We start from the raw sequence: 117,662 nt of genomic DNA on the forward strand, positions 1-117,662 counted from the left end.
TCAACACCTCTCAGAGTTTCCCCAGCCGCGAGGAAAGTACAGTCAAGCTCGGTTATAACGACAACTAGGATATAATGTTGATAACTTGCCGTCTTGGCAGATTCCCACTGAGCAGCGTTTCTCAACCTTTCTGAATCCAAGGACCAGTAAAGTATCTGAGGCAATTCGACGGACCTCTAACTTACAGCATGTGTAGCATGACTATGCGTCCCGTATTTTACGGGGCATTCCTGTGCTTTTGTCCGTTCCGATTTCATACAATTGTCCCGTTTTTTTTGTTTTTTTTTTTCAACGAAGCTCATTCGTGTTTGTAATCTTCGCGAAAACAACTGTAAATGAAGGCAACTTTCATAACATATAAATTACACTATGATAATTATGACTAAAAATATAATCATTTTAGATATTACGTATTCTGTTTAACGTTTTTTCCATGAACTACATTTCAATTCACTGCGAGTCCCAGTAGTCCTTCACGTTTTCACTGATTCACAATTTTCAGCGATTTCAGCATCGATTGGTGATTTTGCTCACTTATGGCAACGGTTGTGCTGATATTAGCATTGTCCCGTATTTTGGCGAATTTCAGATCACAGTTTCCCGTTATGAAAGTGGTCCCCAGTAAAGGAGGGGCTCTGAATTCACCCTTCAAAATCACACGGCACTGCCAAAATGCATGCTTACCCGACTGATCAAGCACCTAGTTGCGACCCTGACAGTAACAACAGGTAAAAAAAACAGGGCACGTAGCTTGAGGGGGCCCTGAGCAAAGCGATTAGCCACCCTCCTCCCCCGTCTATTGTCAAAGATGATTAGTTTGATTGAGCAACGAAAAAAATCGTTCAAATTCAGGCAAATGACCCACTTGATCATGCGAATATCAGGCCCAGAATAGGGTTTTATTACGAATGAATAATTTCCATTCATATAAACCAACATTTCTCAACCTATGGTCCGCGACGATGGCATAGATAGTTCGCAAGAAGACTTGATAAAATTATTCACCCGTGTAATTGATATTAATAATATATATCCATGAGGGTTCAAATAAAATTATACCTTCATACTTAGGTTCACCTTACATCATCAAGTAAAATGCAGGAAACTGCTGTCCTAAATACGGATATCGCTAAATTTTGCCAAAAATTGCAATTTGTTAATTATTGCTAAAATTGCTGAAGGGTGTGGAAATAAAGGGCTGCTACAAGTCGCTGTAAATAAAAATGTATTTGACGAAAAAAAATATTCAAATGATCTGTTGACGATATTTCATTAAGAGAAATATAACTCGATTAACTGGTATCGTAAATACAGTAATAATCTGTTAAATACGGGACATCACCAGTTTTCATCAAAAACATTGTCAGAAGCAGGCGCAATCACTAATCGCAATTAAAATTCAAAAAAAATTGAGGATAAAACGTTAAACCTGACAAATATGTGAGATGAATACTTTTTGATAATTTTTGCCATAATTATCAAAAAAAATTATATGAAAATGCTGTATGCGCGTGTGTGTATTCACGATTTTAGTAAATATTACAAATTGAAAAAACGGGACGAACTTATAAAAACATCGGAACAACGAAAATTACAAGGTCTCGAAATACGGGACACAAGTGGTCCGTCAAATCGTCTGTTGTTTCAGACATTTTACTGGTCCTTGTTTTCAGAAAGGTTAAGAAACACTGATATAAACGAATGAAATTTATAATAAATTCCAAATTTTTCATTAAATTCTGAATTTTTGATTTTCATAATCTGGTAAAAATGTAGTGTTGGAGTGTTTAAAATATATTTTTATAGGGAAAACGATGACAATTTTGTGTATTCCAGCGGGATTTTTCACATTTTATTTAGTGTTAGAGACAAAAGCGGACGTATATGTGTGATACCACGTTCCCGAACGGGACAAAAACAGGCACGTACGGGAAACATAAATCAATGGTAACAAGTGCCGTTTATGATTCTCTCTCTGTATATATGGCCCGTGGACGATGTATTACGGCAATTAGGTAAGGCCGGGTGGGATTACATGATAAGAAAGAAACCAGAGCACACACAAAAAAACTTTAGTCTATTTACTAACAGAGACCTTCGTATCAGTGGTGAACATGTCTTTTCTGGTACACACATGATATAAACACTGCCAACAAGTGTATCATACAAGTAAGCTTCGAGTAAACACATTTATCCGTGTAGAAAAATTCTACTTCTAGAAAAAAAGAAGTATTTTTAACCGAAAATTTAAAAATCTAAGTAATGTAAAACCTAAATTATCTTTATACAAATACAAATACAACGCCACAACAGGCAAAATGTCCAACGAGGTGGCTGAGAAAAAGATGCCCATAAAAATATGGATGTCATATATTTCAAAAATACAGCAACCCAATTAAAAATGCAATTAACAAAAATTGTAAACAATATATACACATGATAAAATATTATGCAATGCCCATAAAGAATACTTATGGTTGTCTTGAGATAAGAGGTACTCCTTTTTTTTGAGTTTCGAGCACTGTACAACCCCTTGCAACATGAATGACGTAGCTGAAATTCTTGACTTCACACATTTATGACATTTATTCCCGACTTGACACATTCCGCAAGAATGACTTTAATATCTGTCACCGTTTTCTTGCTGTCCCATTTTTGAACACGTCATTCGATTGTGGGACGCTATGTAGCATCTCTGATGTGATCAAAAGCTCAAATCAACGTAATAGTAATCCTTTGAAGCTCAAAATAACGTGAAAAGGATGTTTAATAGATTAATTGGTGAGCTGAGATCAGTGATCTGATGTGTGAACGAGACGTCATTAAAATCTTATGTGAATCAGTGAGTACCGTGATCAACAGGTTGAATGAAGATGCTTCGATTGAGGGTTCTCACTGGTTGTTGACCAAATTCTGGCAATTTTTTTAAACAGCAAAAAAGAAATTATGGCCAAAACGGAGAAAAGGTTAATCCAATTGGTGAAGAGAGACTTGCATTTCGAGATACTATATTGATGAATATACACTCGTGTTGATTTGCAAATTTGATTTTGTCGCCAAATGAAACTTTCATCGTGATTAAGCGGCGAGAACCCTGCCAGCACGAAATGATGGCCACCATTGTCTTAAATTTTTACTGAACGTGTTGTGTCTCCAAGTCAAGTTTTAGCATCATCGGAAGATGTTCGCTTGTTTAGCGTGATTCTTCAACCATTTCACCTCTGTGACACAAAACCATCTTAACAATACCAGGGGCCTCCAAAATATCATTAGCTGAAATGATACCCCCCCCCTAATTAGCTGAAAATACATATTTATAAATTTCTATGCTTTCTCTGAAAAATCATATAGCACCAAATCTCATTGTATCCACCAGCCCTCATTTATCATACTTTTCCTAAAGACGAAAGACTTCCAAAATATGTGGGTGTCCAAATGTAAGAGGCTCGATCGAGTAAACCAGCGTTTCTCAACCTATGTTCCACTGACCATAGGTGGTCCGCAGGCAGACTTGATAAAATTATTCACCTGTTGCAATTGATATTAGTAATACCCATATGGTTCAAATAAAATTATACCTTCATACTTGTGTTCACCATATATCATCGAGGAGAATGCAACAAATTGCGATCTGAAATACGGATGCGATCTGAAATACTAAAACAGTGTGCAAGCATGTGACTAAAACAGTGTGCAAGCATGTGACTAAAACAGTGTGCGAGCATGTGAATGACAAGAAGAGGGACTTAGAAAGTGTGTGAGCATGGGAGTGATCAAAAGAGTGAATTGGAGATACAGGTGTACTAACAGGAGTGGGGGGGGGGGGGGTGAGTGTGTCAAGCGAGTTATCGCATAAAGTGACGAATTTGAGGAATGAGTGGTCAAGAAAATTAGGCTAGAATGGGAGAAGAGCGGCAGAATTCGTGTAGCGCCCGCAGGCGGAAAAACCATAAATGCGCCTCTGCGCATAACGCAGTGATGGTAACTCGTGGGAAAAATTGGCCAAAATTGGTCCACATGGGAAATCTCGTGGCGTTTGTGGGAAATTTTGAGAGTTCATCAAACAAAAGAATTTTTGTTGAAAAAAAATATATAAATGCAAAACAAAATGCTTTTCTGGTGTAAAATACTTGACTGCATATTTCCACCGATAGATGGTAGGGCAATTTTCGGAACGTGTGGGAAAAATTTAGTCAAAAGGGAAATTTTCGACGGAAATTTTGCTTGACGAGGTAACATGAGACAACCCTTGTTATATGGCCTTACCCACACAGCCTGTATTAAAAATTTGTGATGAGGCAGTTGGAGGTTAAACTGCGCACGCATGCCTTTCAACCATTCAACCAAAATCTTTAAGACTTTGCGCAGTCTTAATTGAAATTAGACCATTGAACGCCATCTTGATTTAAAACCATTCGCGTGACTCTACTTTCGTCATTCGAATGTGAAACTTGAGGAACGTGACAAAACCTCATAAGTCCTTGAAAGGCTTCAACAAACCTCCCCAAGACACTCTCGTGCAGCAAACGACAGAACCATCGCGGGATTTAGATTGGTTTTTACACAAGAGTGGTTTGAGATAGATGCTGCCCTTGGGAATATAAATGCTCTTGCTTTGCTCTCTTATAAGATAAACATTTTCCGAAAACTCTGATGCGTCATTTGTGAAGATTCTGCAGAGGAACACAAATAAAAACTCGCCATTTTTGCCGTACTTCAAATAGACATGTGAAGTGGTTCTTGAATTATGGCATCGGAATGTCCAGCTGTGTTGATCGACTCATAACCACACGGAGCACCAAATTAATGAATGAATAAATTGATCATACTCGCGATAATAACGCATGATTCGAGTAAACAGAATGACAAATTCGAGTATTTGAGATATTAGCCGAGATATTATTCGAGTTTATGAGATATTAGCCAACATCTGGTCTCGATATACGTCTTTATTGGTCATTGGGGACAAATTATAATGTAAATGAGATCGGTCATCTTTGTTTGCCATAGAAGAATCATTCGCCGGCAGGATGATTGATGGTAATTGATGTCCTTCAAGATTTATCAAGTTATTGCCAAAATAATTGCGCACTACTGGTGCTCGTTTCGTTCAAGTCCACACTACTTGGGATCAAAGAACTTGGCTCTGGAAAGTTAAGCAGTCTACTGCTCTGCTGCATTAAAATTGGAATTTAATGTATTGCTTACGTATTACATTGTAACTTTAGACATGAAATTCTATCGATTTATGGATGTTTAATATGAAAAATATGTGTTCCTTTATAGATAGGCATGTTATATATGTATAGGAACTCCTGGACTCCGATGGGGCCTTGATATTTGACAGGGCACCAGGCTTAGACATTTATTGGGCTACACATATTCCTTTTTTAGTGAAAGATATTGTTCAAAGAATCAAAAATATACGTATGAAACTGGGACTCCCAGGCTATGGTCATCCTTCCTTCGTGTAAGTGGCGGGAAGGCGATGGCTTGAACAGAACCTTGAGCTCCCGGGCAACGCTTTTTTTGTATTTCGGGATGGACAGGGTTTTTCGTTGGGCTTTTAAGTCAAGATTTTAGTGTTCAAGTTCGTCCCCTCCCCCCCGAAATTTCTGTAGATATAGAGCAAAAGAAAATTAATTCATCGGGTCTGTGAACTGCAGCCCTGTCACAATCCTTGTGATGAGACATTTATGTAAAAATATTTCTGCATTGAACCGCAAAATGCCCAGGTCCGGTCGTACTCGTGATTAAACCTTTTTATGTAAATACTAACTACAGACAAATATTCGAATCCTCATGTTTGTATTGATTCATCCGGTGGTTGTAATTATCATCACGTACACACATACAACCTGTTTTCTCGCATGGAAAAACGGGGCCCGCACCCAGGGCCCACGAAACTTTAGGACCCCGAAATTCTCTGCGTTTTGTATAATACGCACGAGCCTCGCTCCCCCTCGCCTCTGCCTCAAAGAACACTTTATCCCTTTGAGACTCTGGTGCCATAAATACGCAGGTTGCTCTTTCCTACTATACTTAGAATTTTTTCTTTTAACCTCAGAAAGTTAAGCTCTGACTTGAAGGACTGTGTAAGTTTGGAGTTAAAAATTTGGTGAATATGAACTTTTTGGCCTTTCATCAGAGGGCAGCACTTGAAGTTGAACTTTCAGGGTTTTGGAGATGGCTTCCGGGAAAAAATGCCACCAAGAAAAGTGGGATTTATTACATAAAATTTGGCAATGAAATTTAAAAAAAAATGTGTCAAGATTAATATACCTTGCATCATCTTTGTTGAAAAAATTTGAGTGAAGTGAATTATTTCTTCATAAAAAAATCGAAAATTTGAAAAAAAAAAATATTTTTGCTGACATTTATGTTTTTAATGCATTTTTTGAAGATCAAAAATGCAAAAACATTTTGAAAATTCCAAAAAATGAATGCTCGGGTCTGAAAGTAATATACTGTATAAGGGGTCCCAAAAATTCATATTTGCCCAGGGCCGAACTTATGAGAAACATGTTAGCCCTATGTACACACTATTCCCGATCCTAGCAAGTCACACGAGCACGAGCAGAGCAAATGGATCAATAATTTTAATCAATTGTACAATAAAACTGAGATTTAAAAACTCTCTAGACAGCAATTAGATGCCAAAACTTTTATTCCATTTTTTTTCCTGAGGAACTTGAAACCAAAAAATTCTTAGAACCTATTTAAAAACAGAAAATAGCGTTAATGCAGTTAGGAATCGTAATGAAAAGACGTATTCCATCAACTCTTAACCGTCTTAAGCGTGAGAGACTCGTCATCAATCTCAGACTCGCGCCCTCCTGAAACGGGAGAGTCATCTCAAAATCTTGGCATTCCAATGTCATCGGATGACCCCAAGCTGTCATCAAGAAAGCCTTTCGCCGGTCATTTCCAGAAGCAAAGAAAAAGACATTTTTTTCCCCAGAAGAAGACAAACTTCGATTACCTATTTGGGACCACATTCGTTTTCTCCCCCTAGTTGAGCATGTGAAATTGGAGACACAACTCAGTCAAGACACGAGGTAATGGTGTAGGCGTATTATAATGACACCTAAAAGAAAATGATAGCCATCACTAGTGCCTGTTTCTCTCATGGGGCAAACGGGGATGTGCCCAGGGCCCACAAATATTAAGGAGCCCCCAAAATTCTGAAATTTAAGAGTTTTTTCTGAAAAAAATATATATCTTGAAAAAATATCTTTTGACTATCACTAGCATTGAACATTTATTTTGTAATTTTCTTTGATAAAATATTCACTTTTTTGAAAAAAAAACACCCTGTTTTGTGAAAATATTCTATTTTCCACAGATTACCTCTCCTTAATTTTTTCTGACTAACTTCTTAATAAAACCATTTAAATTTTTATTTAATTAGTGTTTAATTTATTTTAGTTCAATTACTTTAAATTAAACTAAAGTTGCTTTACTTAATTACTTAAGTTTAAGGGGGTCTCCTACCTTTTTATATAGGAAAAAAATTTTATGTAGAAATATTATTTATCGATTGATTTTTGTTTCACATTTTTTTATACATATATTTCATTGTATATGCTATCTTATGACAGTACAAAATTTTACATATCTTTAATACTTAATTTTTTTTACAAATTTCCAGAAAGAACATAAAGATAGCTTGCACGCATGATAAAATAACATAACATCAATAAAATTGAATAAAAATTTATTTAAAATAAAGGAAACGGTTCAGTTCGTAAAATGACGAAAAAGATTTGAAATGCATTCATAAAAAAATAACATTTTTTTTTAATTTGTAAAATTTAAAATTTAATCTTGAATGAGATTGAGTTGATGAAATCTTAATCTTTTTTATCATTTTATGAGCTGAATAGTTTTCTTTATTTTGAATTACTTTTTATTCAATTTTTCATTGATTTCATGTAATTTTATCATGCGCGCAAGCTGTGTTTAATGCATTTTTTGAAATTTTGTAAAAAATCAAGTATCAGAGATATGTAAAATTCTGTGCTGGCATAAGATAGCATATAAATCAAACATGTAGTAAAAATTTGAAATAAATCAATGAATAAATAATATTTTAAATAAAATTTCAACAAAAGAAAGTTTTTTACTATGTTAAATGGTAAGAGACCCCCCCCCCCCTTAATTGAGCAAAATGTTGGAAAAAAAAGGGAAAACAAATCAAACAATTTCTTATCACAAAAATGAGAACTTTGCCTAGTTTTAATTTATACAAAAAAATTGACATGCTTTTAAGACAAATAAAATATTAATTGGGAATTATTTAACTTTAATTGGGAAACGCGTCGACCATCGACCAATTAAAATTTTATTGGTGTTAAAAGCGTGTCAATTTTTTTGTATAAATCAAAGAATATTTCCATCTAATTTCTATTGTTGCTGCACCGTAATTGCCACCACTCTAATTTTGCATTTTATTATTATTTTCTTATTATTCTGAATTGAAAAAAAAATGTGTTATTGCTAAGTAAGAGCCATGCCGGCTTCTTAGCAATTTTTTTCCATTTGTATTGTTGTGTATTTTTTTTTGCTTATAAATAAAATCGAATCAAATGAATGAATGAATTCCATGTTTACAGAAAACATGGAAATCTCCCCAGCACGATCCAACCCACACGAGTAAAGAGCTTACATCCCGGAAGGGACAGAACCCGGGTCGTGTCTGGTCTGACAGTAAACATGGAATGTTTTGATAATTTGTAAACTTGAATGTACCATGTTTCAAGAATTTGTTGAATTTCTGAATTTAAAATTGAATAACCCCGATGAATAGGGCTCGGATTTTTATGGCAAACCATATTTTGAGCATTTTCGAGTCATATTTTAAGCATTTTTGAGCAATCAGTCATATTTTAAGCATTTTTGAGCAATCAGTCATATTTTAAGCATTTTTGAGCAATCAGTCATATTTTAAGCATTTTTGAGCAATCAGTCATATTTTAGTAATTCTCACACAATTGATCATATTTTATGGTCATTTATCACCAAAAGTTTGATTTGTAGGCAGTGGCGGATTAAATTCGGTTGAGGCCCCGGGCGCAAAAGAAAATATTGGGCCCCTCAAATTAGAAAAAATGTAAATTTTGGGTTTTTCGGGACCCTTCAGAAGTCGGGGCCCCGGACACGCGCCCGGTGAGCTCACCGTTGAATCCGCCTCTGTTTGTAGGCCATATGTGCCAATTCTCAGACTTGAAAAATAAAATAATCGTAATAAAATATTTCCCGTAGAACAAAACATGCCATAGAAATAAAATGGAAAACTAGGATTTTTTTGGGATTTTTATAAGGTGACCATATAAGACCTATTTACTACTCATTCACATATATTTTTCAGCGACCCAATTTTTTTTTTTTATAGAAATGTCCCGTTTTCTTTCCATATTTTCAATGAAGGCTACTAGAATTTTTTATCCTCCTTCTGGCCCTGCCCAAATTTGAGTGCTCAGAGAGAAGATAAGTTGAGCAATTTATTCCTGGAGTTCAGTGAGAGAGAATATTTTCAATATCCATGATAGTATTATATTGTTTTAAATATGTAAAAATTTCTAGCACAGAAGCGATTTAATGCGAAGCAACATTGCTATTCAGCTAAAATGGGAATTAGCGAGAATGCAGAAACAAGACGTCAGCTTTACGGCAAGACTACTTCAGATATTACTCTATTTGTTTTAGATTTGTAAAGACATTCACTGGGGTTTCTTCAAGTATTTTTAGAGGAAACCAAATATTATAGCAGTTTCATTTTTTGATCTTTTTTGAACATTTCAAAATATATATATATATATAAATAAATAAATATATATATATAAATGAGAAGGCCTCCCACATTACAATACCCTGCACCCTCGAATGATTGATTGCATTTATTGCACTTTTGGTGAAGTGCTATTGAGCACACTCTCTAAAAACACCCTCTATCACCTTTGGTATTGCGATTCGACCGCACATTCTATGACCAAAAATGCTTTTTTAGGAGTCTTATATCACATCTTTTCAAGTTTGTCCCATGAATTTATAATCAACCTGTATTCGGCAATGATACAGGATGTCCTGTAAATCCTAATTCTGCCTTTATCTCATCAACTGTTCGTCGTAGAGGTATGGTTATAATTTAAAAAATGCTCAAAATATGTTCAGAAATAGAATCTGTATCAGTTTCGAGTGTGTAAATGTAGTGTCATAAAATTAAAAAAAAATCTAAAATTTTATATGATCCTCCTGTAATTTTTAATTAAAAAGTTGTTGCCCTGTCTCACCTGAGGCCAACAAAAAAATGTCATGTTTCTAAGAGTAATATTCGCTGAGATAATTGAATACAATAATCGTAGCAAAGTTGTGAAAGAACAATATAAAATATATAAACAAAAAGCATCGTCCGTTAGTTTCTGCTGTTCTTTCCCAACTTTTCTCCGAGAAGTTTGAATTCAAATATCTCAAAGAGCATTTCAATTAGAAACATGGAAAGTTTTTGTTGGCCTCAAGAGAGACAGGGCAACAACTTTCTAATTGGAAGTTAGAGAATAGGGGGATCGTTTAAAAATTTAGATTTTATTTTAATTTTACGACACTCGTTTTGAGATTTTTCGTAAATTAAAACCATACTTCTACGACGAACGGTTGATGAGATGAAGTCAGAATTAGGACTTACAGTAGAGATTTTCAACCTGTTTCTAGTCGCGTGTTTGCAAGTTTCACATATGTATGCATGAAAAATCAGAATGATTCTAATCCTTGAATGTAATTTGTACAAGGTACTGTATTCAATCGGGAAGGTGATCAAGTGCTCGTGAGCACGAAATCGGAAAAGAGCATCGACCACAGAGCTCTTCAGGGAGCAACAGGTTGAAGATGTCTGACTTACAGGACACCCTGTATACAATTTTTATATAATAATACCCAGTTACTGTGCGTCAAAGAATGCTATATTTATAAAGGAGGCGCAAAAATCCATGTTTCCCCAAGGCCCGGCCATCACATTATCAAATATCCCCCATTATATGTTCTGGAGACCACTTTTTTGCAAACGTCATTTTTCTTAAGGTTTCATTATGATGAAAACTTATCAATTGTTGAAGGAATCTTTAAGGGGAATTGACACCTTTAACATGGTGAAAAACTATGCTCTAATAGAAATACCATTGAAAATACAATTTAACAATTGATTTATTTCAAATTTTTTTACACATGTTCTTGATTGCGTATGTGCTATCCTAAGCCAATATAAAATTCCTCCGATACTTAATATTTTGAAAATTAAAAAAAAAGTGCATTAAAAACAAACTTGCGCACATGATAGAATACCGTAACATTAATATGATTGAATGAAAATTGATTCAAAATAAAGAAAACTTAATTTTTAATTTAATTTTAATATAATTTAAATTTAATTTTAATGTAATTTAAATTTAATGTTTAAATTTAGTTTTAAATAAGATGGGGTCAATGAAATCTTGATCATTCGATCTGGTCCAACGTTGGTAAACTCTTGAAGCGTTTACACGAGATTGGGATTGGGGGCGACTTGCTGCATTGGATAGACTCGTGGTTAAGAAATAGGTCGCAACGGGGAATTCTCTAAAGTGGAATCCCTCAATGAAGTGTCCTTGGCCCCATACTTTTTCACTTTTTATCGATAAACTCGATCAGGGTATCGATGGGATTGTTAGCAAATTCGCAGATGACGTGAGGCTAATGGGGTAGTCGGGAATCAAAGCGATAGGGAGTTGCTGCAGACCAACTTAAACAGAATTGCAGCATGGGCAAATGAGTGGATCATGAAGTTTAGCGTTGACAAGTGCATGGTCGCTCACTTTGGCTCGAATAACCCACGTTTCTCTTACGAATTGAATGGTGTCACTATCCCGGATGCAACTAGGGTCACCGATTTGGGAACTCTCATTGACGAGCTGCTTAGGTTTTCTGAACATTGTTAAGCGGTGGTCTAAAAAGCGAATAGAATGCTTGATTTCATTTTAAAAAAGGTCTCTTCACGTTCTCCTAAAGTCATTCTTCCGCTTTTCGAGGCTTAGTTCGTCCTGGACTGGAGTATGCTGTAAGGTTTTGGAGACCATACCTACAGAGGGACGTAGACTTGATTGAAGGGGTGCAGAGAAGAGCTACGCGTGTCTTTATTGGCACACGGGGCTTGAGTTATGAAGAGAGACTTCATTTCCTGAATATGTTTACATTCGAAGAACACGGGTGTCGGGGAGACATGATCGAAGTGTTCGAAATTTTTAACGGGATGCATAGGATTGACCATAAATTCTTGTTACACCGTCAATCGACTGCTTTTACAAGGGGACACCAGTATCGATTGGTAAGGGATAATTCTAGGTTATGGTGTCGCAGAAAGTTTTTCTCCAATAGGGTTGTTAATAAATGGAATAGCTTACTCCCGGGGGTAGTAAATTCTGACACAATTGACACGTTTAAAAAGAAGTACGATAAACGTGTTGGGGTAAATCGAGTAGCTATCCATGCTTAGAATAAGACAACCATAAGTATTCTTTTTATGGGCATTGTATAATATTTTATCATGTATATTTACTGTTTCTAGTTTTTGTAATTGCCTTTTCATTAGGGCTGCTGTAAGTTTGAAGTACATGACATCTATATTTGTTATGGGCAACTTTTTCTCAACCACCTCGTTGGGCATTTTGCCTGTTGTGGTGTTGTATCTGTATTTGTATTTATTCATCATATCGATTCCGAAATTATTTCTTTCATTCACTATGAAATTTCTTTCATTAGTCCAAAGCTGTTATTCATTCTTCAATTACCTCTTTCATTAATCCGGGGGTTTTCTCCAATCTGAAATAATTTTGTTTATGAATTCTGTATTTTCACTGAAATTGTTTCTCTCATTAGTCCGGAATCGTCATTCATTCTGAAATTCCTTCTTACATTTATTATGAATTTCCATTAATTAATTATGAATTTTCATTTATTAATTATGAATTTTCATTTATTAATTATGAATTTTCATTTATTAATTATGAATTTTCATTTATTAATTATGAATTTTCATTTATTAATTATGAATTTTCATTTATTAATTATGAATTTTCATTAATCAATTATAAATATTTTTATTTATTTATTGGACTGACACAACACATAAAACATACAATCAAACTGAGAAAAACACAAAACAATAAACACCACAAAAAGTAACATTACGATGATACAGACACTCTGTGACCCCACGAGACTGATAGTCCTTCCAGTGGGTCAATATACGTTAAATTAGAGAGTCAATTGAATTATGCAACAGCCTTGTTACGGTACTAACTGGTTAATATTTTATAATTTCATATATATATTTTTAGATATTTTAATCTGAACAAAGAAAATATACATATATATATTTAAATCCAAACATATATAAAATCAGTTAGTTGACGAACACAGAATTTACGCACAGTATGTATTTTTAAATTGATTACAGGAATGGTTATATTATTGATGTTTTTAGAATGAATTATTTTCATTGTGTTGTTTTATGATCCATTATTGTTGTAGTATGGATTCTAAACTATTGTTTATATTGAGAATATGAATATATTGTGATTGGATCTTATGTTGTTATTTGTACGATTAGTTGCATGGTATTGGTTCATTATTTTCGGGGCTGTATATCTATAACGCTTTTGGAATAGTGTTTTATTTGTTTTCGGCGCTTGATATAAGTTGTTCAATCTAGATGAGGTTCTATTTTGTTTCGTTCCTAACCATTTATTGTTTAAGAATGTGAATTTTATTAATCTATAAATATAGTTTTGTCTTATAGTTAGTTTGTGACATTCTGTTATATAATTGTTTTCATTAATGTTTGTTATTTGGGATCTTATTCTATTATATATATTATCTAGTTTTTGCATATCTGTTTGATAAGCTCCTCCCCAAGCAGTGATTCCACATGTTACTACTGAGTATATCCAAGCATAAAATGAATCTTTTAGAAAGTTATTGTCGATTGTTTTTTAATCTATATAAAATGGCGGCATATGTTCTTAATTTTTTTATTATTTTTTCACATTACGAGTTCCATTTTAGGTCATCTTGTATTATTATTCCCAGGTAGTTGTATTCATAAACTCAATCAATTTCATGCAATTACATTGGGAAATATTTTGACGTGGGCAGTGATCATGGATTTTGATTTTTATATTAGTTAAATTATTTATATTTCTTGTTTTTAAGCAAATATATTTGGTTTTTTGCATATTTAATTTAAGTTTATTTTTCTTCTTAAGCCAGGTGTTGATTTTGTGTAGGTCCTCTTCGACTTTTTCTAGTAAATTTACAATTTCGGTATCTTCAACATACAGTATTGTGTCGTCTGCAAACGAGATTAATTTACCATTTATATTTAGTTTAAATATATCATTTATGTAAATAAGAAATAATATCGGCCCAAGGACAGATCCCTGGGGGACACCTTTTTTAACTTCTAAGAATGTACTGATTTCTTTATCTATTTTAACAGGTTTTTTTCTATTGAAGTATATGTTTTGAATCAGTTTAATGTATTACCTCGTATATACCAGCTGATGACAATTTCTCTGTTAGTATCCTTAGATCCACATAGTCAAAAGTTCTTTTTAAATCGAGGAAAACTGTTATCTATTATGGTTAAATCCGGTATTAGTTACTAAGTTCTAAAATGGCTATTTCTGTATTTTTATTTTTTTGAAACCCATATTGGTTAGGTGCTAGGAAGTTCTGATAATTTAGGAAGCTTAAGAGCTGTTTTTTCATATACCTTTCAATTACTTTTGAAAAAATGGGATAAGGGATAAAAGATAATGGGATAAAAACGGGAAAAAGTTTAATAGGTTATCTGTCTCTCCTGTTTTATAAATGGGATGTACAATGACATATTTTAACAATTTTCATTAATTAATCCTGAATTTTCATGAATTAGTTCTGAAAAAAAATTTTCATGAATTAATTCAGAATTTTCATTTATTATTCATTTTTTCATAATCCTAGATTTTCACTTACTTTTGATAGTTTCTATAGCATGTATATTGTATATGCTTCTTTGAATACCAACTTCACCCCACAAACAAAAAAAAATCAGGGGCTCCCGAAAAATATTCGGGATCACAAGACTCATCGAGACACCCCCTCCCCCTCCCCTTCTCCCCAGTTTAATTCTTTTAGTTATATTTAAAGCAGGGGCACGTTCATTTTTCAATTACATGGGTGGTCCTCTTAGCGGGAAGTTGGGATGGAACTTAGCTGAAGTTAAGGGTCGTTTCTATGAACCAAATGGAGCTTTGTGTGAGGACTATTCTGGTCGAGCACCCCGGGATCATACCTGAACCCCCTCCACATAATAATAAAAAAAGTTTAGACAACTCCGCGCAGACGACAACAACATTAAACATGAAAAAAGAAATCACCCGTGGGCTCTCTTTTTACGCCCCATGTTGCTTTTATACTTGATGTATTCTGTTGTGGTCTCTTCTTGAACTCACCCTGGAATCATGTCTATTGTGTTTCCGTGATACAGACACATTTTCTAGAACTTTCTGGTCGATTTATTATCATTTTTCCCACCTATTTGCAGTTGTGGTGGGCCCCAAAACCTACAACGTTTCTCTGAATGATTACCGCGAGATTATAGTGAAAAATATCGTAGAACCGCCCAAAGGAGTATGTAATAGCTACAGCCGTGTATCGGCTGGCAGGTCTCTCTTAAAGAGTTCGAGGGCCCGGGACAATAAAAATTTTTGGGGCCCCTCAAAAAAAAAAATTCATAGAAGGGAATGATTCAAAATCTTCAATTATACTGGATGTTTGAGGGGCCCTGGGATTGGACCCCGTTAGTTTATCCGTTAAGATGCCACTGTGACCCGGACCTCATACCCAGTGCCGTCTTAACGCATAACCGGTTGCCTCAAGAGGAGGGGTCCCTCATAAATAATAATTGTTTGAAATTTTCGAGAATTTGCCAGGTAGGACCTCAGAAAAATCACTTGGCCTGGGAACCCATGATGCTCTTAAGACGGCCCTGCTCATATCTATGTGGTGGTAGAAACGAAAATTATATTATTTTTCTTGTGAAAGAAATGATTGTGATAAAATTGTTTGTTTTACGAAAGGGCCCCTTAATTACAATTTGATGAATCGACAAGCTATCCGTACTGAGATTAGACAACCATAATTTTGTATGGCAGTGTATTTTATTTTATCATAATAATTAATTTTATGTTAGTGGGTGCTAGTTTTTCCGCAATAATTGCTTTTATTTCTGGCCTGCTGTATTTTAGTTTTATTAGACATCCATTTTTATGAGCATCTTTTTCAACCACTTCGCTGGGAATTTAGCCTGCTGTGGCCCTTGTATGCAGGGCCGTAGCTAGCCATTCCTGTGCCCTGTGCAAGAATTTGAATTTAGGTCCCTTCTCTGGCCCATTTAGGCCCATTCTAGGTCCACTCTTCCAAGTGGGCCCTGTGCGAGTGCACCTGTTGCACCTGCCTAGTTATAGCCCTGCTTGTATGTGTATGTATATATTTGTAATTATTACGGGGACGTCGCCGACCCCACGGGCCTTAAAATATTAGGGCCCTTAGTATGTAAGAACATTGATTACGAATTTCATCTCAACTTTAACCGCTTATCAAAGCCGCAATCTATAGATATGTCATATTAAAAATTTGAAGCCCTTGCTTAATTAAAATACAGGGCCTTACCAGGGCCAGGATTTCGGTAGGGTCCTCTATGGATGGGGATTTTTCTAGTATATTTTGTAGCGCATGAATGTTCCGAGGGTCACATTTGGAAAAATTATTTGTTTGTTATCTGATGTGGCCTGTGACAAATAACCAAACTATTCAAGTGGCCCACGAAATACTATGAAGTGATTTAAGTGACCCGTGGCACATTTTCAAATCCTTCCAGCTGCCAACGACTCATATCTAAATCACTCAAGCGACCCCAAGCACATTCCCAAATCACTTGAGTGACGCGCGGCACATCTCCAGTTCACTCAAGCGGCTCGTGAGACATTTGCATATTGTTGGAGTGGTGGCGCTACATTTCTAGATCACTCGTGTGGCCTGCGGCGCACTTCCAGATCACTTGAGTGTCTTGCAGCACAGATACAGGTTATTTAAATGGTCCGTGGTATGTTTCCAGATCACTTCAGTGGCTCGCAGGATACTTAAGTGACCCACAGAATTTTTATAGATCATTTAAGTGACTCGAAACGCATTTTCAGATCACTCTAATTGCTTGCGGGACATTTCCAGATCCCTCAAGCGGCCCTCGGCACACTTTCCGATCACCTGAATGGCGTGAGGCACATTTCCAGATAACTCAAATGAATCGAGGCACATTTCACATCATCTGAGGGGCCCGCGATATATTTCCAGATCACCCGAGTGGCATGAGGCACATTTCCAGATACCTCAAGTGACCCTCGATACATTTCACCTGATAGCTCTGGGGGACTGGTATGAATCCTGTTATTATTTTTTTTACGCTTTAAATTTACTTTGGAGGGGTCCGTGAAAAATTCTGGAATTGGGCCCATCAAAGAGGACAGCTCAGCATAGGGGGAATAGGAGGCCCAGCTCCTGGATATGACGGTCATAGTTTTAAATATGTAGGAAGTCTTAGACGAGAGGCCATGGGACAGGTTCGGCTCATATGTATCGGTATCCAGGGGTCATGATTTTCACGGACTCCCTCTTCGCGAGACTTTCAAAGGCCCATCGAAGATCTTCGCCTGTTACAGGGCCGCAACTAGAAACGAAATTTTACTCTGTCGCCCGGACATGGCCTGAAGAAGGGCGCTTTGCTTGGGATCTTTGGGAGGCTCCAAGCCAGACTTTTCACGGGCCCGTCTATAGTGAATTTATAGCATGAAAAACAATAAAATGATGGTAATTGTCCCGGTCCGCGGGGCTGGGGCCTCGTCAACCCCACCCTTGTAGGGGTCGTGCGCTCGGGACCGGTATCAACTTTGGAGCCGCCCTTTCCATGATTTTGAGGGGAAAAAAGTAAACTCAGTGCCCCTCTTGATGCAACGCTCAGGGCACTAGAACCCCTGTCTTCCCCAGATGTGGCCCTGTGCCAATGGGATTGGATCCAGCTGGGGCCATGGAAGGGAACCATGTACATAGCAACCACATCCTTGAGTGAGTCCCCCATCACATGATAATTTTTCACGGGGTCCTTCTTTGGTTAAATTGTAAAATAATAATAATAATAAGATCCATCTAGGGCTGGAGTCCCGTCAGCCTCTAGTGGGGAAGGGGGGGGGTGTTGTCTTTAAATAATGATGACTCAAAAGTTTGCAATAGTTCCTTGTTAGTTCACATTATGTGAATGCCGAGTAGTGTCTTGACGGGTGGGGCCCCCACTGAACCATTACAAATCATTATGGATAGCATTATCAAAAAAATGTAATACTGTATATACATTTTGCTCAAGGTGTGGTCTCGAACCCTTTGGGACGGGCCTTGCGAAGAGGGCGTAAACTGTTTGAGCAATGATTCCCTACATGGCCCCCACAAGACCGGGGCTGACAGGACTCTAGTCCTGGGGCTCGGGACAATTCTCATCATTTTTTGCTTTTTTACGATATAAATTAACTATAGAAGGGCCCGTGAAAAGTCTAACCGGGGGCCCCCCCGCAAAAAATTTCAGCCTAGGGGTCCTACTCCAGGATATGGGGCATCCTAGAGAAAGCGGGTACCACCAAATACTAACGTAACCACGGAATTTTGGGCTTTAAAAAATGGGCCAACAGGTCCCCAAATTATGATCGAAAATATTTATCAGACCTACTTAATATATTAATTGTGATGAAGGGCCTCCAAGTCTTTAAGACGGTCCTCGAAATAAGTTGAGCGAGACCAAAGAAAAAAAATGTCCTTTCCAGAGAGGATGGTGTTGACCTTCTGATCCTTTCAGCTGACCACACAAATCTTTTTACTACATACACTACTATGACTTACAAAAAAAAAAACTCCAGGGGCAATCAATCTGAAGGGGGGGCCGATCCTCTCTCAGGGGCTCCTTCTCTCTCATCATGGGGTTCGATTTTTTTGTGTGTGCGTGTCAAAACTTCTTGTGTATACGTATCTTTAAGTTATAGCAGCAGTCACCCCGAATTTTCCATAAAAAAAAAAAAAGAGAGAACAGAAAAAAGGGGAAGTTGGGTGGGTGCTCGTCCTCGTCCTCGTGAAGAAGCTCTTCTTAAACACGTGCGGAGAAGATTTCTATTGGTCGAGAAGATCGTGTTTGTGATCAACAGAAGGGACAGCGTCTCTCTGGTGACCGTTATTATGTTTTGCTATATTTGGCAATGACTCGTTGTTTTTTTACTTCCCAACTTGTCGCCAAGAAACGTTTCCCGCCAAATAACTTTTTTTTTTTGTTTTAATTTTTACAATGCTAATTGAATTAATCACAGACAATGGTGCAAGGCCGCCCTTTCCAGACGGGGGGCAAGGTGCGGAATTTATAGCGGGGGCTCCCATAGCCCGATTTTTTTTTCTTCTGTGCGAGAGGGAAATCGAAAATGTTCAGAAAATGAAAATCCTGAAAATTCATAATAAATGAAAGAAATAGTTTCAGAATTCCAGAATTGTGAGGAAGATTCAGAATTTGTGAGGAAAATTCAGAATTTGTGAGGAAAATTCAGAATTTGTGAGGAAAATTCACAACAAATGAAAGAAATAGTTTTAGAATTGATGAAAATTTTCAGAATTCTTGAATTGATGAAAATTTTCAGAATTCTTGAATTGATGAAAATTTTCAGAATTCTTGAATTGATGAAAATTTTCAGAATTCTTGAATTGATGAAAATTTTCAGAATTCTTGAATTGATGAAAATTTTCAGAATTCTTGAATTGATGAAAATTTTCAGAATTCTTGAATTGATGAAAATTTTCAGAATTCTTGAATTGATGAAAATTTTCAGAATTCTTGAATTGATGAAAATTTTCAGAATTCTTGAATTGATGAAAATTTTCAGAATTCTTGAATTGATGAAAATTTTCAGAATTCTTGAATTGATGAAAATTTTCAGAATTCTTGAATTGATGAAATATCAGAATTTCAGAATTGATGAAATATCAGAATTTCAGAATTGATGAAATATCAGAATTTCAGAATTGATGAAATATCAGAATTTCAGAATTGATGAAATATCAGAATTTCAGAATTGATGAAATATCAGAATTTCAGAATTGATGAAAATTTTCAGAATTCTTGAATTGATGAAAATTTTCAGAATTCTTGAATTGATGAAAATTTTCAGAATTCTTGAATTGATGAAATATCAGAATTTCAGAATTGATGAAATATCAGAATTTCAGAATTGATGAAATATCAGAATTTCAGAATTGATGAAATATCAGAATTTCAGAATTGATGAAATATCAGAATTTCAGAATTGATGAAAATTTTCAGAATTTCAAAATTGATGAAATATCAGAATTTCAGAATTGATGAAATAAAGTTCGTCGTCTAATTCAGCGGAAAATCGTTTAATTTAGCGTTTCTCAACCTATGGTCCGCGGACCAGAGGTGGTCTGTAGGCAGACTGGATAATTTAATTCTCACTGAATGAAGAATTATTCAACCGCTGTAATTGGTAATTGGTATTAGTAATACTCATATGGGTTAAAATAAAAACTATACCTTCATATTTAGGTTCAGCATACATCATCGAGGAAATTGCGATCGTAAAAATTCGGTATATCATTAAATTTTACCAAACAAATAGAATTTATTAACTCAAATGGAATTTTCTAATCACTTCTGAAATTGCTGGGGGGGGGGGGGGTTAAACGGCTTTTACGAATCGCAGTAAACAAAAATGTATTTCACGAAAAAAAAAATCAAAAATGGTTAGATGATCATATTTCACTAAGAAAAATGCAGTAAACTGGAATCTTGAATAAGGTAAAATATGGGACATAACCAATAATTGGTTTTTAACATTTGACACCTATTGTCGGAAGTAGGCACAACCCTAATTTTTTATTAAAATTGCTGAAAAATTGTGGAAAACACGTTGAACCTGACAAATATGCGAGATGAATATGTATACAGTATTTTTTGGCATAATTCGGGTTTTTAACCAATCGGAGACAACGCTCGTTTCCAGAATCGGAAACACGCGTGCACTATTAATCGCACCCTAACACTGGGCCAAACCGTAAATTCGCCTCTGTCTAAAGTAGAGAGCGAGGCACTGAATTAGTGAGTGACCAAACCAGTGACCTATAAAGCAAGGAACGAAATCGAGTGACCGAAAGAGTGTCCTAGAGAGTTTGTAAGCATGTGATAATAGGCGCATGCAGGGTTTTCTCAAGGGAGAGGTTCATCATTTTTTTTCTCTGAAGGGGGGTTCACGTTTTTTTCCTGCAAAATAACGCTATAATCTCGGCTCAATGGGTGGGGATTGCGTACGCCAATGCATGTGAGTAACCTAAAGAGAAATGAACCAGGTCGGTGAGTGACCACAAGAGTGACTTAAACGGTAAGCAAGCATGTGAATGACTAAAATAGTGATCTAAAGAGCGTGTGAGCATGGGAGCGACCATTAGAATGGAATGACCTGAAGAGTGTGTAAGCATTGGGAACGTAGAAGGGAGGTTATCAAGGGTGGAGATTTTGATGCTTTTTTGCAGTAAAAAACGAACCCCCTCTTCCTTGAGAAAATCCTGCGTAGGCGTATGCATGGGAATGACCAAAAGAGTGACCTACAAAGCGAGAGACGAGGTCAGTGATCGGCCAAAAGAGTGATCAACAGAATATTCAAACATGTGAATGACCAAATGAGCGACTTCGAGATAGAAGCGTATTTACAGAAACAAAGAGCTAAGCGAGCCATAGCCCAGGGCGACAAATTAGAGGAATGAGTGGTCAAGAAAATTAAACTAGAATGAGAGAAAGGCAGAGAAATTTGTGTAGCCCATAGGCGGTAGAACCATGAATCCACCTCTGAGTACTATTACGGCTACTTTACTAATAATAGCTAATAGGTCACTCTTTCGGTCACTCACTGCTTTGGCCCTTTGGTTTCAAGGTTCTTATTTGGTCACTCACTAACTCAGTCCCGCGCTCTTTAGGTAGAGGTGGATTTATGATTTTGCTGCCCTGGTTCCATTCTAGTCTAATTTTATTAACCGCTCATTCCTCAAAATTGCCGACCTGCTGGTCGTTTCGGTAAAAATGCTCACTTCGTCAACTTTTTTGGGAAATTTATTTTAATATTGTAAAATAGTAAATTTCTATATCATGTACAGTATCAACAAAATTTATCGTTGGAAGAAATATTGGTAACCTAATTATTATACCAAAAAGTAATAAAAGCAGACGACATAACAAAAATTTGGTTTTTCCGATTTTTTAAAAGTTAGCAATTTGGAAATCCGTCATTTCGTCGGTTTTAAATTTCTAAGTAAATTCTCTATAAAAGCCACACAAATTAAATAACAACTCATCATTAATCTTAATTAATTAGTTTACTAAAAATCAATACTAATCAAATCAGAAATTATATATGAGACAACATATTCCAGGGCCGTTGCGTGTCTTCTTGGGGCCCCGGGTCAGACTTTTTTCTTGGGGTCCCCTTATGTTGAGAGAAAGGAGGGTTTGGGGCCCCCATTCGGCTCAGAGTCCCGGTGCATTACCTCGGTTGCCCCAACCTAGTTACGGGCCTGACATATCAGCTATCTCCAATTTTGTCAAATTTGAACGCGAATTTTCCATAAATGTGACACAAAAATAAAACAAAAAAATCAAATCAATTAACAAATTCCATAATAAATAAATAAATTATCAAACACGTATCAATAAAAATTATAAATCAGCAAATATTTCCAACTTTACAAATTTTATACAATATTCGGATTTATTTGATCATCTTCGTTTTTAATAGAAAGTTTTTACTCTTTGCTCAGAACTGTCGTCTGGATCTTATTTCGATAAGCTGGAAGGCCAATCATTGGCTATTTCATAAAAATAAAAATTTCATGAAATTATAATTAACTTTAGAAGAATAATTAAAACGCGATAATTAATAACTTCAGAGATAATTAAGATAATTAACGTGATTTCCTAAATTGCTTGAGTAAAGAAGAAATATTTTTCTCGCCAAAATGTTCGCCATATCTACCGAAACCGAAGCCAAAGAGAGCTACTTGATTTTAATGTAACCTAGAGAAGGAGAAGAAGATTGCTGCTGGAGTTGAGTTTCCCCAAACCCTGGGTTTATATTAGACGTGAAACTCGTAAAAGAGAGTGAGTGTCGCGGTCTTATCTCAATGTTTACGAATATTTCTCTTTTTTGTGGAATCTCGAAAATCCGTAAAAAGTAAAAAATTGACTCTTATTAAAAATCATTGATTGGATATTGAGAAAAAAAAAAAAGGAAAAAAATCCATACATAAGAAATTCTAGAAATTTTTGTTTTTGCAAGCCTAGAAAAGTAAGTAAATATTTATTATCATTATATAAAATTTTATTCCCACATCGATGATGATTTTAAAAGATTAAAAAAAATTATATACGTAATTAACTTATTATATATTGATTTGCATTCATTTTAATCAATCGACGCGTTTGTTTTTGATTGAAAATATTGTGGTGAAAAAGCACGTGCTTGTAATATTATATGTGCATCTCATTTACTATGCATAGGCTAACAATATTTACTACGATCTAGATGATAGTTATTAAAATACTGAGTAAGTCTTCCTCGATATTTTCAATAACTTTACGCCGATGAGACAATTAGTATGATTCGAATATGAGAATTATTTAAAGTTCTGTTACAGTCTTAGAAGGAATTATATCATTTTTTAAAAATTTGTCAATTTTGGAAGATTTTTGGGAGGTTAATGAAAAAACTTGGTTTTTTTTCTCTCTCTCTCTTGGAAAAAAATCGAATATCAATTTACTGATTTATATCGATTATCACATCGATTAATTGAGAGATTTGAAAAAAAAAAGGCTGGAATATTTTAGTTTTTTATATATATTCTATTAGTCTTCTAGAGAGAAGCGAGTTTAATGACAAAATCAGATATTGGACATTGATTGCTGCAGGTTAACAATAATTATTAATAATAATCATTATCATCCATTTCAATCCAATATTGCTTTTTGGAGGGTTTTTTCTCGCCGTAATTCTACATGTTGGCCAGTGCGGCTTGGAGCCCATCCAGGTCTGTTCACCACATATGGTCACTTTAAGGGCATTTATGTTACCACGAGAAGATGCGGATTGGACTTTTGGTTCTAGTCAAGTCCTCGAAATAAGGCAATGGCTTTCAAAAGTTTGTCTGCACGAGGTCAAAGAGGTCGGCGGGATGTGTTGCAGAACATGAATGGAAATGAATAAGTAGAAATTATACAATGTTGCGAAAGCTACGGAATATTAAAAGGAGTATTTGTACAATGCCCAACCAGTTTCCATGGGAGCCACAAACACATATTAGTGATCCACTTAGAAAAACAAGATATCCTCAATTTATTTCTCCAGACTTCGGTAGACGTGGAAACTTCAAGCCACACTGATCTATAAAATATTAAGAGCTGTAAAATAAAGTCAAAATTCATTTGCTACGTAATTGGTTTTGAATTCAACAACCTATCGAAGCCTTTAAAAATCTATGAAGTATTGTACAGGTCCACGAAACTGTTTTCGTACCAAACTACAAGTAGCTAAAACGTAACAGACGGCTTATTTTTATACCGAAATTTTGCAGCCCCATGCAGCTGCACGGAAATGGTCTATGTGGTTGTCAAACAGTGGTCCTCAAACTTTTGGCACCCGCCGCTCTCTTTCTCGTGTCAACGTTTATCCGTGGCTCCCCGGAATGCTCTAGCAAAAAACCGCTTCAAAGCATCGAAGAAGCCCACATCAATATCATCAACTCACCACGATGCCCTTGACGAGTTGGTGACGCCACTTGGAGCCGCGAAGACACTTTGAGAAACACTGGTCTATGGTTTTCTTGGTATTTGATCAAGGGCGGTCCAGTACCGTCTTGACGCATGGGCTCACCAGAGCACGACCCGGGGGCTTCACGTGCAGAGCGGCCTCGTGATAATGAGATAGGATTAAAATTTTCCAGAGTAGTACAGTATATATACATGTAATGGTCCGTTGTTGAGTGTAGAAACATGTAGGTACAGGTATTTCTAGCAAGGTAATGAACCTCACAAAAATCACTTCCCGAGAGCATCTGTTGCTCTTAAGACGGCCCTGAGTGGTTCTCGGGTAAGAGAGAGGGTGTTCTCTTGAAAAACACTAAAATAAGTCAAGGGGGATATTCCTCTAGTTTAACGGTTCCTAATTGCGGGTGCCTGGACCCCCAGTGGTCTAAGGCCTTTATACTAGAGGGTCCATGGCCCAATTGTAGAATTATAAGAAAAAGTTAAGAATTCTCAATTCTGGGGAGTCCATGACCAAAAGTGTTTGGGAACCGCTGTCCTAGTTGATAAGTAGGGACCATTTAAAAGCAAAAGTAAGAGCGAATATGCTGGACAAGTCTGGAGTTTTTTACTTGAAGAGTATGAACGACCACGAATTTAATGATGGCTAGTCGGGATCCTCGTTTCGAGAAAATGAAAAGGTAATAATTTCATTTCCCGTTGACATTGTTCTCGTAATTAACTGCCAAAGAGTTTATTTGAGACGTCTGTGGTTTGTTGCGATGGAAGCCTGAAATCACTCTCTCTGCGAAAAGAAGACTAAAAGCTGGCGTTTTGCCATTTGTCTTAGAAGTAAATTTAATCAGTCGTTTCGAAACTCAAGAAGAGATTGTGCTCTTGAACCGTCTCATTCTCTCAAGCAGATTTCTCTTGTACCCAACTTAAACTCTTTTGATGAGGAGGCCATTCTGTTCCACTTCTCTCTCTCTCTCTCTCTCTTTTCCACAATCTAAAAGATCTATCTCTCATTGAATTAATGGGATGTCGTTTGTGCTTCTGTTGCCGTCACAGCAAGACATTGTGGTGCAAATATGCAGCAGTGACATTCCTCGAAGCTCTACCATTGCAGTCCCATTCCGTTAAGCACCTGTGTAGAAGAATTTTATTAACCTTAACTATCAAATCTATTTTTTAAAAACATTTAATAATTTCATCGATGTTTTTATCCATTTTCATTTGTTTTGAAAACTGGACAACAACAAAACTTATTTATTTGGCTCACCGTAATAATTTCTGAAGAAAAATAAGGGTTTGTGATTTATAAAGTATTATTCCCATATACTCATTGTAAATATTTCTTGGCTTATGTTCCAGTCGTGTCTATTTGATGTGGGAAACGAATAAGGATTGGCAAAGTGGGTAAAGAAAAAAAAAGGTTATTGCACATTCGAAGTAGAAGAAAATCTATGGTTACCCGTGTCTGAGAAAGTGCGTCTAGAGTCTAGTTTGTTGCCAGCAGTTGTCATGAAGTTCGCTCGAGTGGGTGTGTGAAATGATGATGGGGGGGGGGGGGGGTAAAAAAAAGAACAAAAAAAAATAGCGAAAGTGTGAGGCGAGAAACACATTACACACTCGGGGAAAGAGCTTCTGCCTTTAGTGGTTTTTATATATACGAAAAATCAATAACGCGAGCACGACCAGCGTGACGAAACCATTATTCCGGCGGCATGCCATGCCAATCCACTTAAAGAGCCCTTTGCCTCTCCAAGAGTCCTGGGTGGAATACTAGAAGCCCGTCCACTGTTTTAATTTTCCCTTCAAATGTGCAGCACGCCCCAACTGCGTATCTTACAATCCCATCGAGGTGTATATTGTTCTCATGTTATATCCATATCGCATTCAATATTTTGTCAAACTCTGTAAGAACTGCGAGAGAATGAGCATTTTTTTACTCTCGCGATCATCGATTTTTTTGATAAGTTTCGATTTTTTGGCCAATCTGCCATTAGAAAAGTTAAAGAGTGGCATTTTAATACACACAGTACTCCTGAATTTTTTTTGACCGACAAAAATGTGCCCCATGATGAGACATTTTCAACTTAGTTCATGCTTTAGCATTAATTGGTATTAAAAAGTTATCGCGCGCGATGAAGCGATAAAAAAAGTAAGTACGGCTTTTTTTTTGTTTTTTTTTACTATAACAATTTTTTTTATAAGGTCTTAGACTTTAATTTACCTAAAACATAGACCGGTATATATATTTTTTAATATTGTCAAGCACAGGTAAGGAAAAAGATGGATGCGTAAAAGACACTTCAATTGATCTATCCTCCATGTAGAAAATTTAGCTAACAAATTAGAAGACACGTGGCTAAACGTGAGACAGGGCCGTAACTAATATTTTTGTCACCCGGGGCAAACATGATTTTGCCTCCCTTACAACTTTAAAATTCGATCATTTTGTAGCCGGGTCGTAAAACAGAATTAAAATACATATACTACGTTTTCATTTTTTTCATTTTAACTTCAATTTCTTGATACAAAGCCTAAATTAAAAATTCTGCCAATTTATTATTATTTTATATGAGAAATATGAGTCTAAGGTCGGTATTACACTATAAAAGTTTTATGAAAGTCCTTTTATAAAACTTTAAAAATGCATCCAATAAGCTTATCGGTTACATTCGCGCAGATGCAACCGATGACCTGTATTTGGTTGCATTCGTCAAGTTTCACAAAAGAACTTTTACAAAACTTAAAAAAAAAACAACTAATAATCCTATTGGTTACGTTCGCAACCGAAACGCTTATTGGTTGCAATTTTTAAGTTTTATAAAAGAACTTTTCTAAAACTTTTATAGTGTAATGCCGGCCTTAAACTTTATTGGCAGAGCTTTTTCGCTCCCCCCCCCCCTCCGCGCCGGGTCGTACATAGAATTACAGATTTTGTATAGGCAGCAAAAATGCTATCTCACCAAGATGCAAAATACCCGAGGCTGGTCCAATCGAAGATAATGGGGAAAAGGTAAGTGCGGATTTGATTTTTAATTTACTTTATGCATACAAGAAAATGGGTTATTATATTTATTGATAATGTCAAGTTCAGGTAAGAGAAAAGATATAAATACCCACAGCCATCTTAACATTATCATGAGCATCTGGGAAAAAGATGTTTTGGGACTTCGCTTACCGGACCTGTGAAATACTAACCTACCCAATTAAGAATCTTATATGTTATATTAAATATGTATTTTTTTATATTTTTATCTCATTTAAATGAAGCTCCACTATACATCTAGGTCCTCGGATCGTACCTGGGTGGGCCCCAGGCATTAAGACAGTCCTACAAATAACACGAAACCATTTTCGTATTGTCGTTCGTGTCCATCAATGATTATTTTTCAAACAACTTTCTTCTATGAAACAACAGGACCCCCGTAGAATATTCTATGAATCGTTTTTTTCTTTAACAACGTGTAGGAAAACAAAGGAATAGACGTGTTTATATTCGTATTTGTTTCCACATTTTCAAGAACAATATGCAATTACAACAGCAGGGGTAAGAGTCTCTTTCTTTATACAGTATCTCTCACACATGGTCGACGGTCATTTTAGGTACACGTACCGATAAAAAGCATTGCAAACTAAAAACGCGTACAGCACTTCCTGTCATCTATCACTGAATGGTGTGATATCCTACGCAAATATCTTGTCTTTAACACACAATGAAAACGTTCTTTGTTAAGAAAAAAAATTTTTTTTTTTTTCATTTCTTGCTAAAACGAGCGAAGCTGAAAGCGCGAGTGAGAGGAGAAAAATAAAAGCGAGATGAATGAGAAAAATTAGCGCCAGTAATTCTTGGTAGAGGCAAAACTTTTTCGTTAATGATCTTCAGCTGAAGCAGCAGCAACAACAACAACAGCATCTTACTTCATCTGCCTCAAGAGGCGTCACGCGTATTTCTTAACAAATTAGTCAGATAGGTTTGAGAAATTTTCACTGTGACGCTATATTGGAGGGAGGAGAGGAATTTTAAGGAGAAAACAAAATTTTTCGAAGATTCTTCTCAACAATAATGAGCCTAAAGAAAAGCTTAAGATATAAAGGTAACCCGATTTCAAGCAAGAGTTTTCAACTTCGACAAGTGTTGCCGCCCTCACGTAAATCGTTTGTAGTAAAAACATTGCCAAAACTTAGTATTTTGTGGGGTCGTTTGTTGCGCCATCTAGAAAACATCGAGGACATTAGAAGCTATTAAACAACTTACAAGCCCCCGAATACTTTCGTTAGGTGGTAAGTTATTGATGTTTTTCAAACGCGGAGATGGTGAAAGCCGTAATTTTATATATTTTAGTTTCAAACGAAAAATTCTAAATTAAAAACTTACGAGTTGATAAAGGTAGCACATATATGTAGCTGCCTTAAGCTGCATAAAGTTTTCAATGATAAATTTACCTTTTTTTTTTAAACAAATTTTTATAGTAAAATCTCTTTGCTCTTATCTAAAAATGAAAAGGTAAAAATCTTAACAGGAATAATGGGATAATTCATCACCAGCAATAAATTTATCAAATATTTGGGGTACTTATAGATGATACTTCATAGCATCTAATGCAATCGATGGTGCAACAAGACCACCAAAAACTAAGTCTCAGAAATTTTTCAACGTTAACTCTTTATCTACCGACGGTGCTTTGAGAGAGAAAAAAAAACAGTTCCAGGTTAGAGATAATTTATTATGTAGGCTACTGTACAATTTATTATGCACTGTACTAATACCGTACAATTTATTATACACTGTACTAATACTGTACTATTTGAAAAACAGTATTTTATATTTGTCTTTAATTATAACTGAAATGACCTACCAATTTTTTTTCCCCAAAAATATCCGAAAGCAATAAAAATCGCACGGTTCGTTTTAAAATTCAAGTAAAATATGAAAAATTATCAGCAAAAAGAAGAGAATTTTGCTGTGATGGTTAAATCTTACAAAAATGATTGTTAGGGGAAATATGAAAATTATAATTTTCATGCGGCTCCCAATCAAAAAATTGTCAATTATAAAAATTTGCGCCTTTCTCTATTATACGGAAAAATCTTAACCCCTTAACAAATGAATGAAAATTTACTGAAATGTCGGTAATTAATTCTTAATTTTTGCCACTTTTAGAAGTCATGAAATTTTTTTGAGGTGGCTTAAAAAGTCGGAATAATCTAGAATTTCAATCATCAATATATCTCAGAGTTTTTATTCAATTAATTACGGTGCAAGTGTTTTCGGTGTTTTAGAAAAAGGTGCAAATTATATTATCATTCTTTTTATTGGGAGCCGTATAATTATTTTAATTTATGTTCTTTGGGTGAAACACCCCGTATATCACATACATATTTAGTATAATGAAGTGTTTCCTTGAGTATTTTCAAGAATTAATGCAGAAATACATTGCGGTCAGTTGATGATATGGCGAGGGTTACACAAATGTCTGAATTCCTTAAGATATAAGGATTAAATACTCGAGGAATTTTGCAGAGAAAGAGATTAGACGCTCTTTCTCAAAATATCTCTCGAAACCAACGGATAAATACGAAAAATTGATGAACTCTCGAAATCTCCTTCGAATCCACTTGTTTATTGTAAAGACCAACTTGGAATATAGAGATTATCTTGCAACTAAGCTTTTTGGCAAACTTTTACCATTATAAAGTAAATACTGTAGTTTCTCCGCTTTTTGTCGTTGAGGATTTTTGTTTTTCTAGCTGAGTCTGCACCATGTCGAGATAGAATTGTCTTAAAGGTTGATTGCCAACTTGATTTGGCCCTTTGACCCTTAATGTAATCTACGATATATATATATGTACATATATTGTATTTTATAATACACCACATGGTCCTACTTATTAAGTCACACCACGGTGTCACAAAAACTCGGTTTAAGCAGTGAAAAAGATGCTTAAGTTGATTTTTTATAGTCTTCCGACATCTTGTATGAGGTATTTACTCCATTAGTGAATGATTCATCACGCTTATTATGTGCTGCCGGTTCTTGTGAATCTTCATTTTCGATTCTATGCCGCAGTCGATAAAAACGACAATTCCATCGTTATGAATGCGATTTGGTTTCGGAACATCTGTTTTGGTTAATGCAAATGCAAGTGATATATATACGGGAGACGCCATAATAGTGATCAATCCTAAATAACCAGTTGATATTTGCTAAAAAGGGAAATGTAATTTTGGATTTCTAAATACGCCCAAGAAAATCGATGTTTCGTTCTTTTTTGCTTATTAACTATACATCTGGTAGCACACATATACATATATAGAAACTAACTAATGGAAGAGATACTCGGACATCAAGAAGAAGTACCAAATGGTTGCAATTGCAACAATAGTGTTACGACTGGTTAAGGGATTAGTCTAGTTGCTGTTAGACACCTGCGTCTTTCAATTACGTCGTTTATAGGCGTCAACCTCGTATATACGTCTTGTGTGTGTGTACGTTTTATTCTTTCTCGTTTTTTTCTTAAATGTTCGGATCTCTTTGTTACTTTTTTTGCGATTGAACTTGATTGAGCATCAAGGTTGGGCATAAGCACAGCAGCAGCAGAGGCAGCTCTCATTTATTTCGTTCGTTTTTTCGATTATTCCTGGCCACTCGCTCTCTTCCTTGACTTCAACCTTCTTTTTCGGGCATTTTTTTTTTGGCCACACTTCAATTGCAACTCACTCCTTCGCCTTTTTTTCAACGTCTAGATGAGATAAATAACCTTCACATACAACATTTTTTTTCCAGTCCTGGAAAGTTATAGCTAATATAACTTTGTATCTGGAATCTAAGTGAGGCATTTCAGTACTTTACAGGTTCTTGGCGGGACATCGTTTGGTAACGAACAGTTTTACATTTTATTTTTTGGTTTAATTCATTTTAAATTTCTGTATTGAATACTCCCAATTCAGGTTTGTGTAGCGAATCAGTATTCACCTCCACGGGGTTTGGAGGTTTTATATTCTGCTGTGTATGTATTTTTGAATTCAAGATTCGTTATCATAAATAATTTGTTATTTTCTTCTTGAGAATTAACCTCGCGCTTTGTCGATTATTACCACACCCATGGAAAGATAAAATAGGATGCTACGTTATAAGACGTTCTTCACCAAAACGTCGGCTCAGTTACTTTTTCTAATGGCGTGTGTAAGAAATGCGGCATCACACTTTTGAGTTCCATCTGCAACTGTTGTATATTGTTTTAGTTCCGTTCTTTGTCTTAAGATGTTTGTATTTTGACTGATGATGAATCTTCTACGGACTTTTTTTGCGGTGTTTATTTTCGTGTATGTGTGTGTGTTGCTCACCTGTTGTATTTGTGGCGGTTGCTTCTTTTGGCAATCAGTTGTTCTTTCGCCCTTTGTATTTGTTTCATCCAGTTGTTGTTGTTCTTCTTGTCCCACCTCCATTGCTACGTTGGCGTTATATACATCTCCCTAATTTTTTATTTTATTTTCTGAAACGATACTTCTTTTTTGTTCTCGTTAAACATTGGCTTTCATCCTTGGTTATACCAAGAAAACCTCCTATTAAAATGAGAATTCGTCGTTGTACTTTTCATTCTTGATGGTCTCTGTACACATCATATGCCACGTCTTCTTTCCTTTTACAAACAAAATAATAAATCTTGGTGTCTTATATAACCATCAACAGTTGGTACCCACGAAACTGAATAATCCTGCTTTGTAGTTTATGACATCGTTCAACTCTTATTGCATTGTTTACTTACCACCTGAAAAAAGCCTGAATCACATTTTCTTTGAGTATATCGAATTAAGAATCATATTTGGAACAGCAAACCGATCAGCTTTATTATTATGCTTATTATTATTATTAGTATGCTCAAGAATTTTCTTAGTTCATCAGAGTGCTTTGCTTGTAACTAGAGTTAGGATTTTAATTATCGGCTCTCGTGTGGCCAGTATCTCTCTCCTTAATATTTGTTAATTCAGGCACCTGATGGTTAAAGCGAGAATCTTCAAGTCGTGATTTCGCATTCTAGTTTTTAGGCAACGAATTCGAATCGATGCGATCCTATTCACCATCGGTTCCATGAAACTTCGACGTTTTATCAATTCCATCACAATATCCATTATTGTCTTCAGCAGTGATAACTTTCTAAAAAAAATCCCTGTGCACTTATACAACACATTATATTTATCCCGCCATTTCCTATACGAAGTCATATTTGTTTTCTTCATCACCAGGAATATCTACATAAACCACTTGGTTGTCTCTGTAACCATAGTCACTTCGACGTCGCTTCATCTTTTCACCCCCACCCGCCCTCAAAGAAACCACTACTGGAAATTAAGAGGATCGTACATGATGTAGAGTTGTAGACAGTTGATGGAACACATCGATAAACTTTTAGCCCTTTTCTACGGCTGTAAAATCGATTGTATCTGGATTTTCCGAGTCGGAGAACCGATGGTCACATATATAAAACGGGGGAAAAACATAGGCAACAAACGTTGCTGCTCTGCTGTTGCCAGACAGACCATCATCATAGATGGAAAAAAACGAACTCCGACCAAGGAAGGCGTCAGGCAACCGGCCACGACCCCACGACTAGTCGTCTTCACTACTATGTATCCTACAATATTCGCTTTTCACCGACTCCTGATGGCTTTTAAACACACATGCGCTAAAAAATGTATATTTTAACTTATAGCGTTTAGGTGTCTAGTTGGGTTTCTAAACTCTGATTTAAATGATTATTTAAACCAGCTGTCAGAAACTAAAAGTTTTAACATCAAATTTTCATAAAATTTGGCGTGTCTATGGTCATGTGTTTCATTGGATATTCTTATGAGAGGTATATTGTTGTTTTTATGTAGTGTTGAAGGCCCAGGTTTTGCTAGCTAGTTTTAGCGATGACCCACCACCCATCCTGTCTTTCTAATTCACGACAAGCTGCTAAAGCAAAGAAAAGATCGACTTTATATGTCCTTATAGAGATTCAAGCAATGTTTTTTTTTCTCGTACCTTACTTCTTTTCTCCTTTAGCATCCATTCTTATGTATTAACCTGATTAAAGCCATGATTTGACCCTGTTTAGACTCACATTGTGCAGCTCGCCTTGTAAGTGCAAACGTTTAAATCTAGTTCTGTTTTCTTTTTTTTTTCTTTCTTGAACAGATGTTCTCGATCGTAGAGTGAAACGGATGTTTTAGATGGTGATGATGTTGATACCATTCGTACTTTCTTGAATTACATTAACGCCCTTTCTTGAAGGAAAAAAAGCATGAGTTTGGACACTGACGTCCAACTGAAACGTTAGGATCACTTTGTTAAGGTCGTAACACAAAACAGTTACTTTTAAGTAGTACTTGAAGAGTCCATGAATGTAAGTGAATAATAATGCGCTGATGGGGGATTTGTTATTTTTTATTATTAAATACATTGCCGCTTATTTATTACCAGCTTTTCTTTTCGTTGGTAACACAATAAAACCAAATACCTTATCTTAACTTTCCCCTCCCAAGAAGTGCATTTACCAATTACCAAGTTCTATGATAGCAGTGAGTGATTAAGTGTATAAACTCGAGTCGGTAATTCTATTGTTGTTTTAGCCACGGTCTTTGAGAAGTCTACCCCATTTTTTTTTAATGTAATATACACATGGCGTTATCCTCCTATAATTATTATAGATGTTATGGCGTTTTATGTTTCCGTCATTTTTTGTAACGCAAATTGAACGTGTGATTATTCCCGCAGGTGCAAAAGTGAAATTTGATTAGAAGTTATTGCTTTGCGTTAGCTTGATAATACAGATTCATCATACCTTAGATATATGTATCTTCTTGTTTCATTCCGTTATTACCACCACCATTTTTCAAGAGGATGTAGAGTCTCTCGGAGACAATTTCGTTGAAAATATGGAAGTGTCAGTTGGGATGAAATCTTGTTTAATGTCGTCAAAACGCAAAGTTGGACGTTGAACACGTTTTAGCAACGCTATTCATCTCGCAGATATGATTTAATTATCCTAGAATTTCATACATCAACCAAATTCTCCAAAAAAAGGCAATGACCCAACAATGTCTAAAATTAAAGTCACCAGTTCTGGATTCATAAAGTAAGGAGACATATGATTGACTATACTTCATCGAGAATAAAGGGCCATTCAAGTATTACGTAAGCAGATTTTCAGTCATTTTTGACCCCCTCCCCCCCGTCAGCAAAATTTCGTCAGCAGCTTAGAATATTTCATATCTTCAAAAAGGGGAGGTTGATGACGTAAGCAACCTTCAAACCCCACTCCCCCTTGTCATCAAAAGTCAGCAAATCCGAAACCCCCTCCCCCCTCGATGCTGACGTAATACTTGAATGACCCCTAAACGGTACATCTGACCGAGCATCGCCCATTGTCCCCCAAAATAGGTTCAAAGCAAAATCATGCCATGTGAAATTCATCTATTCCGGACTAAAAATGACCATCGTAGGTATATATATATATATATATTACTCATATCACAACCTTATTTTACTTTTTTATGTCATAATTTACATTGCAATTTTTACGTCTTTTTCTGATTTGATATACGCAAATTTTTTTTCAAAAATATGAACATCTAGTAACCTCATAAAAATGAAAGAAATACAGTAGAATCCAACGAATTTCTAGAAAATTCAAAATTATGTTGGATTTGGAAGTATTCGTAAGAAAAGCACATTCTTCTAAACACAAATTTATCAGAACGTGTTATTTTTTTATTGGAAGCTGTTGTTCACGCCGCAATTGTTAGACCGTTCTGGAACAGGAAAAATAAAAACCGATATTTTTTGGAAAAGTTTCTTCAAAAGAAATGGTGCCTATCGATTTTAGTCTATATAAAGCCCATGTCCAATCTGTGCGTTCTTGTCAAAAACATCCGATTTTGATTGCATTCATTAGCAGCATATACTTTAATAACTTTGACCCTTTTTTTTTCTGCACATCAAGGACATTCGGTAATAACCATATAACTACTGTGTTGTCGTCAATCCTCGAAATAACGAGCGTGTTCTAAGAGTGTCCAATGAATCTCTACTTATACTTGTTTCATACCCTCTTCCTCCTGTCGTCTCTCTTCGTCTTTTTCTTTTAAGAAATGACAGGTTCCAAGCCTTCCAGGCACTCGAGTCTAATAAAAGTCACAGCGTTCCAATGAAAGCGAGCATAACGTAATAACGACTGCCGCCACCACCATCGTATCTTCTTCTTGAGCCACAAAACTTTGCATGGCATGGTATAAGGGTGGAAAAGGTTGGGCATCCAACTACTTTACTTGACAGGGAGATTCTGGGGAGGATCAGAAGTATTGCCTTTTTTTTTCTCCCTAAAAAAGCAATAATCCTGCAAGAAGTTAGGATGGGGGATCGCGACTACTTTTTCTTTTTTTTTTAGTTGGTATACATTGCAATACGAACCCTCTGACGCGTGTTAAATTGAAGGAAAAAATTTTACCGCCTAACAATACTTTTAACACTTCTTTTTTTATTTATTCATTGGAATTCCAAAAAAAATCCATTTATGTCAAACATCCATTCAAATTGATAAATTCAAACTCTGAGAATACGAAATTGAAGGACTTCATTATAACTGAAGAAGGGGATATTTACACTCTCAAGTGTTGTAACATATCTTAGGGTTGATCTAAGGAGAATATGAAGAGTCCCCGACGCTAAAACATACATAATAGCTACAAGTCTGGCCTAGAGACAGTAAAAAAAGTGAAAGTCACATAGTCATATATGCTGACTGTAAGGTGAGTATTATAGTACTTTTTGCCGGAATTTTGTGAGAAAATTGATTGTTTACTGGGAAACACGTGTACAGATATTATGGTGGAAAAAAGACAACAACCGCAGTCGACAGTCCAGAGCATTTTTTTTTTTTTTGGCATGATACAGTCGTTTCGATGTCTTGAAATACTGTTGATGGTGGCTCCGTGTTCAAAGAGCTCAATTATCAGTGGTCCTTGTTCGTCGAAGAAGGTGCTCGCTGCTGTTTGCGTTCCTTTCGATCAATCTGAAGCTGTGACAGTGAACAGGACGGCTAGTGTGTAGTTAAAAAATGTGCTTCTTACACTCCTCTCTCCGAGCGTTTATGTAATGCTAATGCAGTTTGAACATATAGCTCATAGTCTCCCAAACTTTTTGTTCCATCGCCCCCTTCTTCAAATTTTTTTTTCTCTCATCGCCCCCAACTCAAATAAACTCATAGGATCCTATGTTAAATCAGTTGGCTCTATCGCCCCCTTGGACCATTCCATCGCCCACTTTGGAAAACACTGATATAGCTTTTACTAAATATGCTGAATACATACAGGCTATACATAGTTAACGTTCACCTATTCACAGCTGTCTATAACCGAAACTATTCATCTGAATGTTACGAAACATAGGAAACGTCTAAAGTGATGGGAAAAAATTGTGAGGAAAAAAAAAATAATTTCAACACATTCATCACTGGAGAGTATTTTCTGTGCAAATTGTAGTGCACATGCTAATGTTTCGCAACCATGGAATCAAACTGCTCAAGCTTCATGGGAGTGTATCTAAACATTCTCCAGCGCAAAACCACACACACACACACATTTCCATTACTATTTCTTCACTAAAGAGTACAACGTTTAATTTTCAAGAACGCGCTTTACTGGTGAAACACTTTTACGAACATGGTGATTCCACAAGGAAAACTATGAACAGATTTTCGGTCTTCAAAAAGGCTTCGAAAAAACTTTCCTTATTCCTTCATCAAGGCATTCCTATAGTTTTATAATTTTTTGATGAGTAGTGTAGACAACTCTGAATATGCGAACTTTGATTGTGTACACCCTGTTTATACACACACGTATACAGGGTGAATAGGTAACAGGTCGTATGGTATACTTTTGATGGTGAACCATTGATCCTAGAGGCATATTGCCAATTAGAAAAAGTATCCATAACGTGTAGTATTCAGATATGTCATTCATGTTGCAAATGATTGTATAGTTATTTAAATAAAAATGTTAACTTTTTATAAGGACGCTGAAGAATCCAATTACAAAGTTGTTGCATTGTCTCTCATGATACCAAAAAAAAAAAAGTAAAATAAAAAAATTCCACGTTTCTAAATTCATGGAGATATTTGAATTCGAAAAAAGGAAAATAAGGAAAAAAAGCGTTAAATTCGGGTAAGACGTTTTACCCGCATTCAACGCTGTTTTCCAAACTCCCCCGTTTTTTGAATTCAAATATCTCAGTGAATATTGCACTTATAAACGTGGAATTTGTTTTTTGTTAGCATCGGGAGAGATAGGACAACAACTTTGTTACTGCACAGGGTTTCCGTATAAAAAGTATTTAACATTTTTATTCTAATAACTGTACAAAAAAAAAATCCCGTGCAACATGAGTGACATATCTGAGTACTACACGTTATTTGGATACTTTTTCTAATTGAAAGTATGTCTCTAGTATCAATGGTTCACCAGTAAAATGTGCCATACGCCCTGTTACGTATGCATCCTATATATATTTTTTGCACCACTCGTCACCTTTTTTTCATTTGATCACACACCTAATATCATTTGATATTATTTCAATGATATTGAAATGTTCACAGATTTATGCCTTCACACCGAAATGATGTTAATCGAAATTTTCTCAGTTTATATATATTATGTGCTACTCCAAAGTGCCTTTTCCTGTATCGCAAAATTATTATAAGCCCTCGGACAACTCGAAGTTTTGAGTATTCGTTAGTATGTAGTAAGTATTTATTCTTAGCAACGGCTCGTTATTTCTTCGGAGACTATATAAGCAGCAGTACAACAGCTGTGCTGTCTGTTGCTTTCGCTTGTTTCCCTTTACCCCAAATCGCCCTAATCTTTTCTTAGTAACTTTTCCCTCCTTAAAACAGCTTTCCTGCAGAGATGCCCTTTCCAAAGACTGTCACTCAGTTTCCCATATTCCCGTAAATTAGAGTACTCACACACACACACGTGCAATGACAAAGAAAAGAAGCGTTAAAACGTGTGGGGGATGCTTTCCGATCATCAAAATCTGACCAACTCATTAGTTTTGTATATGACGGATGTTATTAAACTTGCTATAGGGCCAGCTGCTTTAAATGAGCTCTAATCAAAATCATGGCTCTTTAACCATCCGCTAGTAATTTAAATCGAACGCTTTCAACGGTGTTCGCATTTTATGAGAAAAATACCTAATCAGGTCACCTTAATCTGAGTAGCATGTGTTGGTTTCAATCTTCTCAGGAAATGAAAACATTTATGCTAAGGACCTTTTCGAGATAAGAATAATGAAGTAAAAATACCACATAAATAGATAAATAAACAAATTAACACGAGAAAGACGGATGGGGTCTCTGTGACCGTGCGCGCTCTTTCTGCTCCCATATCTAAAGAAAGAATGAACCAAAATCTTAAAAATTTCTTTACTTTTCCTGAATTGTCACGTTTTTATTGTCCACCACAAAGCTTTTTTCATTATCTTTCTTAGCGACGAAGATACGAACTTATATACCTAGGTAGACGGAAGGGGGGTCACACTGACCCTCCGATATATTTCAGAACGCATTCACCGTATAATACTACCAACATTGTCAAAATTGATTTTGTAAGGTTAAAATTCGTCTGATAGTGTCTTTGTGCATCTAATACGGTGTAATCCACGTTCATGAGACTTTTTCTACCTTTGTATATTTTATATAGCTTTTATTCTCATCTGAAGATGTCAGTCAGCAAGTGTCTCAGCGTTTTTCGTTCTGCAAAGCAGAAATATCTCCGTGCTTATGATTGCTGTAGAAATGGCAAAAAGAAGCAGATTCAAAGAAGAGAAAATTTCTCAGAAGTTAGCAAAGACTGCTTGAGACAAACCTAGAAGGAGTGGTGCTGTTGATGAGAATTCTAACATTTGTGAAGTATTGATGCTGAATGTGTGAATCAGAATGAAATTATACCTTCAACAATGCCTCAGCTGATGGAAAGTGAGATGATATTAGAAAAATAAACGCAAACTACATTGAAGCCACCAATGAAAACCTTGTCCTACACCAAACGTCAACTTGATGCCATAAATATCCGAGTTTTTAATAATATTCAGTCTATCGGTAGCCAAAAACTACTACAGATGAAAGAGTATGAAATATCATGAGCACTTTCCTTCCTCGTCAATAGGACGTCAAGGATTCGAAATTATTTTACAAGAAACAGATACTTATTTCTATATAATTAGAATTATGTGAACTTTTTTCAAATCTAAATCGACAAACTTGGCTGAAACCCATCAGAAAGAATATCGTCAGGTGCTCCCAACTGCGAAAAAAATAAATCAAAATCACACTTATTGATGCTATTCAAAACTTAGAGGTGATGTAGCACTGTACAGAAAAATACCCAAGTCTCGAGTTTCCTCCTCACTGACGCACATCAAGAGAGATCGTTTGCATAGAATGCTTTAAAAAATAAATAATAATAAAAATAGATATTAAAATGGTTTCACCTAGTCATTCTTTATACATATTATGACTATTCTGTCATAAAAATATGTCTCTAAAAAATAAAAATGTTCAAAAAGTTTTCGGAAAAAAACTATGGGGGTCACACAGACCCCTGTCCGTCTTTCTAGGTATAGGTCCCCGACCCGTCTTTCTAGTGTTACTATGAAACGTGATGTTATCGACGAATTATATCGGTCAAATGATTTCATTGCCGATCCCAGGTGACATCAATCGAACGTAATACATCTTGCAAACTCCCCGGAACGTTGGAGAAGAAGCAGATATTCTTCTGCTATAACACTGTATAATGTAACTTAGATTATGTGTGTGTGCAAAAGAGGCTTGAAAACTTTCCAAATTACCAAGGCCTTTGAAATATCCCAGACAACGTGCGTAGGAAACACCGGTAGGAACAGGAAGGAGTAGTTATCTTTAAAAACGCCGTTGTTGACGCTGTCAACACACTCTCCGAGTATAACCGTTTGTCAAGTTTAATCTGGATAATACTGTACTGAAATAGACCGAACAAAGGAAAAAGAAAAATTATGAAACAGCGGCTCGCACGATACCACTTTTCTGTGGTCTTTGGCAAGGTGTAAGCGACGAGCGGGTCCATTCCATTGCTTGATCAGCAAAACGAGAGCTAGTCGAATTTCGCTTTTTAATCTCAGAGATTTGAACATGGAAGTATTGCAGTATAGTGCGCGTGGCTGGCTATATCCACTTAACAGATTGAATGTCTTATCGGGGCGCGAAAACACGACTAAGAAAGGGAGAGGGCGTGTGCGTGATGAAAGTTTCATTTTATTGAAATCTTTTCTTTCTATTTTTTAAGGGTAACCGGGGTCGCGTAGAATTGATGGTATAATGATATACGCGGTTGTATTTCTTCCAAAAAGAACAAAAGTAGCAAACTCAGCAAAAAAGCTCTTCAACTAAATCCTGAGCAATTTAAGAGGCGTGCTTCCTTTCGCTGACGAAACGCTCGCGCGCGCGTGTGTGTCTTTGTTTTTATCTCGTTACCAAAAAGAAAATGGCCACTCTACTGTTCCTTGCTGACTGAGTGAGGTCAGGCTACTCATGAAAACATAACAATTTTAGTTAACTCAAAGAAATTGGTTTCTTAGGCAAGGAAAGAAGTTTGTGGTATGAAAACGGCATTAAACATTTGTTACGCTCTTATCGACGTTATGGCCTTCGTACATTTTCCGTTCTTATTGGACACAGTGAGTTAAAGAATGTGTGCCATATTACATATGTAATTAGTTTCTTCTTCTTTTGGAACTACACAAAACAGCTAATCCTTCCAAGGAAACAGATATTTTTCTGGATTTTTATGCCGAGTTGAACTCGGAAAGGAAAGTCATATGGTCTCCTCCGGAACTCAAACCCAGGCCCTCCTGCATACCAGGCAGGCATGCTACTATCTACACCACTGAAGACACGACCCCGCCTTCCTTATTTCATGCATTGTGGCGTGAGGCGCTGAAGTAGAGGCATTAGTAGCCTCTAACTTCAGCAAATGGCCCTCGGGTGGGACAGTAGATAGAGATAAACGGCTTTTTTTCCAGCCCAATATATCATATGTCAGCCCCATATATGATATATTGGGCTGGAAAAAAAGCCGTTCATCTCTATCGTCCCACCTGGGGGGTCATTTGTTGAAGTTAAGAGGCTACTAATGCCTCTACTTCAGTGCCTCACGCCACAGTGCGTGAAATAAGAAGGGCAGGGCAATGTCTTCAGTGGTGTAGATGGTGTATAACATTCCCCTTCTCTCTCTCTCCCGGTATGCAAGAAGGCCTAGGTTCGAGTCCTGGTGGAAAACAGGTGACTTTTCTTTCCGAGTTCACCTCGGCATAAAAATCCTGAAAATATCTGTGTTTTCTTGATATATTGGGCTGAAAAAAAGCCGTTTCTGTCTAAGTATTCTTTTGTTTGGGTGTGTCGGAAGTGCTAAAGTTATATAAAAGTTTATCCAATAAAACCCGTTCGAGGGGGAATTATTAAAAGGGATGAAAACGTATATCCGATGGTATGTCAGATTCAACTTAAATAATCTAGAAGAAAGACATAATTCTCTTGTGTTTGTTGAAACATTTACCATAGATATCCGACTTCTTAAGGAAATGATAGATACCTTCTGTGAGAGAGTGAGAATTTTGGTAGGTTCACACTTCAATGATACATTGAGCAGGCTGCATAAGGCCATCCATAATGCTTATCCATCCAGCTAAACAACTCAAAATGCTTTCATATAATGTAATTCTGTTGCACAAGAAAATGCTCGTCTTCCTTCGTATCTCCATAGAGCAGTGGTTTTCAGCCCAATACAATGCAAACACTTTCCTTGTCTCCGGAAATGACTAACAATATAAATGATTAGCTATGTAAAAATGATAACAAATAACCCTTTCAGACCCTGTTGCCACAAACGTGGTGGTTACTTTTTCTCACTATAGATATTTTTTTGCGTCGGAGAATTAAGCCCTGACTCAAAGGATCGTGTGTGTTTTGAGTTAGAAATATGGTGAATATGAACTTTGGGAGCTTTCATCAGAGCGCAGCACTCAAAGTTGAACTTAATGTGTTTTCAAGATGGCTTGCAGGAGAAAACGCTTTCTGTAAAAGTGCGATGTAGAACATGAAATTTTGCAACAAAATTCTGGAAAAACATTTGTGCCAGTGTTTCTTAACCTTTTTTCGCCCATGACCTCCTTCGGACCAAATTTTTTTCTCGTGGTCCCCTTGCCTTATCCAGCCCCCACCCATAAAGGTGTGAGACCCTGTTTACTTATTGAATTGATTTTTTGAGAAAATTGACCTTGAAGAAAATTTTGAGCAATGTCGACCCCTGATTCAGTGAAGGTTTTGTGGGTAGGTCTATGCAGTGCCATCTCACCTCCTTGGGTTCTCTCGGCCAAAAAGATGTTATGGAGGCCCCTTACTTTAGCTAGAAGCGACAACTTACGAATTAATTTGCTCTCACAAATTATGGTACCAGATCTTATTACCCTCTGTTGACATCATACTCAGGGCCATGTCTGAATGAGCCCATGTGTTAAGATGGCCCTGGTTCCATGCAGGGCTATTCTAGCAACATCAAGGGCGCCCTACCTGGCTGGAGTATGTATATATATACAAATTTACTTACTTTAAGAAAAAAAAAGTTAAAAGAAGACTTGACTGCTTAAGAAGAAGTTCTTAACTTTTTGGAAGTTTCTAAAGCAGTTAAGAAACGCTGCTTTAGAACATACACACGGACGCAAGACGCGGTGCGTGAATAATCGCGAGGACTTTCAACAGGAAGAATAATTTTCGTTATTTTGTTCAATTACTATGTTTTTTATTATGTATGGTATTATTGAAAATTTCCATATTACAAAAGCGGCTGCCTTGTTTTTTGCAATTTTTCCTGATTAATGCATATTTTATATTACCTTGGGTGTGTGGAGCCCGTTGTGGGTGCAAATGTCATACACCCCCTAAAGGTAGCTATAAGCATACATGCTCAATCCATGGCCCGCCGAACAAATATACTCCTTGGAGAATTTATACGATGCTATTGAGTGAGCTGAAACATAAAATACGATTATTAATTATACAGGGTGTTCTGTTAATGGACCGACAAACTCAGAGGATTGTTAGTACACATCAAGAGGAACAAAAATTGGAATGGAACATGGTGTCGCAAACCACGTTGAGAAGGTGAAAATCGTGAAAAACAGTACAATAAGTACAATAATAACAACAAAAAGACTTATTTGATTGATTATTACAAGAGTTGTTGGAAGTGGCGGCCGCTGACGTCATTGCACAGTCTACAACGATTTAAAAACGATTCCCGGACGCGCTCGAAGATACCAGGTATGTTTATGATGTCTGCCGCAGCGACGACAGTCCGCGCTATGAGATCCTCCGGTGTATCCACAGGCATCACGTCATAGCCCCCACATCCTGTAGCGGGGCCCCTATGCTGGGATCTTTTGCGGGCCCCCTCAATCAGACGTTTAACGGTCCCCTTTTGTAGTTAATTTATAGCATGAAAAAGCAAAAAAATGATGATAACCGTCCCGGGCACCAGAGCTAGAGCTCTGTCAGCCCCGTACACGAGTGATTTAAGGTGACCCCATAGGAAAAAGTCACATGGATTCAGATCCGGCGAACGTGGAGGCCAAGTAATCGGTCCCGCGCGTCCAATCCACCTCCTTGGGTATATAACATCGAGGTGATTACTCACCTCGCGGGAAAAATGTGCAGGGGTACAATCATGCATGAACCACATGCCTCGCTGCACTGCGACCGACACTTTGCAATTCCGGGAGGACGTGTTGCAGAAAAACAAGGTACGTTGCTCTATTCAGGCGTTCGGGCAGCAAGTACGGCCCCAAGAGATAATCACCGAGGATTCTTGCCCACACGTTGACACTAAACCTCTGTTGAGATTTCTACGGTACACTGTCATGGGGAAAAATTATCCATCGCCCACATATATGTGTATCATGTGTGTTGACAATGCCATCTCGCGTAAAGCTGGCCTCATCAGTAAATAAAACAGTGGCAGGAAATTGAGGATTAGAATGTGCGGTGACGTCAAGCATACAGCGCACGAACTGTTCATGACGGAGATAGTCGTGATGGAGTACATCTTTTCACTATGCAGAATATTCCAGACCACCGTGTGCTGAACATCGAGTTCAGCTGCAACCGCTCGTGTACTTGTCGACGGGTAATCGGCAAAACGTTGCAGCACAGTTTCTTCCATTTGAGGAGTGCGTACATTGCGCGGTCTCCCTGCATCTTATGCCGTGCTGGGTGGAAGGTCCCCGTCTCCCGTAATAGTCAATCGATCGTGGCGAAGGTAGTATAGTGCCATCTGCTCGACCGTAAATCAGATGCATATTAGCGTATTCCTCGTTCGTGTAGTCAGCCACCATTACGATACTCATGGAAAAGACAACTAACTGCTACACGTGCTTACTACCACAATAGCGCTAATTTACGTCGTCCGCAGCGCGTGATCCTACCCGCATTTCGCGGCGCTGCTTACGTCAGATACGGTGAGCAAACCCGCGAACGCATTCAGCGATTAACTGACATCCACCTTTCGTCTCCTCTGGACTCAGAGCCTGCATGCGTTTTTCGCGATTTTCACCCTCTCAACGTGGTTTGTGACACCGTGTTCTATTGAAATTTTTGTTCCTCTTGATGCCTACTAACAACCCTCTGAGTTTGTCGGTCACACAGAACACCCTGTATGATAAAAATGTGAGCTAAGGACCTGATATACAGCACATTGTCAGTGATGAAGATCACGCTGTTATCATCGTCTCTTTGAGATCGAAAGTATCCTGATTTTAACCTTTCATTATACGCTCAAACTCGGTTGTAACGACACCTCGGCTATAATGACATTAAATGACAACTGCGACTGATTCTCATGCAGAATAATGCTAATGACCCTTGCATATAACGTCAACGAAAATGCAACGATCTCTGTTATAACGACACATTTTTCGCCATTTTTGTTTCATAATTTTGTTTTATGGCTTTTACTCAAGGAATTCCTAGAATTAAAGTTCAGAACATAGAGGAAATATTTACCCGTTGATAGGTGACGAAGAAAAAAAATTAGTCTCCCGCCATTCTGCATAAGAATATTGGGTGCTCCTAGAACTTAGAAGCACTGCTAGCTATTGATGTTGCTTTGATTTCTAATTTATTCATAGAAAACTATGGTATATCTTTCCACTGATCGGGATCCGTTATCATTATCTGCATTCGTTATTTCTCTTCGAGCTTTTTTTTCGTTTGAAGAAATGTCCGAAATTGACTCCAAAGCCAGCCGTAAGTAGGATTTTTGCCGCTCGGGGCAAACGTGGTTTTGCCACCCCCAATGATTTCCACATCATGCAGCAGGGCCCCTAGAATGGGAACTCTATCGGGCCCCAAGACAGACATTTCATGGGCCCTTTCGTGAATTTATAGGGTGAAAAGACAAAAAATGGTGAGAATTGTCCCGGGCCCCCGGGCTGGAGCCCTGTCAGCCCCTTCCTTGTGGCGAGCCATGACCACCCCGACAACTTTAAAATTCGATAATTTTATAAGGGTGCTCTTTGTTCCCATCTAAAACTGCCGCCCCCCCTAAATTTCACCGCCCGGGGCAATCGCACCCCCCCCCCATTAGTTCCGGCCCTGCTCCAAATCCACCGACTTCAATGAATACGGCAGGGCCTGTTTTGCCTCGAGAGCTCCAACAAATCGCTTGTCTCCGTCTATCTGAAGTGTTTTTCGGAATGGTGTTGTGTTCTGGAAGTATGTTTTGCATGGAAGCTCCATGACTCAACCCGGAAGGGGGGGGGGAAGGGCTTTGAATTTTTTTCTTTCCGACAATCATAACAACTTTCACCACTCATTCATTTTGTCAAATGATGTGTGCACGTGCTGTCCAGCTGGAAGCAGTGGGAAGTGGATGACAAAAAAAGAAGAAGATTGTCATTTTGGAAGATGAATTTAATATCATCAATTCGGGGGGAGGGGTGTTTTTTTTGTTACTAAGGATCACATAAAATCGAATATTTTCTTCCAGTTGTACATTACACACAGGTATGTCTATCATTTTACAATTTTTTATATAAAAGCAAAGCTTCGTTTATTTTTTATTATTTATCATAATCAATAATGCCTAGCATATTGCATAGTATAGAGACTTCATTCATAGCATATTATTGCATCTGATTTTATTTTTTGTGCCTAAAAACATCTCAAAAATGTCAACCTCGGTTATAAACAACAAAATTCAGCGGAATCTTTGGTGTCGATATAACCGAGTTTGACTGCAGTTTCTACTGCGGATGTCAAAAAGCCTCTAACTGAAAGCCTCACCAAAGTCCAACGGAGATTGGCTCGACGGAAAAGACCCTTCAGGCATTTTAATATCTTTGAAATATGGTCCCCTCTTCATTTTCCTCAATATATTTGAATCATTGAACCTCAGAAACATCAAAATGATCCAGCTAAAATGCCAAGATAGAAGAGTATTTTTCTTCGAATTCAGATATAGATATATATTCTAAAGCGTTTTTCTTTAGTCTTGCGCAATAGTGGTTAAAAGATTGTTATTGACATGCGCGTAAAGGAATCCTTTTTTTTGGGTCGGAACAAAAGAGATCGACATCTTTCCTAAGTAATTCAATAACGGGCACACAAAACAAAACAAAGAGAGGAAAAAAATGGTGCGTGCAATGCATGTTTGTCTGTAGAAAGAGATGATTCCATTTTCTTGTTCAATGTGGAAGGGACCTGAATAGTAGAAGAGTGTAGCAGCTAGCTGGTAGGGAAGGGTCAGGTGAAATAGCGAGCAAAGCTATGACTTTACTTTAGGCTTGGGCCTACCTTCTCCCGGTCGAATTTCGCTTTTGGTGGTGAATGGCGCGGGTGGTGGGTAGGCCGCCCTCGTCTCTTCTCTACAGTGTAGAATGACAAGGGGAGGACAGACAGAAGTGTCGCAGGGCCCTTCCTTATATATATATATATAGTGCCTCCTCCTTCAAGAAAGTACGTTGTGAGGGGGCGAAAAATAGGGTTGTATATATAGGGGCTGCCTCTCTCTTTTTTCCCTTCCAGCTAAGAAAAAGAAGAAAAAAGAGAGGAAATCTTTATTCTTATATAAGAGTTGGGGAAAAGGTTTTCTATGCCCGCAATGCATAAAACTTCGCTAAAGGAACAGACGCATGCATACATGCTTTCAACCTTGAATATGGGGACTAGAAAATTGATGGTGGCACTTTCGAACCGAAAAATTTCCTTATTTTAAAGGAGAGGAAAAGAATTCATACAAATTCCTTCATTTTATTTAAAGAAAAAGATAACGTGAAAAAAAGTTATTTATCAAGTTGAGGTCACTATTCATTACTATGTAAATTCGTACGTGTGCTGTTTTAAATTTTATTTTTCTAAAATTTTAGTTCATAAATAGATTAAATGGTGATTCTGAACTCATAGTAGGAACTTGAAGGATGATAGAGCATAGGCGGAGATAGACTTGGAAGTCTGAGAGGGCACGGTCATTATTGCTGGGGGGGGGGGGGCACGAAGATGATGATGCCAATTAACATATATATATATATATATATATATTAGATCAGTCAGTCGACTCCCCCTTTGACGCTGGGGGGAGGGGGTATCTCCGCCCACGCGATAGAGGCAAACTGAAACATAATATGTTAAAGAATGCATAGGTGCAAGTGACTGCTTTTTTTAGGCTCCAGCTGCTTAATTAGAAGCAATTGAATTAAAGTGAAAGTATCAAGTAAAAACAACACAAGAACCGCAAAAACTTCCTTAACCCTTTAAGTGACACTGACGAGATATTTCGCCTCCTTAAAGGCCTCTTATTTTAACATTGACAAATCCAGGTATTTTGTATAGTTGATTTTTCAAAGAACACTTTTCTCTATACCCCTCCTGAAATCGGAACAAAGCCTGCTTAATCAAAACAGTCGTGGCATTTTATGGGGGGGGGGGGAAGGGGGGTTTAGTGATTTCTGCTATGCCGCTTAAAGGGTTAAAGTTCCTTATGATATGCTATTCAATGTGCGTTTTTTTCCACCGATAAAGGATACTGTTTTCATTGGCATGCTTAAAACAGGCTCATCTACCTTTTCTTTGTTGATACGAGTGCAAAAACACGGTTATAAATGATCACCCAACGTTCCTATAATGATTACTTTATAACAGTGGTTCTCAACTGGCGCTCCGTGTGCACTCCCAGGAACTCCGCGGCCACTCGGGGAAACTAAAATAAATCATAAAATTCGATTCAAAATTTAAAAAAAGGCTCATGGGGCTCCGCCATGTAAATGCTTTACTGAAAAGGGCTCCGCAGGTCAATAAGGGTTGAAAGCGACTGCTCTATCAGAAAAGACATCTTTTAAGCTTGCCAAGCTCGACAGTTTTTCTAACAGTGAAAAAAAAGCATCATAGAGATAACAAATAAGGAATACGAAACTTGAAGTAGTTAGTTGCAGTTCTTGTGGTGTTTTCCATTTACTAGAACTCTAATTCAAAAGCTCACCAATACCACCTAATTGGGCTGCTAGAGCCTGAATACTTCACTTATGCCCATGTATTCATTGACCAAAAAAATGGCTTGTTTTATGTGCTTTATCACTTTTCACGTTTATACCGCGAGTTTCAAAGTTTCCCCGTATAGCCATTTTAAACTCAAAAATATATCTAAAAATTTCATAAAAAAATATATTGATTACTTCCAAATATTCTGGTTTCGAGTTTCAAAAGTTTCCAACGTTATTCGTAATAAATACGTGTATACGTAAGAAAAAAATTACAGAAATACTTTCCGTGAAAAGAATTTTTTTAAAGATGTTGGAAAAGACGTCTATATATATATCTTTCATTGAACCGTTTCGACGATCATCTTTCTCGAGTTTTCCGTCTCGAAAACTTTTAATCGTGAGTAAAAAGAAAATTTCAAATTTCTAGCGATATTTGAGTGCTTTCCGAATAATTTTTGAACCTCGCATATTATTACTGGTACTCTTTTCCAGAATTTCTTATTTTTTATCTTCCCATTTTCGTATTCGAGAAGGTAAATAGCAGATCCAGTTTCCTCCCTGGTAGAGATATCATATATCAAGTTATTGAGGATGAGCGTTTCGTCTTCACCGTTATTTCTTAAAATACGTCTTTTCCTGTTATTTACAATCCTATAATCATCATGGTGGCAGGGATAAAATTACAGCATCATTTCGAATCGCACAAAAAAAATTTAAGTACTGTATTAACGAAGGAATGGAAATCAATGAAGACTAGACACACAAGTTGAGGACATCGACCAGATTATCATTATCTGTACTATATATTTTATACAATACAATGCAATCAATTTGAAACATAGAGCGGCTGATGGAAACGTTTTAATTACCTTTTTTTTGTTTTTCGTAAGTGTTGATGAAACAAGTTCGTGATATCGGCTTTTTTAGAGAATTGATAGCTCTATTGTATAACAGGCATTAACAATTATCACGGTCACAGACAAAAGAGCTTCTTTGTGTGTATGGTGATGATTTATCACACTTCAATTAGGTCAACGTATCTTTACTATGATGGAACCATAAACATCGCTCTTTATTTTGGATATATCAATGAATCCACTCACCTCCTAATGGTCACTTTAAAGAGAATAGATTATTTTGGCCCTTGCTGAGAAAAAACCATTATCTCAACGCATTCGTCAGAGTTAGAATTTTTTGGAATATTTTAAATTTTTGTAGTGGTTGGTACTGTAAACAAGAAAATAAAATTTCGGCAACACTGTTATTATTTATAATCGTATTGATATTAAATGTGCTGTATGTTCTGTTGTCCCTGCCCCCTTCCCTCTGACCATTTCATTGCGAAATTCAAATATCTTCAATGGAACATAAATCTAGTTGGGTTTTCTTTTATCGGAATAGATTATTTATTCTGGGTAAAGCAATCTCTTCGGATGTTTTTTAAGAATCGCCCTTTGACCACGACCACTCTGTGCGATCAGACAAGATGCTATGACGTCAGGAAAAAGTGGTTTTCTAGAATACTAATGTCAGACTGCATTTTGTGGTTCAAAAAAGTTCTACTGAAAAATATCGTATGATAAATTTTTCTAGACATCGTCGTTCTATATTTAATTTTCCTTCGTGCCTAGATTTTTATTTTTTACTTCAATGGTCAAGTATCTATACCGACAATAATCATTAATGCCATTTATAGCAATGTATAATATTGATTGACCATTGCTTATTAAAGCAGCATAAAATTTATATTAATCCTGATGTTCCGTCCATAGTTGATTGATTTTATCCCGGTATTTGAAATGGATGGTTAAATTCAATGCATGATAATGAATTATCTGCCTGATGGATCTCTTCCATTCACACCATTTCCGTAATCATCTTCATTGTATATGGTATTTAACCATGAATATATTAGTTATATATTTCATATATATGTGGGCATTTTAGAGGTAAGAGAGAAGGGGTGACAAAATTAACTGCTGTAGTGACAAGGATTTGGCGTGTCGGCGTGTCCCAATGATGAGAATCCTTGGGCTATTGTCTATCTTTCGGTCGTGCCTCCGAGGCCTTGTTGGTGTACGTAAGTGTTGTTCAAACACTTGGAATCGCGTGATCATCTTCTCGTATAATCATCATACGAGAGATAACGAGATTGGTTTCGAAGTCGGTGTGACTGACTCCCAATTGTTTTCACCTGACCACGACCATGTATTATTATCTTCCGACTGGTAGGCTGAAGGACGACATTATTAACCGTTTTGTTCGTTGATTTTTCATCCGATTATGTCTTTGGAAATAAGTCGGAACATCGTCTTGCCGGATACTATAAAACGGGCTTTGATCTTTTTTGTGTTCTAGTGAACAACACGTGGTGGAAAGAAAAATAACCATCGGTCAAAAAAATACGTAATTTTATTTTGAAGCTCCGATAAAAACGGGCATGGTTCGATATCGGTTGAAGTTGAAGTAAAAGAATAAAACTGGGCAAAGGGAGCATCCAATTCAAATGATTGATGAATCGAGTCGAGTTACTGACGATCAATCATTGATCAATCGATAAGTGTTAATTCTCTAGATTAGTGCTGAATGAGAGAATTACTACTTCATTATTTTTTCTGTGACACTGTTTAGTAATACTAACGATTATTAATTCTGTTTCATTTTTCACCTTTTTTTCTTTTTTTAACTCCATGAAGATTAATCAAAATCCGGTGTTGGATGTAGTTTTTACTGTACAGTACGAGGTGGCATAGCATTTTGCAGCTCTTCAACCGATAGTCTAGTCTAGTCATAATTTTTGCACATATACAAACGATACAACATTTTTGCACATTCGACGATTCTATAATTAAACAGGATAGTTACAAAATCTTCCGATAGAGGGCGTATAATTTTAGTATGGTGTGGTTGCACATCTACATTTAACCTGAAATAGGATTACCAGATGATCCGTATTTTATGGGACATTACCGTATATTTTCCAGTATTTTTGACAGTTCCAACTTTTTTTAATGAAAATTTTCCGTTTTTTATCCGATTATTTTGTTATATGGGTTATTTGAATTAACATAAATTATATTATGATAATAACGACTATAAATACTATATGTTTATCTCCGGGATTTGTCAAGTTGCACGTTTATTGGTCCTTTTTTTTGTGAAGTGCATTTAATCCATTGCGATATTTGCATTATTGCTCAATTTCTTGCCAATGGCAATTTTTCTGCGATTTCAGCAACGATTGGCAATTTTACTTACATTTGACAACTCCTTTTGAGAATAATTGGCGATATCCCGTATTTTCACGTATGTAGGGAAAACTTTTTAGAAAATTTTCCAAAAAGTTCTAGAAAATTTTTCACATCAACATTTTACCAATGCTGAAGTAATTAACTGTATATTTCCCCCCCCCTCCCCTCACCACATTCTCCAAACCAAAATCCATGTTATTTTCGGTAGTGATGTACCCTTCAGCATCAGCTGACCTAAGTTAAAAGACAGTATCACGCTGATGTGCGAAACATCACGAGTGATCACTTACGATAAGTGATTGTGCATGCAGTTGGACCATTCGAGTGGTATAAATAGTTTATGAAGGAGAAAATATTTAGCAATAATACAAGATTCGCCGAAACGAACGACACTGGAATAGGAAATAAATGTTATTTTTATCATTCCATTTCTATTTTCTGTTCTTGCTGTAAAAGAACCCCTCTCGGGTGATTTTTAATGAGATTTTTTTTTTTAATCACAGAATCAACGAGTGCATTCTTTAAAAAATAATGTGCAGAAATTTTCGTATCGATTCGGCTATTGGTTGCAGCTGCAGAATGTTCTGAAATGGCGAACTCATTTTATGATCACCTTGTACATTAAAAAAACACCCAGTTTTTTTATATAGGAAGTATTTATTTCATATTTTCATCAATTCTGATAGAAAATGGATTCCGATGGTTTTTAATTCGGTTATGAAAGTTGCAAGCATGTGGTGAATATGCTACAAACAGTTCTGGATATTTTTGCTCTTTATAGTAACTAACACATATGAAAATAATTAATTTTACGCTTTGATCAAGTGAATGCTAATATATTGTTTTGTGACTAATGATATGCGTATATAATGCATTGGGTTTTAGCACAGTGAACAGTTTCGCGAAAACAAGTAGGTAGAAACAACTTGTTATTTATACGCCGGAGTTTGTAATTTGAATCAAAGGGAACAAGAGAAACGCACCGCCTTGTCATCACATATTATTAGAGATACGGCAAATTCTCACGCGAACCTCGAAAAATGAGAAAACTCCTTTTCATCGCAGATGCTTCTTTTTAGTTAATTAAACGAACACGTGAATACATTTGTTCGCCTAATTCCATTTCCCATAAAAACCGGATAGTAATGATATAGTTATTTTTTCTGTGTGTTTCTAGTTAATACATACATAGACTTAAGATATAAATAGACCGCGCACGCTATTCATAAAACTTGTCGAACGTGAAGAAAAGATGAGCAGTATTGTCGGGGAAAGAACAGGTTCTGCGCTATTACATTTGGCGCGTTTTCGCAGAAGCTAGGATGTTGCTGTAACGAAATTTGACTCAATTCGATCAAGTTGATGAAAACTTTCCTTCATTTTTTCAATGAATTTCGCTCATTTTTATGTGAAATATTTAGGGAGTATCAGATTTGAAAAAATAAATTCTATAAAATAAACAAATATTGGAAAACGGAACAACGTATATGTTGTAAAGCCTAATTCATTTATATTTTTAAATATTCTCTTCATTCACTTTGTCGCTTTTAATTTCGAAAATTTATTTATACTAGGGGTTATTAAAACAAAAATATATCTTTCCAGAACATTACAATTACTCTATATACTCATAATTAATGTATAATTAATTATAATGCATCATATTATGTTATGTAATGTAACACATTCACACTCATACCATATTCAGTCATGAAATAATATTCAAACAATAAGAAAAAGTTTCATTTCTAACATTCCTGAAAAACCTTTTATAACCTCATCACACAAAACTGTAAACACTTACATAATATTTCAGGATTAAAATATATTTTACTCAAGAAAATTACAGAATCTCATCATCAATTTCTCTAAATTATAAGAATTAAAATTCCATGTAGAGTATATATGTAATAATTTAAAGTGTGTATATATATATATATATATATATATATATCCAAAAGTATGCATATGTTAATCTTAATTTAAGGTATTAAATCGTTTTTAGAATGATTCTTTTTCAAGATAACATCTGAGGTACACAATATATGACTTCAGGTCTTAGTACAGATATTGACTCAAAAAATCAATTGAATAATTAATTTTCTTGTTTGAAGCGGCAATTTCACATACAACAAACATAAATTAATGAATAAAAAAATTTCTTTTCTGTAATAGTTTTATCTCAGGTGTGAAGAGGGGTAAAAATACTATTATTTTTAGAGGTTGTTATGCATTTTTATGCAAAACTGCAATTGTCTAGAGAGGGGGGGGGGGAAGTTTTCCTCACATTCTATTTAAATAGAATATTTTTCATAAATTTCTCCTTCTGAAAAGCATATTTTCTTCCAAGTTGAGTAAAACTCGAATGAACTCACTAGCTCGCCAAATCTCGCCAAATCTTGCGGAGACGTATATTTCAGTTAAAACTTCATAAAACTCACAATTTCAATCATTTATTGCCAAAATTCTATTAAAACATTTAATAATGATTCATGACATTTGAATTTTACTAAAACTTGGAACTTTAATTGAATTAAATCCAAAATGGAGTCGTTAAAAACTGAGATTACGTCAGAAATCCATTGCATCGTCAATTTAATATTCCAATTTTTAATTTATAAGAAGAGGAATAAGCAAAAAAGTATTCCCTTGTGAAAGGATACTGGTCCCCCTTTCCTAAACCGCTCAGAACATCCGAAAGCTGCGCAAGTGTTGGCCATTCTAATCAAAAATAAGACAGCGCGTGTAGATCGTCATACGAGTAGCCATAAGGAAAGCATTGCCAGCGAGATTCCCTGACCAGCCTTTCGACCGGAGTCACGTGACTCCGGATCTTTGCTTCACATTGTAACCCCTCGCGCGCGCTCTATAGTATTATTACTCTGTGAATACATACATCTCAGAACAGTTTCTTTGAAGAATCGTCGTCAAGGTTTTTAGTTGAAATGTCAATGTGTATATGTGAGATAGAGAATAATCGAAGGGGGAACGTGTTTTTTCATCTGAACATCCGATAAGAACCAAGTTTTTTTAGGTTTGTTTTTACTGTTTTATTATTGCATGGACGATGAGATGGTTTGTGCCAAGTGGAACGATAAGAGGATTTGGGATTAACTTTTTTTCCAGTTTCACTTTTTTGTTGTTTCTTTCTTGTTCTTTATTTGCCTTTCTATACATCTCATCCAATAGGAAGACCCTTTTCTGTAGCTAATCTAAGAGATGCTAAAGGGGAGAAGTGCATGATGTTGAAGACAAAATAGTCTCACAAATCAAACAACAAGATCTACTTTGTTTTTTAAGGCCCACGATGTAGTTTATTCCGGACTCTGTCCTACTATATAGTCTAGCTAAACATCTTTTCCCCTACTCAAACTTATACAGGTTATTATCAGACGATGATGGTAATGTTAAGTGTTACGATTCACTGAATGAATCATTATGAGAAGGTGATATTAAATATTTACTGAGATAATGAGGACATCAACAATTACTTACAAAGTTAAAATGAATAATTTTTCTATTTATCACTTAAAAACAACCATTGACACTGACAAACATTACAAGATGCCATGGATGAAAGACTCATTCAGTAGAAGTCATTTTAATTTGATTTTTATTACTTTCAACATTTTAAATGGGGAAGCATCAATGGGTTTTCAATTTGAATGAAATACTGGAGCATATTTAGAAAAAGGAATCGTGGTTATTTGTGGATTCTTCAGCATTAAATTAAGAAAAAAAGGATCTAAATCGTAAATTGTGATTTAAAAAACTTCATGTGGACTCGAAATTTTGTTAATGAGATTATTCAAAAAATAACTTTTTAATTTTATGCTTTTTTTTTCTTGAACTTCATAGAGCATTCAAGTGTGCCCAAAACGTAGGATAAAAAGGGGTTCAAGTATAAGTAGTGATCAATTTCAATATCACGATATCAAGACAAGAACGTGCTGCTTCTTTTTAACCTTGTAAAATATTTGTTGTTATCTATGTCTTATATCTTATAAATGATCTGAAATCCCCTCGTTTAAAATCGTTACAAATTCTGTCATTGATTACGTGATCCTATCTAATATATGGTCGGCATTCTAATAAAAAAAAAATTGACGAAAATCGTTGCAAGTCGTATTTTGGTAGCAATTATTGATATCAATCATAGGTTGAGGTGAAAAGACCCTTCTAGCTTAGTTCGTGTGGATTAGGTTCTCGCCCTCAGTCAAACTGGTTTGTTTACCGATCTCAAAAACTAAAAAAAAAACCAAAAAAAAGCATCCTACACTTTTCTTCATGTTAACTTATACTACGACTGCCAATACAAAAAAGAAAAAGCCTTGGGCAAAAGAAAATCCGAAACTAGATCCAACTTGTTAATAAGTTTAGTTACACCTCCTGCTCCAGACTACCTGTATATTATTATGCTCATTAGGGTCTTAATTATTTCCGCTTCGTAACTGTTATTCTCTCTCGTTATTTTTCCTTATACACGTACTTTGTTTATAATTTTAACTGGAAAGTGATATTAAGTTTTCTTTTTCCTTTCGCTAATTTGTGAATCGAATTCGAGTCCATCAAGTACTGAATGATCAAATCAAATTACACACGGTTATGACCCGGTTATCCGGTCTCTTTGTGGGGGCATAGACAAAGCCTCCTAGACCAGTTCAATGCTTTTCTGTAAGGCAGATGTAGTGATTATTCTGCAGGCTAACAAACTTCAAAAGGCACAGACAGATCTATTTTCGTATTTAGAAATTTATCACGTGTATCTTTGGTGTAATTATTTTGCATTATAAACCTTTTGAAATATCTCATACAGCTGTATGTATGAGTAAAGGAGCAAACAACTTTCACTACTTCAAATTTTGTCCCTTAAAATTACACAGGCGTCTCATAATCACATGGGTTATACCATATTTAGAGCTCAGATATTTTTTTTCCTCTTGCATGATATAAATGCGTTGTGCGCTTGAGCCTCAAATGTTGCTAAATTTATGATGCAAATCATTTTTTTTATGTGTCAAACTCAAAATTTTGAATTTTCATATTCTTTTCAAAATTTCTAAAAAGTGTTGATTCAGTGTCGTAGATTATGCTCCGTTTTATCCTTTACGCTCCTGAGGCATGGGCGGATATACGGGGGGGGGCATTGCCACCCCCCCCAAAAAAGGTAGAGTCGACTGATCTAATGTATATATTTATATATAAATTGACATCATCATCATCATCAGCCGCTGTGGTGGTCGAGTGGTTATAGTGACGGACTCGCGATGCGAAGATCCGGGTTCGAACCCCACAGTGGTGGTCGGCTGAAGTTGGTTTTCTGTGGTTCCCAACTTCAAGACGCAAATGCGAACCGATCTCCCCGTTAAAAAGTCTCGCCACAGAGATCAACAGTCCTACAACGATAAATCATTCAATCATAACACTTCACTCATAGTTAGAAAAACTGGTGGCAGATGGCAGCACTACACATAACAAGCATTACAGAGAAACAAAAAAAACTTCACGTCAGGTTTCACTACACGTACACGCACATTCCCGCATGTACCGATTCGTTGGGGGTTCCACGGGGGGGGGTGTGGGCGGGGTGCATGTGTGGTGTAGTAATAGTAGGTAGGGCCTCCAAAAAATGGCTCGGGGATCCATGATGTTCTTAAGTCAGCCACCTCGTTGGGCAATTTGCCTGTTGTGGCGTTGTATTTGTATTTGTATCATGATCGTGCCCCCCCCAGCAATAATGACCGTGCCCCCCCCCCCAGACTTCCAAGTCTATCTCCACCTATGTCCTGAGGTCCTCATTTTTAGTGGTTTTAAATGGTTTTTAATGATTCTTTTTTCAAGAAAAGGCCCGAGGTATGCATATGTGTGCCCATACTTGCCAACTATTACGGAATTTCTGCAGTTTCTACGGATTTCTACCATAACATACGGAAGTACTGCGAATCGGGGAAAACTACGGAAATTTGGTTTTTTAGAAACTTCTCTTATTCGACGATTTCTTTAAATTCCATTACCCTATCGCGAGTACAAAATGACGCACGCAAAGACCACATCTTCAAAGAATAAATATAAAATTAATAACAAATCCCAACCAATTGACTTAAAAAGGTGCGGTTTGCACTAAGATAACTTATCATGGCTTAGAGTTCTTTTTGATAAATAAATGAAAGTTCAAATTTCTTACAGATTGGAACAAAAAAAACTGGACATATATATATATATATAATTGATTTTCTGTGTGTATTCTCTATACAAATCTACAATTTCATACCAATCTTTGCCAAATTTTGTATTTTGTAAGTGTACCAAACAGGCCCCAAATAAGACAAATGCCCGATAGGTTGAAAAAACTGTCCAGCAACGATGAATTTTGGATTGGATTGGATTTTGATTTTTTTGGCGCAAGGAGATAACTTTTGGAGTGTCTACTTTTGTTACCTTGTTTCCCCAAACAATAGTTTGTCACTTTTTTAATGCTCCCAGTGTATGAAGAAACCTCATCCAGTGTCAGGTATTTCACTAGTATTTCAGCTAGTTCACAACTTTTTTCAAAAGTTGAAGAAAATCAATTTTTGAATTTAAAAAAAAAAAAAAAAATTAGAAGGAGACTGACCCCTTCCCAAAAAAAAAACTTTTTTGAAAAAAAAATTACCAGAAACAATTTTTTTAAGGATTTTTGAAAAAAAAATGGGAAGGGGGTCCCGCTCCTCTTCCCTGGTAATGAAAATTGCCGCTACGGAGAGGCTTGGTTCCAAGGTTTTCATGTATGTGTGTACCCAACTCAAATGGTCCTAGTAAAGATATCGACCCAAATAACTAATTAATTTTTTTTTTAATTTCAAATGGCATTTGGACATACAATAAATACAAATCAATCAAAAAAAAAATGTTTTAATAGTCAGTTTTGGCTCAAGTGTGAAGAAGATATAGCCCGTGTTGGGTCAATAAGTGTGAGAAATGTCATAATACTGCAGTTGGTTGAACCAGCTGTAAGAATGCGTGAGCAGAATGTCAAATTTTTTTACGTAAAAAAAAAGGAATTCACAATTCATTGAGGAATATGAATTGTTATATCGCTCATATTTTTTCCCAAACCTAAAATTTCAGAGAAAATGCAGAATCACTCGATGTTGTCACCATGTTTATCAACGTCATTGGTTTTTTTTAATGTGTTAGAAGCTTAGTTTCATACAAAGTACCAAAAACACATTTCCATTACATGGGACATTTTTTGTACACTTTATCCTAAGAAAGAAGTGTTATGGCTATTGTTTTAACCAAAACCGATTATACTAAGTATTTTTTCCTCTAAGAGAAGATGATTTTGCGAGGTCACGAGAAGAGAGAGCGAATGAAAACTGTTCGATTATGAGGAAATGTTGCAAGAGCGTTAATATGGCGAGTACTTGTTTCACAATACATATTGGGTGTCTCCAAGAAATTTTCTCTCATTTTTTTATTTATTTGTTATAAACTAGCCAACGTTTCTTGAAACGGCATGGAGGGGGTCCAAAGCTAAATGACGCTGTCACAAAAAACTTTTTCGTAGTTTATTACAACCAGAGGTAACGACTTATTTATTGGATATGCTGTTGTAAACTCTACTGCAATGAATGGAAGATATATAAATTACTTTGCTGGGTATGTATGTATTCAACAGTTTACGCTGAAAGGAGCGTTTTTTTTTTTTTCTCCCTTTATAAAAACTTATCGTTCAACATAGCAATACATGTTGTCAATCTGTTGTGATAACAGGAAGGAAATGGTTTTTCTTGCACCACTGATATGTTAACGTTGTAAATGTTGCTTGCAATGTTCTGTGTTCTTTGATTAGCAGTATACAGATCCTGGATAGCGCCAAAAATAAATCTGAAATTGCGTTGTTTCTTTGCCAATTTATATCGATAAAATGAGTTATACTGAATTCTTAATTGGCTAATCATACTCTTCGTGGTTTTGAGATTAAATACTTGATGAATTAGCATGCTGAAATGAGGAATGGTTCCTATACATATGATTGTGAGATACTGATGCAGATTTTTCTTTATTACAAGGAATAAATCGAAAAGAATGCTGGTTTCATTCTTAAAAAGGTCTGTTCGCGTTCTCTGAAAGTCATTCTACCGCTTTCTCGAGGCTTAGCTCGTCCTTATGCCATAAGGGTTAGGAGAGAATACCCATAGAATAGAGAGACCTGGACCTGGTTGAGGTGTTGCAGAGAAGAGCTACACGTGCTCTTATTGTCACACAAGGCTTGAACTACTAAGAAAGACTTGATTTCTTGAGTATGTTTGCATTAGAGGAACGCAGGTGTCGGGGGAATATGATCAAAGTACTTAAAATTTTCAACGGGACGAATAGGATGGACCATGAGTTATTAATACACCATCAATAAACTGCTTCGACAAGGGGACACCAGTATCGTTTAGTAAGGGGATAATTCCTTGTTGTATTGTCGCGGGAGTTTGCTTGAAAATGTGCAAAGACAATGCCCAAACAGCCCGTAAAGCCAAACAACAGGTGAAATGTTAGAAAATTCCCAAAGAGCCCGGAAAGCCGCAACAGCAGGTGAAACGTTAGACAAAAATGTACAAAGAACATTACCAAACATCCTGAAAGCCATAACAACAGGTGAAACCGTTAAGTGGTGCGAGACAAGAAACCCGTAAGGCTTCGACTGTTCATCAATATTCACTAGTTTTTTTTAATTTCAAAAAATATTTCCGTGTCCATCATATTCAATTTTTTTATTTGTGTCTTTATAGGATTTTAATTTCGAGACCTGCTATATAATCACTGGGACGCGATGAAACCAAGGTAGTCGTCAAGATGCGAAGTCAGCAGACGCAATCATCATCACGTGCCAAAATGCCGAACCAGTTTCGTTCTTTGAAAGCGTCCTCACCAAAGACCGTCATTTTTTTCATAGCATTGACGACGTGTTGCTGCGTCGATTTAGTCAACTGTCAAGACGAATCCAGAATCATCAGTTACGACAGTAAGTGGCCTAATAATAATTATCATTTAAATACCGACCGTTTCATCAATTTGTTTCATTCGAGAAACATAGGTGCGCGCGGTTCGAAGAAACGTTCTTAGAAATGAATGGCGGGCTAAATGGCATTATAGTTCGGATAGTTGACGAGAAGGAAACTTAACAAGTGCATGTCAAAAGCCAGAATCAAAGTCACACATACTTTAGAAGTGGAAAAAGAAGAGAAATGTATGCATGTGTAATAATGGATTTGATAGCCATGTTTGTGTGGGTAGCAGCGCCCTCTACCATAGCCTATGAAAATATCTACGCATTTTCTCTTTCACGCAGGAAAAAAAAAATAGGAAAATGACCTCTCTGACTCTGACCTCAAGTGACCCTCCCCATACCCTTCTCGCTATCATTTCTGGCTATGTCTTACTTGCAATGGCGATGCTCGTTGCTCCTCTATTATCAGCAGCTCTCTCTTATTATATAAAGAAAAGAGAACTGAGGCGAACCCCCCTTTAAATTTTCAAAAAAAAGAGGATCGAATCTGTGCCTTATTTAAAGCTTTTTTTATTTTTTAGCCTCCAAGACTACTTGGGGTGTGCTGCTTTATTTGACTTTTTCTTTTTAAATTCATATCAAGTGCTGTTTGGATTGTGGAACGAACGGAACAAGCAAAAAGACGGGGTTTCCATGGGTGATTCCACTATTGTCTGAAGTTTTAACCCTGTCATGTTATTATTATGCACTTTTTCCCCCCGTGAAATGAATTTCCGCTAACAGGGTCCTAAAACGTAATGATGTACTGTGACGACGATGACATGAATCACAGCCGTATTCCTTCGAACAGTACACTACATCAAAGTGACACTAAATGATACTCGGTGAATTTATAGCGGTCACCGTCATTATTGGGTATAGGTTTATCCTCTTTTCTGTGTAGCTTTTCTTTGTCTGAATGGGCTGTCTGGGGTTTTTTTTATATGCTTTATTGTCATACAAGCGGCGTCTGTGCTCACAAATCATTAATAATTATTAATTGAGTTTTTTTTTTTCAACGTTCAAGCGAAAATGCCGTTTTTAGTGGCATGTACGTATTATTTTATCGTTTCTGTGAATGAAATGCTCAAGAGTTCGTTCCAACATTTAAACATTTTTCTCATCGCTTGATAATTTTTGTTGGGCTACAAACATTTTATCCATGTGAGGGATAATTATACCGGGATCTTCAGTTTATAGCTTATTCCGAAACTGCTTCTACTTCCATTTAGGTTTGCTGGATTCCAAAAATTGAAATAGAGGACACGTTTTTCTCTTCAGCTTAAAAGACAGATAGCAGTTCTTACTCAGATAATTATGTCCATGAGTTAGGAAATTTATCCAGAAGTTGCTTGCATCTGTATGCTACACCAATGGTGTCACTGCAATACTCGTTCAGTACAGTAGTACCTCGATGCTCGTCAGTAGTTCGTTATGGAGCTCAAGATGAGCGACTAGAGCAATTTATTTTATAATATGTATATACAGGGTGATTACTTTATTTCCCTTGCCGCATTTTGCTCACGACAAGGGGTATAGATGCCCCTAGTAGTCTGATTTAATGTCGACTGTTGTCGCGCGCGCTCGTGTTGCTTCCCGCTTTTTGTCGCTTCCAGTGGACGACCGGCCTGAGAGGACGAACATAGTGCACACTAAAATCATCAAAAATCTACTATTGCCAATTGTAAACCTTATAGCAGTTTTCTTCCGCTTACCTCAAAACTTAAATAAAAAAAATAAAACATATATATGACATATATACGTAAATAGCCAGTATTCGATCCGAGACTGGGAGACTGGCCAATTTTTATGTTTCCTTTTTATACAGGGTGATTCCATAATTCCACTTGCCGCATTTTACTGACGAATCGTTGATCCTAGAGGCATACTTCCAATTAGAAAACGTATCCAAATAACGTGTAGAACTCAGATACGTCATTCATGTTGCAAGGGGTTGTATATTTATTAAAATAAAAAATTAAATTTTAAATGGAAACCCTGTCCTCAATAAAAAAATTAGAAAATTATTGCCCTTTTTCTCCTGAGGCCAATAAAAAAAATTCCACGTTTCGAAGTGCAATATTTGCAAAGGTATTTGAATTCAAAAATCGGGGGAAAGAACAGCATAAACTAACGGACAACGTTTCTTTTCCTAATTTTTATGCTGTTCTTTCCAAACTTTCCTCCAATTTTTGAATTCAAATATCTCTCCGAATATTGCACTTAAAAACGTGGAATTTTTTTTGTTGGAATCAGGACAGCACTAATTGGGCAAATGGCAACAATAATTGGGAGAACAGGATGTCCGTATAAAAAGTTATTATTTTTTTATATTTTAACTAGCTTACCCGTTGTGCGTTGCTACGATCTCAGAAGAAATGAAATTCAAGGAAATGAAGGAAAGGAAAAAAAATTTTAAAAATAAGCTATCCCAGAAACCTTCGCGGGAGTGTACTCCACAACTTCCCAAAGTTTCATGGCGATCGAATGAATGGTGTAACGCATAAAGGACAAACAGACATACAGTCGTTTTTATATATTGATAACTATGCCACCCCTTGCAACATGAATGACGTATCTGAGTTCTGCACGTCATTTGGATACTTTTTCTAGTTGGAAGTACAGTATGCCTCTAGGATCAACGGTTCGCTAGTAAAAGAGGAATTAAGTAACCACCCTCTGTAGAATAACGAAACTGACAAAGCCCTTGATGAAAAATTGACTTCTTGAGAAATACACTAGCGAGAATCGAGTAAGCGCCTAGTGACAAAATATGTTTTGCTTTTTTAAAATGTGACGAGTTCATTCAAATGTCGAAGTATAATTTCACTAGGATTTTTTGTGCCTGATACGCTAAAGCAATGATGACAGAATCGAATCTTTGCGTTGATGGCCAATACTTGACACTCGTTAGTTCTTTCTCAAAAATTAAAATACGGGAAATACAGTCGATATTATTGCGAACCGATAATTCCCTCAGATATCATTGCAAAACGTTTATGAAACAGTTTTTTAGTGTAAAGCTTCATAATATTTGAAATGACTTTCTGAGTTTTGATGCATGGACGGGATAGGAGAAGTTGTATTTGGAGGCGGGAAATTCTACTCTGATGAAATATTTTGTCAAAAAGAAAAAAAAGGTCACGTGTCCACGGGCTTCTCAAATATGCTTCCCCAAGAATTGATCTATTTTGCGTGTTCGAAGTTCTTTTCACCGGCTTGCGTTTTCGTAAACGAAGACAAGTTCGTAAACCGAATGATTTTTGTTGTTCGTAAACCGAACAGTTCGCAAACCAGGCCTTTCGTAAACCGAGGATTGACTGTACAAGTTTCTTCGAAAATATGGGACCTCACTGAAAGGTTGATGTGCCAACCACTCGAAGTGAAGATTTTTTTATTTTTCATTATTATTTTTTTGGGACCCCAATGCTTTTTCCTTCTCCATGCTGCAAACACCTCCACCTCGCTTCCAATAAAAATGGTATATCTTTTCAAGATACGGAACCTGTCAAGTACTGGACCGACAAAACCGCGGAACGTCCTTTCGCACATTAGGTTCATGTCTAAGGGGTATGCTGTAATACAGTGCCCCAACTTATTCTTAAAAAATTGCTTTAGACATACAGATCTTTAATCTACTCAGACATCTTCAATAAATGCCGATTTTTCACATAAGAATAACGTAAAGATGGAACTTCGTAGAGTAGGGCGTTTTTGTGCTATTCCAAAATGTTCAGCCATGCGTATGTCGTCATTACGGACTTATTTAAAGCTTTCATTAAATTGTTCCAACCCTTTCTTTGTCAACACCGTCACTTGTCTGGAACTTTTGTCACATTTTTAAGGCATTCCACAACTCTGCTTTTTTCCTCTTGGAAATGTTCTTCATTTTGCACATACAGATGACAATAGCGGAAAAGATTGAAAAGCGGGAAGCTTTTGGTACGCAGAGACACCATTGTACCAACAACTTCTTTTCTTCAAGAACTTTTCTCGTATGTAGATAGGGCTACGTGTGTTTTTTTTTTTTTTTTCAATTCCTTCATGTTCCGGAAGGAACTTTCAAATTTAAAGCATCTTTTCTGCGAGTAGAAATAAAGAGGGTTCCTATTTCTATGCAATGCGCTGCTGAAATTCTTGAATGTCAAGAGTTCATGTTGCAGGAATTTTTAATCCGAAAGAGAACTGATTGTTAGCTATTAGAATTCTTTGCTTGTTGTTTGGAAATGGATAAAAAGAATCAGTTTTTTTTTTCTTTAAGTGCAAAAAGACTTCTTGTGACCACGTCTGTCTTTTTGTAGATGCTCTTCTTCAACGGCTTGGGTTGTACCAAAATAAGTTACCCTCCCAACTTATATTTTTCTTTTCTCACATCTCGAGCAATGGCTCGTTCCATCTTGTTATATTATATATGTGGACTTTTTTCCTCTCTTGCTCTTTTTTATTTTTTTTGCTTCTGGGTCCTCATAATTTTTTCTGGCCATTTCCTTGACTGACGCCTCGTTATTCGGGCCAGAGATGAATGAATGAATGCCTTGCGCAATTTGAAGTCTCGTATTTTTGTAGGGGACGTTTCTGCTATCAAAGAAAAGTTTTATGGTCACGAAATTATATTTATGAAACAAGATTCAGATAATTGCAATATACATGCAGTATATTGCAATTATCTGATTCTTGTATACTTTATATACTTTGATGTACTTTTCTTTTGGTATTATGAACGAGAGTTTGGAGTATTAACCAAGGTATTAATCGAGCATTATAGGCACGAGTTTCGGGTATTAACGGGGCCACTGTAGTTTCCTTGATCACATTGTCACCTAATGGTCATTGAGGGCTAGTTGCTCACTTTTGCAGTTGTGTGGGCCCCAAATGGTGGCTGATGCGAGTTCTTCTCCAATCTTCAACATGTTATTGCACCGTGCTACAAACATTAGCTCTGAATCAGGGCCGTCTTAACGGCTCCAGAGACTCCCGGGCCAAGTGATGATCTGGGACCCCCTACCTAACTGAAAGTGTCTACCCATCAATTCACATACTTACTCGTAAAAATGGTTGCACCAAATCTCATTACCACGAGGCCCTATGTGTACTTGAGGCCCCCGGGCCATTCCCGGTTCGGTCTATGAGTTAAGACTGTGCTGGCACTTTAGTTTTTAGACTGTGAAGAAAGTCAAAGGGTCCACAGGTTTCTATCCCATTGATCGATGAAAAGGAGAGGACTTTTTCTTCAGAATCTGAGTCAGCCACAGATAGATGATGCAGCCGCTAAGTCACGCCATTGAAAAAAAAAATTATCTGGAGTTATATAACTTTTATCTCGTGTATGAAAGTAAAATTTGCATGTGAACACGCGTCATCCCACCTGGTCAGCTGAAGTTTTCTGTAGCTTCCAATTTCGAATCTCAAGCGCGAGTCTTCTCCCTCTCCGACAAGAAAAAAGTGTTACAGAGACAGAAGTGCCGCACGAGCTGCATCTACTTGTATAAACGTAACTCATGGTCGAAGTCGTCAAAAAAGTGAGGAACATTAACAAATATTAACGAAACAATACCGAATAGGTAGTGTGATTAAAGTAGCTACAAATGCTTTAAGCTGGTTTTGATAAATAAGTCCTTCAAGAGATATATATATATAAGTATGTAATTTGTTTCAAACATAAATATTTTCACATTTCATGGTTAGGCTAACTAAACGTGCAGAGGTGTCAGAAGTGTTATGCACCTGTGGGTGCTTGGCTTGAGCTTTATATGACAAATTTTGATTTCTGAATTAATTGCGTGGTGCTTGAGCACCCACTGTACTCCTGGCTCCGACGCCACCGTAAACGTGGTTGAAAAATCGTCTGACCGTTTGGCAAGGAAAAAGCAAAAATAGACAGAATAAACTACAAAGAAAAGTTGTACAAAAAATATCCAAATATGGTATCCTTTGAAACAGAATACAAGAACTACGACAAAGTATTAAAAAAACTCATAAAAACCACAAAACTGAAATACATTAAGAACAATTTCAACACTTGTGAGAATAATAAAAGGCTGCAATGGAAATGTATAAATGAAACCATTTTGAACAAAAATGTAAAGAATAGCATATTACCAGAATTCCAATGTGCTTCAGATATGGCTGAAAGATTCAATGTCGATTTCATTAACAGAAATTTGGAGGATGTAGAAGAAAATGAACATTATCTTTGCGCAGCACAAACAAATAATAATAACTAAAGGAAAAAAAATCAAGTGGATATGATAAAATTACCCCTAAAATGATTAAAATTATTTCAACATATCATTTAGACGTAGTAAAAAATCTCATAAATTCATCAATATGGACTTTTTTATCCGAAACTCAAATATTATCTGGTACACCCAATTTACAAAAAAGGAGATGCAACCGATTTAATAAATTACAGACCAATCTCTATTCTACCTGTTTTTTCAAAGGTTATGGAAAAATGTATAAAAAAACAACTTCTAAATTTCTTAAATCACCAAAAAAATTTTGCCACCAACTAATACGGATTCCAAAAGAAAAAAAATACAGAAATGGCTATAATTGATTTATGTAATCGTTTAAACAATGGATATAACTTGAACCAACACCCAATAACTGTATGCCTAGATCTTAAACAAGCCTTTGATTACGTTGATCTTAATTATTTTAACTAAGAAACTTTACTCTGCTGGCATACGTGGCAATATATTCAAATGGTTTGAAACCTATTATTGCAATAGACAACAAGCAGTTAAAATAAATGAAAAAATTAGTACATTCTTGGAAGTAAAAAAAGGCGTACCTCAGGGATCAGTTCTTGGACCTCTACTTTTCCTCATATATATATAAACGAATTTTGTAAACTAGAACTAAATGGAAACTTAATATCTTTTGCAGATGATGCAGTACTGTATGTAGAAGAGATGGAAATGGAAAATTTATTTAAAAAAGTAGAAGACCTTTTCAAAATAAATAGTTGGCTAAGTAAAAACAAATTGCAGATAAATATTCAAAAAACTAAATATATATTTGCTTAAAGACAAAAAATATAAATAAATTTGATAATATACATATAAAAATTCATAACCATTCCCTCTAGTCATAGCATATCATACTGTAACTGCCAAGAAATAAACAGAGTTTTCGACTACAATTATCTGGGCATAATAATACAGGACGACCTAAAATGGAATTTGCATTGTGGAAAAATAACTAAAAGAATTCAAACTTTTGCAGCGGTATTATATAGACTTAAAAATGCAATAGATGAAAAATTGTTTAAAGATATATTTTATGCATGGATATACTCAATTGTAACATATGGAATCTATGCTTGGGGAGGTGCATATTATACTAACATAAATAAATTAGATAATATATATAATAAAATCAGACTCACAATAAAAACTAATCCTACTAACCGAAACAAAACTGAGTGCCATGCATAATCCATAAGACAAAACTATATATACAGAATAATAAAATTTGTTATAGCAAATGAAGAATGGTTAATAAAGAATCGAAACAGATCATCAAGTAGATTAAGTATGGAATATCAAGTGCCAAAAACAAATAAAACTCTATTCAAAAAAAGTTTTAGTTACACTTCTCCAAAGATTTTAAATAAATACCAAACTGCTAATCATACTAGTAAAAGATTGAATTATAATATTTTTGATTTTGTGAAGAGCATTGTATTTGAAACATTAATACACAATAGAAATATTTACACTGAAAAATATTTTTTTCTAACTTTTACAATACATGTGTTTAATTTTTGTGCATAGAGATATCTATAATAAATATCAATACTTTCAACAATTTGCATGAACACCAATCAAAATTTGAAGAGATAATACTATGAACAAGATATATATATAATTATTGTTTTAATTTAAAATTTTTTTCGACATATTTTTGTGACATTATAAAAATCCAATCATTGTGCGTGCACACGAGCATAAATTATTACTGTTTATTGTTTATGATAATAGAACAATTATGAAGGTTGCTTGAAATATAGTATCACAAATTATTCGACCTTCTGGAAGGACAAGTAGTCCCTTGAGGGTCACAGAGTGGGTGTATATGTATGTCCATTTTTGTTCATGTCCATTTTTGTTTATTTATTATGTATTTTTGTCTTATCATCTGTCTTTCTTTTGTATTTCGTAACGTGTTCTGTTTTGTCCAATTAAAAAAAAAAAAAAGGACCAATCAGCAGATAGCGAAAATCAGCAAATCGAGGTGAAAACAAACATGTTTGTTCAACTCGCTCACCTTGTTGAGTGGTCTCTTTCTCTCTTTTGTCTTGCTTTTCAAGTATGTGCGGTGTAGAACAAAACGATACAACTGCTTTCGTCGGTAATCTCTGTTATACACTCCCGTACCTCTTGGTACCCCACTATGTGCGCGACCTAAGTACCCTTGCTCTAAACCAGTGATTCCCAACGTAGGCAGCGTTAACGCCCCCTGGGGGCGGTAGAAGCTACGGGTATAACATAGAATCCTATGGGCTAGATTGCGTTGGGGGGCGATGCGAGAAAAAAATTTCTGAAGAAGGGGACGATGTGTGTGTGTGGGGGGGGGGACAAAAAAGGTTGAGAAACTATGCTCTAAACGGTTAGTCGCCGTCTACATAGCTCATTATAGTACATAAAATCATTGTGGTATGACAAAACAAACAAACAAGACCTACAGTTAAAAACTGATTTCCAATGGCTGATACAGTAGCTAATTCTGATGGCTTAATACCAGGGGTTGACATGGAATAGCCTTGGGCAAGTTGGACATTTGCTTGGGGCCCTTCATAAATTGGGGTGGAAGCTAAATCCTGATATCTTAATGCATAATACTCACCGACTAACTAAACATTTTCGATCCTAGTCATGGTAACCCCCTCAACTCCTCCTTTGCCCAGAGCCCACCCCTCAATTTAATAGACTCAATAGTATTGTGGTGAGTTGAAGCCAATACATTACAAACGATCAATTCGGTTTTATTTTAACCGCATAAAAAAAACGCACCCATCATCATCAACGCTTTGATAAAAGGGCGTTGTCCCAAAAATGAGAATATGTTCGACTCACTCTGTTTACCGTGAGCGAGTGTAAATTTTTTTCCCTGTAGCAAAAACTACTCGCATCTAAAGTAGATGATGACCATCATGATTTATGGTCTTTTCTGGCATAGAACCGCTCGTAGATGGAACTTGATGTGTAGGTACATCGGATAGAATATACGTCGCCCTGTGTTCATTACACGCTGTCATGTCAAATATTTGTCCATCCCTATCATGTCATTATTCAAACAAAGTTACAACTAAAGAAAAACATATACAGTACTTAAATAAAATTGACCTAACAAAATCTCATCGATACATTTCTTCAAGTTTATTTGAAATTTATAACGATTGTGTCTGAGCTGTCACCTTTCTTACCGTGAGCAGCGTCTCTACACTACCTAAATTATTCCCTCGGCAACATGATCATGACACACACACACACACACATATATATATATATATATTAATTATGTGTATAAAAGAAGACCGTAATCCCCCATAATCGGCACGTGATCGGATATGAGCGTATATCCCCAGGGCTTTTTCAGTGATACTCTTGCAGCGAGTGCGTGTCTCGCGTTGCCCATTATTAAATGTGAAGGTTGGTGAGGAGCTTTTGGCTGCAGAATCATGATTTATGCATTGCCAGCCAGAGAAAGAGAGCGTGTGTGTGCTGTATAAGGGGGAGTCTTGTTTTGCAGCGTATAATTTCATCTTCATTATCTGTGTTGATTGGTGTTTTCGGATGGGACTTGTATTTGCACTGCTTCTACACTCATTCCACGGAACAAAAAACTAAAAATCAAGTTCTGCCTCTTTTCATTTCGCCCCGCTTCAAGAACGGCTATAAATCTTTCATTTTAAAAGCTCGAGTACAATATGAAAACTGCAACTGTTTTCTCGCATTGGCGTTTCGAGGAATATTATAATAAGACAAAGAATTTTCAAAATTTTATCATTTAAAGACTTGAACTAGTTCTTGAGATGCTTGATGAAGAGAGAGTTCGTTTCTGCTGCTTAATTTACGAGAGTAATTAATTGACTCGGAAAAATTATTCTGTGTTTGTCTGATTCAGTTCAAATAAAATCAATTCCCGTATTTGAAATGAAGCCGTTGAGGTTTGAACTTTACGCAGTGACGAGCCAAACTTTTAATTATTGCCACGACTTAATACCGTCTCGGAAAAGGAAGACCGTCCTGTGAGATGATGTCTTCAATTAGTAGAGGTTGCCTGCTGCTGTTACTGACATACAGCACGAAAGGGTTCAGATTCGTCCGTATTGTCAATAATGAGTTCGATGCAACAAAATTAAAGCCATTTTTCGTTAGAACTTGAAACAGTTTGATAAAACAAACTCTAATTTCCTCTAGGATGCTTCAGAAGCTAGCTAAATACTAATCCGGTTTTATAACTCAGCTGATTTAATTAAACGATTTATTGTGCCCTATTAATCAGATGTGCAGTTTGTAGTGTCGATAGGCGAACGAAGTTTATCGGAATTTTTGTCTGTAAAGACATATTTCTGTCAATTTATACAAGAACTAATAACTTTCAAAACCGATTGCAACAACACGCGACCGTGTTGTCTCACGCATAATGCGTCCAGAAAATGAGGGGAATTGCATAGCACAGACTTCATGCAAAATACTAATTATTAATTGCTTTATCTCAAAATTCCAGACCGGAAGCTTCCGGAAAAATGATTATCTTCCAAAGAACAGATCATCAGAAAAGTTTACAAAATATCTTGGTCCTCGGTAAACAGCATTTTGTTAGCTACTTGGAACCAGATGACAATATTAACTGGTTAGTTAGTTCATCAACTGCAAAACGTGATGAAGAAAGGTCGTGCAAAATTTGCATCAGCAAAGATGTTTCGCAGAAACAGCCGTTCGTTTTATAACATTGTACGTCTTCCAAACTAAATTACCTGAGAGCTGAGACAGAGCCTTACCCTTAATAAGCCGAATAGTCAATTTACATACAGCCTTACAGTGAATACTTAAGAATTCTGAGTACGTCACTTTTTAAATGGGATGCCCTTCTCTCACTAACGATCGTGCTTCAAGTAGTTCGAACGGACATGACAACAGTTTAGCTTCAACGGATCACATCGGCTTCACGGTCCTTACATAATAATTCGATCACTTAACACATCCAAATAGCAAAGTAGTTAGATGGCAGAAAATGTAGTCTTTGCATGTAAAGTGCTTTTAATTTAATATATGGCATACACACGATCCAGTAAATGCAAAGGGAGTCTAGCAACACCAATATACAATTCAAAAAGACGTTGTGTGTGTGTAACGTCTTTTCTTCAAAAGACTTTCACATCGATGAATTTCGATGAGAAAGACAAAAAAAATATATTTGGATATAAGAAAAGAAATTGATATCTGCAGTCTACTTTGATATGCAATTCTTTAGTGAAAAATAAAACGTCTTTTCGAGTGGAATAATTACTAGTTGTATACAAATCTTTCTATAATTATGAAACGTGATAATTTAGCTTGATCGTTGACAGATGGCGATAAAATAAGAAGTTCTCTTGCTTATTGTACGATAATGGTTCGTTGGTGAATTGATTTCTGGAGCAGGAAGAAAAATAAACGAGAGTTTGAAGTTTTTTACCCCCCCCCCCCCTCACTCATTGAAGGCATCACGGTATTTCTACTGATTGATAAATTTTAAAATGTGGAGTTTATTGTTAATTTTTTTAATTACATTGACCTACGTAGCTTTAAAAGAAAAGATATTTTTATCAATTACATTTTCGGTTCTGAACTATACAGTAGATGTGTGTTCCTCAATCTAATATCTTTCTTATTCATAAAAATATATTGAGGTGACAAAATGATGAAATATTAGAGTCTGTACCGCTCATAAAATAAATAGAAACGAAACAAACAAAATAAATAAATAAATTTCTATAAAGACCACGTTTCTATTAAAAAAAACCAACTTTAACATGGAATGCATATTAAAAATAACTAATGAGTAATAGACTTTCTTCAGTCTAGCGAGTCAAGAAGGGTTAAAGGTTCCCATCGTCAGGGTCTGAACCCTACGGGGAACAGTTTACCCGAACACGTCCAATTACATTGACCTTGTCGTTCATTCTTTAGAGAAAAGAAAAAAGAGAAGGCAGACCACCTTGGGAGCCAAAACGAGTTGAGACATTCCACGTGCATCATTTGCTCATCTTGATTAAGACCGAGATGTTATTTTCTATCTTCTGGCCGCTTAATCTGGATCAGCAATCGTTATTGCGTTCGTCATCTAATTTGTATTCGGGCCATGGGGGCCGAATCCTTATCTATCGCTCAGCGACTCAAACTCAACGCGTTCGTGATAAACGAAATTTAATTAGACAAGAAGCGGTTCGAACAGGATGACGGTGGTGTGAGAAGTTACTTTCTGCTCTTTTCCTCATTTCTGTTTTAGTGCATGATTAATTCTCCCCCCTCCCCCAGTGCTATAGTATGAGGTAGCCTATCTATCTGAAACTCTGAAAGTACAATCCCTTATCGTGCCTGAATTTCCACTGCCATTACTTTCCTTACTTTCCATATTCAATTAAGTATATTCAGTCTTATATATATATAACAAATGCTGAACATATAATTTCATAAAGATGACATCTTGGGTATTAAAAAATAGAATAAACACCTTTTCTGATTAATAGACGTGCAACACCAGTGCAAAATTAAGTGTTAAGTTAAGTGCGATTCTTTTTCAAAAACCATTAACCGTTTTTATTTTTAATAATATAATGCGATCTTCACGTATTCCCAAGGGGTTAGCATGATCCGTCCAGCAGTATTAATTCTTATCACAGAAATCCTTTCTCCTCCTCGCCTCATTTAAACTCAAATAGGCATAAGTGCCTGAGAGATAGGAAAATTTGTGTTAGGCATAGAAGTGACAGACTTTTCGCATCAAGATTATGGAAGCTCTAGACGAAAGCAGCCATGAGAAAATCTGTGAATAAATTAGAAAGTTTGTATTTCCACAGGCTTTTACATAGCATGTCTTGCTCACACATCGCACAGCATTGTAGATGAATAGCTGATTAATAGCTGCCCATCTACAATGCTGTGTCAATCTACTGCTGTTGCAATACTCCATCACTTGACGTCGTATCTCCAAGCGAGATTGAAGCTGACAGGGCCAACCCTGGAGCTAATGCTTTTTGACTTTTTTTACACCATAAATAAATGCAAAAAAAATGTGCTGCAAACAACCATGGCAAGTTATTTTAGGTATACGAAAATCATCTACACACACATACACACGCACACACAGAATTTGAGAAATCCTTTTTTTCGAACCGATGCAAGCCAATCAAATACAAAGTTCGATACTTGAAAATTTTGAGAGAAATATGTCGTTAGTATGAAATGTTTTTTAAATACCGCAATTCCATGTGAAAAACGTTACAGCTTTTATATAATTACACGTATTCTTTAATTTCAGCTAGCACTATTTTACGTGTCAGAAAATTATACATTAAGTATTCGATTGAATCGAACACCGACTCAACTTTGAAGGACAGCAAACACTTTTTCTTTGGCATGATAATATTTACTTAGCTAATGATGCAATTATTATAATCTATTGGTGAAACAATGGATTCAGTGAGTGCAACCAATTTTTTAGCCAGTTTTCGGACCCTTAATATCGTAGCTTTTAGTTACTTTTCCTTTTTTATTGATCATAAATGCCTTTTTTTAATGCCTATTTTGCACGTTTTTGGCGCCTTTTGGCCTGTCTATTTTGACCATTTTTGGTGTCTAAGCTTCCGGACTCTGCGTTATACATAATACGTTTAACCACTTTACGATCGAGGATGTAATATTGCATTCAATCGCCGGTGGAATAAATTCAAACAAGTTTTCTCTGTTTTCTTTCCTCTCCTCATCATCGCGAAGCTTTGTTGTAACCCTATGAAAACAAATTTACCCCCGTTTATTTATATACTCCTATTGGTGATTTTTTTTTGCTTATGTGATGTATCCTTCTACTATGAGAGCGAAAGAGGACAGATAGGGTGAAGGTCAAAAAAGAGAAATCTACTTCGTACGTACTATCTTGTCATCTTATCTATTATACTTTTTTCCTTTCATTAGTTGTTTTTCTTCCTTTTCTCCTGCCCTCTTTTCTAACGTGCGGTTAGGTTAAGACAAGGTTACCAAGGTTTAAATATCTTTGTAAAATAATTAAAATATCGAAATAAAATACGTTTATGAACTATCATAATCCATTTCTGTCAATTCTAAATGCTTGTTGAAGGTTAGTAACTGAAAAACCCCTGGAAGAAATTCCTTGTTACCTTCCTCCCGAACCTTTCGTGCCCCCTCCCCCCAAAGGTCGATCCTGCGTACGCTCCTGCAAATGAGTAATAAGTATCCCCCCCCCCCCTAAACGTCAGTGAAAGTATTTTTTTGAATACAGAACTGGTTATAATGTTACCTATATATCAAAGTTTTGCACTTTGCGACATAGCCAACAAAAAGAGAAGTATCGATCTCTTTCAGTTGCGTTTCAGTCAACTCTGGTTTTTCCTATGAATCATGATCTGCGTGTTTTATGAGTTCTACGTTGTTGTTTTGAGCACGAAACCTGACTAGAGTCATGATAACGGCCAGGGAAATAAATCGAATTTCATACCGATAGTAGTCTATATTCTCTCTCTCTCTCTGTGTATATATTATATTTTCTTTTTCCCAAATAACCCTAACAGAAAAGTTTCAAACAATATCTATTTGAACTACTAAATAACTTTTTCTTTATACAGAAATAAATACCCGTATTCTTTTCGGTTATCGCATTCTTTTTCTCGTTTGTATGTATAAGTTGATCAATATTATGACCTCACTCAATTACCAGTATTTTAGAGAGATTTAGATGGCTTTTTTCTCAGCCAGAGATATCAAGGAAACAGTTATTTTCCGGATATTATGCTGAGGTGAGCTCGGAAAGAAAAGTCATCACGTCTCCGCCGGGACTCGAACCCAGGCCCTCTTGCATACCGGGCAAGCATGCTACATCTACATCCAGTGGTGTAGATGGTAGCATGCTTGCCCGGTATGCAAGAGGGCCTGGGTTCGAGTCCCGGCGGAGACGTGATGACTTTTCTTTCCGAGCTCACCTCAGCATAATATCCGGAAAATAACTGTTTCCTTGATACCAGTATTTTGTTTTCAATTATATGGAATTCACCTGTTGATTTACATCGATGCCGGCTTCATTACATTTCTTCTTAAAAGCAAGAATCGATTTTCTTTTCAAATACTGGGTTAGAGATTGTAGGTTTCTAGATAATAAAAAGCCGTTAAAAATTGCGGAAAATAATTCGAAGTATTCACTACCTACAGATTTAGAATTATTCAAGAGCGCAAACGGAGGGAACGGCATATGTTCGGTGGTACTGCTCTGATAATGGTGATGATTCTACTCACTAAAAATTGATATGGCATTTGCTTTGTGTGAATGCGAAATCATCACTTATATTCTTCATTTTCAGTTGACCTCTTATCAGCACTTTCAAGTGGTGTATACCAGTGGATGCTGTACTCATAATATGAGTTGTAGTTCAAACTGCTTGCAATGTGCGATTGCATATTTCAAGACCGCTAACATCCTGGAGCGAAACCGTGGGCTATGATTTTACAGGTGCCCCTTTTTCGTAAATTTATAGGGTGAAAAATTTAAAAATGATATTGTTGATCCCGAGCCTCCGGGCAAAAGCCCTGTCAGCCTCCGCACATAGAAACTAGAATATAACATTTGTGTTTTAGCTCCTTATACATACATTAACTCTTGCTTACTAAATTCATCTTTGCTATATATTTTTCAGTTCAACGATCTTGACTTAGACAAGAGTTTTTCCCGTGTGATGGAGTTTCCAAATATATCCTCGGTGGTGTTCTTCTCTTCGTGGGTCTGAGTTACTGGTGGAATCTGTCAGTGGGGTAGCACCTCGTTGTACACGATACTAGAAAGAGAGTGAGAGAGGAATAAGATGCTATTTCTGGCCTTGTTAAACGTCGTCCATTCAAAGTTGATTTAAAATGCAACCTCGTTGAAACCCGAACTGTTTGTTTTGACGCTAACTTTACTCGCAAACGAGGCTTCACGCTGTCCTAAGTGCATTCATTCTCTTGGTTGCTCTTGCTTGTTTTAACTGCTTTCCCATCAAACTCGCTTATTTACTTTTTTTTATGTTTTCAGTCTTGTTTTTTTCTTCTTCACACCTCCTTATGACCTGAACTTTAAAGAGGATGAAGTTTGTGGAGGTCTACCCCGCGCATCGCATTATTTTTGGCTGTGTGGATAAAACATAACGTTTTTCGATGATTGACTTACTTTGGTGATTTCAGTTGGACCTCTTTTGGAGTTTATTTTTTACATAATTTTTTTATGTGTTTTGAATGTATTGTGAAATCTTTTCGGTTTTTAGCTTGATATGTATTCAGCGAATTTTATCTTCTCACGCTGTATGACATCTGCTGAGGTGGATTCATGGTTTTGCCGCGTGTTTTCAAATTGTATTCGTATACAAACTTTATTGCCTTCCTGTTCCAGTCAAATTTTTTACCCCCCACCATTCATTTTCCACCCTGGACCATAGTCCGCTTACTCTCCTGTAAATATGTCTCTGGATCAGTATAACTGAAAAAAAAATGCTTTATAAGTCATAGGTACTGATGGAAGAAGTCACGTATCGTTTTTCCTGCATATATTTCGCGCATTGTACGTTCAAAAAACACCAGATTTATTCAATCCACATTGATATATTTATGCGGAATTTATGCCACTGCGTATTTATCTATGTAGCTTTTTTTTATTCTGAGAAGTTGGAATAGGAATAAATACTTTTAAAAATAGTCCGTAAAAAATAACTTTAAGCAAATAACAGATGCGATTTCTACGAATACACGATAATTACGCTTCCATTCCTTAAGATTTCATTATTAGTGAATAAAAGTTTCATATATGCGGATTATACAATCAAATTTTCTCCTCAAAGTAGTGAAATTCACATCTGCAATTATACGAAGGGAATTACGGTACTTGGGAAGAAACGTGACAGCTGTACACAGTATTCGAATTCATTGGTGGTCCGCGGGACCAATAGAGAAAAACTTCACACCTTACTCCCAGCCATAGATCCACGGTGGATTTTTTATGGCTTTTTTGAACCCTCTTGGTGGTATATCACTTTTCTAAATGCATATATATATTGGAAATTAATTATTACTTAAAACAGATTTCGTTTAGCTTACCAGCAGGTTCTAGTATAATAAACGGTCCATAATAAATCACTTATTCACGGACCAGTCACTTTTATTTTTCAACTGTGACGCTGCTGTACATATGTAAAGTTTAAAATAACTATTCACAACTCATCGCAATTCATTCAAACTTGGGAAGATAGTAAATAATAACAAATAAATAAATATATTGAAACATAAAAATTGAAGCGGTGGTAATAGAATAATAGATAAAAAGTTGAAAAAAAATTTTGGGAAAAAAATTAATTTTGGAAATATATTTATTATTCTTTTGTCTTTCTAAAGAATTCATTTTGTCCGTAGTTGTGCTGTCATAATTATCATTTTAAATGACGATCCGAGAGAGATCTCTCCTTTAAAAAAGTCTCACCACGGTGAACGACGGACCCACACACACAATGTGAAATTACACTCAGAAATTAAACTCGCCTTGTATTTTGACTTAGTTTATTGCAAGTATGCTGTTAACATGTTTAAGTTATGTATAAGTTTCGATGATGTTGCTTATTTATATATACTGTGGTACACATAAGTGAAACAAACAGTGAAACCTCTTTGACGGTCCACTGCTATAAAAAGGCTATCTCTCAATAGGACCAATTTTTTCTAGGCTAAAATTTTTCCCTTACATATTAGTTCACCGCTACTAGAGGCATAGGCGGAGATATGAGGGGGAGGCATGAGGGAGCATTTCCCCTCCAGCGTCAAAGACGGAGCTGACTGATCTAGGGCATATGCGTATTTGACTGCACCCTATGAACAGAAATCATCATCATACCCCCCCCCCTCCCCAGACTTTCAAGTCTATGTCCCCCATGACTAGAATACCACCTCTTGAAAAGTCAATTTTCTGTGAAATGGAGAACACCCTACAAGAATGAAATATGCAAGAGAAAAATTTATGGTGAGAACAGGTCCACGGATTCTCTATGCCCATAAAATGAAGGCCATGCAAACTCCTTTACAAAATATTATTATGCGTATAGCATTGCACAAACAATGAATTAATTGAGAATAAAGACTTACAGGGCTGTTAGGGGTCGTGGTCTGCTATTTCTTTCAAACGTTTCTCCCGCAGCTGTGGTGAGTATCCTCAGAGATGAGTCTGGTACTACCGAGTGCAGATGACAACAATCTATAGAAGGACATCTCGTCGACAGTGCCGTCTTAATGCATGGGCCCACCCGGGTACCTCAAGAGGAGAGGAGCATCACAAAAATGAGAACTAACTGATATTTCCGAGAATTTTCCAAGTAGGGCCTCAGGAAAACCAATTGGCTCGGGGGCCCATGACACTCTTAAGATGGCCCTGGGGGGCAAAAATCATGCGTTTTAAAATTTAAGGAGGCAAAGTAAAAAAAAGAATGGTCCTTACTTAGAAAAATATAATAAATTTTTTTTTTTATTGAACTATGAAGTTTCTCTCATTCTAGAGGTGTACCCCCCGGTAGTCCAACAAAAAAGGGGACATCAGGATTTCAGAGATGATTTGGTGGGGCATGGGCTGAAAAAAGGCTGGGAACCACTGATATAGAGTTTTTTCTCTAGCATATTTCATTCCTGTATTGCTTCATTTTATTATTTGTAAGGCAGAGATAGACTTGAGAGGTGAGAGAGGGGGTGCATGATCAGATAATGTCAGTACATATATACACATGCATATACACTGAAGAGCCAAAAAAACTGGTACACCTGCCTAATATTGTGTAGGGCCCCCGCGAGCACGCAGAAGTGCCGCAACACGACGTGGCATGGACTCGACTAATGACTGAAGTAGTGCTGGAGGTAATTGACACCATGAATCCTGCAGGGCTGTCCATAAATCCGTAGGAGTGAGAGGGGGGTGGAGATCTCTTCTGAACAGCACGTTGCTAGGCATCCCAGATATGTTCAATAATGTTCATGTCTGGGGATTTTGGTGGCCAGCGGAAGTGTCTAAAGTCAGAAGAGTGTTCCTGGAGCCACTTTGTAGCAATTCTGGACGTGTGATGTGTCGCATTGTCCTGCTGAAATTGTCCAAGTCCGTCGGAATGCACAATGGACATGAATGGGTGCAGGTGATCAGACAGGATGCTTACGTACCTGTCACCCGTCAGAGTCGTATCTAGACGTATCAGCGGTCCCATATCACGCCAACTGCACACGCCCCATACCATCACAGAGCCTCCATCAGCTTGAACAGTCTCCTGTTGGCATGTAGGGACCATGGATTCATGAGGTTGTCTCCATACCCGTACACATCCATCAGCTCGAAGCAATTGGAACCGAGACTCGTCAGACCAGGCAACGTGTTTCCAGTCCTCAACAGTCCAATGTCGGTGTTGTCGGGCCCAGGCGAGGCGTGAAGCTTTGTGTCGTGCAGTCATCAAGGGTGCACGAGTGGGCCTTCGGCTCCGAAAGCCCATATCGATGATGTTTCGTTGAATGGTTCGCACGCTGACACTTGTTGATGGCCCAGCATTGAAATCTGCAGCAATTTGCGGAAGGGTTGCACGTCTGTTACGTTTAATGATTCTCATCAGTCGTCGTTAGTCCCGTTCTTGCATAATCTTTTTCCGGCCGCAGCGATGTCGTGGATTTAATTTTTTGCCGGATTCCCGATATTCACGGTACTCTCGTGAAATGGTCGTACGTGAAAATCCAAATTTCATCGCTACCTCGGAGATGCTATGTCCCATCTCTCGTGCGCCGACTATAACACCACGTTCAAACTCACTTAAATCTCGATAACCTGCCATTGTAGCAGCAGTAACCGATCTAACAACTATGCCAGACACTTGTTGTGTTATATAGGCGTTGCCGACCGCAGCGCCGTACTCTGATTGGTTTCATATCTCTTTATTTGCATACGCATGCCTGTACCAGTTTTTTTGGCTCTTCAGTTTATATTAAGTCAGTAGAACCATACCCTTCATTGTTGCTGGGAAAAATCACCCCATGACCCCATCCCCCATATTTATTTCCATGGAGACAGTTATAGCATAAGTAAATAATTTATAATATCATTTTCATAATTCTGTAGTACTCCCTTTAAGTTCCAAAAGTTGATTTATTTCTGCAATTTCAGTGCTGCTACCAACCATGGATAATTTTACCCGTGAAAGTGTTGTATCATTTACTCAGCTTCTATTTGACATTCCACGATACCAGTTGATTGTTGGATCAAGGTTCGTTTAAAATAGTATTTATTATTTTGTGTTAGTACATGGTGTGTATGTTTTGAAAGAAATTAACAAACTATATATATATACAAGGGCGTACCCAGGATCTGAACTAGAGGGGGGCAACTCTCCGATACTAAATTGATACATCTGTGCTGTGTGCCAATTACTACACTTTAATTTCTCTTCTGGGGGGGGGGGGGAAGGGCCAGCTACCCTCCTCTGCCCTTCACTGGCTATGCCCATGTATATATAGATGAAATGGTTCAAGATGGCAACAATTTAAAAATTTTCATTTTGAGTTATGCACATCATGAGAACGGTGGAAAATAAGAGTGGATATAGAGCCACCATTTAATTTATTAAACGGTGAGCCCTGCAACCCTAACTCTGCTTATTCACTCCCCACTGTAATTTAATATGAGCCATTTCCCATCGAGTTCCAAGTTAATCTTTAACATGCTGATATCTCAAAACAGAGAATTTGGAGTTGTTGCCATCTTGAACCAGATTGCTGATTTTGAAAAAACATGGTGGCTGCAAGAGAAGACTGAAAAAAAAAACCACATAATCTTTTCAATTTTATTGCATTATCAAACCACATCTCACATTAAAAATTTTGGCAAATCCCCAAACAATAGAAAAATAGTATGACGTTTCTTCTTTTATAGAAAGGCTAAGATAAAAATAGAAAAAGGAAAAATACATGTACTATTTTATTTAATTATGAAGAAAAATGAAATTAGTGACAACTCGATCATTCATTTATGTTCATTTATGTAACTAAAGATGTCTTTGAACCTTTCATTCATATCAGTTAATATTGAGTTTGATTTGTCCACGTTTTAGACTATAAGACTATATTTTGGGCAGGATTTTATGGAAAAATTAAAGTCATGAAGTTACACAGTCAACTTTTCTTAAATCAAACTCCAATACTTAAATTTAGTTTTAAATATCTAAAAGTAATTTTAATCGCTCATTTAAAATATTTTCTACCAAATATTGAATAGCTCATAATAGTAATATCAATTTTTCAAAGCACTTTGATATATCAGTTTTACCCAATTATATTTTTTGAATCACTATTGATAATTTTTTTTATAGATCTGAAAAACAAAACATTCATCTAAAACTGGTTAAATTTTTTCATTATTCTAATATTATACAAAGCATAATTTGTGTAATGTATATTTATCAAATGTGTAAATAAGTCATTTTAAGCTTCAATTCATTATGAAAATGTGTGTGTGACTTTATTAATAACCATCAGATGCCAGTGCCGTCTTAAGGCATGGGGCCCACCCGGGCACGGCCTGGAGGCCTCAAGAGAAAAGGGGGGGGTCTCACAAAAATGGGATCTGGTTGAGATTTTCGAAAATTTGCCTGGTAGGGCCTCAGAAAAATCATTTGGCCCAGGGGCCCATGATGCTCTTAAGATGGCCCTGTCAGATGCTATGTATGAAGTATTTCTTAAATACAATAAATGAACATGTATCACTAAACCCAAAATCAAACTGTCTATTGAGTGTATCATTATCAAAGGAGTCTATTTTTTTTTACCTATGAGCTTCAAGATTTTTCATCAAAACATACAATGATTGCACATTTACTATTTTTTTATATTATCAAGTAATGTTAATATTTTTTGAGCTTCTTCTGTGTAGGTGCAATTTTTCTAAGTTTCTGTTTAAAAACTGAACTTTTCGTAGTGAAACATTGTTACACTGGACACAACACTGACGGTCAAAGGATTCACTTATGTAGACTCAATAATACGTAAATTTTACTTATTAAAGAAAACAGTCAAGCACATAACATGTATTAGGAAACAATTGAAGCAGCTCTTCTAACTTGATCCTTTTAGCTCCAGTAGCAGAAAACTATTTACATAATAAAATAAATAAATTCATTAATTACATAAGTAACTTCATAAAGTGATACAGTTGTAGATTTTTTTCATTTTCTTTTTTATATTGGCTTTAATGTGTTCCCACAAATATTTTTTGTTCCTTACATTGATTGCTCTGTGTACATATACTCATGTAAATTTACTATTGTGCTGATTTAATTTTTGCCGATAAAAAAATGTCAAGATGATTGCATTCTAATTTCATGATCATATGTTATTTACAGGGATTATTTATATCGTTTGAGTTTAGAAGGTTTAAGAGTGCTAGAAGAAACATATTGGCCATCAGCACAATCAACAATTAACATGTGCCGTCAAAAAGGGCAAACTCAGGTAATCAGTCTGAATATAGTGATAAAGAGATAAATTTTTATTAGTTAATGTAAAAAAATATTTTTATAGTGTAAACATCAACATTTAATAACTCAAGACTATTGTGAAATTCTGTTGAACCTAACACCAATAAACTGGATATATTAATATTGCTTATTATAATATTATTCAACATTATATTTTTTCATAAATATTTTATTTTTCTAAAATAAAAGGCTATTGCAATAGTTTTTGCAATATTTTGGTATTTAAAATAGTCTGAACAATTTTTTTTTCAAAAATGTATAATAAAGTATATGTTACAGTGGTAATTTCTAAATTAGTAAATTAAACTCTGCATTCTGCACTGTAACTACTGCACTGTATATATTTAGTTTTGAAAGCATAAATGATTTATTATTACAGGAAGACTGCCACAATTTCATTAGAGTTTTGCTGATCCACAATAATCGTGTTTTCGCATGTGGAACCAATGCTTTTTCACCTGAATGCACTTGGAGAGATGTAAGTTCATTATTTTCCAACCCTGTGAGCTGTTTTTATAACTTCCCTGTTCTGCATTATAACTGCCAGGACAGCAACTGGGGGGTTGCAGGCAGGTCTGGTGCCTTGGCACCAGGACCAGAAGGGGGCAAATTTCACCCTTTCACCTCTCCTTCAACATTACAAGGGGACGCCAAAATGCATGCTTGCCCCGGCTGACCACGTATCTAGTTGCAGCCCTGATAATATACTGCGCTCTCTCTCTCTCCACAGTGGCACTTCCATTTTCGACCCAACTCAATTGGTAGCAAATTGCTGTGTGGTGATATGACTGCCATAGGTGTGTGCGCAGTAATGCAGTAGTAGTAGAAATCACTGAACTTTCTGTAAAATGCCACCCTTTTTCAAGAATAACATTTTTCCAATCTTTTGCAGCTATAGTTGAGGGGAAGCAGTTGCTTCCCCTCAACACTGAGGATAATAACAGAAAAAAGGAAGAAAAAAATACTCTATCTTTTTCTATTATTTATGCTGTACCTACATCCCTATACTACCTCAAAGAAAAGGAAAAGAAAATGTTTCTCTCCTTCTGTTAGGAAACTTTGAACAAAGCTGACTCCACCTACTGGCAGTTAATCTGCAGGTTGGGGACAAAAAACATGTTTGTGAACCAAGCTCCCCCCCGCCCCCTGTACAGAACTAGCTGGGCAAGGCATTGCCAAAATAAGACTGCTTTAAGGACACGAGTTATATTGGCATTGTGGATATAAGGGTTAAACCATGCCTATTGTCAAAATAATGTGCTACTCTTATGCAGATACAGAGGGGAGAATGATGGGGGTGATCTACCCCATGCTTACTATACTATACACACCCATGGTGATTCCCCCTTCAATCGAAAAACTTTTGTGCACTTATGGTGCTACTTTACCTAGGACTGAGCTTATTCTGTCTGTCGTTACCACACACATGTTGAACTCGTGTAAATCTCTACTGTTGATATTTTATATAATTATAATAAAAATGTAATAATTTTAAGTATTATGATAAACCCACCCAACAATCATATAGTTAGCACATAAACTTCCAGACGAGCAAGTCTAGTTCTTTTATTCCAGCTGGTTCAAAGATGGAATCAGCTCTAAGTCTCTGGCTCTCATCCAGTTAACTTGAATGATTATTTGTGAATTACTGCAGTGCACATGCATAGATTGCATTAGGTTAATTATGTTATTTACTCTGTTTTTGTTATTCTATTTCAATCTTGACTTTCAACGAATGTGAAAACACAAAGAGGTTTTTCCATCTTTTCTGACATTTCATTTCCAGTTTCCTCATATTTTCAGCTGTCATGCACATGCATTTTCATGCGTTCCTTTTTTTTATTTTTTTTTATTTCAGATAAATTCATTGAGCTATGTGTTTGGTTGGGAAGATGGTGTAGCAAAATGCCCTTACAGTCCCCATACAAACAGCACAGCACTAATGACTGCTCAGGGAGATTACTACATAGCTTCAGCTCTTGACTTCTCATCTAAAGATTATGCAATTTGTAGAATAATGGGCAAAGAGCCATATATTAGAACAGTACAATATGATGCCAAGTCATTGAATGGTTTGTTTTTCATTCTGAAACTTCATGCATGAAAATACTTATCATATATATATATATATATATATATATATATATATATATATATATATATATATATATATATAATAACCTAATATATATATAAACTCTAATTGTTTATTGAAAATTTCTATTTTTTTTATCATTATTTGAATTTCAGTTTTTAAAATTAAAATAATAACAATATAATGGAATTATTATTGTTGTCGTAATTTTTATGAGCAAGCACATTTATTAGTAAAAAGTAATCAATTGCACATCAATTAATCTTCGTAATTTTTCTTTTAATATAATGTTTTTACATTATAGTGTTCTTTATTTTATAGAACCAAGTTTCATTGCATCATACGATATTGGGAATTTCACCTATTTCCTGTTTCGTGAAGTGGCTGTGGAATATATAAACTGTGGAAAGGTAAGATATCAAGTTTTATGAGATACAATATTCTTTTTTGATACATAGCCAATTAGGACTGAGGTGTACTCAGTTTGAAAACAAAAGAAATATTCATGGCCCATATAGCTCGAGGCAGCTGACGAAAGAGATTTATAACCACGTTTTAATAGAAAAAATAATGATCACAATCAATTTTTTTTCTTCAAAATTAACATGTTAGTGCTGAAAGTACAATTGTGGATTTTTTAGGCTTGCCAATGCAATGTGTATATGTCTGCACTCAGTGCCGCCTTAATGCACGGCCCAGGGGCCTCAAGAGCAGAGGGCCCTCACAAAAATGAGATTTGATTGAAATTTTCTAGAATTTACCTGGTAGGGCCTCAAAAAAGCCACTTGGCCCGTGGGCTCATGATGCTCTTCAGACAGCCCTATCTGTGCTACAAAATACACTGAAGAGCCAAAAAAACTGGTAAACCTGCCTAATATTGTGTAGGGCCTAATATTGTGATTGTCCTGATTGCAGGGGGGAAGGAATGTTGTTCTTCAAATTTTGTAATGTGTGAGGTTTGCTTGTGTGTACACTCTGCACCTATCCTTTGTGAGTGCTTTGATACATTTCTGAGATGTGAAGCAGGGTCTCTTCAATCCTTCAATATTCAATTTGTACACTGTTTCTCAGAACCTTCTCCACCCCATAAAAAGAAATCAAAGCTTCTGAGGTCTGGGAATCTTGGGGCTCACGTGTACGTGAACTCATCACTGTATGTGCTATTTGCAAATTATTTGATCATTCCACTCTACAAAGCCAAGAGATTAATATGTCCAAATATTTTACGGTTACATGCATCAACTATGGAATTATTAGCAAATTCATTGGGACGATTCTATAAGAATCACCCAGAACATTTTTTTTTTTTAATACATTTTATTTCAAACTGCTCTCAAAACTAGAGGCACCAACATGAAGCAAAGCAAGGGGGGCTGAAAGTTGCTGGTTGTCCCATATACTATATGGGACTCAAGTGTGTATGCAGGAGAGAGGAAAGGTGCATTGCATTGTTATTTCAGAAATTATTGGGGAGGGCCTGAAATGGTCTCCTATGTTCCGGCAGCTATGCTTTCAACCCACGAGAGATGTGGCAATTTACCATCATTTCATCCATAGGCATAAAAATATTTGAAATATTAGGAAGGGGCCCAAACACAATATTTCTATGGGTATTATGGAGATTTTTACAAATATTAAGAAGGGGAGCGCTCAGGACCATAAGTTGGATACAAGTTTGTGCCTACAATTTCATCATAAAAAGAATGCAGGATTGGGCCGACTAGATAGCATTCATTAGATTTTCAAAATCTATGATAACATATTCCTTTTGTCAGTTCCCATCAATGTTATCCTGTTGTGGTCCTTGTGCTCTGTCAACTTCAGTTTTTAGTGTGAAGGAATTCCAGTTTTTTTTTGCACAAATCATCTGTACTACATCTAACTAGTAATGCAGCTACGGAATCTAACTGGCTTTCATACCTAAATTCTTTTTAATTTGTTACAATACTGTGACAACAAAGCTAACTGGATTGCCAAAAATTTCGTTCATCGACAGTTTGTAGTGCAGTGTATTGTGTCTTTTCCCCACTCTGTAAACATTGTTTCTCAGCACACCTGTCATTGTTTCTCAGACCCAGCCTTTAAAACAGTGTTTCCCCAACTCTTGTCTTTCAAGTGAACATGTATCTGTGTCTCCCTAGAATAATCTAATGAAAAGCTGCTTCACTGTATTGAGTAGATACACATTAACAAGAACAGTGCATGTGGCATCCCAAGGAGCTACAGTACACACTTTGAAAACCATTGCTACAAAGATGTGCCCAGAGCAGCTCATGTGTAATAAATTGTGTAAATAAATAATTATAGCATAAATAAATAATATGTTTTTGTATCCAGTTCTGATTCTTTGCTTGGGACTTTGACAGAGGAGTATGAATTGTTCTTCGACACACCATGTCATTGTCAAAATTTAACACTTGATCAACTTACCATTATCACAATTCTTTAAAACCACCATTCTTTGTGCATTTCAATCTTCCATAGCTATCAAGTATCCTGGATTTCTACTACATCTCCCGAATTTCGACCGTGATTGTAAAAACAACCCCTACTCTTTTTGTTATAAAATAATTATTCCCAAACAATTTACATGGAAAAAAAGTTGTTTTCATTTTAATCCATGAAATGGCATCACAAGCATAATGTAAATTGTCAAATAACAAAAGAATGTGTAATTTCTGGAGGGTGAGAGAAAGTTTGCCAAACAGCCAGCATAAATTTGGCCTTTCAACATCTGAAATTGGCAAAATGGTTTATGACGGTTTCGGACATGTGTCCCATTTTGGACCAGATGGCGGTTTCTTTGGTGCTGTTATTTGATTTGTAAGTAGTAATGCAGGTAGTCTAATTTAACCTACTAGTTGGGGAGGATTGCCAACTTGGCGCTAATCGACGAGGGTTTGTATGACGACAAGCTTTTGCAAAGGGGAAAATTTTTCACAATTTTACTTTTGCTAATGAAAAATCCTTACATTGCTTTTCAAAAATATATTATATTTGTTTCTGTATGGAATTTGGATCCATGCAAAAGCCTCCCTAATACTCATTCTCCAAAGTTGGCATGGCTATGATCTTCTTCTTTTACCGGAAAAAGTTACCAATTATTTAACTTACCATTATCACAATTCTTTAAAACCACCATTCTTTGTGCATTTCAATCTTCCATAGCTGTCAAGTATCCTGGATTTCTACTACATCTCCCGAATTTCGACCGTGATTGTAAAAACAACCCCTACTCTTTTTGTTATAAAATAATTATTCCCAAACAATTTACATGGAAAAAAAGTTGTTTTCATTTTAATCCATGAAATGGCATCACAAGCATAATGTAAATTGTCAAATAACAAAAGAATGTGTAATTTCTGGAGGGTGAGAGAAAGTTTGCCAAACAACCAGCATAAATTTGGCCTTTCAACATCTGAAATTGGCAAAATGGTTTATGACGGTTTCGGACATGTGTCCCATTTTGGACCAGATGGCGGTTTCTTTGGTGCTGTTATTTGATTTGTAAGTAGTAATGCAGGTAGTCTAATTTAACCTACTAGTTGGGGAGGATTGCCAACTTGGCGCTAATCGACGAGGGTTTGTATGACGACAAGCTTTTGCAAAGGGGAAAATTTTTCACAATTTTACTTTTGCTAATGAAAAATCCTTACATTGCTTTTCAAAAATATATTATATTTGTTTCTGTATGGAATTTGGATCCATGCAAAAGCCTCCCTAATACTCATTCTCCAAAGTTGGCATGGCTATGATCTTCTTCTTTTACCGGAAAAAGTTACCAATTATTTAACTTATCTTTTCACAACTTTTTTTTTTATATTGCTTCACAGTACTCAAAGCATGCTATTCTTAAAAATTCTTTTTGTCTTATTCTTTGATAAAAACCTTCATAAGTCCTCCTGGTGAAGGGATGATACATCCAAAAACTCTCATATAAGCCATGAGAGTAACTGTAATTACAACAGAAACTATATTTTTATAAATACTTGTGCAAAAATAATATTATTTTTGATGAAATTTGGAAACCACTGTAATGACATTCAAAATTACCTTAAGTATATTTTTAAACTTGTCACCTGTTTTTGTTCTTCTGAGGGAGTCTAATGACATTACTGTTTTGCAGCAACTGGTGGCAAAAGTGTTGATGAAGCTGTCTGTATTGCTACTGTTTGTGTAGAATACAGAAGCGTACTGTGGTAAGCCTATTTACAGGGGCAAAACATTCAACTGAATGATTGACTAATCAATTATTATTTTCTTGTGGTGAATGATTACTAAAAAGTGTATTTTCTAGTAGTACTAACAATGCCAATTTAGAAGACATGTCAACAACAACATAAACTTGGTGACATGTGACGATAATGGTACCTCTGGATGTAATGATAATTCCCCTACAATGATATTTTTTAGTGCACATAGTATTCTTATATTTGTATTTCACTGCATATATACATATTTTAGTTACTGTATAAATCAAAATAACAATTTTTCTTGATAGAATAATAATAGTGATGAACCACTTGAAAGGAAATTGATGAATTTAATGATTATCTTTCATAGGCAATTTACTCGAGAATTGGTCGCATGTGCAAGAATGATCAGGGTGGAGAATATATTCTAAAAGACAATTGGACAACATTTTTGAAAGCCAGGCTAAATTGCTCAATTCCTGGACCATATCCCTTCTATTTCAATGAGATACAAGGTGTACATTACATAGAAAGTGAACAAATGATGTATGCAACTTTCACAACTCCAGAGTAAGTTTAAAAAGCTTCATGTAACATTTTTTAAGATAATTCGCTCAGCTTCAATGATTCTATTTAACTTTTGGGATTTTCTATTTAACTTTTTTTTTCCATGAAGCCAACTTTAATAGAAAACCAAAGAGATATTAAATGCAAGTTCTCAATTTCTGTTCTTATGGTTTAACCACTTAAGAGGTTTGAGAATGAGATATATCAGCCCAGTACAAATGGAAGAAATACATTTCAGCTCTCCTTGTTTTCTTTACCTGTTCTCTCACCAACCTGAAGCTTCATCGTAACCCTATGTGTGAATGGAAGTTGTTATTTTCTATCTTTCTATACTCCTGTTTACAGATTCCCCCATTTAATGTATCTTTCTACTATACAGGCTGATTCAAAACTCAATGTACAAACTTTTAGTGGAGGTAGAAAACACAAAAACAAAACAGAATTAAATAGGAATGTATGACCGGAAACTTCAACTTGATAGCTGGAGGATAAACGAAGCTACAAAAATTACAAACCAATAATGGGTGGAAAAACTCTTTATTCAGTGATACGTTACACGAGGACAGTACATGTACACATTAAGTTCCACAGCAAGTGCTCAAAGTTCTTACCATCCACAGTTATGCATGCTTAAGGACGGGCCATTTTATCCACTGGAAAAATGCCAGGTATTTTTGAAGAGGTTCGGTGATCAATGCGCCGCCGTTGTGAAGCATGCATAACTGTGGAGGGTAAGAACTTTGAGCACTTGTTGTGAAACTTGACATTTACACGTACTGTCCTCGTGTAAAGTATCGCTAAATAAAGTTTTTCCACCAATTATTGACTTGTCATTTCTACATCTTCATTTATCCTCCAGCTGATCAAGTTGGTGTTTCCAATCATACATTTCTATGTGATTCTGTTTTGTTTTTGTGTTTTCTACTTCCCCTAAAAGTCTGTATGTTGAGTTTTGAATCACCCTGTTTATATGCTACTGCCAAAAATCGAAATTGGCAAGTTTGTGAACTGGTCAATTTCATTGAAAATTGTTTGCCAATGTTTGAATTTCTGGCTTTGGAAAGCCAGTTCATGAAGTGGATGGTGATCCCTGGCCAGTATTACATTTTTAGATCATATGGTTTTTTCACCCAATTATCAGTAAAAGATAAAAATGAGTGACAAGATTAGATCTGATTATCAATTCAAGTGAAAAATTCTCTAATTCTAGTTTTAATTACTTTTTCTTTTTAGTTTTCCCTTTATTGATCTCAAAATTTCTAATGCAGTTTTTTTTTCCTCATTTGACTGATGAAAGAATGTTTTAGCATTTTGCCAAGTTGAACTTTTGACTATATATTTCTACTATATACTCTTTTTTTTCAGTTTCTTGTATTCATTAGGACACAGTATTTTAGAATTTTGTGCTGTATTTGTAAATATTCACGTAATTTAATAACCCAATTTTTTTTAATATTTCAGAAATAGTATATATGGTTCTGCTATTTGTGCTTTCAATTTTTCTGCTGTTGAAAAAGCTTTCAATGGACCTCTTAAGTATCAAAGTAGCCCAAGATCAGCATGGGAAAGAAAAACTGTGACCCATAAATTATTCCAGGTAAGTAATCAGATTCCACACAACAATTAATATCAAAGAAGTTTTATCAAAAAATGGATTGTTCATTTAAAAAAAAAATTTAGTTACTGAGATTTTTAAACATGTTCCTTCCACAGACATAGAATTGTCTGGTTTTATAAAACATTCATTCAATTCATTTTCAATACCAAAATACATAAGCAGTGTCAAAAGTTATTAAATTAAATTTTTTTTAGTTATTGGTTTTTTTAAATTTTGAATCAAGTTATAGCTCTTAATGATTAAAAATATGGTTTATATAATAATATATATGGTTATAAAATATGGTTAGAATAATAAAACAAACATCTCTGAAATTGGTGTCAAGCTCTTACATTCCTGTACATTGTAATGAAATCAGCTGTTATTTTTATGCTTATTGAAAATGACTATTTCCTGTCCTAACAAATTCATTAGAGTTCTGAACTGTCTCTAGTTCTAATGTTTTTATTTTTCGTTCATGCTTAACAAAATTTGCTAAATTTGAGGATAAAATTTTCATTTGTTCTGATTGTTTTTTTCCTGAATGGGTGTTTTCAGAAATGATGAGTTACTGATTCTCAAAACATTTTGCGAATGTGGAATCGGTTGTTATTTAAACGGATGCTATTCGTGATCACAGCATTTTTCTGCAATGACTTTTTTCCAGAGCCCCCAATTTTGCACCCCTCCTGTAGCAGCATCCAGTGTGACTGCATGGGTCATATCCCTAGATCCATAAAGGGGTGGATCTAGGGATATGACCCATGCAGTCACACTGGATGCTGCTACAGGAGGGGTGCAAAATTGGGGGCTCTGGAAAAAAGTCATTGCAGAAAAATGTGGAAAAATTGTTTGTCTGAAAAATTAAAACCATGAACTATATTATATGGAATAATTTGCAGAGGAAGCTGCAATTTTGATGCATATGCATGGCGTATAAAAATCTGAGTTTTCCAGGTCATATTTCTGGTGTGGCTCAGATATCTCACATAGGTGAGAATTTTTTCTTGAACTGTCTCTGTGTCATCATATTTTGTACAGCAAATCTATATCACAAAAAAGAGCACAATAATATCATTTCATCAAAAATTCAGTTTTTTTTTTAGATCTATCAAATTTTATTATTAGAGGCACAAATTAAAAGTTAATAGTCAATATGAATTTAAAAAAATATAAATATTTATTACATATGTACAAATTTTTCTTAACAAAATCTCCATGTCAATTTCAATTTAAATATAGGAAGTTAATATTCTTCATGAATCAGAAGAAAAAGAAAAATATTTGTTATATGAATATAAATGCAAAAAAAAGGGTAAATTTCCCAACGAGGTGGCTGAAAAAAATTATGCCTATACAGGCCCGTTGCCAAAAATTTCATTCAGGGGGACCAAAGTGATAGAACAATAGATTTGACCATCTTTTTCCCTTTTTCTGTCATTTACTCACATTTCGGGGGAGGGAACCAGAGCTCCAAGTCCCTTCCCCACTACGGCCTTGTGCCCATAACAAGTATGGATGCCAAATATAACCAAAATACAGCAACCCAATATAAAAGCATATATCACTAAAGAAAAAAAAATATTTTTTTTGCTCATATTGCCCATAAAAAAGTTTATGGTTGTCTTATCTAAGTATGGATAGCTTCTTTTGATTTATCTCACTATGTCTATCATACTTCCTTTTAAATGTATCAATTGTGTTAGAATTCATGACTCCCGGACATAAGCTATTCCATTTATTAACAACCCTATTAGAGAAACACTCTTTTTGACACCACAACCTGGAATTTTCCCTTACTAAGCAATGCTGGTAACCCCTTGTCGAAGCAATTGATTGACGTGCATTAATAACTTATGTTGCATCCTATCCATCCCATTGAAAATTTCAAGTACTTTGATCATATTCCCCCGACACCTGCATTCCTCCAATCTAAACATATTCAAGAAATCAAGTCTTTCTTCATAGCTACATATACAGAAATATATATATATATATATATTGATATCATACGGCCAACTTTTCTATTCCAAGTTTAAAAAAATCATTCTCTTGCTTTTATAGACATAATTTTCCAACTGCTTTTACATCATCATTGGGGCAGAAGCAGGTGCTAGATAAATGTTTCCTGAGAAGAAGAAATGCATTGTAATCACTGCAGGCCAAATTCTGAGTGTAGAAGGAATGGCTTCTTACTCAAAATCTAAGCCCACTTTTGATTTAGCTATTTGAATTCCATACTGCACAGTTATCAATAACACAAGCTGTTAAAACACTTCTATTTAACATTTGTGTAGAAATTCCCGTACCAGCTTCTGTAGATAATAATTGATTTATACCAGCAAATAATTGATTTGTAGTTGCTGGAACTTTTTTTTTATCAAGCTGTGTGAATCTGTTGAAAACTGTAATCACATAACCCAGTGTCTAAAAGATTCTTTAACCTACTGTAAAATTTTTAAAGTAGGAAAAACTGAAAAAAAGTATATATATAACTCTAGTAATTAAAAAAAAAAACTGGTAGTAAAATTTTACATTTCACTTTGCAGCTGATGTCTTTGAATTTTTCTCAATTACTGAAGTTTATACTTTTTTTTTCAGTGTCAAACACCAGAAATGTATCCACAGTACCTGCTTGATGCAGAACAATACCAGTTGACAGATGATGCTGTTCAGCCTGTTTATTCAAAACCGGTTTACAAAAGAGAACTTGAAAGGTACTTGTAAAAAACACTCATAAAAGTGGCTTTGATGTTATTTACAGTTGATAGGAATTTCTCAAATCAAATCATCAACCCCTTGAATGGTTTTTGCATAATATTACATCACAAGTTGCATGGAAGAAATGTAAACCATCATTTCCTTTCACTGCTGTTATTATGCTGATTGTGTGTGATTACTCTAATTTATCTGATTTGATATTACAAGGTAACCCTACAAACCCTCCTTCTCATCTAATCTATTTCACTCACTCGCTCGCCCACCTACCAGAGTTTTTCACTCAAAATCTTCTTTCTTTAAATTCACGGGCAAAAGTAAACATATCATGATGTTATTATTATTATTATATTTTACATTATATACACATTTAAAAATAAATATTGGGATGAATGATGTTTTATTTATATTTGGCATCTTTTTCAGTAACCTCACTGCGCAATTTGCCTGTTGTGATTTTTGCATTTGTATTACATTATGCTCCATAGCAATGCTTGCTGCTTATTTTTGAGGTGAATTACACGCCCTCACCTCACTTACTTTGATACCTTATTCAGTTTAACGTGGTTAATTCAATTAATTAAGCTCAAGGAGACTTCAGGAGCAATTCAATTATCCAGAAATTTGAATTCACCAAGTTCTGCTGTGTTTACTATTTAATAAAATTAATTATTTTGTTCTGTGACTGACTTAGATGTGCTAGAAGTTAGAAACTAGTAGCTGTAATTGAAACTGTTGAAGACAGAAATATATGTACAATTCTAAACAAAAATTATATAAATGATACATATTCTGCTTTACAAAGTTAGTAACCATTCCTGAATGTTAAACTTGTTATATCAGCACTGAGAACATGCTATTTTCTCTTCTTTGATTATAGTTGGGAAACATGATGCTTCACACATCTTATCCTTGCCAGAAAACGTTTTTGATGAATATTGCCTAAATAGATATTCCCTCTGTCTTTGTGTACTGTACAGTAGTGGATTCATTGCTTTACTCCTGCAGGCTATTCCAATTTTGCTGCACTTTTTCTAATCTAATTTAATGCATTTAATGTTCTTGACCCAATTACCAGAATTTGCCTCTGGTACTGTATGTGTATATATCTGTATATATACTGTATCTCATATATCATCTTCCATTACAGTGGCATATCATCTTCCTCCCATTTCCTTGATGTAATCATAAGTAATTTTTGGTAAATTTCTGCATGGAGAAACATGAAAGGCATTGAGAGAAGGGAGAAAAATTGAAACATTTGAGGGGGTTAATTATCTTTCAGGAGGATTATTGATTGAAAGATAAAAGTGCAGAAAAGACTGCAATAAAAATGATTGATACAAATTTTGCAAATGATTTTTTGTTCTATACTCATATGCATCATAAACATGATGCTAGTGGAAATTGGTAAATGATAAAATACATTGTTTTAATTGGCTATGTATTTAGTTCTCAAAATATCAGTTTTACTTTTTTTTAAAAGCAATTCGTTGGCAAATGTTTTGTATTTTAAATATTTATGAGATTTTATATTTTATTTTTTGTTCAGGCTGAGTGTGATAGTTGCAGATGTCGTAAAAACAAATTCTCAAGAAGATGTACATGTTTTATATGTGGCTACTTTTGATGGTGTTATTCGAAAACTTGTTGTTTCTCCTGATTCTGGAGACAGTTGTTTGATTGAAGAGCTTCGCATATTTCCAGATGGTCTAGCTCCTAAAATCAGAGTCCTAAAGCTACTTAAAGATACAGTTAGTAGATTTAATAATTTTCTGCAGTTAACAAATGCCACTTGATTGGTTTCTTTTCCTTATATGGTGGGAATTTTTATGATCTTTGAAAGTGTCTGCAAAAACTATACTTTAAGAAATTCTACACAAAAGTCTAGTCCCGAGGTGAGAGTCCAGCAAGGTTGTCACACATAGTACACACCCTCTTTGAAACATCTTAAATGAAAAAAATATTGTGTGTGTGTGTTGAATAAATAAACGATAAAAATAATTTTGTTCCATCACCCCCTCTTCAGAATTTTTTTTCCCTCATCGCCCCCGACTCAAGCGAACCCATAGGATCCTATATTATATTTTTAGCTTCTATCGCCCCCCGACCATTCCATCGCCCACCAGGGGGCAATATTGCCCACTTTGGGAAACACTGGTCTATACAGTAACTCTCACATATTTTATTAAATGTGGTAGCAGTTCCTGCAATTTAAACTACCTCTCAAATAGATTTCACACATTTTACCACTATATACAAATAAACTTGGTGTGAACTTCAATTTAAACTTTTTTTAATCTTTCATAGCATATTTTTCTTAAAGATGCTATAAAATATATGAAGATTCTATATATATATTACTAATAACCACTTAGAATGAACCAGCTATGTTCCATAAATGGAACATAGTTTTTGTTTGCAAAAATATCAGTTAAAAATTGATTCAAACATTTCTAGTGTTTTATTGTATGCAGAGAAGAGTTCAAAGTATTTTTTAAATTCAGAAACTTCATGCTTATGTAAATTTTTTTGACCGAGTTTGAAATTTGACATTTTTTGGGCATTTTTCTCCATTTCGATTAAAATTTGTCAAAATTTCAATTTGCAACTGTTGCTCTCTGTGGCGAGACTTTTTAACGGGGAGATCGACTCGCATTTGCGCCTTGAAATTGGGAACCACAGAAAACCAACTTCAGCCGACCACCACTGTGGGGTTCGAACCCGGATCCTCGCATCGCGAGTCCGTCACTATAACACGGGGTGCATGTGTGGTGTAGCAGTAGTAGGTAGGGCCTCCAAAAAATGGCTCGGGGATCCATGATGTTCTTAAGTCAGCCACCTCGTTGGGCAATTTGCCTGTTGTGGCGTTGTATTTGTATTTGTATTTGAAGTAAATTGAAAATTATTTTGTGCATTTCTACAACTTGTAAATATCAATACTTGTAAATATCAACTTAAACATCAATTTATTTATTTTCACTGTTACACATGAACAAGCTACGCATTGGCGTACGCAAAGGGGGGTTTTGGGGTTGTAACCCCCCCCCCTTTGAGTCAAGATTATAGTGTTATTTTGCAGGAAAAAAATGTAAAACCCTCCCCTCAGAAGGGGAAAAAAATTTGAAATCCCCTCTCGAGAAAATTCTGCGCACGCCTATGAAGCTATGCATATTCAAAAATTCATGTTCCATTTATGAAACATTGGCCTTTCAAGAGAGCGGAATTCTAGGGATATCTAATGTGCAGTGGTACTGCTTCGATTTTCTTGTGCGAACTCTAGGGTATTGTCATCAATCGACATGTGTATAGAGGCAAATCCTGGGTAATATGACACAGAGGAATGTGCTTTCTGGGTGAATTGTTTATATTGTTATATTTTATTCTTGCATTTTCAGAAATGTATGTTTTTGTGAACCGCAGACTAATCAAACCGAGATCGACAATCGTAGATAGGCTTGTTATGTTCAACTATATGTAACCATTTCCAAAAGATAAAAAGATATCTCACATTAGAAGAAGCTGTGGGATGTTTAGAAACTTTCAAATTCCGAATTTGAGGACAGAGATATTTATTTATTTATTTATACAATAATGTTGGCCGAGGCCTAAACATGAGAATGTGGTTGATGATGACAGAAAAAAGTTTTATATTTTTTGAAAATATAAATGGTGTAGGCGAATCAATGACAGTGGAGGGAGAGAGTGGCCTGGTGGTAAGATGCTCATCTACCATCGTGAAGGTTGTTGTCAGGGTCCCAGGTTCGAACCCAAGGGAGGGTATTGATAAGATATTTTCCGTAACAAACTTGAGGCGACCACCGATAGACAGCGCCTTCACTCCCAACCCATCTCACTAATGGCAGTAAATTGCACTATAGCGATATGGCCAGAGTTAGTGTTTGGTGAAGTAGTGGAGGGAGAGAGTTCCAGTTAGAAATGGTATGCGGAAAAAAGCTAAATTTAAAGCAGTCGGTGGAAGTGGAGATAGGGTTTATCTTAAGTGGATGATCAAGTCTGCTGGAGATAATACCGGTGGTATCAAAATTTAAATGTCCATGAAGAATTGTAAAAAGCATGGTTAATCGAGAAAGAAGACGGTGAGTACTTAGAGGGAGAAGATTAAGTTCGCGTTTAAGTTCAAAAACAGACACATAGGAGGGCCAAGTGTCATAGATAAAACGGACGGATTTATTTTGTATTGATTCCAGCTTCTCAATATTGCTAGCAGTGTAGGGATCCCAAATTTCAGAGGCATAGGAGAGGACTGAAAAAATATAGGTTCGATAACAGAGGAGTCTAACGAGTAGAGTGTTTAAGATTGCAGCGAAGGAAAAAGAGTTTATTGAGACATTTTTGGTAGATATAATCAATTTGTTTATTCCAGCACAGGTCTGCTGAAATGATAACTTCGAGGTATTTATATTGAGAAACCTGGGATATGGAGGAGTTATTGAAGGAGAATGAAAATTCGAAAGGTGAGATTTTACGTGAAATTCTAGCAAGAACCGTTTTAGAGATGGTGAGAGGCATTTGCCATGTGGAGCACCATTAGGAGATGAAATTGAGATTGTGTTGGAGAAGTTCTTGGTCTGACTCGTGATTTATGGTGCGGTAGATTACGCAATCATCAGCAAAATGTTTGGTGGTACATCTGAGGGTTTCAGGGAAGTCGTTAATAAATATTAAGAATAGAAGTGGGGAAATTACTGATCCCTGTGGGGTTCCAGAATTTATGGTGACCAATGGAGAGTTGTGGTCTTTAAAATGGACATATTGTTTGCGATATTTAAGAAGGCTTCCAACCAATTAAGCAATTGAACGTTTAAGCCGAGTGTGGAAAGTTTAAAAAGTAATTTATCATGGGGGACTTTGTCATATGCTTTTGAGAAATCTAAGAAAATGATGTCAGTTTGTAAGTTTTATCAATGGGTCCTGAGAGGTCATGGATGTAAAGGGCCAATTGAGAAGAATGGAGAAGGGTTGAGAGAGAAATCCAAACCATGCTGATTAGGGAAGAAACCTTTTATGGAGTCAAAATGGGCACAGATTTCCTTTGCTATGATGTGTTCAAGAATCTTACAGCAAGATGAAGTGATTGCAATAGGTCTGAAATTGAGGGGATCGGTAAGAGGCCCAGATTTGTGAATTAAGATGATTTTGTTTGTTTTTCAATCAGAGGGTAGAATGAAGGAATTTAGAGAAACATTAAAAATAATCAAAAGATAGTCAGCGATTTCTTCAGCACAGAATTTGAGAATGTAGTTAGGGATTCCATCTGGGCCCAAAGAGCGAGGTTTAAGCTTTTTCAGTAATTTAATGATGCCCTCCCTAGAGATAAAGATTGGGTTAGAGTTGTGAATAGAGTCAGTGAATGAGTATTGTGGGGGAGTGGGATCCATAAGAAAACTGAGCAGAATGCTAAATTGAACTCAGTGGTGATATCCGCAGGAGAAAAGACGTCTTTAGTTGAAGTTTTGAGCGATGAGGGGGGGGGGCAGCTGTTTTGGGATGGAGGAAGTCCCAAAACTTAGAGGGATTGGTTTTGAGATAATTTGGTAAAGAGTGAGAAAGATATTTAGTTTTTTGAAAAAAAATGAGGTCTTTAAGGTTTTGGGTGTAAGCAAAAATTGCGGATTTAGGTGAGTGGAATTTGTTTACTTTGTATTTGAGGGCAGTACAGCGAATTTTTCTCTTTAAATGGATGATATCTCTATTGATCCAAGGGTTGAAAATGTACTTAGAAGAGACATTCTTACTGAGAACTGTAGCTAAGCATTTGAGGACTGTCGATTTGAAAGTGGCCCACAAGGTATGAATGTTGTTGGAGGAGGAAAGCGATAAGAAATTGGAGAAGTGGGAACGAAGAATATTTCGCACGAGGGGGGTAGTTGGCCTTATTAAAATTTGGTTTGGTGGTAAGTTTGTAGGAGGGAATAGATTACTGAAGGGAAAAATCAATGAAGGGGATTTTGTGGTCCGAGCAACCCTCAAAGACGGCGGTGTCAAGAACTGGAATCCGATTGGAAGTGGCAATGACATCCAGAATTGAACTGAAGTGAGATGTAATTCGAGTTGGTTCTAAGATAGATTGGACAAGATCGAATTTAAGGAAAATGTCAAGAACTTTATTATTAATTCGGTGATTGCCAGAGTTAGAATGCATATTTATCCAGTCAATGCCTGGGAGGTTTCAATCTCCAGTGAGATATATGTCAATTACTTGCTAATGAAAATTGGAACATCACGGATGAAGATGTTATTGTTGAAAATGATCAAGTGACAACAGTTTCAATTGATGTATATAAAATGCTAGATATATTTTCCAACAATGAGGATGAGGTGTTAGAAACTCTCGAAGTGCGTTCTTCAAAAGATGTAGGGAAGAAAACAGGAGCAAAACGCACGTGCAACACTCATGTAAAGGTTTCAAGAAAAGGCAAGACAGTTTTGAGCAATCCAATAAAAAAAACACCATTGCATGGGATAAAAAAATATTCTTCCTAGAATCTGATCAAAACCTCAGCTCTGGATTCCATTGGAAAAGATTTGCCATTTGACCATTATAGCACATTGGATAATTCATTCAGAGTTGCGAGAAGCGGATCATATTTCATGTTTGGAATTTAGAAGAGAAGTGATAATGAACCTTCTATGAACAAAGGAGGGGTTAATTATTCATCCAGGTCCATGTTGTCAACTGAAAAAAGATGGCAGGTCATCTGATGGCCATTATATTGTGTCTGCAATGTAAGGATGGGGTTTGCCAAAAAACACTAAATGCTACCAATGTGACAAACAGGTCCATCAAATGTTTTCCTTATTTTATCATGGATATTAGAAAAACAAATAGAATTTTCTGCACACATTTTTATGTTAAAAAAAATTGGTATTTGTTGTGAATTAGAATTTGTAGTAAAAAATAGAAAATTACATGTGATAACTGTACTCTAGAAATAAAAAATCGTGAGAATATAGGTAATACCAGTTTCCACTTTCACCTCTCCCCAAGTGCTAATGTTCCATAAATAGAACATCATGAAAAACAAATAAAAAAATTTTTTTCCTCAAATTTCAGAGTTGGCATGCAACGTTGTATAGGCAAGCAAAAGGACCTTAAATTCCAAATTTCAAAACAATAAGTGATTTTGTTCATAGTTCTGCCTTTAAATGGTTAAAGCATCCTTTATCAATCACTGCTTTATACTTCTGTGACTACCTAGAACCCCAGTCCATCACCATACAAGCAATTTACTGCTGTTTTACCTACAAAAGAGGGGGGAGCTGTGTAAAAATTGTGTTATGTAAAACCTAACAGAGCCTGACACTATGTGTCCAAAGTGAATCTGATGGTGATGCTACCTAGTGCTGTCTTAATGCATGGGCCCACCCGGACATGGCCCAAAGACCTCAAGAGAAGAAGAAGGGGCCTCAGAAAAAAAAGAAGTAATTTGATTTTTTGGGTAGGGCCTCAGAGAAATCACTTGGTCCGGGAGCCTGTGATGCGCTTGAGATGGCCCTGATGCTACCATACAAACCCTCAAAATCAGAAACTGATGATAGAGTGGATATTTTTTAGAGTAATTTAGATGGTTGGGGTTGGTCTGCTGATATTGAGGTGACACTCTTTTAAAGGGAGATTGGCTTGCATTTGCTCCTCAAAGTTGGAAATCCACCATAAACCAATATCAGATGATCATTGAATCAATCAGTACTCATGTCCCCATTCCAAAAAACTTGAAACTATGTGTGTTGTGTTAATGTATTGTAATTCATTATTCAAAACCCCAAACAACCTTAAAGACTTGTATTAGTCTTCAACGTATTTGTTGTTCTTGAGAGAGCTACTTTACCACAAACCAACTAAATACAAATACAACACCACAACAAGCAAAATGCCCAACGCCTTGGCTGAAAAAAATTTGCCCATAACAAATATGGATGTCATATACTTCAATATTACAGCAACCCTAATAAAAAGGTAATTACAAAAACTAGAAACAGTATATATATATGATAAAATATTATACAATGCCCATAAAGAATACTTATGGTTGTCTTATTCTAAGTATGGATAGCTTCTCGATTTACCCCAACATGCTTATCATATTTCTTTTTAAACGTGTCAATTGTGTTAGAATTCACTACCTCTGGGGATAAGCTATTCCATTTATTAGCAACCCTATTAGAGAAAAACTCCCTGCAACACCATAACCTAGAATTGTCCCTTACCAATCGATACTGGTGTCCCCTTGTAAAAGCAGTCAACTGACAGTGTAACAATAACTCGTGGTCCACCCTGTTAAATATTTTGAACACTTTGATCATGTCTACCCGACACCTGTGTTCATCCAATGTGAACATATTCTAAAAAGAAGTTGCTCTTCATAACTCATGCCCTGTGTGCCAATAAGAACACGTGTAGCTCTTCTCTGCACCCATTCAACCAAGTCTATGTCCCTCTTTAGGTATGGTCTCCAAAACTTTACAGCATACTCCAGTCCAGGACGAACTAAGCCTTGGAAAAGTAGAAGAATGACTTTAGGGGAACGTGAAGACACCTGTTTAAAAATAAAACTAAACATTCTATTTGCTTTTTTAACCACTGCTGAGCAATGTTCAAAAAACCTGAGCTGCTCGTCAATGAGATTTCCCAAATCTGTCACCCTAGTTGCATCCAGGATAGTGACACTATTCAATTCGTAAGAGAAACGTGGGTTATTTGAGCCAAAATGAGCAACCATGCACTTGTCAATGCCCATTCATTTGCCCATGTTCCAGTCCTGTTCGAGTGGGCCTGGAACAACTCCCTTTCGCTTTGATACCCAACTTCCCCATTAGCTTCACGCCATCTGCGAATTTGCTAACAATCCTATCGATACCCTGATAGAGTTTATCGATAAAAAGTGAAAAAAGTTGGCCCAACTCTGGTCATACAGAAATTTCCAACCAGTGGAGTTGGGTGTGAAATGAAAGTGCCATCTATTGGTGGTCGACTCAGGCTTGCTTGGTAAAGAACTTGTTTCTGATGTTCTTTTGGCTGGATTTGAACCGATGGACCTTGACAATAACCTTCATACAGGAATACGAGTATCTTAAAACTGTGCCACTAGGGCACTCTTGAGAGAGCTGATTAAAGAGTTAAAAATCTTTCACAGTAGCTTACATCCAAAAATTCAGTTAACACTATAAGTTTACCTCTTCTGAATATCTTTAGGCAATTCAAAATCTTATCGCAAATACTGCTTCCAGAACTAAACACAATAATCAACGATTGTAAAATTTTATCACAGTATTTCTAACATTATGCCTGCAGTAAAATTTTGAAACCATTCTAATCATTTGTAGACACCCTATTTTTTTCTGGTAGATTACATAATTGCACTTATGTGTTTCTTTTTAAGCCTAATATTTAAATTTTTTTATCATTTTTAGAGTTCTTTGTATGTTGGAACAGATACTGGTGTTTTGCGCGTACCTCTGAATAGATGCAAGCGTTTCAAATCAAAAACGTAAGATAAGTGTAATTATTGTGCCCCATAAGAAAAATCTTGGTACCCATTCTTTTTATACTTTTCAGTTTTAAAAAACTAATTTTTAATTTCCTTGTTATATATTGATCAACTAAGTTTGAATTTTGATTTTTCAGAGAATGTTTAAATTCAATGGATCCTTATTGTGGGTGGAATGAATATCAAATGGCATGTACAACTGCTCCACATAGAAATCCAGCCAGTAAATTTTGGTCTCAGAAACGTATTCAGTGTAGAGGAGCAAATGATCCGGGTAAGAATTAAAAAAATAACATTTTGCATAATTTGAATTTTTTAATAATTTTTTTGTGTCTTTTACTGATTCACTTCCAAACAAGAAATAAAGTTTATGAATGTAGATACTAATCTCTTCCTTAAATTGATAATCAACTGTAAAAAATTAAATAAAATTATAAATTACAGAATGAATGCCCTAATGACAGGTGCACATTAAAAAGCTTGCTATGCATTCATGCAAAGAAGTTTTTACTTCACAAAATGCTGTCAATTATATGTTACAAAAATTTCTTAAATAAAATTCATTGAATGATTTGTTACACTGATTTTGGTGGCACTACTTTGCCCCACCAAGTCAATGACACTCTTTTAGTTAAATTTAGCAACTCAACAACCATAAAAAAAATAAACACTCATCAAGAAGCCCTACCACATAAACATTCTTTGAATAGATACCATACATTATTCCTGATAAACCAAAAACTTACATGTTTGGCGATTCTAAATGTTTTGGTTGAAAACAGTTATGCATTATTGATATTGTACATGTAATTACTAACTAAGTCGTACAACAGTCACTTAACTATACTACCCATCAATTGATAAGGAATATCCACAAAATACTGATTAGCTTCACAAAAAACTTAATTTCATATAATAAAGTATTTTTTTATATAATTTTTAGTTATTTTTTATATTGTTTTTCATTACAATATTTGAAGTGATTCTGAATTGATTTGTTTTTAGTTGATGGAGGATGGAGTCCTTGGTCTCCATGGTTCAAGTGTGCGAAATTCAGGTCAAGTTCAGCCCATGATGGCTGCTGGTGCCAACAGCGATTATGTAATAGACCAACCCCAGTCCACGGTGGAAAAGAGTGTGAGGGTGCTTCTATTCAAGTTTCCAATTGCACACGTAAGTCTTAAATATTAATTTTTTATTAAGTGATTTTTGCATTTATTAAATTTATCCAAATTTATGACCTTTTTAAAATATAAAACAACTGAATATGGAGAGTATGGTAAATGCCTGTGTGAGTGAAAGATTACTCTCTCTGTAGAAGTCTGTTTCATCATTTCTCAATTTATTTAAATCACATTACTCTACCAAAATGCAATCTAGCTTTATTTATTCATTTCACATACTTCTTTTGCTCTATGAAATTTTGTTATATATGTATAATAATTTTCAAGGTCACGGAAGATGGACTGAGTGGTCAGAATGGTCATCTTGCTCTCAGACATGTGGTCCAGCTGTACGATCTCGCCGGCGCAGTTGTGGAAATCCTTCTCCTGCATATGGAGGACTTCATTGTGAAGGTTTAGATAGAGAAGAGGATTTGTGTACTGAAAATCCACCTTGTCCTGGTATACCATTTCTTATAAATATAAAATCATGAAGTTTTTACTGTTTACTTATATTTGTTTGATTTCTAATGAGCATTATAGATTTATTTGGTTAATAACTGAAAACCTTGAAATCAATTTTTATTGTGTGGAAAAATATTATCAGTAATATTGATAAAGCAATGTTTTTTCCAGATTATCGTGAATCTCCTATTGATGGTCAGTGGTCTGAGTGGGGTCCCTGGAGTGAATGCAGTGTTTTCTGTGGTGGAGGATTTCAGCATAGAGAACGCAGGTGTAATGACCCAGTCCCTGCCTTTGGAGGCAAAGAATGTGCTGGTTGTAACAAAGAATTCAGAACTTGTCAAGTGCAGCTTTGTCCTGAGCAAAGAAAGTCAGCTCCTTGGACTCCATGGCTTCGTGCTAATAATACAAAAGATGGATATTTTGAACAAAGATTCAGAATGACCTGCAGAGCTAATGTACCTGATCCAAGTGCTATACGAATTGGCCATATGAAAAAAGAAGAGAGATTCTGCTTAGATGGAAGTCAGAGTTGTGTTGATTCAGGTGTTTATTTTTTTATTTGTTTAAGATTCTGTGAAGGCTTTTACTCAGGACAATACAATATTTTTTTTAATAACATGATCATCACGTATTCCTAAGAGATCTTTACGATCTGTCCAGGGAATTTGTTAGTGTTAGTAAACATCCATTCCTGAACTGGGATTTGAACCCAGACCTGCACAGTCAGAAGCTAGCTCCTTAACCACTCGACTGCCAGGCAGCTTTAGTATATAACATTGCTACCTGAAGCACTAAAGAGTACTTGATACTTGTGTCATGGTTTAGCTGTTTACATGCTTTTTCTTCATGTTGCACATAGTTAGCGGTTAAACGTCATGTCATGTGTCATGTATCGTCAGTAATGTTTATTCTTGTAAATGCCTTATTTAATGTTGTGTTTTCCATCACTACATGTTGTGATTGTTTGTCTACTACAAATAAAATGAAGCAGCAGGCTATTACAGACTTTTTCAAAAAATGATTGAATGCTGCCGGTATAAAAGTTTTTCGTTTTTAAAATTGTGAAAAATATGGTGTTTTACAAAAGAACTTGACTATCAATTCAGCATATTATATTTATATAAATTTACACTGTATTAAATTTCAGACGAAATAGAATCAGTTAATATGAAAAATTTCGGCAGAACCTTGAGTTTCATGTTAACGAAGTTCAACTGTATTACCATCGTGCAGATCAGTTTTGTTATTTTTTTTTCTAAAACTCAGTTTGTGTAGTTGCAATATCAACATTTTTTTTTATTAGCTATTTCACCTAAAACGAATTATGATAAATTTTGAAGTTTTGGAATTAAAATATATTTAGTATTTTATTCATGCTTTTTCTCAAAACAACTTTGTTTTAATAATAATGACAAAATTTATATTAAACTTTTCATCATGATTTTGTTAGATAATAAACATGATTGTTAATTGATTTTTAATGTGAGCAACATTTTGTTTATTTATTAGCATTTTTGAGCACAGAAGGAGAATGGTCACAATGGTCTGACTGGTCTCCTTGCTCAGCAACATGTGGGAAAGGGTCTCAGTATCGAGAAAGAACATGTGATAATCCCCCCTTTTCTGGGAGTGGGTCTGATTGCAAAGGGTCATCAAGAATGGAACAAGAGTGTGAAACAATACCTTGTGATGGTGAGTCAATGCAAGAATAAGAATAACATCAATGATGCTTAATAGCAATTATATTACTGCAATATTGGATGCTTAAAAACTGATAGTGTTGCAGTAATTATTGTTGTGGAAACAGTGAAATTTTGTTTTTAATTCTTTTAACTAATGTTGTGTTCACCTTTAACTCTCATCAAAATATTTTCTGATACATTAATGCATTAAAAAAAATAACATCCAGGTGTTTTTTTTTTTTTTGTTTTTTTTTTGTTTTTTGCTTTTATGATTTTTTTTTTTCAGTTTCATTTCTTAACTTTATCTTATATACTATTTTTAATGTAAGTCATATATACAAGAAAAAGATCTTCCTTTATATACTGTGAAAATCCATCAATATTTATCTCAGTTTTTCATTAAATATGCCTGTTTTTTTTTCTTCAGTTTTAGTGAAATTCATAGCAATGAGGAGTTGAATTTTACCTATATATATATATCTCCTCTCTCTTTCTCTCTCTCTCTCTCTAGTCGGAACAAGTATTGTTGCTGATTTCTTTTTAATGTTAAGTAAAGAAAATAAGTATAATTGATAGAGTATAATTTTCACAGATACATCTGGAGTATCTGTAAAATATATCAGGAGGATCTGTATAAATAATAAAGATAGACTAAAAGAATGGCTGACCATTGAAGAGTAAAATAAATAGCATAATATTATATCAAAATGTATTGTGTACTCTATATAGGTAGGTTATTTTGATACAGTATATCATAGTAATAGGTCATGGTTTTTCATGGGAAATTTTCAATTTGTAGACTCTGCAGGATGGGAAGAATGGACAGTGTGGTCTATGTGTGACTTTCGACAAGAACAACATAGGCGTCGGAAATGTAAAATAGATGTACCAGGACCTCAGTATTGTGTTGGGGCAAGTCGGGAAACTCGTTTATGTGTTGAAACAGAAATAGGTAACTTCTACTTATATTATTGAAATTTAATATCATATTGTATGCATATTAGAATGTGTCTCTCATTTGCTGTGACTAATATCATACACTTATTTTCAGTAAATATGGTTGCAGATGAATCACATTTAGCTGAAGAAGATGGTGTACATATGGAACACGTCATAGTTGCCTTGATAGGTGGGCTGGTAATAGGTCTTGGATTTGGTGCTTTTGCTATGTACATCTTTAAACAACGAAAAATTCATGACTTGCCTGGTTTGACACCGAGAGGTACAGATGCAAATCTTTATGTATCTAACGTAGAATGGAAGTCACCAAAGTCAGTAAAAGATACATCCAATAAACTCCTGCCAAACAAAGAAGCAACAATAAAACGTAGTTGTAACGGTACTTTAACAAGGAACTTGAGAACTCCCCTTTATTCTGAGGAGAGCTTCAGGGAATGATTTTTTGAGCTTGTAAATGGATATTATCCAAACGCACCTGGTTGGTGTTACTGAAATCTGGTCACATAAAATACTCTGACTGCAGGTGTTTGTGGATGACAGAGTTGAAATAATTTTATCTACCATCTCCAAATTTCAAAGTCTGTGGATTATTTTCAATTTCATTCTGAATAACTATGATTGAAGAAGAATTGTATCAGCATAGACATCCAACATTCATTATTAATGTAAAAATTTTTGCTTAGAACTGGTTTTTTTTGCTCTGTACAGTTTATTTTTAAAAAAAAAGAGGGCATATAAATATGAACTCTGTTACTAGCTAAGTTGATGTGCTACGGTAGATTAGCTGACAACTTTTGAAGTTCCTTCATATGTGTATCAGGTTTTCATGGTGAATACATTCCTTGCAATTTCCATCATTTGTACGCGCATATTTCTAATGAAATATATATATATATATATAGTCATGGCTCTCCACCTTTAGCGAGACTATTTGAAATTAATTTGGATATATGCTTGTATTCCATGCAATGTTACACATTCACAGTTGACATGATCTTGAAAAGTATAAGGCGGATTTTAATGTATTGCTGATGCTACGAAGAAAAAGGTGCTAAAATATACATTTCTTTATTATGTACAAATTCTATTCAAGGAGTTTTTGCTGCATATTTCTAGATGTATCAAATTGTACTTCATTTTTCACTGAATATTATTCCACTAAAATGTGCCATAGTTTGCATGTATAATGTTCAAAATTATCATTTGTATTTATTTTGGTCTAATTTTCTGAATCAAGACTAAGATGCATGATAAAAAAAAATATTATGTAAGCTTAAAATTGTGTTTTAACTAGGGTTGTTGTGATTTATCAATCAAAATTTTTATTGATGTTAGTCACAAAAATTTGTATTGATGTTAATCACAAAAATTTTTAGTTGAGTTGATCAAGTCAATCCGCGCAGTTAAAATTATATTAAAATTTTCAAATTAACTTGTTTTTTTTATCTAACAAAGCTGTTTAGATCATTGACATTATGCTTCTGCCTATAACATTTTAGCAGAAAATTACAAGTTTAAAGAAAAATTAACTGATTAGATATATGAAGCATCTTTGTTTTTTTGTCTCCATGTATTATCAACACAGATAACAAACTAAACATAAAAGGTGAGAAATCAGTAAGATCATTGGGTAACTTTTTAAAAGAAGAAAAATAAATAGATGCATGTGTGTGTGTGTGTGTATATGTACCCTTTTGATTATATTTGCCAGCTGAGATAGTTGGCTGTCAAATTCTTACATTTGTGACATGCTTTTTAATTCTAATGCTAGTCTTGCTGATGAAAAATTCAAACTCAGCTATTTGTACTTCACATTAGTTCATATTGTTCTGAAAGTATTTCTATGTTGTGGGATTTTTGCTACATTTGGAAATGTTCTTTTAACTTTTGACTGCTGTTAAGTATTCTATTTGTACATGGATTTTTGAACACTCCTGATATAACCCTATTGGTACATGAAAAAAAAACTTTTTCCTCTCTAACTCATTTCTTCTTCTAAAATTTTCCTGTTGAAGTATATGAAACAAACAGAAAAAACATATCTAAAACTAGTTTCTCACAGATAAACTAGTGTCTGTATTTCCTGATCTTTCCTTTTCTCCACACATATTAGGCAGCCATCATCAATGCTGATAAAAAAAATGCTACAGAAGTGAAAGTTCAACTTTTAGTGACTTTGCAGGCAGCTAAAATTAAATCCATATAAATATTTGTGCTTGAGTGCACTTGCAGCTGATGCAAGTTTAATGTAAAAATTTAACAGTTGTGGAACAACAGATTTTCCTTCATGTTAAAAATTTTGAACTTGCTTTTTATATTTATCATATGTAATAACTTTTCAACAATAGAAATAGCTTTTGAACTGATACATCAGTAAAATATTGTAATTGTGAAAATATGAAGGATCAGATGAAATATTATGTGCACCAAATAATTTATGTGATGTCTCTAGTCATCATAGAATGATGAAAGTACAGAAAATATAATGAAGATATTCCTGCATTTAAACATGTTTATGCCACGTAGAAAATGGGAGGTGCTCTAAACAACTATTCGTTCATATAGTTATCAAACTTTCATAACCATACACAATCTGTAACATTTGCGGCAGCTAAAAAAAACTCAAGTAAAGTTAATCAAAAGTTGCAGATTTAATTTTGACAACACATTAAGAGTAACTGAAACTGAATAGAGGTTCCAACTACCTTTTATTTAAGTTCTTGCTGTAGATTTAATAGAAGCTCTATATTTGGCGCTGAACCCTTGATGGTACCACTTCACACAACACAAAAAAAACACATGGATGTTTCTCTGTATTATAGATATTTTTATTGCACCACCAATGAAAAATTTTATGACCACAGAACTCTGGGGTTCTTTGAACAACTAGGAACTTATGGATCAGCATGTGTATACAATACGAAGGTGAATGATTTAGCATAGCACAAGGGGCAACAAACTCACATATTATTTTGTGTTATGTAAATAATGTGTTGTTAGAAAAGTTTTAAAAAATTATATGTAAACTGAGAGAGAAAGAGATAGTTTACAAATTTTTTGCTTTTAAAGTGGAACAGATATAGATTAATATTGTCGAGGTTTCTGATGAGAGCAAAAACAGTGAGAAGAAAATCACAAATTTTCAGTCTGTTTTGTGTTTCTTGGCCAGTATTTTTTATTTCAATTTGTGCATGTTATGAGACTAGAAGTTAATCTTGTAAAGAGTTGAAAGAGTTTGGAATGATTCAGCATTCAAAGCAGAATTAAGGAAACACCAAAACATTTGTATACCCAATTCAATATACATCTTGAATAGCAAGAAAATGTAATTGAACTGTGCAAATTTGCTCCTCAACTCTTTAGATGATTAGCAATTTTTAATGAAAACAGGCAACATGCATTTTATCTTGCCTCTTAAAACAAAGTTGCTACTTCTAGTGTGACTCTGTGTATATGAGTAGATTAAAAAAAAATTCAATATCCTGTTTTTTCCTTCCCTGCCACTCTTTCTGCTATAGTGCAAGTTCCAAAACAAAGCTGAAAATATATAAACTGCTTCTCACAGATAAATTTGTTGGGTATCATCTCCACATAAAATTTACCATGACCAATGATGAAAAAAGATTACAAAATAGAAGTTTGTGGGGTTTTTTTTGCGAATTTCCAGTGTCAGCTATTTCGTTTTCTCTTTATGTTGGTGCTCGAGTGTGATCTAGTGTGGCTTGTAAAAATTTAACATGACAATAATTTTTTTTCAGTTGATAGTATATATCCATGAAATAAAATATCATTTTTTTCTAAGATTGTTGTTGTATTTAAATTATAAAAAACAATTTCACATTTAGGATATGTTTTCTATATGTGAAAAATATGATTCAAATCAAGGAAAAAAACATTCATCAATAAAAATTTTCATGAATTTATTGTTTTTATTACAACAAAAGTTATTAAAAATTTAATGCTGGTTTTGAAATGTTTTGTACAGTGTAATATATAAAATTTATTTGCTCAATCACATTTTATGTATTGTTGACGTAATACTTTAATTTGAGAGTGTTTTCATCGATTTATGTATATTTTTTTATTTCATATATTCCATCACATTTTGTGTTTCACAGTCTCCCATAGAACAAATGTTTTCATACAATGATTCTCATGCTGGTCTCAGTGGATGTAATTTTGATGTTCTCAAACTGGGAAAGTTGACAGAGTTTTCACATACCTAACACCAAAGACTGCTAATTCAGATGAACACAAACATGTGACTCATCAAATTGAAAAAGTAGGGAGAATTGGAAAATTTAGCCAATGATATTGAGAATAGTGATATAAGCTGTTTTGAAGATTCAGTTGGAACTGTGTTTCGACTCAACTTTATTTTATTGTACAACGAGCTTACATTCTTGACTTTCAGATTCATTTTCATATATTGGGAATCATAGAAACCACTTGCATGTCTGTTATGAGGATTCTCTGTGTCAATGTATGTGATAATGTTGTATACATTTTTTTTGTTCATCTGTGAATTGCTTGTATCAAAGTGTTTATAAATTGACCTTCTACATACTCGTGCATATGCTAAGTTATATTGTGTCAAAGTTTATGTATATATATTCTTTGTTTTATGTTCATGTGTGAAAGTTTAATACTTCTGGAAATTATTCTGGTAGTGACTAAAGAGATATTGATGACTGTTGCATAAATAATTTGTTTTATCTTCTGCCTAATGTGTGCCTTGTGTCTTTATCATTGCATGTAAATTTGCAATGTGTGCCTGTCTTATTCTGATAGTATGAGCTGTCATTTTATATTTTGTACATTGAAGGTTTTTGTAATAAAATATTTTAAACAGCTGTGTTTTGTGAGACTATTTATAAGCCAACATAATTAAAAACCATAATTTCGTTTTTGTGGTAGGAACATTAAATAATTAATAACTTGATTTAGTATCATTTCAAACACTCAAGATCATGTAAAAAAGGACTTAATGTTTAAGGCTGATTTTGATAATTTGATTCCATGTATAGCTAGCTACACTGCATTACAAATAATTCAAATTTTCTCATCAATTTTAAACACTTGTCTGTATTCTTGCATTTTCTGGCTTGCAACTGTAGTAAATGAATTTTATTTATTTTTTAGAAATAGTTTCATGAGCGTGAATTGTAAATTACTGACTCTATTGTGCAATAAGTATAACGTTTTTTCCATTTATCTCTAGTCATAGATTAGGTTCGCAAATAAAAATCCAGTTTTTTGAGATCTAAAAATATTTTAAACAGTAAAATAAGTGCAGTTCAGGATACAAATGTAATAGCCCTGATCCCCTTCTGCGACACCAGCATTGCTTTGAAATAGTTTCCCTGAGTATATCGCTCTATCCATCATAAAATATATCTATGATAGATGTTAGTATCGGTGCATGCTCAGATTCAACCCGTCATTATTTCGGATCCGTCGGGATCGAATCCGATACAGGCCAAGGACATAGCTTTTTAAGTTATGGAGCACTTTCCAGGATAGAAGTTCATCACAAAGCATCAATTTTGTACTTAAGCACTTATACAACCATAACACAGAAGTGCTATGGAATTAAGGGCAGTGCCGTCTTAACTCATGGGCCCGCCCGGGGGCCTCAGGAGAAGAGGGGCCTCACAAAAATGAGATACGGCTTTAAATTTCTAGAATCGACAAGGTAGGGCCTCAGAAAAACCACTTGGCCCGGGGGGCCCATGAGACGGCCCTGATTAAGGGAGAGGAAACGGTTTGGAAATATTGAAGGGTGGGTATCCCAGGTCAATAAGGTAATCGCCTCCTGTATACATAAAAAATTTCAGAGGCATTGCAAGTTTGATATCCAATCAGGACCGGATTAACCATTAAGCATAATAAGCACGTACTTAATGCATCAGGAAAAAAGAGGCACCACACATAAAATTATCAAAATTTTATCAAGCATCCGGCAAAAAAATCCTAGAATTTTTAATTGATCGTACACTGTAAGACCTTCTTCAAAAGGATGGCACAAATGGGGAAAACTATAATATTGAAAACTATATAGAAATCAAGTTAATGTACAAGATATACAGAAATACTAGCTAATTTTGTAGAGATACTGATTTTTTGACAGATAGGACGTTTGACCAATGGAGCGCATATGTATGCTGAATGGTACCGTGCATCGTCGGTGACAGCAATCAGCTATGTCTCGTAAATGACATCAGGCCACCAGATGGTCACATCGATTTATCTGTCACAATAGCTTAGATCAGCGGTTCCCAACCTTTTTCAGTCCGCGTACCCCCAGTTGGCTCGGTTCCTTTCCACGTACCACCCCCACCCCTCCAATCTGTTTCACCCATTATAGAAAAACTTCAAAAAAGGTACATGTTGAATTAAATTAAATGGTCTATTTTTTCATTATTTAGTTTTTATTTTTCAAGTAAGCAAACAAATTAACACAAAGATTGGGGAAAAAATTAATGTGATGTTTGGGACTGTATTGAATTACAAAGTTTTGAAAAATTAAGCTCAAAAGAGGATAAACTCAAACCCGGAGACGTTTAATTTGCTTCTATATTTATTTTTTATGTAATTATGCGAAGAAAACGCCTGTTCAACAAGCTCCGTGTTAACAAACGGCAACAAAAATATTGGCTTTTCTAGAAAGTTCAACGTATTCGTCACCGCGGCAAGACCAAAAACTGACTAGGTTCACCATTCCGCCATTGAAGAGGACTTCAGAGGGGTATCTGATCATCGATCTGATGCGAGCTCTAGCAATTTCTCCTTTTCTGGAATCAACAATGAAGCCGGTTCAAAATACTCTTCTTTGAAAGGATTAGATGTCCGTCCACAGATCACCCATTTCTGGCTCTGAAAAATATTTTTCAAACGAGGATTTTAATCCTTTCAAGTGACCGACTGTTAAATTTAGCTCAGCTTGTGACAAAAAATCGTGAAGTGTAAAAACACTTCCGGAAAAAAGGCTACCTCGTGCCGAAGTTCGAACAGCAACGTCTGGACTTGACCCCGGGACAACCACCTAACTTCGGTGTGCAAAAGCAAAGCGTTGTGAAGGCTGTCCATGTCTTCACACAACAATTTAAATCATTTGTAATTGGTAGGATTCACCTTGAAAAAGTTGAGAACCTTGACCGCTTCATCAAGAACGTTTCGCAAATTTGGAGGCAACGGTTTCGATGCAGGGATCTGTCTGTGAATATAGCAGTAAGTCCATTTCATTTTGGAGCTACTTCTGCCACGCGTGCACGAAGGCTACCTTCCGTGGATTTTCCTCCATCTGTGGTGAGCCCAATGCATTTTGATCATTGAATTCTTTTTTCAACGAAATAATGATCGATTGCTTCAAATAGATCTTTAACAGTCGTACGACCCCTTCAATGGGTGACAAATAAAAAGATTTACTTCGAATTTTCTCTTTCAAGTACTTAGCAATTACAAGTAGCACAGAATATTGCGCAGCACAGAATATTATATATCCAAGTACTTTCGTCGACTTGGATAGAAAAAATTCACAGCCTTTGACGACTGTGCTCTCAACATCGTTTGACATGCCCTGTATTCTTCGATACACCGTATTATTTGACAGAGGTATTAAACTCATTATATGAGCACTTTCCTCTGTAAACATGCATCTGACAGCATCTTTTCACCAATAGTGTGATTTTTTCCTGGCCTCGCAATACGATAGCTAATGTAGTAGGAGGTTTCGGTAGCTTTGGCAGAAACTTTTGGAAGATTCAAAATATGTTTTCACGTTTACAGGTGCACGGTACTTCATTTTGGTGTTTCAGTCCACTTCCGCACAGATCTAGTTTTTAGCCACTGATCCATAGCGCAAATCACGTGAGTAGTAGGTGCTTGGTAGAAAAGTTGACGTAAAAAATTGGGGGAATAACACGCACACACCTCAATACAAACGTCCGCAACAAAAGTTAAGCACAACAAGAATTAATTAATTCTTCGTTTTTATGCACAGCCCGGCATGCGCCAACAATCAAATGTAAAACGCCGAAGAAAAGTGAACCGAGAGGAAGGAGTTCACAA

The 117,662-nt window shown here is 35.7% G+C and overlaps 1 protein-coding gene across 1 annotated transcript; it reads left to right on the top strand.

The window, feature by feature from the left end:
• Nucleotides 1-23,273: 23,273 nt before the first annotated feature.
• Nucleotides 23,274-114,449, top strand: LOC149065493 (semaphorin-5A-like). Its single transcript, XM_089254058.1, has 19 exons — nucleotides 23,274-23,504; nucleotides 61,592-61,824; nucleotides 82,273-82,372; nucleotides 84,503-84,611; nucleotides 85,017-85,115; nucleotides 86,496-86,709; nucleotides 87,054-87,142; nucleotides 91,296-91,495; nucleotides 92,954-93,089; nucleotides 95,691-95,806; nucleotides 97,360-97,561; nucleotides 105,243-105,319; nucleotides 105,457-105,593; nucleotides 106,325-106,492; nucleotides 106,771-106,944; nucleotides 107,119-107,493; nucleotides 108,460-108,642; nucleotides 109,432-109,584; nucleotides 109,684-114,449. Exons 2-19 carry the CDS (start codon nucleotides 61,656-61,658, stop codon nucleotides 110,028-110,030), a joined length of 3,048 nt encoding a protein of 1,015 aa, XP_089110184.1. The 5' UTR covers nucleotides 23,274-23,504; nucleotides 61,592-61,655; the 3' UTR covers nucleotides 110,031-114,449.
• The last annotated feature ends 3,213 nt before the right edge of the window (nucleotides 114,450-117,662 follow it).

This window comes from Pholcus phalangioides, unplaced genomic scaffold, assembly GCF_987345545.1.
Source record: "Pholcus phalangioides strain wild (caught in Gottingen) unplaced genomic scaffold, Ppha-v1.0 ptg000039l_1, whole genome shotgun sequence".
NCBI lineage: Eukaryota > Metazoa > Arthropoda > Arachnida > Araneae > Pholcidae > Pholcus > Pholcus phalangioides.

Bases quoted from the DNA above. Each gene is read 5' to 3' on its own strand.
- LOC149065493 (XM_089254058.1), top strand. From the start codon at position 61,656: ATGCGAAGTCAGCAGACGCAATCATCATCACGTGCCAAAATGCCGAAC. The intron at 91,496-92,953 runs GTAAGTTTAAAA...TTAATATTTCAG, and splicing joins GCAACTTTCACAACTCCAGA to AAATAGTATATATGGTTCTG. The intron at 106,493-106,770 runs GTAAGTCTTAAA...ATAATTTTCAAG, and splicing joins TCAAGTTTCCAATTGCACAC to GTCACGGAAGATGGACTGAG.